The sequence below is a fragment of the Macaca thibetana genome, chromosome 18 (genome assembly GCF_024542745.1).
Source record: "Macaca thibetana thibetana isolate TM-01 chromosome 18, ASM2454274v1, whole genome shotgun sequence".
In the NCBI taxonomy this organism is placed as follows: Eukaryota; Metazoa; Chordata; class Mammalia; order Primates; family Cercopithecidae; genus Macaca; species Macaca thibetana.
Genome location: NC_065595.1, coordinates 4,339,731 through 4,453,788, shown reverse-complemented (window position 1 = coordinate 4,453,788; position 114,058 = coordinate 4,339,731). Strand labels below are relative to the sequence as shown.

At 41.6% G+C, this 114,058-nt stretch overlaps 1 long non-coding RNA gene across 1 annotated transcript; it reads left to right on the top strand.

Annotated features, from left to right (window-relative positions):
- The first annotated feature begins 55,541 nt into the window (after positions 1–55,541).
- On the top strand, positions 55,542–93,075 carry LOC126941275 (uncharacterized). Its single transcript, XR_007721224.1, has 3 exons — positions 55,542–56,155; positions 85,664–85,796; positions 92,942–93,075. It is a non-coding gene; the product is annotated as an uncharacterized LOC126941275 (long non-coding RNA).
- Positions 93,076–114,058: the final 20,983 nt, after the last annotated feature.

Genomic DNA, 114,058 nt, shown 5'->3' with positions numbered 1-114,058 from the left:
TGGTGTTGAAGTCAGTGAAAATGATAGATGAACTGTGGGAAGGAGAGCCTGCCGAAGAATGGTATTGAGGGGAAGGCCAAGGGGCCTTGAAATCGAATGCCCAGGGAGGGGTGAGGGCAACAAAACACAACAAAAGCAATAGACCTAGTAAATACGGGCACGAGAAGCACGCACACAAGCAGGGAGAAACCTTCACCAAACCCGGTCACCCAGAGCTGGCACAGAGGCGGGTGCGGAGCAGACGCCGTGTGCCAGATGCAACCTCACTGCCGGAATGGGATTCCCACCCAGGGACCCAGCGAACTGTGTGGCCGCCTGAGTTTACTAATTACGCAGCCCTTAAGAGCACCTACATTTAATAGTGAATTTCCATATGGAGCTCCGGAGCTGCCTGCCACAGGCCAGCTTCTCATCTCCCGGGGACCCATCCATTAGCTTTCTTATAGCAAACGGAGGCATCCATGGGGCAGGATGTTTGCATTAACACAGTTTTCCAACCTGCATCCCCTGCCACATCTGTGCTGGCTTAAGTATGCATGTTTTAGGGACAAAGAGGGCCATTTGAATGATGAGCTTAAGGAATTCAGGAAAGAGCTGTAAACAGAATTCTAGTTTATTTTTCCTACATAGACATATATTCAGATCAGACATAATGACAATTTCATGCCCATCAAAGGGACAGAATGGTGCTGACTTGATGGCATCCTTCATTTGATGGGAATACCCACTGCTATTTTAATAAGGAGCGATTAAAATGATCTCCACATAGCTCACAGACCACCAGTTCTCACAGTTTTATGACAATCTCTGATAGTCTACACTCTTGTAGATACATTGCATTCCATAATTTGAATATTGGTGAAAGACAGAAAAAATTGAGTCAAAAAAGTTTAAAAATAATTTTTTTGTCTAGTCAGTGGGTCAGTGCTATTTACAATAGAAAATGGAGCAAACTATTTCCTTTCCTTTCCTTTCCTTTCCTTTCCTTTCCTTTCCTTTCCTTTCCTTTCCTTTCCTTTCCTTTCCTTTCCTTTCCCTTCCCTTCCTTTCCTTTCCTTTGTTTGTTTTCAATTCTAAAACATAAGAGGAAGGTGAAAGAATTTTCAAAGGCTTTGGAAGAGCCAAATCCTAGAAACCCTTACCCACTTCACCAACACTCGCCATGAAAACACACAGGATTCATGGCTGGCTTGAGGCCATGAGGCCTTGCCTTGCCTTGCCTTGCTTTGCCTTTTTTTCCTTTCCTTTCCTTTTTTGAGACAGGGTCTCTCTGTGTCTCCCAGGCTGGATTGCAGTGGCACCATCCTGACTCACTGCAGCTTCCACCTCCCAGGCTCAAGTAGTCCTCCCACTACAGCCTCCTAAGTAGCTGAGACTACAGGCATGCACCACCATGCTTGGATAATTTTAAAATTTTTTGTAGAGATGGGGTTTCTCCATGTTGCCCAAGCTGGTTTCAAACTCCTGAGCTCAAGTGATCTACCTGCCTTGGTCTCCCAAAATGCTGGGATTACAGGCGTGAGCCCACAGAGTAAACTATTTCAAATGTTCATGTTTTAGTGCATGGTATGGAGACACTTGCAGATAATTTTCCCTTTACTTTAGGCTTTGGCCAATAAATAGGTTTATATAATGTATTCATCATTTGAAAGTGCAGGTACTGAGCATTGCCACATGCAAAAGAATCTGGTCCCTGCCCTCAAGAAATTAATGATGAAATTGATGTGAATGAGTGTGTGTGTGAGTGCACAGAACTTGCTTGGAGATTTGAATATCCCTAGTTAGTACTGAGAGATACAAAACACAGGAATCTTACTGCTGAACCCAAATATGACAAAATGACACTAGCAGGAAATAGAAAAGAAACAGATTGTTCCTGCCACACTGAGAAAAGCAAATGACACAATTATGGGTAAGGAGGAAAAGGATTCCAGATAATTCACATTCTTAGCGATAGAGAGACAGATGACATATTTTCCCAAGCCCAGCCCTTGCAGTGAGCTCCAGCCTTGCTCTTGGAGAAGAGCTTTGAGGAAAGGTCCTTTGATTTTGTCCGTTGGGAGTCCTTAGGGTGAGGAACACTCTCGGTTGTGGGGGTGAAAGCAGTCCCTGTGTTTGGTTGTTCTCTGATTAGCAGCTAGATATCAGAAGATTGTGATCAGGTTGTGAATATTGTATTTATATTTTTAAAAATTCCCTACCTTCAGCCTAGCCTCAAAATTAAAACACCACCAAAACCCCACATCCTCAAGAAAAAGCATCAAGCATGCATGTCCTTTATAACTTTATATTACATATATATTCCTTTATATTTGTACACACATATATACAAATAAACACCTGTATATACATTATATTTATGTATGCATATATATTATACACATATATACATATATACCATTATATTTGTCATATGTATGTGTATATATCCCATTATATTACCATTTTAAAAACACACACTTGCCCTATGATTTTTCGCTGCAATCATATCTTTGTATGGTTTTGGGAACGTGTGTTCTGGGGGAGTTCTCTGTTCTGTGAGTTGGCAACAAGCTTGCACACAAAGGACCTGCCCAGCAGCTGGCCTGGTCAGCCACGCACATTTCATTTGCTTGCCCCTCCCACCAAGCCAGGAAGGCAGGCAGCATTTGTACAGTCATGTTTATGGCTAAGGAAACCAAGGCCCAGAAATCTTAAGCAACGCCTCCCGGTTGAGAGTAGAATCCAGGTTTTCTGGCCCCAAAGCCTGTGCTTGTCATCTGAGATGGCTCTTGATGGGGTCCCTGCCTGCCATTGTGAACTTTGGAGATACTTTTCCCTTGGTAGGTCTGAGGACTATTGTATTTCGGTGATGTGGCCAAACAAAGCAAACATCAAAGATATTTTATTGTTATAATTTGGGCTTTTTAAAGATGCATTTAAGGATTTTGTTTATTGCCTTTTCTATTGTCTCTATTCTGTGTTTATATTGGCTCAAAACATTTTCAAAGCAATTAGCAAAAAAAAAAAAAAAAAAGATTCAAACACTAAATAAGGTACATTTCTCATATTCTGGTTGCAATAGTCATTTAAAGAACATAAGCTCTGCCCAGGCAGGGTTTGCTTGCTTTGCTCACAGGTACATCTCATTTGCCAGGACATCTGGCTCGCGGCCGGACCGCAGCAAGCACTTGGGGAAGGGATGTGGGCTATGAGCTCACTATGCTCACCACACCACACCAGGAGATGCTTAGGGGACATTTCTTATTGTAGTAAGTGTCGCCTTGTAAGAAGCAGGGTGTCCAGATAGGATAGCTCAGCCTTCCTCCAATTTTCAAACCTCTGAAAACCCTTATGGACCAGATGCCCCCCCTCCACCCAATACAAGCTCTTAAAATACTTAATTTTAGCATGCTGCCATTATTTCCCAGTGCCCCCTTCCACTCCCTTCTGAGAGGGTCTCAATCAGGCCGGAAGGACCCCAGAACAGAAGGGGGGCCCGTGCTCAGCAGACTTTGGGTGGCACCTCCCCTTCTTCCAGGCTCTGGAATCCTAGGTAGGATGTGGGGTTGGGGTGGCCGTGCACACTTTCAGCGGGATGAATGAAAGGTCTTGCTAGAATAGATTCTGGACACATATCAGGGGCTTCTGTCTGGGGAAACCGTGGCTCGGGCAAACTGAGAGGCAACAGAGTGAGGCCCAGGAGAAGGAAATGGCCTGGGGCTTAGCATTTTTTCCGGCCACCAGGCCCAAATGAAGGCAGAGAAAGGCCAAGGTTCCATTCCATATGGGTTGTCCCAGTTCTGCTGGGGAAGCAAAGGATGGTCAGGGAATAGAGTTTGCTACATGGACATTTGGCAAAAGATGTCACATGATCACATTTCCCAAAACGAATCTTAGGGGTAGGAGCCTGGAAAAAGCATGGAATTCCCAGAAACAAATGGCACTAGAGTTACCGACAAGGACCCAAGTGTTGTCAGCACTACAGCCTGCTGTGCCCAATTCACAGCGATGTGAGGCTCGCATGGGGTCTGTCCACTGCCACGGAATCACGGAACAGGGCCTGCGAAGAGGGGCTGATTCATGGCATGGGCTTTTAGTGGAGAAACAATGTTTTCACTCACTTTGCAGTTTATGAGCTAGAAACAAAACTACCAATAAGACACACGCTAAAAGAAACACTTTTAGTTATTTACTGCGGAAGTCATGAGAAAAAAAAAACGTAGGACTAAAGGCAGAAAGGTAAGCAAAGGATGTAGGGGGGAAAAAGTCAGTTTTATTAAGATATAATACAATATGATGATCACTTTTTTGGGTGTAGAATTTCATGGCTTTGGATGAGTGTATAAAATTTCCCAATCTTTTTCCCCTACCCCAAGACCCTGGCATCTGCTGGTCTGATTTCTGTCCCTATGTCTCTGAGTATGTTTTATAAATCAAATAAAATCACACAACCTACAGCTGTTTGTGTCTGGCTGCTTTCACGTAGCATAATGCTTTGAGGTTCATCCCCAGTATTGTGTTGATTGGATTTGTTATTTTTCATTACTGAGTAGTATTCTTTGTTCCAAAAATTCTTAACCATTTACCTGTTCATGGGCATTTTGGATTATGTTCAGTTTTTGGTAACTATAAATGAAGTGGCTATAAACATTCACCTATAGGATATAGGTTTTTATTTTTCTTGGGCAAATACCCAAGAATAGGATTGTTAAGTCATAGGGGAAGTGTATGTTTAACTTTTAAAAATGTGCCAACTGATGTCTACAGATATTGTACCATTTTGGATTCCCCCAAGGTGTGTGTTAGACTTTGGGTTGCTCCACACCCTCAACAACACTTGGTATGGTCAGTTTTAGGTGGTCTAATAAGGATGCATAGCAGCATCTTGTGAAGATGTTAAATTGCATTTTGCTAATGACCAGCAATGTTAAATGTCTTTTCGTGCACATATTTGCCATCTCTTTTGGGCAAAGTGTTCAAATCTTTTGCATTATTTTAAATAGTTGGCTTTCCTATTGAATTTTGAGGTTTTCTTTTTTTTAGTATATTCTAGATATGAAACTCTTATCAGTTATATAATTTTAAATATTTTATCCAAATCTGTGGCTTGTCTTTAAATTGTCTAAACAATGCATTTCAAAGACCAAAAGTTCTTAATTTCAATTAGCTCAATCTACAGTTTTTTTTTCTTTTACGGATCATACTCTTAGCCAAAGGGCTCAAAAAGAGTTTTCCTATGTTTTCTTTTGGAAATTTTATAGTTTTAGGTTTAAATTTAGGTCCTGAACTATTTTGAGTTTAATTTTTGTTTAAGGTATGAAAAAGTACTTTTTCCCCCTGTATGGTTCTTCAGTTTTCTAGCATCATTTGTTAACAAAATCCATCTTTTCTGAATTTCCTTGTTACTTTGGTCAAAAATCAGTTCACTCAAATGTGTCCATCTATTTTTGGCCTCTCTATTCTGTTCCATTGATCTGTTTTTCTCTCTTTATGCCAATATCACACTGTTTAGATCACCGTAGCTTTAGAAAAATCTTGAGATCAGGTAGTTTAAGGTTTCCAATATTGAAATTTAGAAGTCATTTGTCAATTTCTACAAAACACTCCTGGTATTTTGATTGAAAAGGTGTATGTCTTCTTTTGTTGATAACTTCTTTAATTTTTCTCAGCAGCATCATAGATTTCAGTGTACATGTCTTGCACATCTTTGTCAAACTCATTCTTCAGTACAGGATATTTCATATATTGATATTATTCAAAATGGACTTTTAAAAGATTTTAATTCTCTGTACATGTTGCTAGTATACAGAAATGCAGTTAATTTTTGGTGTATTTGTTTTGAATCCTTCAGTCTAGCTAAACTGACTTATTAGTTCTAATAAGTTTTTAATTTTAATTTTTTAGATGCTATGGGATTTTCCATATATATTATCATTTCATCTCCAAATAAAGTCAGTCTTAACTATTCCTTCCAATCTGTATGCCTTCTATTTCTCTTCCTTGCTTTATGACTAGCTTCCAATACAACGTTGAATAGAAGTAGTAAGTATCTTTGCTTTGTTACTGATCTTTTTTTTTAATTTTTTTTATTTTTTATTATTATTATTATTATTATACTTTAAGTTCTAGGGTACATGTGCATAACGTGCAGGTTTGTTACATATGTATACTTGTGCCATGTTGCTGTGCTGCACCCATCAACTCGTCAGCACCCATCAACTCATCATTTACATCAGGTATAACTCCCAATGCAATCCCTCCCCCCTCCCCCCTCCCCCCTCCCCATGATAGGCCCCGGTGTGTGATGTTCTTGTTACTGATCTTAAGGAGAAAACTTTTGATCTTTTACCATTAGGTCCATGGTTAGCTGCACTTTTTAAAATAGACGTGGTTTATCAGTTCAAGGAATTTCTCATCTCTTTATAGTTTTATGTTAATGCACAAGAACTTAGTCTCTCTTAGTAAATGTTTGTGTGCACTAGAAAATAATGTGTATTTTATTCTGATTAATGGTAAGCCAATTTAGTATACAGTGTTGGCCAAGTCTATTATAAACTTACTGATTTTTCCTCCACTTGTTCTATCAATGAATGAGAGAGGGGCATTGAAACCTCCAATTATAATTGTAGACTTATTGATTTCTCCTGGCAGTTCTATCCGTGTTTGCTCCTTGTATTTAAAGCTCTGTTGTTAGATGTGTAAACATTTAGGATTGTTATATACCCTTGATTTTCCTTTAATATTATGAAATAACTATCCGTAAAACATCTTGGCTTTGAAATCGTGTTTGTCTGACATTGATATAGCCACTGAAGCTTTGTAAAAATTAATGTTTTTATGATATATAGTTCTCTATTAATAAAACTTTCATCTAATTTGTGTCTTTATATTTAAATTGAGTTTCTCATTGACAGAGTATATAGCTGGGTATGGCTTTAAAAAATCATTATGACAATCTCTGTCTTTTAGTTGGAGTGTTTATATAATTTATATTTAATACAATTTTAATATGGTTGGGTTTAAATCTACCATTTTGGTATTTATTTTCTATTGTGCCATCCAGTTTTTGTTCTCTTCTTTGTCTTTTTCTGCTTTCTTTTGAATTATTTGAGTATTTTTATCGTTCAATTTTGTCTCTTTTGTTGGCTTATTAGAATACTTCATTATACATAACAAATTATTGCTATATAGTTGCTATAGGTGATATGGTTGCTATAGGATTTATGGTATCCAACTTTAACTTATAAGGGGTAACCTCAAGTAATATTCTATCACTTCTTATACAGAATAAGAAACTTAGGAAGATACAATTTTATTTCTTCCTAGCCTTGTGCTAATGTTGTCATATATTTTATTTCTACATGTTATACAGCCCTAACTACATTATTACTTTTGCTTTTAACAGCCAATTAACTTTTTAATTTTTTTTACCTTTACTCACAAAGTGACCATTTCCAGTGGTCTTCATCTTTTGTGTTGATTAGTGATTCTCAACGAAAGCAATTTTCTCCCTTGCAAGAGGCAATGGGCCATGTGTGGAGATTTGGTCATCACAACTAGGGAGCATGGAGTGTTACTGGAATCAAATTGGTAGGGGCCAGAAATGCTGCAAAATGTCCTCCAGTGCACAGGAATCCTCCCACAACAGAAAATTATCTCCTCAAAGTGTGAGTAGTGCTATAATTGAGCAACCTTAGAATAGGTCCAGAATTACCATCTGGGATCATTTTCCTTCTCCTTGAAGGACCGACTTTAACATTCCTTATGGTGTAGTTGAGCTGGTGATTCTTTCAGCTTAGATATATCTGAAAAAGTGTTTGTTTCACCAATGTTTTTGAAAACTATTTTCATTGGTACAGAATCTAGGTTGGCAGTTTATTTCTCTACTTTTCTTTTTTTTCCTTCCCTTATTTTCCCTTTAACTTCTGTACTTAAAGATGCTTCTCCATTGTCTTCTGACTTGCATTGTTTTGAATAGAAGTTTGCTGTTGCTTCTCCTCATTCCTCTATATGCTAAAGTTGACCACAGCTCCCTGATGCTCTTTTCATTTTTAAAAATTATGTTTTCTCCATGTGTTTATTGCTGTGCCTTCAAGCTTACTCTTCTTTTCTTCTGAAATGTCTAATATTCTGTTAATCCAATTCCATGCATTTTTAATCCCAGACACTGTAGTTCTAATGTCTAGAAGTTTTCTTTGGGATTTTATTATATTCTCAATGTTGCCACTTAATCTGCTCAATCTATTTCCAGCTTCTTAAATATATAGAATATAGTTTTACTAACTGTTTTGATGTTCTTATCAACTAATATTCTATTTGTTTGTATCATTTCTGAGCTAGTTTGATTAAGCAAAATTTCATGTTAATATTGGATATATTATCCTACTATTCCATGGCCAGCCTTTTTGATGGATACAATATATTTGAATTTTACTGTGTTGGGTGCTGGATATTTTTGCAACTCTATAAACATTCTTAAACTTTGTTCTCATGCAGTAAAGTTAATTGGAAACAGTCTGTTCCCTGCCTCTTTTGCTTTTTAGCTTTGGTAGGTAAAGCCTAAAAGAGCATTTGGTCTGTTTTCCCCAATATTAATGAAAACAAATTATCAGACCACTCTGCCAATACTCATCTGAAATCATAGATGCCAGAAGGAAATGGAATAAAAATTTTCAACTGCTTAAAAACTAGAACTGTCAACCTAGAATCCTATATACAGTAAATACAGTAAAATCATCCTTTAGGAATAATGGGGAAATAAGGAAATTCTCAGAGGACAGCAAAACCAAAAGAATTCGTTGCTAGCAGACCTACCCTTAAAGACTCACCAAAGGAAGTTCTTCAAATAGAAAAAGAAACAACCTTGAATCTGCGGAAGGAGGAAGGAGCAACGGAGGAGCAGAAAGATAGATACATATGGTGGACTACTTTGTTCTCAAGGGTTGTATAAATTATATTTCATGATTGAAACAATTATTTTGACAGCATCTGATACTCAGCACAATGATCTTTTAAATGAAAGGCCAAAGAGGCCTAAATGGTGATAAGGGTTTCAGACTTAAAGTGGTAAGATATTGATACCACTAGGTCATGCCAAATGATACATGTGTATTTTAATACCCAGAGCAATCACTATGAAAACTATACAAAAAGATACATGTAAAAAATCTACACATAAACCAAGAAAGATTTGTAAAAATATGTTTAAATAATTCAAAGGAAGTCAAGAACAGAGAAAAAGAGGAGCAAAAACTAGAGAAAACACATATAAAAATGGTAGACTTCAACTCTACCATATAATTACCTTAATATATATGGACTTAATACACTAGTCAAAATACAGAGACTGGCAGAATGGATGCAGAGTGTTATTTAAGGCTGGTCAGCAGTTGAAAATCAATCAAGGTATTCTATCGTATGAACACACTAAAGAAGAAAAACCATATGATCACATTAATTGATATAAAAAAGCATCAAGTTGTCAAAAATCTGACACTGTTAACATTTTAAAATATATCAGCAAGTGAAGAATAGAAGGGGCTTACTTCAACTTGATAAAGATCATTTATTTAATAAAACTATAGCTAACATCATAGTTCATGGTGACTTAAGGCTTTCCTCCTAAGATCAGAAACAAAGCAAGGATGTTAGCTCTCACCAATTGTATTTAGCCTAGTACTTGCAATTCTATCCACTGCAGAAAGATAAGAAAAGGAACAGAAAGCACACAGGTTGATATGGAAGAAATGAAAATTTCTTTGTTTGAAGATGACATGATTATATAGAAAATCTCAAGGAATTTATACATACAAAATACCTTATGTAACTAATGAGCTCAGCAAACTTGCAGGACACAAATTCAAGAAGAATTTCTATATATCAGCAATGAATGTGGAAACCTAATGAATGTGGAAACCTAAATTAAAAACACAATACTATTCATTATTGCCCTTGAACAAAATGAAATATATACTAAAGTATCAGCTTTACCAAATATATCTAGGATCTGTATGCTGCACATGGAAAAATGCTGATTAAAGAAATCAAAGAAGACATAAACAAGTGGAGAACCAAACCGTACTGATAAATTAGAAGAATCGACATAGTAAAGATCTCAATTCTCCCCATATTGATCTATAGGTTTAATGCAGCTCCTTTCAAAATCTCTGCAGGGTTTTTTTTTTTTTTTTTGTAGATATAGATAAAACTTACTTTAAAATTCATGTGAAGAGGCACAGGTCCTAGAATAGAGAAAATAATATTGATGACAGAGAATGAAGTAGGAGGAATAACTCTACCTGATATCAAGACTTACTATATAGCTACATGATCTAGATAGTGTGGACCTGGTGGGAGGATAGATACACAGATACTCAGAACAGAATAGAAAACTCAGAAATAGAACTCCACACATATGCTCAACTTATTTTTGAAAAAGGTGAAAAAAGCAATTTAATGGAGGGAGGATGAACTTCTGAACACATGGTGCTTGAACAATTGGACACAGGGAGGGAGAGGAAGCGAGAACAGACAAAGGACCCGACCTATGTTCCACACTTTACACACACATTAGCTCAGAATGAATGATAGACTGAAACATAATACATAAAATTAAAGACATTTTAGAAAAAAATTGAATAAAATCTTTGGAATGTAGGGATAGGCAGAGTTCTTAAACTCGACACCAAAAGTCTAATTAATAAAATAAAAAAATAGTTAATTGGTCCTCATCAAAATTAAAAACGTTTGCTTTTCAAATCTCCTACAAAGAGAATGAAAAAACCCTGTAAATTGTTAGAAAGCATTTGCAAACCACGTACTCAACAAAGGAAGAGTATTTAGAATACGTAAAGAACTCTCACAACTCAAAATTCAAAACATAAACAATCCAATTAGAAAGTGAACAAAAGATACGAACAGACATTCACTGAAGAGGGCACATAATATATGAACAATAAATGTATAAAAAGATATTCAACATTATTAGCTAATAGATAAATGCAAATCAAAACTGCAATGAGATATTAGTATATGCCTATTAGAAAGGCTAGCATAAAAATAGTGACAATATCAACTGCTGGTGAGGATGGGAGTCAATCATACTTTGATGGTGGGAATTTGAAATGGTGTAGCCCCTCTGGAAAAGAGTTTTGCAGTTTTTAAATAAAGCTAAATGTACAATTACCATACAACTAAGCAATTGTACTCTTCAGCAGTTAACCCAGAGAAATGAAAACAGGTTCACAGAAAAACCTGTACATAAATGCTAATACTCCTTTTTTTTTTTTTTAATAACTGGCCCAAAACTGGAAACAACCTGGCCATCTTTCAACGTATATATGGTTACATAAACCATGGAATACCACTCTTTAATAAAATGAATGAAGTATTGATATACACAAGGACTTGGATAAATTTCTAGTTATACATTTCTAATCGTGAATTTGCAATTATGCTTAGTAAAAAAAAAAAAAAAAAAAACCCACTTCATCCATAAAGGATTTTTAAATGACAAAATTTCAGAGATGGATAACTGATTAGTGGTTTTCTGGGGTTAGATATGGCAGGGGAGAAGCTGGAGGGAGGGGCCTGTAGTTATCAAATGGTAACACACGAAATCCTTGTGATGATAGAATGTTCAGGATCTTAACTGCAGTGGTAGAAACCTATGCATAGAATAAAATTTTAGAGAGCTAAATTCACACCTATGCATGAGTACAAGTAACATTGGCCCAGTTTGTAGTAATTTGTTTTATGGCAGCAACAGAAACAAAACACAATGCTGTTTGAGCCAACATGAAGCAAGAGACAGGCAGGATGATCTGATGGAAATCAGAACAGTGATGCGTATGTGGTAGGCAGGGAGAGACTGGAGATCAGGCAAGAAGCATGTTCTGGTGTGACAGAAATGTTTGGTATCCTGACCAAGCCTTGGGTTACTTAGACATATGCATTTGTCAAAACTTACCAAACCATACACTTAAGTAAGATCTGTGCATATCAGAAAATGTAAATTACACCTCAGTTAAAAAAAAGTATCTGATTATAATCTGAAAATTGAATTAAATGTTCTGAATATTTTGTAGCTAAATGAGGTCTGGTAGAATAATTTCTCCAACTCTTAATGGATATTGAAATCAAATTTAAATGCATTTACTCAATTGTTAATATTTGTGTAATATTTTCATAGCACCAAACTATTAAAATATAAATGAGAAATAGATGGTGGTAAGGACCAAACACTGCTTGCATTTGAATTACGGTTCTTTGGCTTATTGGTTCTTGGTTTTCAACAAGTTACTTACCTCAGTTTATGCCTTGACCAAAGGGGATACTAGTGTTAACTTTGCAAACTTACTTCGTGAGGATAAATGAGAATGTGTATCAGGCACTTAGTATCTAGTAAGTGTTCAATAAGATTGATCTCTCTTGTTATTTCAAATCACAAATATATGTGGTATTATTTATGTTACGACATACAAAATTAATCTTCATCTAATAGAAATCTAATGGAAAACAATAGGTGAATAAAAATTCTGATTGTTAGGCCTGTATTCGCTCTTCATCTCAAGATGCCATCGAAGGGTGGGGATGTCTTACGGTCAATGACCGTTATTTCCATAGTCAATGAGATTCCTACTCAATCCATTTTGGGGCTGCAAGTGGTAATCAAACCAAAGTGTCAGAGGAGATGCTTACATGACTCACAGAGTCCAAAATGGGAAAGTTCAAAGAAACCACGAAACCACTGTTGGGAACAACACACGTGCACCGGGACCCCAACAGAAGCCGGGCAAATGTCCGCCGTGGCTAGGAAGCCACTTGGAAGGAACAGGTGTGATGATTTCAACCAAAGCCTCTTATGTATGAAAGAAGGAGCTGGCTTTTGGTAGTTGAAACTCTGCCCAGAGGCAGCATGGCCCAGTGGGTCATGGGCCTTCGTACCCTCCACCGTCAAGAGTGACCCGCAGCAAGTTCACCCTGGAGGTGGGCTCCGTGTGATGGGAACACCAGCCATCCAGGAGTCACATTGTCTGTTTCTGTGCCTGCCACAGCCTGGTTGGGTCACCATCATCAAACAGGAATATGGCTTGCTAACTTTTACCAACATTTTATCTTTTATTCTAATAGTGCAGAAGTACATATTCATGTCAAAACAATGACTTAGATGGGTTTAGTCACTTCCCTCAAAGAGGGCGCCTGCTTTCATGAAGGTCTTGGAGTTTGCAAAAAGTCCACGGCCCCAGTGAAGACACAGCTGTCCTATGTAGAAATTTGTTTGCAAGCTTGCTGTTTTGCCCTGCTGGTGTGGACATTTAATAAATGTGCTGAAATGGAGAATTAAAGTAAAAGGGTGGGGGAAGAGAATTTTTTGCTCTATGTGAAATTGGGACTTTGAAAGACGAAACAATGGCTACTCCTTGTAACATTAATTATCTATAGAATGAGGCATCGACGGCAGATGTGCCTGTGGTTCTGTCTCAGCATCAGCTTCCAGACTTCAATCAGTGTGTGACTCACAGTTAGTGAAAGAAAAATTGTTCAGGCTATACAAGAAGAGCATAAATATTATGTGTCACTTGGTATCATAATTAACTGCATGCTTCAAATATTTCTTTCATGTCTGCTTTCACAATAGGTAATATAATTTACCGTTAATAGGATTAAAATGTCTTTTTTAAATAAATAAAGGTAAATACTTCAGTGGTTTAAACTGTTTTCTATTTGTTTGTACTGATACATATTTTGCCACAGGCAATCTCTTTATACCCTGCAGAAGAAAATAATGAGGAAAATTGGAGATAATTTATGCGGTCCAGAAGGAAAAGCTTTGCACGATTATTATTTTTGCTTTTGCTCAATAATAAAGCAGCCTCTTTTCATGAAGCATTGGGGGAAAACCATCCTGACTTCCAAGCTGTTGTACAATTTTAAAGATCTGAGGTAAAGTAGGAAAAAAAACCATCATTGCAAGAAGACAGGAAGTTTACCCTGGAGAATTAATGCAAGCAGTTCAGGAACCTCCAAACAGAAGAGTGCCCATGTTCAGGCTCCTTTTCAAAACTGATAATTGAGAGAAAGGAGGCTTGCTTAGATGATTTTTTAACGTTCCATTTTATATCTCCCATAGCATGCTCAGCACACTGTCATGCAGGCTGACACAAACCAACGCAGGTTGGGAAACTCATTACAACTCTGAACTTGTGCAATGTTCAAACAGGTCAGAAATTAAAACCTATAACCTGTGGCATGGTGTCTCCTAAGGAGCCAAGTTTTAATTTGATCCAGAAAGAAGGAACCATTGTTTAACTAGGCATATGTCTAAATGCAGGATACTATGCATCATAATGTGTACACACTCCTGATAACGTCCTTAAAGGTCAGGGGATGGTGTGCTTGGCAGGGTGTAGGGAGAAAAGACATGAAATTGCAAATCTAGAAAGAACACTGGGGATGAGCTAGATGAGTTTCCTCTTCTTGCAGAAAAGGCACTGAGTCCTACAAATTTTAGGTGACTTTCTCAAGGTCACTCAGCTGCCAAGTGGCACAGCCAGACACAGAATCCTGGTCTGTAGACATCTACTCTAGTGCTTTTCCCATTATGCGAAGCTGCCTCCAATGTCTCTTTGGAAGTGATCTTCTCTTTCCAGCCATTACAGCCAAGTGGAATTTGGCATCAACTATTGGACGTGCTCACTTCACTGCCGATCTATCTATTGACGTTTCATTAGGGAGCCATGTGCATTTGCCAAGGATGAATGAGTTCATTAGCACTGAGACTAATAAACTTTAAAAAGTTAATAATGTGAATATGTTTGATTTGGAATTGTGCACACAGGCATTAGGAGTCACACAAAAAAATGGCTTTCTTCATATGCTCAGCTTTTTCTATAATTTTACTGGTGCAATAGACTTAGATTTTCTGAAAACTCAGAACAGCACTCGCTCTCGAGCTATACCTATCATCCCTGTCCTCCATTTTTGTGGCAGTTTCTCCAATTCATGCACTTCAGAAACAACTAAAACTAACAGCAAAAATAAATAGCAACAACAAAACAATGAGTTTTATCTCCACTGTGAATTTCTCTCCCCGTTGTTTTGGTTTATATTCTTACTGGTTTCTACCCCTTATTTACTCTGTTTCTTCCTTTCTTTAGTGAGGGAATGGGAGTGATGATGGTTGAGTTTTCATCCACAGGGCTCAGGAGGGATTTCCAGAGTTCAGTACTTTACAATATTGACTTGGATTCACTAGGGAAGGTTCTTGGGGGTGCATTTCACCCCACTCCACTCTGGTAAGCTCTCTGAATATGTTTCCATGTGGCTATGGCATTAGGTTAATGACGCTTGCTAAATATTCTGGTTTTCTGTTTCTTGCTGTCCATACGTGGGTGTAGGGAGCAGCTCAGTGAGAAATCTGGGTCAACCCCATGACATTTGGTGGAGGGCGATGAGCGGAGGTTTGGGTCATGGAACTAGCCTCTCACTGATCCCCCAAAAAACAATAACGTTTTGTTCCTGTAAATATAAATATTTTCTTCAACTAGTAATCCAATACAAAAAGGATTTTTTCCTCTGAGACTGACCTACTCATGATTAGCCTCTTTGAATAAAGGACCTGTTTACAGTTTCCTTCTAAAACGGTTCTCAGATATTAGGAAAACTCAAGCTTTTATTTGGAGGTTATTTAATAGAATCCCTGAATTTTTTTTTTCTTTTTTTGATAGTCATTTTTCTTAACTGACTTTTATTTTCAACAAAATGTGGTCTTGACTACTTAACAGTTTTCCAACATCAGGGAACTTATGGAGAAATAGGTGACACCCAACAGAGAAACCCAGATGATGATACTCCCAGTGAAGATGACGGGGAGGCCCAACTGCCTGAAAAACTGCAGGATAAGCAGAGGGAGGAACTCCCCCAGACCAGCAGAGGTCGTGCTTGCAGGGCCCCTGACACCTTTCCCCATGGCTCTTACCCTGAGAGGTGGTTCTGCCTGGGGGTTAAGAGTGTGCGCTCTGATGTCGAGTTGAACTCAAGTTCTAGCAGTTACTGACTGTAGAATAGGAGTTCAGCTTCTTTCCTTCTCTGGGCCTTGGTTTGCTCATCTGTAAAATGAGACTATTAGTGCCTGTCTCATAGAATGGAATTGTTCAGACTAAAAAAGGTAATTTATCGGAAGTAGCTGCTGCTGGTGGGTGCACCATGGAAAGTACTCACTAAATTCTCCTAACCGTTATGATCACACCTCTCATGAGCCTCTTGACTCTTCTGCGTCTGGACCCTTGCCCCTCAGTTCTCCCAATATGCCATGGTTGCGCTTCATTTTGTCATTCTCCTACTAAAAATATCTGTCCATTGCTGTAGGATAAAGTGTAGACTCATAGTGTGGACTGACATTTGTGTGTGAAATATGCCACAAGTGCACAGTAAGTGCTCCATAAGCGTATCTCCCGCACGTTCCTTCATTTGTTCCTTCAGCGATCCTGCAATGGAGACTGAAAGCCAGCTGTACCTCCTCTCTGTGCCCTCACCCTCAGATCAATGAACACCTCTCTGGGTGTCCTTTCCCCAACTCTGGAAAGACAGTCTGCTGCACTATTCACAATAGCAAAGACTTGGAACCAACCCAAATGCCCATCAATAATAGACTGGATAAAGAAAATGTGGCACATATACACCCATGGAATACAATGCAGCCATAAAAAAGAATGAGTTCATGTCCTTTGCAGGGATATGGATGAAGCTGGAAGCCATCATTCTCAGCAAACTAACACAGGAACAGAAAACCAAACACCGCATGTTCTCACTTATAAATGGGAGTTGAACCATGAGAACACGTGGACACAGTGAGGGGAACATCACACACTGGGGCCTTTCAGGGATTGGGGGGAGGGAGAGCATTAAGACAAATGCCTAATGCGTGTGGGGCTTAAAACCTAGATGATGGGTTGATAGGTGCAGCAAACCACCATGGCAAAGGTACACCTATGTAACAGACCTGCACGTTCTTCACATGCATCTGAGAACTTAAAGTAAAATTAAACAAACAAACAAACAAGCTCTGCTGCCACATTACATTGATTTCATTAGGCCGCTGATGGTTTCCCAGGTACACCTTCCCCCCAACACAGCCCTGCCCTTCTCCCCTCGGCTCTTGCTCTCCCTCTGAGGGGAGGTGGGGCTCAGACACCAGACCAAACTGAGGACTAGCTAAAACAGAGCAGAAGCTGTTTCCCATAAGACACGCCCACCAGTGTGCCAGGTCAGTTACCACTGCCATGGCAACACAAGGGAGTTACCACCCCTTTCCATGGTAACAACCCAATCACCAGGAAGTTACTACCTCTTTCCTAGAAATTTCTGCATAATCTGCCCCTTAATTTGCATGTAGTTGAAAGTGGGTATAAATATGACTGCAGGCCTGCCCCTGAGCTGCCACTCTGGGCACACTCCCTGTGGGGTCGCCCTGCTCTGCAAGGAGTAGGACCTCTGCCGCTGCTTTGCATGGCCACTTCAGTAAAAGTTGCTAACACCACCAGCTTGCCCTTGAATTCTTTCCTGGGTGAAGCCAAGGATCCTCTGGGCAAATCCCCAGTTTGAGGGCTTGCTGGCTCCTCATCACCTCCGTGGTCAGCATCACTTAGGCTTTGTTGTCCTTGCTTCCTAAGGTGTGGGGGAGAGGAGAGGGGAGGGCAGAGGTGGGAGTTTGTTGATTCGCCTTCCTCCTTCCTGGGATGCTGACAGATGCTGCCCCTCTTGGGGCCTCTTTGGGCAGCCCTTCCTCCACAGCCAGCAGCAGGCTTTCGGGAGCAGCTTCCCGCCGTTACCCCTCCAAGCTGTGTGCCAGCCACGGCTCCCACCAGCTCCCTGTCCTCTGCAGCCCCACCACCCCTGTTGGTTTCTGCTGCTTCCCACACCTGTGTGACTCTATTTTCGGCCAGCCCCGAATGCGTCCTCCCCACCCTAAAGCCCTGCCCGTATTTCCCTCTTCTGGAGAACCATTCACTGTTCTTTCTTTGGCACAATTCTCTCCATTGACCAAGGCTCAGCTCCAGTCAAGCCTTCTCCATGAAACGGTCCCTGCCCACAGACATCTCATGCTTCTCTGAACTCATGGCAGTCACTTTTGTAACTCAACCAAGAACAGCCAGGTAGCACCTGCTCCAGCTTTGCTAGTGACTTTGCAGTTGTGTTGTTAACTCTCACGTGGTCAACTTTGTGGCAAGATGGTGAACTTAGGAGGCTAGAGTCTGCCTTCTCCTCACTCATCTGTTCACGGAGGTGTAATTACTGAGTGCAGCTAGTGGCCCGTGCTCCACAGGTCCCTGGGACACAACCCCAAAAATGACCCTGTGGCTCATGCCCTGTGAGCCCTATATGCCAGTAGAGGAGACGGGCACTGGACAGTCAGTCATAACGCACTGAGATGAACATTCTGATAGGATATGAAAGCACTGAAGAGGAGACCCTAAATTAGTCTAAGGAAAAAATACAGACGAGACCGAAGGGATGAGGAGAAATCAGCCAGGAATAAAAGTGGGAGATGAAATTTTCCCACAGAGGTATCAACACATGTGAAGGCCACCCGGGGGCATGAGAAGATTTGGGGGTTTCTGAGGAGCTGAGAACAGGAGAGAGGGCTGTGGCCAAGTCAAAGAGGAAGCCCGGTGAAGACAGGGGTGGAAGGAGACCAGAGGTGGTCAGGGCAGCCTTGCAATCCCGGCGCTGGGAGAGTGTTGGGAGCCCCCAGACAGGTGTGCAAGGGAGGGAACAGGCGGTGGTTGCACTAGAAGGGCAGGTTGGGCTGCATGGTGGAAAATAAAATTTGGGTGGCTGGGAGGATGGGGAAGTCCGTGTGATGTCTTCCGAAGCATAACTGAGATGGTGACGATGACGGGTCTCGGCTGACGATGGGAAGGTTGAAGCGACAGGGATAGGTGAGAGATATGTATAAGGGAGAAGAAACAGGACTGCCTCTGAAAGCAGCTGACTTCTCAGACCTGGAGGGCAGGGGAGAGGGAATTTCAGAACGGATTCCAAGCAACTGGGTGGGAGTACTGTACAGTGAGCGATGGAACCCTGGAGAAGAACACTGCAGAAAGAAGTGGTTAGTTCAGTTTTTGGACATGTTGAGTTTGTGGCGCCTGTGAGACTTCCAGGTGCAGGTAACCAGCAGGCAGATGGATAAGTGCACCTGAAGCTTGGTAGAGACGTCAGAACTCGAATTTATCAGCATAGATTAAATGATGTGGGAAATGTCACTGTATTAACAGCTGTCCCCAAAAGCCTCCTAAGAAGGGCACTGGTTTATTTAGAAAGAATTCCTTGACAGGCCCCGTGGGTTACAGGCTTGAACTGGAGGGCTCTGGCTGGGACAACCCTACTCTGTGTACAGCGGAGGAGGGGGCAGCACTTCTCAGGTCCTGGCCCAGAAGATGACCCCTCCCAAGTTACCCAATGTTGAATGCTCAGTTCCACCAGAATTTTGAGAAGATTCTCACCAAGAGCAGTGCCTCTTACCAGATTGTATTTGGCTGGACTGAGGCATCAGAGGAGGATGGCCGGAGGGAAGCCTGAAGGAGGGCAGGGAGATTTGCAGAAATCTTGGGGTAGGCTCTGGACTCACAGGCCCTTTGAACCTGAGTCACAATTTGCAAGTCTCTGAGGGACCAGAGAGTCTCAGCTTCTCTTTGAGCCCCACCCTATGCCAGGCCTTTCTGTTGGTGCTGAGGACAAAGAAATGAACATAACGGACAGATTCCCTGCCCTCGAGGCACAGGCACTCAACAATGCTGTGTTTATTGCTGCATAACAAGCTACCAAAATCTTCACAGCTTCAAACAGAACCCATGTATTCTGTACAGTCTTCGTGGTCAGGAGCCCAGGCACTGGTTAACTGTGTTCTCTGCACAGCATCTCACAAGGGTGGAGTCAAAGTGTTAGCTGGGCTGTATTCTCCTCTGGAGCTCTGGGTCCTCTGCAGAGCTCACTCAGGTTGTCAGAAGAATTCAGTTCCTTGAAGTTGCTGGTCCCCTGAGGTTCCCATTTATTTGCTGGCTGTCAGCCAAAGGTCGCTCTCGGCTCTTAAGTCTGAGCCATGTGGCCCTCACATAATGTGGCATTGCACTTCTTCAAACTTTGCAGGAGAATCTCTTTCCCGTCTGCTACGCCAGGACCTCATATAATATAACGTAATCATGGGAGTCCCTACCCATAGCCTCAGTCAGATAACATAACCCACATGAAGGAGCCACCATTCCACTGTATTCACCCAACCTGTTCATGCTCCAGGGTGTGCAGCAGGAGACAGTGATGGGGGGGGGCAGTTTAGAATTCTGCCTCCCACAGAAGGCTAAAGACAGCAAATGAATGATCCACAAATAAATAGGATTTCAAGTGGTGTAAAGGACTGTGGAGCAAAGAAAGGAAGGAGAGGGGAAAGAGTCGTGGAAAGGGCAGCTTGGAGAAGGCGACATCTGGGCAGATGCCTGATCACGCTGAGACAGTGTGTGTATGTGGAGAGCAGAGGAGAGTCTTTCAGGAAGGATAAAAAATGCAAAATCTTCGAAGAGGAGCGAGCTTGGCCTTCCTTATGAATAGTACCTGGGGCTGAGGGTATCACCACTGGGAGCACACACGGAAGCTCAGAAAGTCTCCATGGCCAGAGAAGCTCCAGAATCTGAGGGATGGGGAGAGGAGTCGGAGGGATGAAAACCCCGAGCCTCAGTCCAAAGGATCAGGGATGTGCGCTGTGGGGTCTGGAGGCAAAGTGAGGGGGTGGTGGAAGAGGAGGGGGTGGGAGGAGGTGCCAGCTGCGTCACTGAAGAGCAGAAGTCTACTAAGACTGGGGAGGCATCGATCAGACTCAGCGACATTCAAGGCTTCAGGGCTCTTCCCGGTAGCATCAGTGGGGTGGCAGAGTAAGCTGAAGAATTGGTCTAATATGGTCAATTCTTACTACTTGTGAATTCATACTTGCAAATTCACTTACTTGATAAAATTTATTTTTGATCTTGAAATAAATACAGCACTTTTACAGTCATTCACATACAGGTGCAGAGAGGTGGGAAATGTGAGTCACCCAACATGCATGTCCCAACCTGAGGTCAGACAGGACAAAGCTCTGCCTTCTTAGTTTCAGCTCAGATTGCACAAAATGTCATCGTTGAGGTCTATGTAGTATCATGTTTTTCAGATTTTGTGCCTTTTCTTGGTGATTTCCCTGTTTGAAATGGCCCCCAGGTGTAGGGCTGCAGTGCTGTCTAAAGTCCACAGGTGCAAGGAGGCAGCGGCACACCTTACCGAAAAAATCTGAGTCAGATTAGCTTTGTAGGCATGAGGTATAATGGTGCTGGCTGTGAGTTCGATGTTCCTGAATCAACAATAGATATTAAATAAGGTAACTTTGAACAGAAGCACACCTAAAACAAGGCTATATGTTGATTGGTTGAAGACATGCGTGACCAGAGGCTCCCAGGAACCTGGCTCTGTGTTTCCTCTAGGAGCCAAGGTTCCATATTCTCTAGCTCAGTGTCAGAGGTGACTTTGCAGAACGCTGTATAGACTTTACAGAACTACCAGGAATAATGAGTATCAAGTCTGTTTCATGTGTCCCCTTATATTGTCTAATAAGTTTCACACTCACTAACTAGTTTTCTAATATGTGTCTAATAAGTTTCACACTCACTAACTAGTTTTCTAATATGTTTCTAATAAGTTTCACATTCACTAACTAGTTTTCACCAAGTCGTGGAAGTATGAAACAACGTTGGCTTCCGTGTGTTCTCTCTGGGCTCTCACAGTCTTGGGTGATGTTGAATGGGAACTGAAAAGGGAAGAGAAGGGAGGACAGTGTATTGTAGCGGAGTGCTGGGCCTGACAACCGTGTTTCAAATCCCCACTGTCCCTCGCTCTGTTTGGTCTCTGGCAGGTTGGCTAACCCCTCTGTGACTCAGTTCCCTTGTCTGTAACACAGGGAGGTGGCAGCACCTACGTCTCAGCCTGGGTGAGGCTCAGGAGATGACAGGCACGTGTGCACTCTGTACCTGGAATGTAGTGAGCATTAATAAAAGCAAGTGCAGTGCAGAGCAGGTCTTCAGAAGGAGAAAGGGATGGGGTCAGTGGATAAGGGAAAGGCAGTCTCTGGGTTTGTTTAGAGGAACAATTCAGTTTAATGGCGGAGGAAGGAGATGGATCCTCAGAGCAGATGCTCAGTGCAGGATGAGGAACACATAATTAGCTTGTGCTTTGCCTTTCCTGTATCTCCTAGGAATCAGGCAACCGCCAGGCAGATGGGGATGAAGGAACTCTTAAACTTACTTTCAAAATAGTTGTTAAAAAAAAATCACCCCCCCGCCGGCCTCACTTTCAATAAAGGATCTTGGGCTTCTCGCTTTCTAAGACTTGAATACTGTTTCTTACCTGGAAACATTATCTTACCTGGGAACTAGGAACCATCAACTTTATATTAATCTATTGCCAGTAAAGGGAATGAAGGGCATCATTTCTTTCCATATTGACCACCAGCTCTCCTTAAATAAAATAATTCTGTTCTGCAGTTGACTATGTGCTCAGCATATAATCAGGTTTTTTCCTTTTAAAGAATAACTATAACGTGATCAAAGATTGACAAAAAAACTTTTGTTTTACTGGCTCCTTCCTTGTGGAAATGTAATTTAATGGGAGCAACACAAATCTTTAGTAGAGATGTTTAGCCAATACTACTACAGTATTAAAAAAAGCATTTTCTTTTTATGCTGTCTGGGGTCCTTTGTTGATCTAATTTCAGAAAACCCCTGAACCATAGCTTACCTCTCCTACTGAAATGGCTAAGCTTTCAGAATCTACAGAGGCTAAAACCAGTTGTTATAAATGACTGAATTTCTATCACATTCACTCCATTTACCAAAATGATTCCAGCAATGTTATTAAAACATTAGCAGTATAGTCCCAGTACTTATCAAGCTTAGCTTGCTTAAGAATCACCTGGAGAGTTTGTTAAAACAAAGCTTCCTGAGCTCCACAGGCAGAAATTCTAATCCAGGAGGCCTAAGAGGGCCCGAGAACACGCATTTCCAACAAACTGGTGGGTGTTGCGGATGCTGCTGCTGGTCGGGCATTTAAAGTAGCGGTGCCCCAGGGCCTGTGCTCACAGCAGGGAGCAGCCACATCTGCCTCTTTCACTGTCACATCCCCTAGTGCCTACTGCTGCCTGGCAAGAGCCCCACGGATTCCTGTGCAAAGGCTGAAAAAGAAATAATTTGAACAGCAAGCTTGTGATGAAATCAGTTAAGAAGCCTAGACCAGAGGAAGAGCCGACTACCACTTATTGTAGCTTTATTTCGTGAGTCTATTCTCTGCTTTCTTGTGTGTGTGAGTGTGTATGCACGTGTGTACGCATGTGTGAGCGTGCCAGTGTGTGCACAGGTGTAGGTACACAAAGACTAGCAGAGTTGGCAGAGTTAGTGAGGCAGAAATTGGATGTTGGCAACCTTAGCAATCACTAAATCACTGATTTTGCCGTTTTTTTCTCTTTTATTTTTCAAGTCATTTGGGGGCTCTTCTACAGTAAACACAGTTATAAGGTTTCAAACCTCAGTGCCTGACATGTTAATTCATAATTTTCCATAATCAGCACTTTCCTAAGAATAATGTTTGCAGGCTTCATGCATGTAGTTGGGAGATAATTTGCATATTGAGTTTTTGCTGTTTAATAGATTCGGGCCCTGAAGGAATACTATAGGGCCTATCTCAAGGCAGGAAGTGGGGAACTGAGATGTGATGCGTACAAAACAGCATGGTAAATTGGCTTAAAGCCAGAAAATTTACTTGCCAGTGGGAAGAAGCTGGTTTCCTTTCAAGACAGCTTTGGATAAAATGTCTTTTCTAAATGTCTCATCTGGTTATAAAGTGAGACCACAGAGAAATCCATTTCCCCTAAGCACCGTGTATATTGTAAACGTAGCATTGCAAAGAATCTTGCAAATGAATTGGGAAGGAAATTTTGGGGGAAGATAAGGTCATTGGGTGGAGACAACCTAATGCATGTTCCTATCCTCCGTCTGATGCTCCAACATCAGACCTGGGTCAATCATGGCTGTGCATTTCCACTTTTATCAGCGTAACTGTGGGATTCCTAGTTTGGCATTTCTTGTATGGGATGGATATCTTGGCTGCTTAAGGGATGTGTTTTGTATTATAAAATACAAATCCTGTCAAAGCACAGCCAAGAACAAAAGTAGTTTTCATGTAACCGGTTCAAGAGCCTCCTGGGGAGCACTGACACTAATCCCACCATTGAAGACGCACAGACCCCACCCACTGGGAAGCAGTTGGTCCAGCGTGGCCATCACTGCTCATTTTACAGATGAGCTGCCCCAGGTCACTTAGGTCATGTCTACACTAAAGGCAGGTTTTCAACCTTGCTCAAAGAATTTGGTGAAGATGGCCTCTCCCTCTCCCAACTCCTTTATGGCCTTTTGGAATGTGTACTGGAAAGTCATGAAGGTGATAATACTTCCATGACTGAAAGTTAGCTTTGAACTAAAAAGACTTGCATTTGAGTCCTTGCTCCTCTGCTTACTAGCTGAGCAGTTTTCTCATTATAAACTGAATCAGTGCTCTGTGTTGCAAAGAGTACTCATGCAGTTGAAATTTATTTAAATTTATTATTTATTGTAAGGATTCTGATATTCCTCATGAAACCAAAATATAGGATGCTATCAAGTCTCAGAGATGAATGGAAGCAGGGACATAGCTACTTGAAGCTGTAGCTACGCCTTTCATCCGTGTCTCATTCTGCCTATCTCCTCTCCTTGATCTTAACAGACGGTCTTTTTTACTCCTTTGGTTCACCTAACAGATGACACAATAGCTAACTGCTCCCAAGCTTCATGTATTTCAGTCCAGACACCCAAAGGGAGACTGACTTGGCTATCTTGGGACAAGCCCAACACGTTTCTGGGAAGGACCCACTGGCCCAGGTTTGGTCAGGTTCCCACTTGCTCTGATCAGCTGTAGCTGGTGTCTGGCCACATTGCAATGTGGCTACTTCTATTGTAAATGTGTATGTTTGAGGTGTGGGGAAGGGGTTGCCAAGAGGCAAATCCTGATCATGAGGTCCTGGGTAAACTGTGTCATAGGCACCATGTTGTGAGTATTTGACGAGATTACACAGTGTCAGATGTTTGAAAAAAGGCCTCAATGAGTCGTGTCCGTTGTTAATAAGACCAGAATAGAGGGAAGCAGAAGAGATCAATAACCACAAATAATACAGCCAAACTTCCATTTTTAAAACTTACAGATATGTATCTTTAAGCTTTAACTTTATCTTTATCTTCGCTGTGTCTTTAGTCTTTACCTTTACGATTTTGACCTATCTCACTTACAGAAAAGTTACGGAGGTAGATGCTGAGGTTAGCTGAAAATTAAATATTTTTCAGAGATTATCCAATCAGGTTGTTAATAAATTTGCTGTCTGTGTCCATATGTAGCAGTTTGTGGCTGAAATGTTCATTGATTAGACACAAGCCAGGGCCGAATTGGTGGCTTGGACTCCATTCTTCCTAATCATCTTTCCTATTTTCTCTTCTCCTCTTCATCTACCTCTCCTGCCCGGCAATGGACAGGCCTACGAGAATGGGCTTCATTGTTTAAGGTAGTCCAAGGACATCTAACTAGGAATAATGGGATGGAATTCAGCAAGGGACAATTTATGCTGAATTATAAGAGAAATTTCCTAACAGCGAGATCTATTAGACTAGAGAATAGGCTCCCGAGGGAAGTAAGCACCATTGCCAGAGTCATTTAGACTCTGGCTCAAGTCCATAAGTAAAAATAAATTTGGTTGTCTCATTTTATTCTCCATTTGTGTGGACTCTGCAGCACCACTGAAAAGTTAGACAGAAACGACGTCAAGTAATTGACTTAAGGGAGGTCTGGCAAACTTGGGAAATATTTTGCCCTCGTTTTCTGAAGCACTGTTTTTGTTGCTGTATCTTTCATGAAATCCCACCACCTAAATTTAGGTAATTTCAGCAGGAGTTTCAGAGTGCCTCAACCATGTGGGCTGCATGACTCCATTTTCCCAGACTGCACCACTTCAAATGGCATCCGAAGGTCAATGCACAAGTTAACCAACCTGGGGTGCATGGGTCTCGGACACAGAGATCGGACCCGGGGTTGTGACAGGCCACCAGAAGCCGTGCCCCTCTAAAGGCGTGGTGTGAGCCTTCAGCTGATGTCTGCAAGCATCATGAAGACTTCTGAGTTCATCTCTTTAAAATTGATACAGACCGCGCACCCACATTTGTGGTTCAGAAAATATTGTCATAAATTATCATCCAGATGATCATTTCTGATGAAGTGATACATACTCTTTCCTCAGCATTTGAACGTGGTGGAAAATATTTTCAGAGTCTTTGTATTAGAAAAGCTCCTAGATAATTTGAGGTAGTCTAGTCTACCAGGTAACCAATGAAATTTACTGGGTTCCCAAAACGCAAAAGAATTTTTCAGCACAAATAAATGAAAATGAATGTGCGTTATTCAGGAGTTGGGGACCATGGAAAAATATTTGAAGCCTTCCAAACTTTTAACAAATGTTTACCTAGCAAGGTAAAATATGCCCATATCAACATATTCTTAAGTACTGGAAAACTGCTTCTGTAAAGTGTTCACTTTTTTGTTTCTTAGGATTCGTCGAAGTGTTAGACACACAGAAAGAGGGAGAAAATCATACAACTATCTCTTTCACTCCACAACAGTTCTTAATCCAGCAGAAAGCCATCAGAATTCTGCTCCTGATCTGTGTTTTCATTGGCTAGCATGTGAGTTTGCATACATGGGGCAGGAGGCAAGGTAATACCTCTCTCTTAATCAAGACAAGTGTATGTCTCTCAAGTAAACTTCCTTATTCATGTCACCGCTTTGTCAAATTATCAGGAGCGGCTCTGTCTTGTCTTGTTGCTCCCCTGGTCCAGAGAGGCCCTGGTAACATGATCCCCCATTTCCAACCAGCACATCTGCATTCTGGCAGCTGGAAGCAGGAACAACTAGAAGGTTAGATGTGTGGCTTCTGTTCATTTCCATTGCTCAGAAGTTTTGCGTATGGCCGCACCTGGTCAAAGGCAGGCTGGTAGGATAATTTTTATTCTGGATAACCATGTGCCCAGCTACATATTTAATTACTATAAACTAAAGGGACACTTACAAGGTAGAAAATGTTTTCCACCATCTTTAAATGCTGGAGGTAAGTATGTGTCTTATAAAAACCAGGTGAAAACGACACCTTCCACAGGGCTCTGGAGACAACGTTCTGTTGTTTGTGTTCTCCGGAGCCTCAGTGGTAGGGAGGCTGGAGCTACATGTATTGTATTTTTAATACAACTTGGTGGATCGTGGAGCTTTTTCTTGGTGAGGGCACAAGGTTATTAATTCATTAATTGCCACTATTTCTAAGATGGCATAAAAGGGTTCGACACCAGAAAACTGGAGTCCTTCCTGTTCATGAATTGCCAGACCCATCATTTTCAGTGTTTTATAATTTTATTCCCAGATAAAAATGTGTTATCCAGTTTCACAGTCATTTGGTTCCAGCTTTCCTTCCTTTATTTTATCACTTCTGTTTCAGGAGAGAGAGCTGAGATTTAACCAAGGAAGTACAAATATAATAGGAAGTACAAATCTGGCTTTCTAATAGTGGGTCTGCAGCTGCCGGAACTGTAAATACATCTGTTTTTGTGCTGGTTGGAACAACAAAGTATCCATTATGATGATTTGACATAAATTCTAGCATCTCCTTCTGGGGATGGCAGATCATTTACAAATACTCAGGTATCTGATGTTACAAATTTGCTAGGCTCCAGTTAAATGAAACACCACTTAAAATATAGTTTTAAACATATTTTTTGTTTAAACAAGCATAATAAAGTCAACAACATCTTAACTACAGGGGCACACAGTAGGTGTGCTGGTGACATGGGTTATGATGGACTCACTGCAAAACACCCAGCATTATTTGCTAATAATCACATAGTGACTGCCTGGCAATTCCGCTAAGCACAGTGGTAACTGTGAAGTCAGTTGCACATTGGACAACATGGTAAGTCGCTTGAGTCTCTGCTGCAAAGTCTCCCCACAAAAGGGATGCCCCCCAAAATATGTTAGTGACAGAAGAACAAGCAAGAGGAAATGAAGGGCTACACCCAAACCCAAAGCAACCTCATACATGTGCTTGGTGGTGCTCATGAACAAATATTGGTTTTCTTTTTCATTTTGGAGAAATACAGATGAATAATGTTTCATGGGAAAAATAGGTTCCCAGCAGACTGTATTTAAGAGACCCTTATTCAACATGTCAGAGTGGAGAGCTCATGAGTGTGGAATCATATAAAACCAGACTCAGATCCCACTCCACTCACCAGCTCTGCGAGTGCCAGTGCCCCGTAGAGCACTGGCAAATGGGGTTAATAACACCTAGGGCTGCTATTAAGATCAACAGGGTAACAAATGTAAGTACCTGCCACAAGACGATTATTTCATAATAATTAATAATAATTAATTTTACTTCCTAGTTTTGCCTGACTTGAAGGGTGAATCCCACAACTAACATCAAGGTTTCTGCAATTTCCTAGTCAAATTCTGGACGAATGTAGAAGCAGTTTTACTTCGTTTTGAGCCACACGGAATCACTTAGATTTATTGATTCATTTGCTCATTCATTCATTCAACAAATAGTCACTGTATTCTAGTACCTGCGAATGTATCCTATATTTTACAGGCAACTAGTTAATATTAAACAGTAGTATCTTTAATTCTTACTGTCAGGGAATTGTCCAAGGGCGTCCCATAAGAATCGTTACGGTTTTTCCCAATCAGACATTAAGCAGGAATTAATTCTTACCACAAAAAGGAGTTTAAAATGTGACTCCTATTACCACAATACACCAATTCTGGGAGAACAAAAGTCAGGAAACAGAAGGCAGAATCAAACACGGAGAGGGAAAGATGCTGGGCCAAGCGAATAGAGGCTCGGAAGGAGGGTCTGCTGAGACGTGCTTACAGGGAGTGCAACAAAGTCTACACACGCAAAGGCTCCGTGGTCTCCAGGTGGCCGGATGAATCAGTGACCCAAGGCTGGAACTGGGACTGGCGGGGCACTAAAGGCGCAGGCTAAAGTGGGAGAACTGCAGGGTTCTGTCTGGGATGAGAAAAGATGTCATGGTCTTAGCTGCCCTGGTTTAGGATTCTCATGGTTATTTCAGCGGGAGCGTCATACTGGAATTCCACTGGATGGTTTCATGGCTTGTGAACTATGATTACAGTGAAATCTGATGTGTGAAGAATACGTACGATTCTAATTCCACAAAGGGGGTTCAGTTATTCTTAATAAATCCTTTTGCTATTTTTAGAAGGAAAAAGTTAAGAAAGCCCTCCCAGGTAGGAGAACTAAGACAGCAGCTCCTGGGCAACCTCTGCCTTCACTGGGACTGTGGCCGTCAGAGTGTGCTCTGTGTGGTGGAGACTGTGTCTTAGCCACTGTGGGCTCCACACGGTAGAAAACAGGAGCTCTGCCCTCATGCACATGCATCAGTCTCTAAGATACCGACAAGGATTTGTCATCTTCTCCTCCCACAACTCTCCTCTCAGTATGGAACCCTGCTCAGTGCCACCATCAGCCTTGTAATTGTTCCAGGCTGGACTGTGGGTGTCCCCATCGGACTGGACTTGACGCATCTTCCCTCATAATTAAGTAAACACCGAGTCTGGATGTTTTGACCTTGCTAATCTCTTGCATATCTCTCTGTATTTTCATTGTTATGTTCTCAGTTCAGGAAGAAATACAATCACACATCTGGGTGACTCTCACGGTCTTCCTGCCTTCTGTCTCAACCAATTCCAACTACTGATCCAGGCCCACCTTAGCTTGGGTATCTGACCTCTGAGCTTGCCACTGAAGCCTTTGCTGTCCAGGCTCCTGACAAGTGAACCTGCCATTCCATACCAGTCTCTTCCTCTCTCTCTTTCTCTCTGTCTCTGTCTCTGTCTCTCTCTCCTCCCCTGGCCCTCTTCCTCTAGGCCTTGATACAAGCAGTTACCTCGCAGATAATTCCAATCAATTGTTTAGTTCTCCTCTTACAAGTTGCCTTTTCTGGGATGCTCCTGGACCCCTCCATTTGGTCAGGCCACTCCCACGAGTAGCTCCGTGGTATTTACTGTTCAGCCTATCTCTGCCCCAGCAGTGTCTGGTGCCCTCATTTGTTTACACAGATGCTCTCTTCAGCTAGATTGGATGCTCCTGGAGTCCAGCGCTGTGGTCTTGAGTCTGTGTTTCCTACCATGTGGCACAGGCCTTGCCAAGAGTCAAAGGTAGTTGAATGAATTAATGAACAGTGAAGAACTGTCCATGCCCTGGGAGCAATTTGGATGAAGTGGGGTGAAAATTCAGCCAAAGAAAGACTATGTTCTGTTGGGGTTTCAGGGAAGGTTCTGGGGGGAGTGGACAAGCTGTGCATTAGTGGCTAGCAGGATGTGCAGATTCAGAGGTCTGGGTAGAAGGAGGGCTAGATTAGGAAGGATAAGTTCAGTATCATCAGGAAAGTGGGGGCAGGTGTTGGCAAGAGCTCTAGACTTGTGATATTGTCATTCACTCCAGGTGAAGGGGATGCCTGATGCCACAGAGGTAAACGGAGGCCATTAGGAGAGAGGAGGTGGCTCAAGGGCTGTAGAGAATACCCAAATTCATCAGGCAGGAGGGGAGAGGGTGCACAAAAGAAGATAAGAAATGATCAGTTAGGGGCAAGGGGAGATGAGTGTGTGCCACTGAAGCCCAGGGAAGAAGAATGTTCATGGGGCAGGGAGTGCCAAACTACGTAGAGTGAGTGGCGCAGGCTGGGACATCAGATCGGAGCACTGGGAGCTCAGGAATCACTTGGAAACAGCTGCATTGGTGGAGTAGTGTCAACACAGGGGAAGAAGGACAGGAAGGCGAGAAAGGGTACACTTTGACTCTTGGTCCTGCGAGACGCAAAGGCTGCAGCGATGAGGGAGGCCCTGGACGAAGCAAGAGCAGGCAAAATGAAACAAGTGCAGGCCCAGGAGAAGGCCAGCCTGGAAGCGTGGGAGGCAGAAAGGTGGAAACATTGCGAGGTGGAGAAAAGAAGGCAAGTCAATAGCAGCACAGCTTTTCTGCTCTGGGGAGCAGGCGGCAGAACTATTTGAAAAAGTGCAGGGCTGGGATTCCAGGCTGAAGAAACTGTCCAAGATGCTGAGAAGTGACTAGAAGGGCTGGCCAACTGCTTGGTTCTCTTCAGCAGGTCGCAGGCCCCGGGCGGAGCGAAGGCAGCCCATGCTGTGGCTAACTGGGCTAGGGTCAGGTCTGTGAGACCAGGCCTGGGGCCAAATGGGCTTAGCGGGATGAGGATAAGAGTATTTGAAAACAATATAACAATGTTTCAGCCAAAATAACCCGGCGGGGGGTGGGGGGTGCGCTTCTATTTGTATTCCTGTGGCTTGGCTCATTTCTACAGTTGTTTGCCTTTTCAGAGGAAGCATGATTTCCCTTTGCAATTCTTCTTTGTGCTGGTTTGTATTCATCCGACTGTCTCTGCTATCAATATGTGTTGATAATGTGCATTTTATAGGTCATTCAACAATGTATTTTGGTTCTTTTGGTCTCTAAGGTAGAATACCTAAATGTAATACGTTAACTATGCAACTCAATTTTATTCCTATGGAAAACACGTTCAATATACATTTCCTTGCAATTTAATGTTCTCGGAGCATATTTGTGACCCAGCGTGCTTCTTTATGTTGACATATTGTGCATCGGGTTTCATTAGTCAGATGCTATGTCACATCACATATGGAACATGAGGAAAAGTGACATTAATGACAATCTGGTGACATTCAGTACTATGCGACACATCAGGTTAAAAATAAAACAGGCAAACAAAAAAGATCTTTCTTATTTCCAGTAAGGCCTTTTCTTTTTTTTTCTTTCCTTTCCTTTTCCTTTTTTTTTTTTTTTTTTTTTTTTTTTTTTCTTACTCATGACTGCACTCTGTCTGGATCAGGCATGAATTTTTACTGGCAAGGTTCTGTGGGTAACTAGTGATGCAGATATCAGCCCGCCCACTGCATTTATAGGTGAAAGGAAAGGAAGGGGAAGATTTCTGCTGAAGTGTTCATTGCCTCTTAAGTCTCCATTTTATTTATTTGTTTATTTTTTAAAAGGAGCCTCACTCTTGTTGCCCAGGCTGGAGTGCAGTGGCATGATCTGGGCTCACTGCAACGTCTGCCTCCTAGTTCAAACCATCCTCCCACCTCAGCTTCCCGAGTAACTGGGATTACAGGTGCCCGCTACTACGCCCAGCTAATTTTTGTATTTTTAATAGAGATAGGGTTTCACCATGTTGGCCAGGCTGGTGTTGAATTCCTGACTTCAGGTGATCCACCCACCTCGGCCTCCCAAAGTGCTGGGATTACAGGCCTCTGCACCGAGCCTGAAGTCTTCAATTGTCCAAACTGTTCAATTATAACACTTCATCCTGTGCATGTCTGCTCATGTGCCATTCAGCTTTGGCAGGGTGGGTCTAGAGAGAGGTGGTGGGTGCCTTGGAGCAGAGGCCTGCCAGACTGACCAAGAAATAGTTCAGAGGCAAGTGCGGACTTCAGATGAAATCACTGGCAGACAAAGCACAAAGCTTGCTATAATTTATGGGCTGCAATCTCTGGCATCCAGTGAAGAAAACTCACAAAGCATTGAGACCTCTGATAAGGCCACCCAGTCACAGAGGTTGAAGGGCTAAGACCTAAAGGAAGGAGCCTTCTGGAATCTCCTCTCCATGAAAAAGAGGGCTTCAGCTGAGCCACAGAGGTCTCAAGCTCCTGCCCGTTCTCTCCTGGGGGCTCCACCAGGAAGAATTGCCCCATTGCCCCTGAATTCATCCACTCCTGTCCCTCCTGCCCTAAGATGTTCTGTGTGAACATCCTGCCCTAAGATGTCCTGTGTGAACAGGATGACATGTGGCTAACTGGAGATGGGGAAGTGAGTGAAAAGAATAGAGCATTCCTTTCTGAATGGAAGTCTTAATTTTCAGATTCTGTTTTTAAAAAGTGCAGAAATACATGGAGCTCTTCCTTTAAAATGTAGGTATACTGTAATTTTCTACTTTTTAAATCCATGTGCCTTATTCTGGTGCTGTCTTTATATTCATCACAATATGTTTTGGTCAGCATTTAAACAACTGGCTGCCTGGATTTCTGGATGCCAGATTTAGAGAACTGGGTTGTTCACGCTGTCTTACTGCTCCCGCTAACCCCTGGATGCCACCGGGCAACACCTCACAACAAGACCCACATCTCCTGCTCCTGGTTCAGGGACGCATCACTCTACTTCGTTTCTTCCGTGTTCTCTTCGGAGAACACGATGTCCAAATACCTTGGATTTTTCTTAATTGACTGTGTGTGCCAGGGGAGAATTTATCGTGCAAGTTTTGTTGTAAGCAACAATCTCTACTTTCCTCTTTTCTTGGAGATTTTTTTGGAATGAAGAGGGGCAGAAACCAAGTGGTCACTGGTCTCCAGAACTTCATGGACCTGGTGCCCGTGCCAGAGGCTCTGTGGTTCCCTACTAACTTTTGGGTCCCTTTAAAATTTCTGCAATGATTGGTGGCAGTAATTTGGGTGGAGTTACCTCAAAATCATGTTGTCTCCTTACATTTTGTTTGTTCATTTACCGTCTACTTCCTATTCACAGCCCCTTTTATCTCTACCCCACGTGACAAGACCAATACTATTGCCTTTCAGTGGGGACAGGGGTGGATTCAGGCAGAGGCAATATATCATTCAATTGATTATAAGCAGAGGAACTGCATACTCAACACAAAAATTATGCTTGGAGGAATCATCTTGTCTAATTCTGTGTTTTCACTGTCATGTATCTGAATTCATGGACTGCATTATCAGACATTCTTAAATGTCTTATCGTGTGTGTTAGTGTCTTTGGGTGCTGTACCACATTACCACAAACTGGGGGGCTTCAAATGTCAGAGAGGTGTTCCCTCACAGACCTGGGGGCCAGAGGTCTGAAATCGCGGTGTTACGGAGCCAGGCTTCCTCTGAAGCTGTAGCAGAGGGGGTGCCTTTGCCTCTTCCAGCTCCTGGTGTTTGCCGTCAATCCCTGGCGTTTCGGGGGCTTAGTGGCTGGGTCATTCCTGTCTCTGCCTTCGTTGTCACTTGACATCCTCTCCATGTGTCTCTGTCTTCAAAAGTGGCCTTCTGATGAGGGCACTAGTTATGTTGGAGTGGGGGCCGTTCTCCTCCAGTGAGACCTCCTCTTACCCAATTCCCTCTGCAGAGGTGCTGCTTCCAAGTAAGGCGCTGTTCCGAGGCGCTGGGGGTGGGACTTTAACATAGTCTTTTTGGGGAACACAGTTCAGCCCTCGGCACTGGGAGCTTAGCATATCAATCCCAGCAATGACGACCATCAACAGTGAACCCACAGGGGCCTGGTGCCACCTGCTTTGGTAGAGCTGGCTCTGCAATTGCCCCTGGCAGGGTCCTCTTCTACAGTTCTCGATGGATTCTGTGGCCCACCAGAGCCAAGATCCTCTATTCCCCAAACAACTACAATCATTGAGTTCAGAAGCATTTATTGAAAACCAAAAGCCTACACTAGATAATTTTACAGGACAGTTAGAGTAGATGTATGGACAATGAATTGCTCATTCCCCTTCATGGAGGAGTCCTGTTTGGTTCAGTGTTTCTTTGCTTTCCTTCTATTTACACAAGTGTTGTGTTTCCCCAGTGGGAGCCTGCCCAGGTCCCCTGCCCCTGTTCTCTCCACCTGGTTCTCTGCTGCACTGACTACCAGCCTCACGTTCTCTCCTGCCTCCACATGGTGCTGGCTGGAACAGGCCCCAGAGGACTTCTCCCCCTTGGGTGAAGAGCAGCCTTCCCATCCCAACTGCTTCTTTCTCTCCCTTGTGATGCTCTCTCCCTCTCGCAGATCTGTGCTTTTGTACTTCAAGCAATGTCAAAACCATCCATCTGCTGAACAGGGCCGTGTTCTCAGCTCCTCTCTTCCTCTGAGGTTATCCATCTCTCCATACTGGGACCTCAGCATTCTGTTCACTTAGGCTAGTTTTCCGCAGTGCTCACCACTAAAACTGGTCAAAACACAAAACAAAACAACTTTCAGAGAAATATAAACATGATTGTTTCTCTTGTTTATTCACCTTCAAGTGGCCCCATTGCACCTGCCTTGTAAGGTCAATAGGATGCCTGGAGTGGGGCTTGTAGCTCTCCGTGACAGGGGCTAGGTCCTTACAGGACTTCTTGTCCTTGGGGAGTGAGCTCCACCTGCTACATTGAGGACCCCAATCCCGGCATGCTGAGACACAGAGATGAGCTGCTGCAGTTGCAGGAATGATGGTTCTGGAGTTTGGTTGCTGTAAAAGAGGGCAGGAGGGACAGTGCTGGCCACTGTCACACTCTGCAGAGGTGAGATAGGCTGACCAAGGCATCAATGACCTCATCAGAATGCAGCCAAAGTGGCCAGCACAGACCAGAATGAGGTCATGAGGGCCAATAAGTGAGAAGACCCAGTAAGGAGGTGTGCAGGGCCGGCAGCCCTCAGATGATCAGAAAGGCCAACGTCATTGATCAGTAGCTCTGCACTGGGTTGGGATTAAAGAGCAGAGTTTTACTTATGGAGCTGCCATGGGCTCAGTGGAGGTGCGCGAGTGGCAGGAAAGCATGGTGCTGGCTCTGTGATCGGACCCGTCGGCCTTGTTTATTGCTTTTCAGCCCTGGCAGAGGGCCTAGAATCTAGTAAGTTTCAGTAACTATTTTTTGAATGAACAAATGGTGAGTAAAATCAGGTATTTTTTTTTCTTTTGGAATATTCTCATTTTGAAGACTTGGGGATCATTTTATATGCATTCATGAAGTCAGTTGTAGGCATAGTATCCACTAGCTTTCTTCCCGATTGTGCCATGTTAGCTATTTTGGCACCAATGGAGTCTTTCTTAGGAGGCAAAGATTAGAGGACAACGGAAAGTGTAAACTGAGAGTTCGAATCTACTTGGTGTTATTCAAACTTGAAATGTATAACTAATGAAAGGAAATAGACTCTAAGTATCAACCAATATATATAACTTAAAATTTATAAACAATACATGTATATCATCTATCTATCTATTTCTATCTATCTATCTGTCTGTCCATCCATGTATCTATCTATCTACCTATCTATCTACATCATCATCACCACCACCACGATCACCATCACCATCTCTCAGTCTGGTTTGTACATGTGTCCTGAGAGCTGTCTGAAATGGTTTTTGCCTAATGTTAGCAATGGTGACTTGTGGTTTTATAAGAGACATCCTTTAGATAGATGGATGGATGTGGATGGTGGTAAGGAATTAGGCATTTATTTGTTTGTTTTCTTTATGCTGACATGGATTATCTGAGTACAGTTACATGGCCAAGTTTTATTTTCCACTTTGTACAGTTTTGAATTTAAATATCAAATACTCAAAAGATATATTGGTATCTGCTCAGTGCCAGGCACTGTTGGTGCACTGTGGACACAGTGGTGAGTAGTGAAGATGGACATCCTGTCCTCAAGCTTGCATTTTATATAACAAGTTGCAGAAAAAGTTTAAATTAGACCAAGTATAGAAGATTACTGGGCCAGTGTTCATTTAAGCAAAATATTGTAAGTGTGAATTCACAGAGCACTTCCTAGTTTAGCTCCCCTCTAAGGATAAATTCAGATTCCATTTATTTTTAACTTAAGCCGATTAGATCAAAACAAAAGCATAATATTGGTGAAATGTAGCCCTGTATGCAAATGACATTTTGGAATGTATTCATGTGTCCAATTCGATCTGAGGTTCCACCATGTACAATCTGCAAGAGCTGCTTCAGCAGCCCAGGTCCATCCTGTTCTGAGTTCATCCCAGTGGTGTGCTGTTAAATGTTTAACAGCCACCTCTCAAAAATAAAATGAAGCTCTCTCGTTTATGTTGTTTGTCAATTATACCATAGCTCACGTCCAGCTACCAAAGTGATGTCACTGAACATGGAATAGGGAGGGATGAACATAACTGCCCTGGCCTCATAGCAGCTTACACTGAATGGAAGCAGCTATTTCATAACTATTCCATCATCCAGAAATTGTTTCTACACATAGAAATTACTTCAGCAGTTGTCCCCAAATCTCGTGGCTTACAAAGGAACAAACAGAAGAACAATCGATTAAACCACTGAGGCTGTGGGGATGAGTTTGTAGCTTCAGTCACATGGTTAATATAATGAAGGGATTCTTCTCATCTAGACCAGACCGGAATGTGACACAAGTGTTTGTCTTTACACAGTATTCAGTTAGTCAATGCTCACATCTTATCCCTTCTTCCTTGAAGTATTTCTCCAGTGTGTGACTTCCTTTCCATTGCCCTGGTGTTAGCTTCCTCCAGATCTTCTCCTTTAGAGGCCTGTATCTCTTAACTAGATTCCTTGGTTTCGCCTTTGCCCACCTCCTCTTTCATGCCATTTCCCATTTAACATTCCTAAGATTCTGGGCCGGGGGTGGTGGCTCACGCTTGTAATCCTAGCCCTTTGGGAGGCTGAGGCAGGCAGATTGCCTGAGCTCAGGAGTTCGAGACCAGCCTAGGCAACACGGTGAAACCCCATTTCTACTAAAAATACAAACATTAACTGGGCATGGTGGTGCACACCTGTAATCCCAGCAACTTGGGAGGCTGAGGCAGGAGAATTGCTTGAACCTGGGAGGCGGAGGTTACAGTGGACCGAGATCTTACCACTGCACTCCAGCCCGGGTGGCAGAGCTAGACTCCGTATAAAAAAAAAAAAAAAAAAAAAAAAATTCTAGGATTTTGATATAATCTCATTAACTTCCTGCTCTTTATACAAATCATCAGCAGCCGCTTGCTCCCTTCAAGATAAAAGTCACCTCCTTAATCCGACATTTAATGCTTTCTGTTATCTGATCCCATCTTACCCGTAAAAATGAATAAGTCATTATTTCTTCTCAAGACCCTTTTAGTTCAGTCAGAGTGATGACCTGTGTTCTTCAAGGACATCCTATTTTTTAATTAGTAAAAATCTAAAACAATTTTAGATTCACAGGAAGTTGCAAACATAATACAGGGAGGGTCTATGTATTTTTCACTCATTTTTCTCCAATGGTTACACTTAAATAACTATGGCACATTATCAAAACCAGGAAATCGACATTGGTACAATGTTTATGCATAGTTTTATGCCATTTTGTCACATGTACAAATTCATGTAACCATCACAAAGATAAAGATACAGAACTTTACCATCATCACGAGTATGATGTGCAACCCTTGTATAATATAATAATATATTTGATTATAATAATGAAATCAAACAATCAAATCTACCACCATCCCCAACCATCACTGGCCTCTGTTAAATCAAGTTCAGCCTAAAGCTGCCTCCTTACATATTTTAAGTTCAGTCTAAAGGTTTCTCTGTACAATGCGAACTATAACCTAAAAGGAGTTGTAAACAGACTCTTGCACAAATCACTGGGTTTTAGCCAACCAAAAGTGGCCAAGTATTCAAACTGTGTTCAAATAAGGTGAACGCTGAGTTGTAACCAATTTGGCTGTTTCTGTACCCCACTTGCATTTTCTGTACATCACTTTACTTTCTCTGTCCATAAATCTTCTTCCACTACATGGCTGTGTTGGAGTCTCAGAGCCTAATCTCACACAGAGGCTGTCCGATTTGCGAATCGTTCATTGCTCAAACTCTTTTACATTTAATTCAGCTAAAGTTTTTCTTTTAACATCTCTGACAACTGTGAATTGAGCCCCCATCCCAACATTGGTCATTTTGAGAATGTGAAGTAAGTGGGGTTATCATATGTGACTTTGGGATTGGCATTGTTTACTCAGCATAATGGCCTTGAGATCCACCTAAACCATTGCCTGTGTCATGAGCCCCCTCTTTTTTACTGGTGAGTAGTATTCCGTGGCATGGATATACCACAGTGTGCTCAATCATTCACTGGTTGAAGGACATCTGCTCTGTTTCCTGCTTGGAACTCTTATGACTGATGCTTCTATGTACAAGTTTTGTGGGAACATAAACTGGAAAAATGCCCAGAAATTCAACTGTAGGATAGTAGGAAAAGCCACGTGTATAATAAACCACCCAACTATTTTCCACAGTGGTTCTACCATTTTGTGTTCCCACTAGCAATGTCTGAGGGACATTTCTCTTCCTCCTCACCAGCCTTTTGTGCTGTTACTATTTGTTATTTTAGTTGTTCTAATAGGTGTGTAGTATTACCTTACTGTGGTTTCAGTGTGCATTCCCTAATGACTAGTGATGTTGAACATCTTTTCACATGTTTACCTGCCATCCAAAAAAAATCTTATTTTTGTCTCCAAGAGTTTATTTGTGGTGTACTTTCTGCAAACAATAGTGTTTCTCTTCTTCATCCATCCGAGTTGTATTCATTTTCTCTGACCCAACTCAAATCCCATCTCTTCCTCAAATTTCAGTTCTATTGTGTTTGATCTACTCTGAACCCCCATAGTAACAATTGTCATGAAGTGGCTTGTATTTTTACTGAACCATCTCCTATTCATAGAGGACACTGTTAATGGTCCTCCTGGATCCCCTGGATCCCTCTACTGGGCTCCCATTCCCTGGCTTCCCTGTGAATAGAAGAACTTTCACTCTGCTTTGAAAGGGCCCAATGACTGATACTGAACTCCTATTTGAAAGATCGTCCTCGGGCTTCTGGAGCTTTCTCCACACATGCAGAAACCTGAGACCCCAGGATTTTATATTCACCTGGGGGAGCTTGCAGCCAATGGCTGAGGCCTGTGGGAGTTTGAACACTCAGCTTCCTCGTCTCAGGTTGAACGATTCTAAGACATAATTTGCACTCCAGAATTCCCCTGCAAGGTTGGACTTGGGCTGCCCTCCTGTCTTGGTCTAAACTTATATCCTTTCCTGGCTCCTTCTCTTTCTTATTCTGCCCACTCTCATTTCCTTGCCACTTTCTCCTGGGAGGACTTTCTTAATAAATGTCTTACATGCAAATTTTCATCTCAGGTTCAGTTTAGGGAGAACTCAAACAAAGATAGTTGGTACTGGGGCTAGTGCTTGGAAACTGACTTTGAGGATGGGATTCTAGAGTTACATAACTTACAAGCCAGATGGTAGCAGGTCCTTTCCACTGGTGGTAAGTGGAGTATTGATCATCTCTGGCATGTGGTAGTATACCGTTGCAATTCTTAGGAGTTTCATGAGTGATGAATTTAGATGAGATATAGATTACAAGGCTGCATTTACTTTTGTGATATCTCTGTTATTTGACAGAGATGAGGGAAATGGTCACTTTAAGGATGGGGAATTATTTACAGCTGAGTAACACTAATGGATTGCAGAGAGGTCAGCCAAATACAAAGTTAAGGCAGTGAGAGAGAGCTGGAAGGTCTCCCCACAGAGCATATAAAAGACCCTCATCTTTGGCTGCCAAGGAGAAGACTGTGCGAATCTCTAAGACCAGGACCCTAAAGAGAACCAGAACCTCAAAGTTGTCTGAATTTTCAGCCTTGCCTTCGGTCTACACCAATGTTAGAGAAGAAAGGGAACTCTAAAACTTGGGGTGAAGACACAGGAGCTCTCGAACACCGGGCCCCTGCATTCCCTGAGCTTTCTGTGCCTGCAGAACACTCATTTCTTCTTTTCTTGTAACCCTCTTTGTCTGAAGACTATCGAGGTCTCAGTTGAGGGATATGGCTTGCAGAAATATGCTTGCCCAACCCAAGATCTGCCTTAACCTTCCCTCATGACCATTAGAGTCATATCTAGTGTCAAATTGTTTAATGACATGACTGGGGAAGTAGCATCCGGCTAAAGGGAAGAAGAGATTATTCACATGACGACTTGCAGGACTGGCTAAAATATACTGCGAGAAAGTGGTAGCATACGACTGACATAGACCTCGAGGGATCTGCGTGCATGAGTGGGTGTGTGCGTGGAGGGGACGGATATCAAACTGTATACTGTATAAGGCAGCCTTCGTTGATAGGAATCCTTAACTCAAGCAACACCCTGGAAAGGGCTCCTAGGCCAGTCCTATTGTGCTTCGGGGTTGACTCTAGAAAGTTTAGGAAAAAATGACAGCCTATAATAAGTGGTCTGCCAGAACTACCGTGGCAAGATCTTGAGGAAGGAATCAAAAGAGTCTTAGAAAGGAGCATGCTGCAATGAATCACTGTAAGACCTGAGAACCGTCCAGCCATTGCTGCTTCTTGAGAAGGCACAGAGGACTTTCCTTCCACTGAGGAGGTAAGAAATGCACCAGTAGGGAGTTTTGGAACCACTGAGAAGCTCTAGCAGGGCTGATAAGAGGGGTTGCTATAAAATAATCAGGTCTCCTGGTATTATGGAGTTCACAGGATTGCAGAATAGCAGTGGCCAGGAGGCAGCACGTGCCCATCAGAGTCAAGGTGGCCATGATTACCATAACAGACAGCAGGAACAGAAGTCACCATAGAACCTACCTTCAGTTATCTATGAAAACGGATAATAGACCACCCTCAATTATCTACGAGAATGAATAATAGATCACCCTCAGTTATCTATAAGGATGGATAACAGACCACCCTCAGTTATCTATGAGGATAGATAATAGACCGTAGGCTTTCTACAGACAAGACGTGTGTGCAGCTAACAAGAGTATCACTTTACATACTAAAAAAATCAAGAGTGGATGAGCAGTAAGCTAATGCTAGTGACCCCACTGTAAGACAGGATCCCTCATCCAGTTTCCAAGTCTGAGCCAGTTCTCATTCCCAGAGCTTTGGATGGAAGGAAAAGTGGGGTAACCTTGAAAATGAACCCTGATCTCTGCTAGATATGCAGTAGCAGTTTCTGAGGTTCTTCTCCAATGGGACTTTCAGACACTGACCTGAGTAACACACCACTTAGAAAAAAGACAATGCCACGTCTTTGAAGGCCTGGTGAACATGAGGTCTTTTGGGATGCCGGCTCCAGGTAACCCAAAGTACCATCACAGTCACCTGTTGGAGGGGGTCAGGTGACATATGAAGTCCTGACTCAGGACTGTCATATGAATGGATCCACGAATGGTCATTTTTCTCGTTCCCAAATGCATAAGTAAGATGGACATTGTTAGCAGGCTGCAGTACCCTCACTAGTTTCTTGATCTGAAGAGTAAAGAGTACCATGATTGGAAAGGCTAAGAAGAAACCCCTTTAGTCCCCAGGCCCCAGTCAAGATAGTATGGGAGAAAACTGACCTCAGCCTGGGTGGAATGGCAGAGTATTGTCCCTCTCAAAGACTTAACTGATGCAATGCGGTGTTTTCTGTTATATCTACAATACTGAGTTCATCAATCTGGCCAGTAAAAACACCTGATGGATCCTATAGGATCAACGTGGACCACCACAAACTTAACCAAATGGCCACTCCAGTCTCAGACTGGAGTGGTAGATGTGGTATCCTTGCTGGACTCTGGTTTGTGGTATGACTATGGAGTTAGTGAATGCATTCTTTCCTATACCCATCATAAAGGAGGGCCGGAATCTGCTTGTATTCACCAGGAAGGTCGGGTGGTTTACCCCCACAGTCCTGCTCCATGGTTGTGTTATCTCCATCACAACACAGCCTGAAGGGGCTGGACCCTCTGGGCATTCCAAAGTATCCTGTTGGTCCATTATATTGATGACATGTTTATTGGACATGATTAGCAGAAAGTCGTGACCCCACTCGTTGTGCTTCATAGGGTAGGAGATAAACTCTACAAAATTTGGGGGGCCTGCTATACTGGTGATTTTTCAGGGATCTAGAGATCTGGGGTGCACCAGGCTCTTCACTCTTAGGTAAAAGACATGTTATGACATCTTGGACCTTCTTCCATTAAGAAAGAAGAGGGACTTGAAGGCATATTGAGGTTTTGAAGACAGCACTTGTCATATTTGGAAATACTTTACTGGCTCATTTATCAAACAACTTGCAAAATGACAGTTTCGAGTGGGCCTAGAGCATGAGAGGCTCTGTAGCAGGTCTGAACTGCAGTGCACACAACACTGCCTCTTGGGCCCTATAAGTCACCCTATTCCATGCTGCTGGATGTACCTGCCATACATGTAAATATCATGTGGAGTCGCTGGCTGGGCCTAATATGAGGGTTGCATTGCACATCCCTGGAGTTCTGGATCAAAGCCAGGCCCCCTGCAGCAGAGGGACATGAGGAAAGAATCTCTTGGCTTGGTCCTGGGCCTCGGTGGAGACTGAGTGTCTGGCCATAGGCATCACATGACCACGCAAGCAGAGTTGTTCATCAAGAGCTGGCTGTTTTTAGACTCACCAAATCATAAGATTGGACAGGCATGGCAGCAATTTCCACGGGAGCAAAAAGATATGCCCCAATGCATGGAGATGATGAATGTAAGTTATAGTCTTAGACCAATGGCTGCAATGGGAGCTATAGGTCATCCTACTAACTTTCTCCTTGTCAATTTCCCCCAGACATTGTGACTAACCACCACCTTGAAGATGTCATGACAGTATAAAGCAAACGTAATGTGAGTGGATTTGAGCAAAGCAAGGGGTGAAGTGTAATGAATATTGTCAGTACTTCTCCCATATTCCCTAGAATCCCCTCTCGGTGTCTTTCCCTTCGCCCCCACTCCAGCATCTGGATGTTTTTGCCTTTGATGACTGCTACCTGCAATGCTTCTTTGAAAGATGGCCCTTGGGCTACTGGAGTCACTTTTATTACATGTGCAGAGAGCTGGAAGTACCTAGGAGTTTCTGTTCCCTTGATGCAGACCTTAGCCAATGACTGAGAAGTTCAAGAGTACAGAAACTCAGCTCCATTGTTTCAGATCAAGACAACTCCTAGGTATACTTTACACTTCTGAATTATCCTGAAGGACCAGACTGGAACACTTGCTGTAGGATTTTGCCTGAAATCACATCCCTGTTTGGTCTTCCCCCTTCCCAACCCTGCTTTCTTCTTTTTTTTCATTAGTTTCGCCAGGGAACACTTTCTTAATAAATAAGTCGTTGCACATGAAGTCTTATCTCAAGTTCTGCTTCTGGTAAAACTGAGCTATGACACTGTTTGTCTCTTCTTCTTCACCGGGATTTAAGATCCTGGAGAGCTGAGATGGTTTCTTATAAGTTCTTGAGTTTTCAATCATTATGCGCAGTACAAGGCATGGACGTCATAGACAACCATTTGAGTCTCAACAAAATCCTTGAATCACTGTAACAAACTTCAAACGATTATATATTTGTATATAATTTACAGGAAATGAAATATTTGCTTACTAAATTGAGATGTGATTTGTCTTTTTTTTTTTTTTTTTTTTTTTTTTTTTTGCAAAATGATGGGAAGCTATTCATTTTTGAAATCTTCATTTTATTTTGACATCTTCCAGCATGATTCAGATACTACTCATTATAAAGGGTCCATCACTTTCTCATCAAGGTGAGGAATGACACAAAAGAAATGCCTCATGGCAATAAAAATTTATTTTTAAAGTAAAGTTTGATTTTCTAAGATCTCACAGCATACAAATGAATTTCCCTTTCCACTTGGCTATCATAATATTCACAGAAAATTACAATAAGATGAATCATTCACATCAGTCAGAAATTCATGATTTTAAGATCTCATACAATGCCTCTGATAAGATAATGTGTAAGGAAAGAACATAATTGAAGTAGCAGACAAGGCTCTCCCTTTGATAAAGATGACAAAACCCTCCCGTCAAAAACATGGGACCCCTCATTACCCATTCTCATTCCAAACGTTTTTAAAAGATATGTTCTTGGCTTACTTTGGTAATATGATATATGTGTGTGATTGAAGAGAAGCTGACCATCTGAAAAATAGCAGTTTCAGAAAGTAATGTGAACAGCAAATGGGGCAATGAACTGAAATGCACTGGAGGGAAAGATGCTCTCCTAAGTGTGAGCAGAGCCAAATCCAGGCCCTGTGGACGATGGGCAAATACTGAGAAATAGGCAGTGGGTGAATCTTCATTGGCATCGCCATGACATTGTTCTTTCTTCTCACTTTGGGTTCACGCCGTAGATTTGCACCTTCTGTCCCTACCTGAGGTTGGTCCTCACCTGTAAGTTATGGTCAGTGAAATGGGAGCAGAATGCTGTGTCACTTTTGGGCTGGAGCATTTGGTGTGGGAGACCCCCTGGAGCTCTCTTTACTTCTGCCATGACAGCTGGAAATGTGCGAGATTGTGGTGACATTGTCAGCCTGGAACCCAAGGCAGGGACCATGCTGAGCACAGCGCCACCTTTAGCTAAAGTGAGGATACAGTGGGAATAAGAAAAAAGAGAGGTGAGATGTGGGTCAAAGGTATCAAGTTTCAATTAGACGGGAGGAATAAGTTTTAGTGGTCTATTGCACAGCATGGTGACCATAGTTTATAGTAATTTATTAACTATTTTAAAATTGCTAAAATAGTAGGTTGAAAATATTCTCATCAGAAAGAAAATTAAAAGTAGGTGAGGTGATAGGTATAATTAGCTTGATTAATCTTTCAACAATGTAGACTTATTTCCAAACATAACAGTGTACTGCATAAATATGTACAATTAATCTTTGTCAATTGAGAACTTACAGTTTTAAAAAAAGAAAAAAATATTTGTAATGTTAAGCTACTGAGATAATAAGATTGCTTTCACAGAATACCAGCCCATCTTGCCGGATCTGGAAGGTAATGTTTACCTTCCCCTTGATTTCCTACCATTCTTCCCTAACTTTCTCCCGTTCTACATTTCTTCCAGTCAGTCCCCCAGGCTCCCATGAGTTCTGTCTCTCATTCCTCCAAACAAAACTTATGGAGAAATTAATTTAGACTAGGGCATAATGAAGCTTAATTTATTGTATCTTTCTGTGGTATTTTTGTAAGTAAGGACAAAATTTAAGGCAAATAAATACATAATGGGTAATTCAGATTCAAGATAGACAAACATATTGTTGGGAAAAGAAGGTCTGGCAAAAGAAATTCCCTGCAAGAGTCTTCCATCACTCATCTGCTGTAAGCCCTAGCGGAGCATTAGGATTCAAACATGGTCTCTGGCACTCGGCAGAACTGGGTAGAAATGCTCTTACTGTCATTAGTTTTGTGACATTAGGAAAGTCATGTTAATATCCAAGCCTTAGTTCTACATCTGTGAAATGGACAAATGCATATGACTTGGGGTTGTTATGAAGATTTAGTGGAAATAATGTATATGTTCTTTATTGAGTGTCTAATAGTTACAAATAAATCTTTTTATTATTACTCTCCCTATTACTTAACAAGCTCTTTCACTCCACTGTATGGTAAACAACTTAAAAGGTATTATCACTGATATTTTAATTTGTGATCACTTCGAAAATTCCCCTTAGTTTTCATGGTTAGTTACCATGTGTACTGAGTGCTCTTAGATCTTTAATTTCTCAGAGCTATTCCTCTCCTGTCTAAATGAGTAAAATCAGTCTCATTTTAAAAAAAATCCATAGCCTATATGTCTTATATATACATTTTTATTATTTTTTTCTCCATAGAAGGCTAAAGGCTTAGCCCATATATTCCTTGGCATTTTCTAACAATCGAGTGGGTCATGCAGTTTCCCTGGGTCACAAGACAGTTCATGACAGCGTTGCTCAGTTTTATACAATCCACTAGCCAGATAATGAATTTACATAAGAATCCAAGATGGAGGGAAGAAGGTTTTAATTTCATTCTAAATATACATATACATACACACACACATATAGACCCATACATACATATATACACACAGATATATATGTATATACACACATACATACATATACATACAAATATTTTGTACTTAATAAGGGGAAGAAAGTTATGGAAGAAAGATATTAAAGAAGGGTAGGAAGGAAAATGAAAGATAAACACTGCCTTCCATATCAGGCAAGATGGGCTGGTATTTTGTAGAAACAATCTCATATATATATATAGTGTGTATATATATACACACTATTCTACTAGGTATTATAGAATATATATTATATATAGTATATATACTAGTATATATAGTGTATATGTATAGCATACATAGCATATATACTAGTATATATGGCCAGAGTGGCCAGCACTGACCAGAATGAAGTCATGGGATCCAGTACGTGAGAAGACCCAACAGGGAGGAGTGCAGGGCTGGCAGCTCTCAGACGATCAGAAAGTATACCTGGTAATCTTTGGTAATGAGGACAATATGATCATTTGTTGCTTTTTAAAATAAATTTCATAGATATTTTAATTTTTAAAAATTCCTCAAAAATGCACAGTAGTTCTACCTCATTTTCTTCGTACATCTTTCCAACATCCCATGGGCCCTCAACTCACTAGGCAAGGGCAGTTCATATATCTAAAAGTCTAAACCCCTGGGAAAATGTTTTCCATGCAAATTGTGAAACTATGACAATAAATTATTCTAAAAGAGAGTGATTAAATTAAATAAACACATTTTAAAGATGTGACTTTTAAATGGCAAAACCACAATTACTTTTGCACCAACCTATACTATATATCTAGAGATGGATACAGTAGAATCAGGTCTGACTTCCAAAGTGAGTCTAACCTATCTTTTGTATTAAGATTTTAACCATGATAGGATATGGTGGAGGTTTTCAAAATTTTGAAAACAGGATTGTGAGTCAGAAACATCTAGGTTTACTCTTCCTTACCGGCCATGTGACCTTGAATAGCTCAGTTTTATGAACGTGAATTTAGTTTCTTTACTTATTAAAAATGGGAGTAAGAGCTGTCTTCTTAATGTTATAGGTTCTTCCCAGGTATCAAATGACATATATATGTGGAATATTATACAAATGAGGCAACTGTTATCATGCTTATTATCTTGAGGGAGGTCCATGTCATGTACGGAGTAAACATGTGGATTGGCTGAGTGGGATTAAGAGCACAAGAATCTTAAGGCTAATAATTCCATTTTGGTTGGTTCAAGTCAGAACTTGAGTCAGTGTCTTTAAAATGTATTAGTTTAATCACCCCCTTTAAAAATAATTCATTGACACAGTTTCACAATTTGCATGGAAAACATTTTCCCAGGGGTTTAGACTTTTAGATGTATGAACTGCCCTTGCCTAGTGAGTTCTCAGGCCCATGGGATGTTGGAAACATATACCAAAAAAAATGCAATGGAGCTACTGTGCATTTCTGAAGGTTTTTTAAAAATTAAAATGTCGATGAAATTTATTTTAAAAAGCAACAAATGAGTGTATTGTCCTCATTACCGAGGATTACCACATTCTAAAACGACTTTCCTTTTAGAAGAAAGGCTTTTCATTTCCCCATCCCCGCTTTCTCTCCCCACACCCACCGTGAGTGTGTTTGTCTAGAATGTTGGCCAAACCACAGTTTAAACCCATAAGAGACTGTTCTTTTATTAAGACTTAATTCAATACAGGCTTAACTAATCTAAAACTGTTTTGTTTTTCAGAGTAATCCTAATACATGTGCACTGCAGCCAAAACTTTCTTCTGTGTTTTCAGCAGAATGCAAAAGAGTGGCACTGATCAAATCTCTTCAAACTGGAAGGGGCCTATGGTGGGAACACAAGCCCCTTAGTTGTAGCGACATTGATGATGGCCGGGGAAAGCTTGTCATTTGGCAACTAATAAGAAAAGCAGAGGGTTTCTCAGTCATGGCTTCTTGCTTAGGACTGGATGAAGACTGAGGAGCATCACTCCAACAATGTATGACTGATGAGGACAAATTGAGAAACCGCAGCTTAGTGCTCATCCTCCTGAGAGAAGGCAAAATATAGGCCACATGTCCCCCAAATTCCCGATGCTTGGAAGACAAAAGCCTATAGAAATGCCAAATGGATTCTTAGCATATTTTACAGCAGCTTTGAATAATGTTTTCCTTTTTCATTCCTAGTCAATCTAAGCTTTCTTTAAATATATATTTTTCCCTTCTGCATAAAATCTTTCTGAAAGGACTGATGGATGAGAATTCACAGGTAAGTTCTTTAAGTTCTTTTTTTTCTGATTTTCCTTTCATTCCCCTGCATTTGGAGAGTCTTTCAAACTCCCAATTTGAATGGAAATAGAGTTTGGCAATTCGGGAATTTTCTATTGCCCACAAGAATCCCCAAATGAGTGTTTGCTCTGTCAGACCCTGTACATCACAGCAACCTCAAACATAAAAATGCAATCTTTCCAAATCTAATGTCCTTCAACGTTCATTATGGTGGGTAAACTTTAGTGGTTCAAATGCTCGTGATACACATTGTAGAAGAGCTGGTACACTTGAAATCCTACTCCACTCGCAAATGCAAACAGAAAATGCCAAAGGAATGTGAGATACAGAATGATCAAAATAATTTTCGGTATTATTCACTCCAGGAAAAATGGCTTCTTTGGTTAAAAAACATAAATTGCCGGTCAGCTTAATCTGTTAAGATTGACGGCAAGTACAGCTGCCACACTGAGTCAGAAAAATACACTTTGACTCAAACACAAATGTGATTTTGCCAGTGCATGTTTAGGGTAAGCCACAACTTTCAGTCTCTCTGGATAGACACAACCACACTCCTTTCCAACTCTCTTACTCCGAATTCCTGATTTTTGCAGTTTATTTTCTCTTCATATGACTCAAGAAACACATTTTAAAAAATAAAATCACAAAAAGGAGGCAGGAATGTTTAATAAGGTTTTTATTTGTGTTTGTTTTCCCCAGTGTTTGTCCTTTTCTGGTTCCTGACAAGCCACTTTTAAATTTCTTAAACCAGGGACCTCTCAAGGGCAAAAGCAGAGAGTTCTGGAAGACATGATGCTTTCTGTCTTTTGTAAAAAGTCTGAACTTGGAACTGAGTACAGAGATCATGAGATGGAAGTGATTGAAAGGAAGCCCCTTCAGATCCAGAGGGAATGAACTTGCATGACAGCCAGGCCCACCAGGGTGGTGCCAGGCACGTGGCAAGAGCTGAAGACACAGAGGCTCCCCTTGCTTAGGGAGGCTGGGTCCAGCCCTGCAGACAGCTCCTGGACCCCAGGTTTGACATGGGGGCCACAGAGAGCCTCTTAGGAGACCACACAAGGAGCACAGATCAAAGACCAGAGCTTCCTGGGTGGCACGCCCTGCCCGGGGCCCCTGCACTGCTCCCATCCTGGGTGGGTGAGGTGGGGACACCCTGGGATGACTGAGGCTGGATAAATGCACTGCGGCTCCCCTCAGTGTCCTGTGTAATTTGGCATTAGGAGAACAAAGGTTTGGGCATTTCTTAAGCATCCTATTATTTAAGAGAAAAGTATGCATATTATTAAAGAAGTTAAAAAACAGTACAAAGCACTTGAAAAAGTCTTGTCTTGAAAGTTAGTGAATGATTAAAATCACCCCTAACTTCACTGCTTAGAGATAGTGATTGTTAATGTTAGGGTGTATTTCTTCCTAGCTTATTTTTCTATGTATAAATATATGAATATATATATATATATTTCTTAATAAGTGAGATTTTACTTGGCACATAATTCTGAATCCTCTTCTCACATAATATGTAACAGGAACTTTTAAATTCATTATTAAAAAGAGGTACCATTAATTGATAAATGCTATTCCATCACATGGGTTAATCTACTTTCTGTCACTCTTTCTTTGGCTGATATTGTAGCTATGTGGGATGAGCGCCAATGAGCTGTGTCCATCCTGTGGTGCGATGGGCCAGACAGAGTCCAGTTCCACTAGAGACTGAGCACATCACTGGATGTCAAGGCCATCGTTGTTGAAGGGGAGGAAGGAGCTGCCGGAGTTCCCTCTCCTGGCTGTTCCTCTTGGCCTTCCATAGACCAGTATTTGAGCAATAGCAATGAGATAGAGCCCAGGTAGCGGTGCTTCCTCCTATAGCTCTGTGAGACTCAAACAGTAGAGTAGAATACAAGTCAGACTGGATTATTATTCTCCCTACCTCTCTCTGGCTCCCTTCCATCAGCCTTGAGGGTTTTTGCACAAAAGTGGCTAGGCACAGTGGAAATGGCAGCAGTGCGCTCAGCACTGCACTGTGGATGAGGCCCCCCATCTAGCAGCTGCTCCCCGCTGGGCCATAGCCCCTGGTCAAAGTGATGATGATGCCTGGAGGAACTTCAGTGTTCAAGGGAGTCGTGCTGGGACAACACTCATTGCTGGAAATATGTTGAGGAAGGACCAAGAGAAGAGGAATAAATGAGGATATGCACCAATAATTGATTGGTGTGTTCACAAGCTAATGGCTGATGCTCCTCATGGATGCCCCTAGTAACAGGCCCTCTCTGGCACTGGATTCTGCACTAGTGAAGGAGGACACTGGAGAGATAGAACTCTGAAATGAACAGCTTTGCATGACATTTGATTCTTGCATGAAGGTTCTTACGAGGAAGATTATTAGGTCCTAAGATCATGAACACATTTAAAGCTCTTGCATCATCTTACTGATTTGCAGAAAGAAACCAACTCACATCTTTTCAGAATTTTGAGAGATTTAAATTTCACTACATCCTTGCTAGCATTGGCAGCTAGACAGGAGGGACAAAAATGAAAAGGAGCTTCTAAGGATGAAGCTATCAGATAGGAGAATGAGAAGAATGAACTTGAGCTGAAGTTCTGTGGGGAGGATCATGGCAAAGCTAGGGCAAACCTCATGCAGGAGATGGGCATGGCGATGGCTCATTGGGTGGCACTGGCCTATTTTGGGATGGATATCTTGGTGGCACAGGGTACTTGAGAGAGGAGGAAGTAAAAAGCGAACCTGTCATGGAAAACCTGCACTCAGGCCATCACTTGCACTGGAATGCAATTTTTAAATTATAAGGTCAGACACTTACTGCAGTTGAAATACTTTGTATACACAGAGTAAAATTTGCAAAGCTGGACATCAAATTAGGGCAGATCTGACTTTATTAAACACATTTGCTTCCCAGGGCTGCCATAACAATGTATCACAACCTGGGTGGCTTAAAACTAAAGAAATATATCCTTACAGTTTTGGAGGCTGAGAGTCTGAAACCAAAGTAGCATCAGGGGTGTCTTCCTCCTATGGCTCTGGGGAACACTTCTTGCCTCTCACTCAGCTCCTGGTGGCTCCCAGCAATGCTCCGCACTCCATGGCCTGTGGCTGCATCCTCCCAACCTCTGTCTCTGCCATCACATGGCTGTCTTCTCTCTGTGTCTGTGTGTCTTTCTCTTTCAATCTTTCAATAAGGCCCACCCTACTCCAGCACGACTTCCTCTTACCTTGACTTCACTGCAGTGACCCTATTTCCAAATAAGATCACATTCACAGGTACCCCAGGTTAGCATTTCCGCATATTTTGTGGGAAGGGGTACACATTTCTATCCACTAAGGCTAATAGGTATTCATTTTTTTCATTTATAGAATACTTTCACATTTGTTTTTTTTAGTGTGCAGTCTTTGTAGGCAGGATCTCCTTTTAAAATGTTATGCTCACATTTTGTTTAGGAGGGCATATTGCCTGTGCACGAGAAATCTCATCGTGGGAAGCCCCACAATCAATGATTTGGTGAGCCTTTTTTGTCACGAATAGCATTTGTGTGCATTCTATTCCCAGCTCTCTCTGTAGAGAGTCTTGCAAGGGATAAAGAGTATCTGTGTGTCTTGCTCTGTACCACACTCAGCAGAATGCTTCATGCACCTGGGCTTTTATTATAAATGTTTAACACAATGATGATAAAAACTAGTTCTAACAAGGCATGTAATTATCTCTCCCTCATCTTCACCCCATTTATTCAGCACTTTGAGCTGCAGGCATGTTTCTTATGTTTCTGTTGATTTAAACTTTCTTTGCCTTTCTGCATTTTACCATGTTGGTTCTTACTTTTTTCTCCAAATCTGGCAATGTGTCACATCCAAATTCATACTGTGCAATGGACACTTTATCTCATTTACATAACTGACTGCTATCTTTACCGGCAATTCCATCATGAGCTTTATTTGAGTAAGGGGTTGGGAGATAAATTCAAATTGGACTCCCAGCCCCAAATCCCAGGTGGGCATCTGTAGTGACCTGCGACTGGCTCACAGAGCATAGGCCTTAGTTGCTTTCAGCCTGTAATGACCGAGCTGCCTTACAATTCTGTTTTCCCCTTTGTCTGTTTGGACAGAGAGTCTTATGCGGAACAGAGCATGACAAATTGTTTTTTTACTATAAATGCAAGGAGATGATCCTCCATGCTTCTCTCTTCCTTTTTCTCAATAAGCGGTATTTTTCAGTGTTTACTGCATGTGTTTTTCACTAAATTCTGGTAGAGTGCCTTTTGACTTTTCACTGCCACTTCAGCAGGGATCTGCATTTGGCTTTGGGAGTGGTGTTCTCCTACCTCTGTCTTCCACTTCCTCCCTCCTCTCTCCTCCCCGTATGATTTCACTTGCAAATGTTCACCGATATGCTAACTGCAGTGGAGCTCTGAAAAAGCACGGGGCTGGTATACTGTGCTGATCCTGAGACAATCTAACAGCTTGCTTATGCATCTATTTGGCTTGGATGGAAAATTAGAACAGCTTTAATCTGCTACCAGCATCAAGCAGGGAAGCACTCCCTGGAGTGAGGAGTTGGGAGCATCACAGCAGGCTCTGATGAAGGCGGCTGCTGCGGTGTCAATCCAGGCAGCAGAGCTCCAGTAGCAAGGAGGGTGCTAGCTTGTTTTAAAGAGAGCGTATTATATTTGAGGGGCGAATACTCATTATACGGAACTGTCCCAGAGCTGAGTAGCTGCATCATGGAAAAATACAAACAGGGATTTTTTTGGGTTTGTTTTCGTTTTTGTTTTTTCCTGGGTGCCCACATCAGTGAGGATAATGGAACTGAGGTCTTTAAAAATGGACACATAGTGCAGTTCGGTCAGATGAGCATTTTAGATGTTAGTAATTAGTAGTTAAGGCTTGATGAAGTGTAGGAGGTAGGAGGGAAGCAAGCCTATTTTAGGAGATTAGAGTGATAAGGCCTTTGCATGTTTTTATCAGTTCATGTAGAATTTGACATATGGTAAACAGGAAAAGATAGTATTTTAAAACCCCATAAATACATAGAGTTGGGAAAAAAAAGAAGAAGAAGAAGAAGAAAAGAAAACAAATTAGAGAAAGGAATACCCGCCAGCAGCACTCCCCCTTGGCTTCAATAGTGGGGTAGCAGGAAAGGGCTACATATCATTGTGTGAACCGGATCCAGCAATACAGAAAGTCAGCAACGTGAGGCTCCTAGATGGCAAGTTAATTAATTCCAACCAGTTGTGCCCAAGTTCGCCAGGCTCCATTTGGCATCGCCCACTGGTCTCTATATTTGGAATTATGAGCTTCAATAATACTCCCCACTCTCAGGGAAGCCAACTTTTAGGTTGACTTGATTTGTCACATTCCTTTGTTTTATAGCTTTCTGTCAAAACTCCCCAAATTAATGCAACGCTATGTTGACTGTTTTGTTTCTTAATGCAATGAAACTGTCTTGAAATTACAGTTGGATAGAGCTTTTTAGAAATTTACATTGACATCATAATCAGATCATAATAAAACTGTAATTGAGTCTCATAGCTTTGCATGGACATATCTATTGTCAAGGTATGGTATTAAAAGTCTTTTATGTGATTTTTAATGTGATTTTTCTACTGAATTATTTTTTAAAGTGTCAAGGCATACACAGGCATCATAAACAAATGACATTCGCTTCTGTTGCTTAAAAAAATCTAGTTAGATATTGGGTGAACCTAACTCAGGCTTATTGTAAGGCCAAAAACGATATTTGATGAGAAAGTGCTTTGGAAAGTTAAAAGTATTAAGAAAATATTAAACCCAGAACAAAGTATTTTTGGTAAATGAGTAATAATGGCAGTGTAAAATAGTTCATTTTGACTGGAGCTAATTCAGTATTACAGGAAATTCTAACTATATATCTTCCAAGTAAAAGTTTCCATATTTCTTTGAGACAGGAAATTGTACCACAATGAAATATGGAAAAGAAAAGATTTTATTTTTAGTATAACCAAATCATGTTAAAGTACTGTACTAAAATTCAACAATGTCTTTATATGTGTGTGTATATGAAAATAGCTCTACTAAACAGCGGGTAAAAACAAACACATACTCACTATTTCTTCACCTAATATAATTGTAGCCAACAGGATCTTTTGTTACTAGTTTCATTTTCCTTTTCCTCCTTTGGAAGGCATTAGTCGCATTTTCTTCGGCGAAAATGGAAAAGAACCGTCCAGTAAATTGTGCCGTGAGTCTAACGCTGTTTCTGGAGCAGAAACTGGCTGGCGACCCTATTTGCTGTCATCCTTGGGCCTGATGGTGGCTGATGAGAGGCTAATGACGCCTGTAGGAGTGTGGAGCTCGGCCTTGGATCACAGGACCAGGTGGGGGTGTTCTAGACAATTCCACAGGGCCTCATCCTCTGTACATGTCTCACGCGTGCTCCAGCTGTGGCCGTTTCCCCAGACAGTCACATCTCAGGTGAAATGGAGGGGGAACACGCGGCTTTCCTCATCTAACGTCCGAATGTTCTATATCATTATAATCATGCAAGTTATCTAGTTCATCTAAGTTGGCCATCACAGTGTGTAAGAATTAGTTTCTATCTTCTTAAGATAAATGATTTGGATCCTGAGTGATAAAAAGAAATCCCTAGTAATTCTGAAGGCCGTGTAAACAGCGAACGAAAGGAGAGAGGGAAAATAATCCCGGCTGCCTGGAAGCGAGAGGCAGCCACAGACACACTGTTCCGGAAACCGCGGGAGGTGACCGGGAAGCCCCAGAGGCGGCCACAGACGCACCGTTCCGGAAACCGCGGGATGTGACCGGGAAGCCCCAGAGGCGGCCACAGACGCACCGTTCCGGAAACCGCGGGATGTGACCGGGAAGCCCCAGAGGCGGCCACAGACGCACCGTTCCGGAAACCGCGGGATGTGACCGGGAAGCCCCAGAGGCGGCCACAGACGCACCGTTCCGGAAACCGCGGGATGTGACCGGGAAGCCCCAGAGGCGGCCACAGACGCACCGTGCCGGAAACCGCGGGATGTGACTGGGAAGCCCGAGAGAGTGACTGGAACCGGAAACCATTACAGTATGTAAGAATTAGTTTCTATTTTCTTAAGATAAACAAATGATTTGGATCCTGAGTGATCAAAAGAAATCCCCGGTAATTCTGAAGGCCGTGTAAACAGCGAACGAAAGGAGAGTGGTAAAATGGTCCCGGCTGCCTGGAAGCGAGAGGCAGCCGTAGACACACCGTTCCGGAAACCGAGGGATGTAAGTGGGAAGCCCTAGAGAGTGACTAGAACCGGAAAGGGGGCGGACGCTTTGAGGGAGGCAAGCGCGGGAACAAAAGGGCTGCAGCCAGCAGGCTGGGCTGAGGTTACCGGGGTGATTTGTCTCCGGTGTTGAAGCAAGCTGGCTCCTGGCTGCTTACCTAGCATCTTGTGAACTCTCACATGGCATCATCAGGAACAAAGCACAGCCATTCAGTCAAAGCGGCCGGCTGGAGAGAGAACAAACAGGTGGAGCTGTAGCCATAATAAGGACCCTCAAGCTCTGAATGATTTGCCGGGGTATAGAAATGTGTATCAAAATAGGCCTGTAATCCCAGCACTTTGGGAGGGTGAGGCAGGTGGATCCCCTGAGGTCAGGAGTTTGAGACCAGCCTGGGCAACATGGAGAAACCTTCTCTCTAGTACAAATATAAAAATTAGCCGGACATGGTGGCTGCTGCCTGCAGTCCCAGCTACTAGGGAGGCTGAGGAAAGGGAATTGCTTGAACTCCGGAGGCGAAGTTTGCAGTGAGCTAAGATGGCCCCACTGCACTCCAGCCTGGGCCACAGAGCAAGACTCTGTGTCAAAAAAAAAAAAAAAAACAAAAAAAAAAAAAAAAAAAAACAACGAAAAGAAGTATATATCAAAATAGGGAAAATAGGGAGATGAGTTGATTTAATTTAGGGTAAGTAGGTAGAAGTATTATTTGACAGTTATTTAACAATAATAATATCATTAGGGTTATTGTCAACCCAATTATTATTGTCAAATAATAGTTTTTATTTGACAATAATTGTCAAATAATACTTAATTTTAAAATACTTTTAATTGTGACATTGTCAAATAATAATTTATAATGGACAACAGTTTTTTTGCCTCCAAATTAGATGAATTGATCAGCATTGATATTTTAAGATATAAATTACAATCTTAGGTCACAGCTACATGACACGCAGCAACTGGTTAGTTCCACACATTCAGATTGATATGATATTACAAACAATAAGTCTAACAATTTATTGTGACCTAACTAGTTTGTCAGCTGTTTTGAAAAGCACCGTTTTTGTTTTGGAAATCAATTAATTGATTCAAAACACTTAAAGCAGTTGTTATCTACCCCCCATAAGGAAATTTGCATTCCCTCAAATTAACAACATTCAATTACTCACAACAGTCCTATGAGGTATATGGCCAAGCGCAGATATTGGAGCATTCATTAATTCAATAAGCAACCTCATATTGAAAGTGCGTCGTATGAGGCACTGAGAAAAGCCCTGGATAATTTTCAGGCATCTATGCTTATACCATCATTTCTAAAACTAATATTCACTTGGCAACTACGCTACTGATTTTGTCCTTCTAAACTTAATTCTGTGGCATTGTCAAATAATACCATATAATTGGAGAAAGCAGCCTATCCAACTACACATAAAATTATGTTGAAGCCACAGCCCGTGCAACTTGTTTCCCAAGGACCTAGTCTTCATTAATTGTTCTGTTAACAAGAATTAACAAAATCTACTGATTCCTTGATACAATCTTTAAAGTGTCTGTATATTTGATTATGTTTCTGATTATTAATATATTTAAACCTAATCAAAATAGAATCGTGTAAAAAACTCCATGTTTATCTATCATTTATCTTCAACAATTATCAAGTTGTGATCCAACTCATTTCATCCATATCTTCTACCTACTTCCCCACTCCAGACTTTTTTAACTTGTAGAGGAATTATAACATTCACTGTTTACTATCGTCTACAACGTTTTTGTGCTAAAATATCTATTAAAAAATTTCTATTGGTGACATACACGATGTTTTGCAACAATCTCAGCTATCTAGTTCCAAAACTTTTCATCTCTCTAAAAAGAAGCTCTGCAAGCATTAAGCAATCGCTTCCCATTCCTGTCCACCTCTGGCCCTCGGAATAACAGATATGCTTTATCTCTATGAATTGGCTGCCTCTGGATATTTCATATGGATGGAATCATACCACATATAGCCTTTTGTGTCTGGCTTCTTTCACTTAGCATAATGTTTTGAAGGTTCATCCATACTGCAGCATGTATCAGAACTTTCATCCTTTTCATAGCTTAAGAAGGGTTCCGTGTACTCTGTTTCATATTTTGTTTATTCATCAACTGATGGACATTTGGGTTGCTTTGAGTTTTTGACTGTTGTGATTAGTGCTGCTGTGACATTTGTGTAGAGACTTTAGTTTGAACACCTGTTTTCAATTATTAGGGTATATATATAAGAGTGAAACTATTGTGTCATATGGTAATTCTATGTTTAACTTACTGAGGAACTGCCACACCTTTTTCAACAGTGGCTGCACCATTTTACATTTCCATCAGCAATGGACAAATGTTCCAGGTTTTCCACGTCCTCACCAACATTTATTTTGCATGATTTTCTGTTATTCTAGCTATCCCAGTGTGTGTAAAGTGGTATCTCATTGTGCTTTCGGTTTACATTTTCTGATGGCTGATGATATTAAATCTCTTATGTCATTATTGATCATTTCTATATTTTCCTTAGGGACTTGTCTTTTTATTATTGAATTATTAGAGCTTTTTTGTATATTCTGGATACCCTTGATCAGCATTGATATTTTAAGTTATAAATTGTTATCAGACACAGGATTTGCAAATATCTTCTCCCATTCTATCAATTGTCCTTTCACTTTCTTGTGTGTCTTTTAAAGCACAGAAGTTTTTAATTTTGATTAAGTCCAATTTATTTACGTTTTCTTAAGATACTGATGTTTTTGGTGCAATATCTAAGAAACCATTACTTAATACAGGGTCATGAAGATTTATGCCTGTTTTTTTCTAAAAGTTCTATACTTTTAGCTCTTACAATAAGGTCTTTGATTCATTTTGTGTCAATTTTTGTTATATGTTATGAAGCAGGGATCCAAACTAATGCTTTTGCATGTGGATATCCAGCTCTTCCAGCACAATGTTTTGAAAAGGCTATCCTTTCCCGTTTGCACAGTCTTGTCATCATTGTTAAAAATAAATTGACTACAGATGTATTGTTGTTTTTTTACTGGATTCTTAATTCTGTTCCATTGATCTAATCCTTTTGGGGTGAACATAGCTATAAACATGTATTTTCTTAATAAAATATATCATGAGCTCTTATTAATAGTTTCAATTTAAGTCAGGACTGCAGTGTTCTCACTCAACCTCATGGGCAGCATCTATACCTCTTTTAGCCTATGCTGACAATTCCAATTCTTAATGACAACAACATAATTACTTACTTGCTTTATCTGAAATACACATACAAAAGCTTCAGAATAACAATGCAAAATCTACCACCAACAATATAATAACTAAAAAAGTTTTTGAAATATATTTTCACTAAGATCCCTAGGTTGACACTTTTAACCTTCAGTATTTTGAAGATGCTATTCTACTGTCTTCCAGCTTGCATTGTTGTCAGTGAGAAATCTGCTGTCATCTTTATTTTTCTTCTTATTTATATAATGTGACATTTTTGTCTGTCTCATTTGAAAACTTTATCTCTGGTTTTAAGTAATTTGATGATGATGTGCCTTGATGTATTTGCTTGGGTTTTCTCAGATTCTTGGGTCTATAGGTTTATAGTGTGTATCAAATTTGGAAAATTTTCATCCATTATTTTTTCAAATATTTTTTCTTCACTCCTCACCATCTCTTTGGGAACTGAAATTCCACAAATCTTAGGTCACTTGAGGTTGTCTCACAACTCACAACTCTTTTCTTGTTTTTAAATTATTTTTTCTCTGTGTTTCATTTTAGATAGTTTCTATTGCTATGTCTTCAAGTTCACTAATCTTTTCTTCTTCATGTGATAGGTTGTTAAACCTATTCAGCATATTTTTAATCTCAGGTAATATGTTTTCATCTCTAGCAGTTTAATTTACATCTTTTTTACATCATTCATGTTTCAACTTCAGATGTTTAATTTTTCCTGTAATATCCTGAGCACATGGGATAAAATTTTAATTATTGTTTTAATGTTCTTATCTACTGACTCTACCATCTGAATAATTTCTGGATTAGTTTTTCTTGATTGGCTTTCTCCTAATTGTGGGCTGTGTATTTCTTATTCTCTGCACACCTGGGAACTTTTTATTGGATGCCTTTCATTCTGATTTTTTTTTTTTTTTTTTTTTTTTTTTTTGTCTTTGGCTACTGGGTATTTCTTTATTCCAAAAAAAATTCAGAACCTTTATTCTGGGAGGTGGGCTACTGGAATTATTTTTATGTTTATGAATCTTGCTTTTAAGCTTTGATTAGGAGGACTAGAGTAGTGAAGTGTTTAATCTAGGGCCAATTTTGCCTTACTACTGAGGCAAACCCTTCTAACTACTCTCCCCAATGTCGTTGAATTAAGATATTTCTTCTTAGGTTGATAGGAGAGCAGGTACTACTCTCAGCTCTGTGTGAGCCCCTAGGCTTATTCACTCTTGTTCTATTGATTTCCCCTTCAGTTTTGGAAAGTTTCCTGACCTGCATGCATTGATCATCACTTAGTTGAATACTCAAGAGGACTTTTCTGCTGCATACTTGCAGGGCTCCCTCAGATCTGTAGTGCTCTCACTCTGCAACCTTCCTTGTTCTGTCTCCTCTGCTCCTGTGCCTGCAAACTGTAGATGCTTTGGCTTCTGTGACAGGCTAAATAATGGCCACACTCTCCTTTACCATGCAAAAATGTCCACATCCTAAAACCGGGAGCCTGTAAATATTCTACCTTAAATAACAAAAAAAGCACTTTGTAAATGTGACTAAATTAAGGATCTTAAGATGAGGAGATTGTCTTGGATTCTCTGGGTGAGCCCAATATAATACTATGGGTCCTTGTAAGAGGGAGAGAGGCTGGACAGTCAGAGACAGAGAAAGGGATTAGAAGGTGCTATGCTGCTGGTTTACAACAGGGAGGAAGAGGCCAAGAGAAAAGGAATGCAGGAACCTGCTAGAAGCTGCAAAGGACAGGAAAACAGGTGCTTCCTGGGAGTCCCTGGGAGGAACACAGGCTTGCTGATACATTTTAGACTTCTTACTTCCAGAACTATAGATTATAAATTTGTGGGTTTTTTAAGGCAGTAAATTTATGGTAATTTGTTACCACAACATTAGGGAACTAATACAGTCTCTTTGATCTCCCTGGCTTATCACCTCAGTACATGAAGACCGTTGGGCTCCCCTTCCCTCCCTTACCTTGAATGACTGCCTGGAGACTCTCTCCAGGCAGTAAACTGGACAACTGTAGGGCCTGTCACTTGGTTTCCCATTTCACAGAGGTCAGTGTCCTTTGCTACCAGATGATGTCCAGTGTTTCCAGAATAGTCAATTTCTAAATTGTGTCCAGTTTTTTTCAGTTGTTTCAGATAGGAGGGAAAATCCAGTCCCTATTACTCCATCATGGCCATAAAAGGGAAGCCACCTGTAATAGCCACACAGAAAAGGTGTGGCTGTATTAGTCCGTTTTCACACTGCTATAAAGAACCGCCAGAGACTGGGTAATTTATAAAGGAAAGAGGTTTAATTGACTCACGGCCGGGGAGGCCTTAGGACACTTACAATTGTGGTGGAAGGGGAAGGAGAAGCCAGTGCCTTCTTCACAAGACAGCAGGAAAGAGAGAAGGGCAGGGGAAATAGCCCCTTATAAAACTGAAAGATCTCGTGAGAACTCACTCACTGCCGTAAGAACAGCATGGGGGAATCCAACCTCATGATCCAATCACCTCCCACCAGTTCCCTCCCTTGACACATGGGGATTACAGTTTGAGATGAGATTTATGTGGGGACACAAAGCCAAACAATATCAGTGCCTGTGCCACAAATTTGATACACAGTGAGATACACATTGAAATGTTACTTTATAATGTTCATTATTTTTAAATTGAGTTTAACTTTCCTATGTTGTTAAATATTTTTAAAGTTATTTGATTTTCTAGCTTAGCTTTCCTTGTACAAGGTTAGGTCTCTGAATGCAAGAAAAATACTTATTCTCTATCAGATGCCTAAATATCTAGATCAAAGAGAGTAATTTTCTATTGCTGGAAAATACTGACAACATAATATTTTGCTAAAATCTGAACTTGGGAACAAAGACCATCCCTTCACAAGAGGTTCATCATTATTATAGCTGTTGAGAAATATACATTTCTGAAAATTTGGGGCGTCTCCTTGACAAAATAGTTCTACATTAATAATAGCAGATTTGACTCTCTTTTTCAAAAATGTCAGTATTGGGAGTCTTTTGTTTTCTGCCCTCTACCACCCCAGCATCAGTTTTGTTAGTCTTCCTTTCCTTAGTCTCCATCTACCTTTAGATGCCTAAGAATACTTCAACCACTTTGGTGGAATTATCCAGCCTCGTCAGTCCCAGGATCACATTCTCGACTCTGTCACTAAATAAAGCAACACCCTTATGCTGAATAAAGCAACTTACCTACTTATGAAGGTGGCCACAGCCCTCTTGGTTTAGGTGTTAAAGACTTGTAAAGGCAACACCAAGACATTTGAACAACTGGTTCATTCTACATCATGGTCCTAGGCTTTAGGAACTAATGGATTTGACAATTATGATGTTAAACTCCATGACTGGGTAAGGAAATAAAGGCTGATTTAGAAGCAAACACAAGCCCTTATCTCCACATGATTTCAAAAGCCAGGTTGTTTCACTCATAAATTTTTATTGGTATTTCTTTTCCCCACACAGATTTTTTCTAAGTTTGGAATATTTTCTGATAAAATACATGCCTGTCTATCTTTTATGCTCCATCTAATTTTGGAGAATAGACAGGACCCTCTTGAAGGTACTCTGTTTAAAATTGTGTGTAATAAGAATAAAGACTTAATGCCATTTTTAGCACACTAAAAAGTTTAAAATGTCCTCAACAAGGCGCAGTGGCACATTCTATAATTAAATGCCAGAAAGCAGTAAAATGCATTAATTACTGCAGTTGATATAACTGAGAATTTGCTTGCCATCCATTTAAAAATATGGACTATTCATTTATGCTTTAGGAAGAATTAAAGGAGAACAGTATCGTTTATGGAAAAGAAGTAACAGGGAACCACAGTCTCTGTGTCACATATGTTTACCTGTATGCCTGCAAACTCCAGTGCAACTGTTTGGGGATCCCTTACACTACAATGAGCTTTATTTATAATCTGATAAAATCCTTAGAAATTAGCCATTCATGCTTTTGTCTTATCATGTGGTTCCCACTCTCATCTTGTTTGAAAGTCAAAGTCAGACCTTCATGGCACGAGAACGAATCTTTGATCTATGCAACTCTTAACTGATGCTGAGATGCATGATATTAATTTCTTTCTTGCATGTGTTTTACTATTCCTGGAAATTTGTTTGACAAATTGTTCTAAGTGTAATTTTCAACCAGAAAGATAGAGTCTTATGTAAGCTATTGGATCAGTCTACATACATTTTTTTGCAAGATCTTAATAAAATATTGTCAAGTGTTATTTTTAAATGCATATTCAAAAATATACACTTAACCTTTTGTACTCTTATTTGGAAAAGAACCAATAAGAGTACTCTCCTTTTTCTTAAATATATATTTTAAATTATTCATTACTCTTTTTATGTTTTTGTCTCCTATGATGCATTGACTATATTGCTTTAAAATGATTTTTATTTTGGTGTATGATAACTTCTTGTGTTTCTCACAAACTTAAAGGCAATTATAACACTTTGGGTTTTTTCCCACCAAGTTTCTGCAAGCTATTTACACAGTATTCAACTCGTATTACTTTGATTATCAAAACAGAACTTGGTCTGTATTGTATTACACATCCTCTTAGCATTAAACAACTCATTTATTACTACTAAAAATTTTTGTCTTTCTGGAATTTCTAGATTTTCACTTTTGTATCATAATACTGAGTTGTGTTCTATGTAAAAATGTGAAATTGAAGAATTTAGAGGAGAACCATAAATATTACTTTTTGATTAGGACTTCTGTTGAAAGCTAAAGAGTAGTGTCATTTTGCATATTAAAGAGGGGAACATTAAGATACCATGACAATTCTGTTAGCACTTTGTTCACAGTCCCACAAATCCACTCCTGTATCATGGCACACACACTCACCAACAGGTTCTCCCTTGTTCCTGTGCGTCAGTGCACACAGCCAGAGCCTGGTATGGGTACAGCCCTGGCATTTTGGACAATCTGCCATAATTTTGAGTTCCTTTCTGCTACCTTTATTTCCCTCCATAATTTCCTCATTATGCCTTTTTTCAGGAATTATTTTAATTACATACTGACTAATTTTACAATGGTTTCATAGGTAAAATAGAGATATCCACTAGCTTCTGTGAAGAAAGCAGAACTGGTTTAAACAACTGAATATAAATTTTAAGTTATTCGCAAATAAATCTTCCACCCCAGAAGTGCTTTTCTTCCATGTCCTTTGGGATTTTGTTGGTATCCACTCTTATGTGATAGCACATAATTGCCAATGGAGGATGAGAATAAGTTTTCCACCTCATCCTCGAAATTTCCTTTCCAGTTCTTAATTGATTAACTTATCGTCTTGTCCTTGCATTATTCTGAAAATAGGAGAATCAGGGCTGCTGAATCATAAAATGTCATTAGAATATGACAGCTGCTCACACTGGTGGAAACTGGACAGGGGCAGTCCTCCCTCTACAATGTGGGTGTTGCCACAATAGCAACAGGGTGCTCCGCTCACTGAGGACAGCAAGAGGCTCTATTTCAGCCCCTGCCTCTCCTCCCCAGGGTACCCGTGTTCAGAGCACAACCTTCACAATATGTGGGAAGTACGGTTTTTTCTTGTTCTTAATGAGTTTCTATTTTTATGGGCCCATTTTGCCTAATTTATTAATTATAAATAGGGCCTAAATCCAGCCATGTCCCAAATTAAGGTAAACTTTGCTAGTATTGTTCTAGCAATTATTTCCCTTTATTCTCTTCTCCTTTCATGCCTCCTCTTCCCTGTGAGTTATTATCAGCAGCTTTAACCTTGGGCCTATGGAGAATTGCATGGAGAAGCTGAGCTGTGATCATCCAGCATACAGTGGTTCTAAAGTGGAAGCCCTCCACCCTGAGCCCCACATCTGGATTTCTATTTTCATTTATTTCAAGGGCGAAGAGGCACTAAATTAATCCTAAATCCCTCATTTAAAACTTATATGAAGGCCACACCATTACATCTATGATCGTTATGTTATTGTTGAAGCCAAAGTTTGAGTTACAAAGAATAGTATCCATGATCCTTCACCCTCCACCTAGGGTTCATGAGGGTTACACCAAGGAAGAGAAGAAGGAATGCACAGAGCAAGGACAACAGCCGTGCTCAAAATCTGAAGCTTGGGAGCTGATGAGAGACATTACGTGAAATATTTTGTTGACCTTTGTTTTTTCTTCCATTGGAAGTAACTTCAGCCTGTTTGCTAAAAATATGTAATGGTTCAAAAATTCAAACAATACAGAGAAGCAAAAAGCAATATGTGAGATTAAAATATATCACATGTGAGACTCTGCTGCCGTGAGATGACCACTGTGGACAGCCAGGTAGACATTCTTCTGGACCTCTCTGTATAATCACACACATACGTGCTCACATGCATGCCTACACCCGCAAACACACGCACACACACTTACTGAAACGGAGTTACACCGTACATGCAGAGTACATGGACACAACTTTAGGTTTTCATGTCAATAAGTACCTAACTCCTTGAGTTGTGTAATTATCATATTTACAAGTTTTTTAAATGAAGAGGATTTATCTGTCTATTCTTATGTCATTATTTTGCTATTTTAATCACTAAAGTTTTACAACCTATTTTAATAACCTCATTTTTTTCGAGGCTCTGGATTTTATTAATTCTAAGAACAGGTATGGCATAATTTTATGTAAAACATCTACTTCATTTGCAATAATCTTAGATCCCTACAAGTTGCACACGGGAACTAAGCATATCTTCAGAAAATGGATCTGTTCCTCTTTTGTCAATATAATATTTCCAATCATTCTTTCTCTATAGACTTCAGAATTGATTATTGCATTTTCTCTCTTTTCTAAGTTTCTGTAAAACCCGTAATAATAGAAGATGAATAAAATGGCAAGCAAACAACCAAAATAATCAAACCAAACTAAAATAATGAAAACAAAATATGACTGTATTGTTACAAGCGATCATTAATCAATAGTTTTCTTTTTCTTAGTTGCAAGAACTATCACCTACTTTGACGATATTTTGTAGTCATTAGTTTAAGAGTGGATTGTATGCCAAAAATAAAAAGCCCAAAGTGATCAATACAGGTGTATAATAAATAACTTACCAAAGCTTACAAAATTACATAAAGTCAGGGACAGAACACTTTTATCAAATGTTTTAAGAATTGAAAGCGAGTCACACCATATACTTTCCTGCCCTTTTAACAGAATGTAACATTCAGACATACCAAGGGGTTCTAATTTAAGCATAGATATATTTTGGTATAAGAGATTTATTTAAAAATAAAGTTGTGTCTGTGGGGCTCAGTGATATCTGCTCTATCACAAAAGGTGAAATACCTCCCAAAGCAAAGAAGAGATATTTCACTCCTTTGTGGAAATCAGACTTGGAAGTTTCCTTTCACTATTGATACTGGAAACTGACTGGGGCCATGCTCATATCTGGGATGTAGTGAGAATGTGAGGGGCTGAGAGCTCACATTCCTCTTCTCCTAATCTCCTTGTTCAGTTCTGACTTTGGTCTTGGGCTGAGCACACACAGGAGACATGATGAAAATTCCCAAGGTGCACTTGAATCCTGTGGATTGGATACGAACGTCAAAGGATTCATATTCTTTTAATATGAATCCTGTGGATGAATGTCTGACCCCTTTAAGATTATCAGACAACCTAGGGTAAGAGAGACTTATGTAAAACTTCATATGGAACCTGAAGGCATTTTTCAGGAGATAAATTAGAATTGAGGAGTCTATTGTCAGTCTGAATTCCCATTCTTACTGGTTGCATTTGTTGCATTCTGTTTTAAAATCACAAAGGGGAGCAAAATTAAAGAAACTATGCAAATATGAAGACAAGTACTCCCATCTTGCTGTCTTCTACATTGCATTCTTCCTGCAAAACTCAACTCATATTCTGATCTGCCTCAAAAACTTCCCTCTAATTTTAAAGTTTCTACCCTAATTACTATCAATATGACAGAGTTTGTCCAAATCTGTTTTCCAACTGTTTTAAGTACATTGATTTTATTGCTCCACCTGGATTATAAACTTTTAAAGACTGCGACTATGAGGTTTTTTTTTAATTGCCCAGAATGCTCAGTGTAGCACTAGGCAAACAGAGCTCCTTAATATATACTCATTAATGGAAAGATGTGTAGAAACTCCAAGTGTTTATACTTAATGGATACTGGAAGTTCCCAATCATCAAGAGAAAAAAATCCCAGAAATAACTAGAATCATTTGAATGTGACCAATCAACTAAAATCTGTGCCCAAGACAAATTAATTGATCAATGATGAATTTCTTGGGAAATGCTGTAGCCAGTGGACTCTGTTAGACCTAATTATAAACTGCACTGGTTACCTCTCCTACAGTACTTCTGTCTTCAGATTGAGAGTTGCTACCATTTTTTCGGACCCCAAATATAACTGTCAGGCCACACTGAGATTGTAGGTGAGACTGGAGAATTTGTGTTTAGAATGACTTCTATTAAAATGTTAGATTTCTTCCAATAGTCAACAGCCCTATTATAAGAACAGATAAAGCAGATTTCTGAATTGATTCAAATTTTTTTATGGGAAAAACTGGCTAGCCATATGTAGAAAGCTGAAACCGGATCCCTTCCTTATACTTTATACAAAAATTAATTCAAGATGGATTAAAGACTTAAATGTTAGACCTAAAACCATAAAAACCCTAGAAGAAAACCTAGGCAATACCACTCAGGACATAGGCATGGGCAAGGACTTCATGACTAAAACACCAAAAGCAATGGCAACAAAAGTCAAAATTGACAAATGGGATCTAACTAAATTAAAGAGCTTCTGCACAGCAAAAGAAAATATCTTCAGAGTGAACAGGCAACCTACAGAATGGGAGAAAATTGTTGCAATCGATCCATCTGACAAAGGGCTAATATCCTGAATCTACAAAGAACTTAAATTTACAAGAAAAAAACCAAACAACCCCATCACAAAGTAGGCAAAGGATATGAACAGACACTTCTCAAAATAAGACATTTATGTAGCCAATGAACATATGAAAAAAAGCTCATCATCACTGGTCATTAGAGAAATGCAAATCAAAACCAGAATGAGATACCACCTCACGCCAGTTAGAATGGTGATCATTAAAAAGTTAGGAAAAACCAGATACTGGAGAGGATGTGGAGAAATAGGAACACTTTTACACTGTTGGTGGGAGTGTATATTAGTTCAACCATTGTGAAGATAGTGTGGTGATTCCTCAAGGATCTAGAACCAGAAATACCATTTGACCCAGCAATCCCTTTACTGGATATATACCCAAAAGACTGTAAATCATTCTACCATAAAGACACATGCACATGTATGTTTATTGCAGCAATATTTACAATAGCAAAAGCTTGGAACCAACCCAAGTGCCCATCAATGATAGACTGGATAAAGAAAATGTGGCACATATATGCCATGGAATACTATGCAGTCATAAAAAATGAGTTCATGTCCTTTGCAGGGACATGGATGAAGCTGGAAACCATCATTCTCAGCAAACTAACACAGGAGCAGAAAACTGAACACTGCATATTCTCACTCGTAAGTGGGAGCTGAACAATGAGAACACATGGACACAGGGAGGGGAACATCACACACCAGGGCCTGTAGGGGGTGGGGGGGCTAGAGAAGGGAATGCATTAGGAGAAATACGTAATGTAGATGACAGGTTGATGGGTGCAGCAAACCATCATGGCACATGTATACCTATGTAACAAACTTGCATGTTCTGCGTGTGTATCCCAGAACTTAAAATGTAAAAAAAAAGAGAAAAGGATATACAATATTCAAAAAAGAATACAATCCCTTAAACTGAATAGCTTTTTCTAAAAAAAAAAAATTTATTGTATGTGTGTATACATATATGTATGTGTGCATACATATTTTGCATATCATATATTTGATATGCAAAAACATATGCAAAAACATGTATATATGATATGCAAAAACATATATATGGTATATATATGAAATATATGTGATATAAAAACATATATATATATGTCTCTGCCTTGTGTAGGCGCCATAGGTGAGAAGATGAGGAAGGAAGGGTAATCAAAGAAGTGGACGTTTTAGAGATGTTAAGAACAGGTAAAGTCAGAGCAAATGATCTAAAAGGAGGAAAGGTTGTGGTCAGTGGGTGGAACATTTGGATTTAGGCTTTCAGGGATGGAGCTGGTCCGGGTGAGGACGTGATCCGAATGCGGCAATAGAACAAGTGAAGGCTGGTGGCTGACACAGTTCTTGGGGTGGAGATCCTGACCTGGAGTGGAAGTGTTCCTGTAGTGGGGACAGAGGATGGTGACAGCAGTGTGTTTCTCTCATGCGAAACATTCTCCCTGCCATCCCCAGGCTCCCGAAATCTGATTCTGTACTGACAACAAGCTGGAGGTCTCCTTGTGGTCCAGATTCAGAACTCTTGATCTGCTGACATGACCCACAAAAACTAGGTCCTTGCTGGCCCCTCCCTTGCCATTCCAATAACAAAAGGCGGCAGAGGGATAAGATATGCATAATAAACACTCCCATACGTAAAGGAGAGGGATGGTCTTTAGTAAGTCAGTAAATCTTAGCCTAGCTCGCTATTTGAGAGAGATTCTTTAACACTCAAAGTTCACTTTCAGACTCCAAATTCTTTCAGATATTTCAAACTAAAATACTGCTGCTGAAAACTTCCTACCCTCTTGTGAAGTCTTGTGCTTTAAGATTTTTTTTTAAACAGTTGTATTTGATGATTACAAAACAAATAATTGGTCCATTTTGACCAGGAGAAGTCAGCTGACAGTGTGACTATCCCCGTGGTCTTTTCCCCCAGGGAAATCTATTTGTTTGTCAGTATCTATTTGTTTTTATAATGCAGGAAACATGCATACACACACTTTTTTTTTTATAATCTTTGATATAAAAGAATTTTGTTTGATACAGAAGTTGCTAATGTAGCTATAAAATATGTTTTAGGAGGAATCTTTAAGATTGAGTTTAAATAGTTCACCTTCAGCTCACTCTTGGGATGGCCCTTGCCTGTCATTTACTTTTGGTTGGAGGAACAGTCATTGCTTGGGAGAAAAAAAGTCCATGGGGTCAGTGGAGAGGCAGAGCCCTGGGTCCTAGGGAGAGGGCACAGTCTCCATCCCGGCCCCCCTGTGTCCTTCTCCCTGTTTTCCTTTGAGTATCTCACTCCCAGCACCTCTGCATGTCTGCATGTAGGGAGGGTTTGCACTGAAGCTCAGAGTAAAAGGTCATTAGAGAGAATGGAAAAAAAATCTGCTAAAGCAGATTTTGTTCTTTTCAGATTTATTTATCTCAAATTTCTGATTTGGTGGTAAGTTGTGGCAAAATTTAGGTCTCCCTTGGTAAATGTGTTTTAGTCTCTCCTGGAAATTGGAAACTCATAAAGAATGTGTTGAAGTTCTGAAGAAGGGAAGATTTCTCCCTGTTTGATCTGGTGGAAGATAGCTATGAAGAGTTGACATAAACAGTCTACGATGACGAGGACTAACAGTAGCTTTGGAGTGAGGATAGGTCATTTGTGGTTCAGTGGAAAACCACGGATTGTTTAGACGCTAGAGAAGTTTAGAGGCTCATGGAGGCGAACTCTGAGTTAGTAGATCTTTATTCTGCACGGATTATTTTATAACCTTGCAAATTGTAGGTAGTTAATAGCAATGTGAAATAATTCTTGTTTACCGACAAGCTTTGGAGTAAGGATAGGTCATTGCTTTTTCTGACTAGAATTTCCCTCTACAATGCATATTTGAGACAGGTCTGGTGAGAGGCGAAGGAGGAACTTTTGGGTCATGAGCCCGAAGGCTGTAAGTTGATAAAAGAACCCCATGTATTGACACAACAAAAGTTGTTCCCTGGAAGCTGCAATGTGCCCTTGGAGATTCACAGCAGAGCTGAGGTTTAAAAACAGGGTAATGAAAGTTGCTAAATGGTACAGCTCCCTTAGCTTCCACCCTAGTGGTGAAATAATTGGGCCCAAAGGTGCTAGGGGAAGGGAATGAGGTTTTGGTGGTTTACAGGGAATGTGGCCTTTCTAGCCATGAAACATAATCCTAATTGGAAGAATTGTGTTGGAAAGTTGGCCATATTGGAAAGAGTAGGATGCTTAAGAAAGTGGGCACTTTTTAACAGCACTGTCTACAAATGGCTTATTTTCAAGGGGAATAGAAATGAGTAATAGACCCCATCTCTCAAAAGCAGCAACATGTCCTTTTCAGACAGGGATCTTGAAAAAGCAACGGTCTGTTTTTCTTTTTCCCTCCAATAAAGACTCTTCTATCTACCCTAAAAAGGTTTTCTCAAAACTTATCTGCTTATGCTGTTTGGGAACTTTCTTCTGCCCAGCTCCTCCTTGGCTCCTGGTTGGTTCATGGTGGGAAGAAAAAACAGTGGATAAGCAGCCATGTCCCAACCTAGGTATAGCAGGTGGAATGAACTTGCTTCCCAACTCAGAGCTAGTGTTCTCGGCTTCTTTCCTCGCTCCGTTCCCTCACTCTTATTCCTGACTCCAGGTTGTTCAGTGTTCTGAGCAACCTTAGTGATACTTACATGGATTACATGTTTATGATATTTCTTATTGCTGTTCAGTCTGCAACCTGCACAACTGTACTATGACAGTCTGGGAGGCAAATTTAGGAATTTCCCAACTCTATCAACTGTCCAGAAATAGAACTTCCCTGAAAAAAAACTTTCATTTGGACAATTTTAATTATAAAATATATACATTTACCCTTTCTTTAAGTAAATATTTATTAAGTGGGCCTACTTTTGACCAAATGAGTTTACAGCTCTGGAAAGAGAGGTGAACTAAATGGTGTAGGGGAAAATTTGTGGTTCAGTGGAAAACCATGGATTGTTTGATGCTAGAGAAGTTTAGAGGCTCATGGAGGGGAACTCTGAGTTAGTAGATCTTTATTCTGCACGGATTATTTTATAACCTTGCAAATTGTAGGTAGTTGATAGCAATGTGAAATAAATTCTTGTTTACCGACACACAATTCTGTCAATAGAGGTTCAATGGAATGATCTTTTCTCCCTGTGGAAAAACCAGTTTTACCTCCATTTGGACATCTCTTCCTACATTTTATTACACTATAAAAATTTGTTCTTTTTTTTTTTAACTTCTCTTTAGAACTACTTATGACATCCTTTTGGTTCTCTCATTGCTTGAATTAAATAAAATACTCAACATGTCTTCATTTTATATCTTTATATTTTACTTTATAATAACAATGTTTTGTTATAATAGTTATAATGGCAATTTTCAAAAAATTGCTTTTTACATAGACGATGTCCTCAAGCTTAGAAACAGAAAACTTATAGAACAAAACAAAGCAAAGCAAAAAGAAAAGTAAAAACAGATATTATTTATAACCCTACCATCCACAGGAAAGCTGATAATAAATCAGGGTTCCATTGTATTTGAATGAGTATAGTTTTTTTTTAATTGAACTCATTCCATATATGTAACATGTTTTATTTTTATTTTGTAATATAATGGATAATAAGCATTTAAAAAATATCCACAAGCAGGTCTAGTTCATCTGAACAGCAGTTTGCTTTAGGAATCAGCTAAAATAATTATGAGCATTCTGACAGGCTAAAAAATTTAACTGTAAACCACAAATGTGGTGTAGGCGTCATAGCAGCAAAGGGGGACCTGGATACAGAATTAAAAGCATCTAACAGGGCACAGTCAAGACAAGAAGTCTGTAGATAAGTGTGGTCTTAGAAAAGATACCAGTAACAAAGCCAGTACTCACCTAGGGGAGCCACGAAGACTGTTTTCTCTTTTGATTTTTATAGAGTTGTCGATTGTGTCCACCTGGAAACTGGGCTTACTTTCTTGTTCTTCTTTTAGGATGAATCTTGACAAATATATACATGTGTGTTATATGTGCAATAGATTCGTGTGCATAGGCAGTTTAGGAGTTTCAGCATGTACCATAGTGATTGTTTTATTGTCATTCAAAATTGGACATCTTGCTTCCAATCTGATACCCACTTGCTATAATGTCTGCTCTGGTAACTACCAATGCAGTAGGGTCCCAGCCGGGACGGTCTAAATCTGCAACCAGGGGTCAGAGCTGTTCTCTGAGTATTCCCAGCTTGCTTTCTAGACACTAACCATAACATATTTGGGCACAGCACCCATGGTTTATTCAACTTGTGGGATAATCCAACAGTGCCTGTTCAATTAAAGGGCATGATTAGGTTCAAATCTTTGACTTTCTTAGAAAACTAATGTGGATATGTTGTTCAAATAGATCTGCTCTGTTGTTGAAGTTGTTTTCAGCTTTTATTACCTCTTGGAGTCATTGGTCTACATAGTTTACTTACTATCCAAAATAATATCACTTTCTATTTTCTCAGCCATTCTTTCAGATTCAACAAATAGTTTGATGCTGCAGTTTTTTGAATTTAGAGAGTAATCTAAGTTTACTTATCCATTTCTTTTATAGCTTCAAAAATTACGTAGTATCCTGTTTTAATCCCTATATTTTATCATCACTCTTTTCTTTGTGTTAGTGAATCGCTAAGATGCAGATATCTTGAGATTCTGTGTTCCTAGAGGGCAGAGGTCACAACAATAATCTGGAATCTTCTGTAAAATTTACACTGACTGCATATAATAGGTGCACAGTAAAGTCTTGTTGATCCATTCAATAACAAATATTGCAAATCTATCTTCCTCTTTCCTCAAATGTTTAACTCATTTTCACAGAGATGTTTCTTTTTTAAAACATACCTGTCTAAATTTTGCCACAGGCCACAGTCTGATGGTCCCTGAGGAGTTCACCTCATCCTCATTCCAGTCATTTTTTTTTTTTTCCAAGAGAGAGTCCCGCTCTGTCACCCAGGCTGGAGTGCAGTGGTGTGACCTTGGCTCACTGTAGCCTCCACCTCCCGGGTTCAAGTGACTCTCCCGCCTCAGCCTCCCCAGCAGCTGGGATCACAGGCATGTGCCACCGTGCCTGGCTAATTTTTGTATTTTGAGTAAAGATGGGGTTTCACCATGTGGTCCAGGCTGATCTCGAACTCCTGACCTCAAGTGATCTGCCCACCTTGGCCTCCCAAAGTGCTTGGATTACAGAAGTGAGCCACTGGGCCCAGCCCCAGTCATTCTTTATACACGCTGCAGTAGGGTAGTGGGCAAGGCCACCAGAACCCACTTCAGGCCTTCCCTGTCTGTGCCCAAGCAGAGAGAACCAGCATGCTTGGTTGTCCTGGGTGCCCCTGACAACTCACTCCGCCTGCAGACTACAAAAGGTAGGGCTTGGCATAGTGCAAAACAAAGCATGCTTAGTTCCTGGTTTCTTTGCCTTTAATCCTGCCTTGCAAAATCCTAAAAAGCCTTAACAAAGAACAAAATTATTGGGAATTATCCTAGTACCTCTACAGAAGATTGTTCAATAGACTATTTTCCAAAACAGGAAGATTTCACTGGTCCTAGTCATGCACTTATTTGAAAAGGATTAGTTTATTTGGAAAGACAGAAGAGAAAACATGAAAAGAATTTAGATTAACTGTTTCTTTTTCTTTTATGTTAGAAAATGATGTGACTACATTTGTTATCTGGACACGAATGAGTGGAGGTCTAAGAATCCCAGGAAGAGACACATCGAGAAAAATTTGTTGTGATCTATTGCTGTTGATAAACACACTTCTAGTTCTCTTAATTGGAATTCACCTTTTTCTGGTGCCTTTGTTGGCTTCTCCACCTGAACACGCGGGTTTGGTACTACTGGGGGCCTCTTGCTTTCACTGGGAATTGGTAAGACGCAGACAGTGGTGGGTTCCAGCCCGGGTTTTGGCACCTTGACAGCCTCTGGGACCATCCCCGTCTCCTCCCAATGTGTGAGCATAGGTAGCCCCAGACAGTGTGCTTCCTAAACCCTTGGAACACGGGGATCTGTGACACTCTGGCAGCTCTTCTCATTAGTGCACTTTGCAGCTGTGGAACAATCATTTGGCCAAGATGATGCAGACGGAATATCAAACTGTGTCTTGGAGGGGCAAGGCCTGACGTGGGGAGTAGCCCTGTCCAGCACAGCATCAACAGGCCAGGCACCAGCATCAGGCACATCAGATGCAGTCACCAAAATCCCCTGAGCTGGGCAAGAGCGCTCATTTCTTTGTACTGATGCCTGGGCTGAGAGGAAATGATTTCCATCCTGACTGGTCAATTTCCCCTTTAAGTATTTATGACCTTAAGACCAAACATTATGCCCCAGGCATAGTATGTATATTTAACAGATATATTTTGAACATGTAATAGCACAATCCTAAATCTTCACGGGCCATCCAAGCTTTAGAACTCTGAAGACGCACTTGGCACATTGCACCCTGGAAAGTTATGGCAGATGCAGGCTCCTTGTGGAACCCATTAACTCTAGTGCCCTGGATTCACTTGCTGTCTCCCAGTTGCCTTTCAAAATTCAGCTGCAAAGACCTTTCTCTTGTCTCTTTTCCTTCCAGTCACATAAGGAGGTCACTGGTCCCCACTCTCTTCTTTCCTTATGGACTTCCAGAAAAAAGAAGGATGGGAGGCAACTGGGTCGTTTGGAAGACACACCCTCTGATCAGCGCCCTGCAGACTGAGTACTGAGCGCAGTCACCACTGAAAGCTGCTCTCCTCCCCTCTTTCTCTCTCTCTCAAGTTTTAAATTTCCCCAGCTAGTGCAAAACTTAATGAAAGCCCTGGAGTATACAATAGCATTTTGAAAACAGGAATTTGTGACTGCTGTGAATCATCCCTCACAGCAGGGACCCAGAAATGTGAATTGTGGGAGGAACACACGAGCCCCTCTTTTTTACGGGGAATTTATTACAGGCGGGTCATTATTTACAATGCGCCATTCACATCCTCTAAAGAGCCAATAAACTGGCTGCTGAATATGCATTTTCCTCTGTGGTGAGCACAGATGTTTCCAGCTCATACCCATTTCATTTAATTTCTTTTCTCCTTTTTTTTTTTTTTTTTTTTTTTTTTTTAAATTCTATCTTGCTATTTCTGTAGCAGCTGGGTAACTATTTGCCCGTCTTCGGTTTGGGAATCACTCCTCATATTTATTATCATTGGTGCCATTCACGTTGCTATACTTAAGAGTCTGTCAGCATTTCCATTAAAAGCTGCCGTTTCTGTGAGTTCAAAACCAGGCTGGGAAAGGTTTCTGAGGGTTAAACGTTGGGCAGATGAGGTCCCAACTTGGGATCACATCACTTTAACAAAGTGTAGAAATAAAATCAGTTAGGGTGTTTTAGTGTTATGGGTTTACAAGCTGAAAAAAAGGAGATGGAAACATTGATTTCAAAAGCTGTTTTGCATTTCTGTAAATGAAATACTGTCTTTTGCAACTTAACTTTTTTTAACCATTAATCTTTGAATTTTTCTAATGTTTGCTGGAGAGAGGAAAATTAGCAGTGATCATTTAGTGATTCACCTTAGAAGCAGATTTTGCATTATTTAAACTTTGGTTGACAATGATCATGCTCAGTGGTCTCCATCACCTTTGCAATAACATGATGTAATAGCATACACATCATATCTCAATATGGTCTTCAATCTTGTGCCTTCAATATAGTAGACAGTCAATGTACAGTGATCCAGTTGAACTCAGTCGTGATTATACTGTCTATAGTATATAGCTTAGCACTTAATTTTATCATTCTATCATGTATATAATTCTATTTTGCATATATATGATATATATGTATGTGTGTATATATACATGTACGTATATTTATATATGTGCATGTGTGTATATATATGTACATGTACATATATGTGTGTGTGTATGTGAGTATATATACATATAAGCACTACTATCCCATACGTGCAGTAGTATTTTTCCAACTGACCTGAAACCTCTTCCTGGTAAGTACTGCAAAACAACAAACAAACTGACAACAAGTTTTTAAGCACTTGTTAGGTGCCAGCTTAGACTGTGTTTTGTGTTTTTATGAGTATTTTCTCATTTAATCCTCACAACAACATGGTATGATAAATAAGATGACAGCACTCTACTACCTGTTATAGAGACTACCTTCCGCCAGGCTGAGCAGAGATGTTTGTCAATATTTTGAATTATTATTTCAAAAGTTATTTGCAGGTTATGTGAAGCTATGTCAGTTACAAAAAGCAAGGACTAGCAACAAAATTAGTGTTATGAAAACTCTTGTTTCTGACTTAAGAAGATATTTCCCTTATTTCTGAAGTTTTCTTTTCTTAGAACATGGCTTGGAGCAAGGAGTGGTGTAGAGAATTCAGCCAAAATGAAATACACATCCAAGGATGAAGCCAAACAGTCTGTCAGAAAAAAATTTAGAAAACCAACTCATCTTGCTGGAGGTGAATTAGTTAAGGAAAATATAGATTTCTGTTTTCATGTAGTTTCCATACTTTATTACCATTTCATTTCCTAACACAAACACCACTTAAGGTTGTCAGTTTTGGCATGAATTCCCTGAGTTCTAAGGTCATCTCTATATGAATTTGGTCATATTGTATGAGTTCTGGGATTATTAATGAAGCATTAACAGAGGATTAATGGAGAATGGTCAGGCTAAATACTTACTGAATAGGAAGAGTATATTGTGCAAATTTAGATGTTCAAATTATTCTGGACTTAAGATCATCTTAACATGCATTTTCATAGAAAATTGAAATAGCTCTTTTAGCTTGATTAAAAATGGTCAAGCTTATATTTTAAAAACATTTAATTTATAACTTTCTCTGATACTCATTAACCTTGAAAAAGACTTTCAGATTGAATTACATTTGTGGAAGGTCCTCAAGTGTATGTTTCTGTGATAATCAGGGCTTTTAAAATCTCTCTTCCATTTGAGCGATGGCCTCTAACTTCTGTCTTTATATCTTGGATGGTCTTTTGAGCAGAAATAGTCTTTTGTCTACACTGCCTCAAATGTCCTCCTCACCTCAGGAAAATTTCTCATACTCTGTCTTTGTTAAGTGAACATCAGAAATAAATGAAAAAAAATTTCACTCTTATGCCAAAAATAAAGTCAACATAACATTAATGAGGTGGCTTAAACCTCTAAGTCCCAGGCCATTCATTGACGCAAAACTGAGACTTCATCCTTCACCACCAGTATGTGCATGGACATTTCCCAGGATGGAGTTCTCTCAGCTGAGGGCAACTTCACTTCTGGAAGGAAACTTGATATTGCAGGGTGAGACCTGGGAGATCCTCTTTCTTTCCCTCCCTTCCATCCTTTCTCCAGTTCTTTGACCTTCCTTCCTTGCCACTCTTCTTCCTCTTTACTGGATCTTTTATTTTCTTTATGTTCAATTTGTCAAAAAGAGAAAATATGTATTCTGTGACTTTATTAAAGTGTAGATGAAGTATTCAATGATAGTTTTCCTTGGATTTTTTTATTCCTTTACACCTTAAACTGATTGGCTTTTAAATTTTTTCACTCTATAAGCCAATAATTAAATCTTAGACTGAATGGCAATAACAACAATGTTTGTTTTAAGAACATTATACTTATGTAAAAACTCAGTAGATGGTAATTGATGGGTCTAGTTTAGTCTACCATGTAAATAATATAGAATTTCAAACTATTTTCTCTAAGTTATCTTCTGGCAAAACAGAATAACTCATCTGATTTGTATAGTGTAAACAATCATTGTAACAAAAACAGAGTTTACTAGCTCCTTTAATTGTTCTATTGTTTGGTGAAATTGATTTCAGTAACAGGACTATTTTTTTAAAACCCTGGGTTCAGCTGGGCTCGGTGGCTCACACCTGTAATCCCAGCATTTTGGGAGGCTGAGGCAGGTGGATCACCTGAGGTCAGGAGTTTGAGACCAGCATGACCAACATGGAGAAACCCCCGTCTCTACTAAAAATACACATACACACACACACACAAAATTAGCTGGGCATGGGCGCACACCTGTAATCCCAGTTACTTGGGAGCCTGAGGCAGGAGAATCACTTGAACCCGGGAGATGGAGGTTGCGGTGAGCCAAGATTGCATCATTGTACTCCAGCCTGGGTTACAAGAGTGAAACTCCATCTCAAAACAAAACAAAAAAACCCCTGGCTTCATAGAAGCATAATGCAGTATCATAGTGGCTGGAGTTGGAATGGGGACCAGGTTGGAATGGGGATCACTGCCAACTCCACGTCTTCCATTATGCTGCTGAAGTTCTACCAAAAAAAAAAAGAAGAAGAAAAAAAAAGAGACAAAACCCTAAAACACCAAAATCTAATCAAGTCAGTGGAATATTATCCAGCCCTAAAAATGAAGAAAATTCTGACACTTGCTTCAATGTGAATGAATCTTGAGGATGTCATGCTATGTGACATCAGCCAGTCACAAAGGGAAACACATTGTCTGATTCCATTTATATGAGGTACCTAGAGTAGTCCAGGTGATAGAGAGAGAAAGTAGAAGAACAGGAAACCAGCAAGCACATAAAAGAACTCAAGAACACCACTAACCAACAAGACCTAATTTATATTTATGAAATAATTCACCCCAAACCAGCAGAGTACACGTTGTTTTTCCAAGGCCCTGAGAACATACAGCAAGATGGGCCATGAAAATCCAAAGCAAATTTAAAATAATTGCAGTCATACGCAATGAGTTCAACAAGGTTTCAGGATACAAGATCAACAGACAAAGATCAACTGTATTTATGTATACTAGCAATACATACTTGAAAGGTAAAATTAAAAATATAATTCCTTTTATAGTTTCTTAATACAAATGAAATACTTAGTAATAAATGTAAAAAAAATTAACACAAGCTTGTATTCTGAAAACTACAAAACATCGATAAAAGAAACCAAAGAAGATCGAAATAGAGATACTGTGTTCATGGATTAGAAGATGATGTAGTAAAGAAGTCAATTGATCCATTGACTAAATTGATGTATAGGCTTCATAAAATTTACATTAAAAACCAAGCAAGATTTTTTTTGTAGAGACAAGATTATTCTGAAATTTGTTTGGAAAGGCAAAGTAACTAGAATAGCAAAAACAATGTTGAATACAAAGAATACATTTCAAAAGGTCACTCTACCTGAATTCAATACTTCTTATATAGTGACAGTAACCTAAACTCTGTAGTGCTGATGGAAAGATGGACACATAGATCAACGGAACAGAACAGAGAAAAAGAAATACCCCTAAACATGCCCAGCTGATTTTTGACTAAGACGTAAAAGCAGTTCAATGGAGGAATCACTTTCAACAAATGTTACTGGAACAACTGAATTTCCGTAGGCAAAAAGTAAACTTCAGCCTGAGCCTCACACCTTATACAAAAATTAACTCAAAATAGAGAAAAGATTTAAATGTAAAAATAAAACTAAAATTTTAGAAAGGCACAATTCAAAATCTTCAAGATTAAGACTTGGTGCAGAATTCTTAAACATGGCACCAAAAGCACAATCCATAAAAGGAAAACATCCATAAATTGGACTTCATCAAGATCAAAAAGGTTTGCTCTGCAAAAGACCCTCTTAGGAGGATCAAAAGACAAGCTACAGACAGGGAGAAAATATTTGCAAATCACATGTCTGAGAAAGGACTCACATCCAGAATACATAAAGGACTCTCAGAATGCAACAGTAAAAATCAAGCAATTCAATTAGAAAATGTGCAAAAGACATGAAGAGACATTTACTATACAGAGTGTACCTGGGTCAAATAAGCACTTGAAAAGATTTCCAACCTCATTAGCTATTAAAGAAATGCAGATTAAGACCACAATAAGAAATCACTACCTACGTATTAGAACAAGTAAAATAAAACAGAACGGCAACACCAAATGCTGGCAAGGATGCAAAGAAACTAGATTTCACACATATTGCTGTGCAACGTCAAGTGGTACAGCCACTCTGGAAAGCAGTTCGACAGTTTCTTAAGAAACGAAACATATATTTATTATATTTCCTAGCAATCATACTCCTGGGCGATTATCTCAGAGAATTGAAATCTTATACCTACACAAAAATCTGCAGTGGTTGTTTATAGCAAGTTTATTTGCAATAGCTAAAAACACTAAAATTACCAACAATAGGTGCATGGTTAAACAAACTATGGTACGTCCATACCAGAGAATAATACCGCAATAAAGGAAAACAAACTGCTGACATGTGCAACAACTTGCATGCATGGCAAATGAATTGGGGCAAGTAAAACAAGCCAGTCTCAAAAGGTCACATACTATATGATTTATAGAACATTCTCGAAACAACCAAATTAAAGAGGTGGAGATCAGATCAGTGATTGCCAGTGTTGAGAGATGGTGGGGCTGGATGGCTTGACTTTAAAGGGAAGCACAAAGGATATCTTTGTGATGATGGAGCAGTTACATATCTTGTCTGCCTGGTGGTTACAGAAATCTACATATACCACCAATGACACAAAACTATTTGCGCACTGAGTCTGTACCAGTTTCCTGGCTTTGATATTGTAGGGTAGCTACATAAGATGTAGCCAACGGGGCAAACTGGGCAGAGGATTCATAGGATCTCTCTGTACTATTTTTGCAACTTCCTGTGAATGTATAGTTATTTCAAAATAAAAAGGTTAAAAAGAAACAAAAGTCGACATTATACTTAGTGGTGACACGCTGGAAAAATTCTCATTAGAATCAGGAATAAGGCAATTTTATTTGTTATCAACATCATCCTCCTAATTAATGCTGGAAGTCTGGCCAGTGTAGGGGAAGGAAGAATTATTATTAGAAAGAGACCTAATAACTCTTTGAAGTTTCTACAATTGTATGCTTCTAATACCAAATGAATCTAAAAGAGTTAAATTAAGCAAAGTGATAGAAGGTTAAATAAATATAAAAATATTTTTCTCTACACTGTAATAATAGGCTGGAAATATTTATGGCAAAAATTACATTAATCAAAAGAAAATGAGTGGTCTCACCTTAAGAAAGGACTTAGCTAATAAAAATGAAGAATGTGACTCTAGTAACATAAAGACAGTTTAAGAAATAAGAATGCACATTATTTTTCTTGATACTAAATTATTAGTGTAAATATAAGTCTTCCTCAAATTTTAGTGGAATAGTGATTTTGGAAAATTCAGTGAATGATCCTAAAATAATCTGAAACAATAAGTAGTGAAAATGACTTTGAAAGTTGTATTGAGGTCTAATTTACATGCCACAAAACTCTCTCCTTTTAAGTGTGCAATACAATGATTTTTAGTAAATTTACAAAATTGTGCAACCATCACCACGATCTAGCTTTAGAATGTCTCCGTTACAGCAAAAAAAAAGTGTCATCCCCATATTCAGTCACTGTGTGATACCACCCCAGCCCTGGTAACTACTCATCTACTTTCTATCTTTATACATGTCCCTATTCAAAACAATTTGCATAAATGGAATCAGGCAACATGTGGCCTTTGTGTTTGGCTTCTTGTTTTTGTTTTTGTTTTTTGAGACGGAGTCGCGCTCTGTCGCCCAGGCTGGAGTGCAGTGGCGCGATCTCGGCTCACTGCAAGCTCCGCCTCCTGGGTTTACGCCATTCTCCTGCCTCAGCCTCCTGAGTAGCTGGGACTACAGGCGCCCGCCACCGCGCCCGGCTAATTTTTTGTATTTTTAGTAGAGACGGGGTTTCACCGTGGTCTCGATCTCCTGACCTTGTGATCCGCCCGCCTCGGCCTCCCAAAGTGCTGGGATTACAGGCGTGAGCCACCGCGCCCGGCCCGTGTTTGGCTTCTTTTACTTAGCATACGATCTTACCCTGTTGTAATAGGTGGGAAAACTTCATTCCTTTAGATAGCTGAATAATGCTCCACTCTGTAGACAGACTGCATCTTGTTTATTTATTCTACTTGAGTGGACAATTGGGTTGTTTCCATTTTTGGCAATTATGTGAAATGGATGTTTTCATACAGGTGGGAGAGAGGAGACAGCGTAGGAAGGTTTACTCTCTTTAGATCAACAATTTCATGCCTAAGAAAATATCCTAAAGAAATGATCAGAAATGTGCTCAAAAATTTATGTACAGAGGGAGTCATTGGAGCATGTTCACGAGAGAAAATTAGGAACCTTCTGAAGATCCAAGAATAGAGAAATGGGAAAAGAAATTGTGATACACTCCTTAAAAATGTTTTGTAGCTATTAAAAATTATGCTTTCAAAGACTACTTAGTACCATATTAAAATTCTCACAACGTTACTTTAAATAAAACAATATGCAGTAGTACATACAGTGTGAAACCACCTTCATACAATAAAATTGTATTCATATTTACCTCGATTGTTCTTTTGGATCAACTATAATAAACATACAAATACATTTTCTAGAATACAACTATGGTTGTTTCTGGGAGGAAGAATTGTGGATGGTTTTTACCTTCTTTATATTTTTCTGTATTTTCCAAATTTTGCACAAAAAAGTGTTGCCTTTATAATAGAAATAAAAGAGGCCGGGCGCAGTGGCTCACGCCTGTAATCCCAGCACTTTGAGAGGCCGAGGCAGGCGGATCATGAGGTCAGGAGATCAAGACCATCCTGGCTAACACGGTGAAACCCCATCTTACTAAAAATACAAAAATTAGCTGGGCGTGGTGGCGGCGCCTGTGGTCCCAGCTACTCGGGAGGCTGAGGCAGGAGAATGGCGTGAACCCGGGAGGTGGAGTTTGCAGTGAGCCGAGATCGCGCCACTGCACTCCAGCCTGGGCGACAGAGTGAGACTCCATCTCAAAAGAAAAAAAAAAAAAGAAATAAATAAAAGATTATTGTGGGTACAAAGAAAAATGTTCACTTTGCAAGTTCTTTTTAAGGTATGTATGCTTTTTTCCCCCTCGCAACTTGTTGGAAAATTACAAAAGAAAACAATATCCCTAAATCCTGACACATAAAGAAAGGTTCAAAGTATGAATATAATGAAAGGGCCAGCTAAGCTAAATGGAAGACTGACCAGAATGGTTCGGAATGAGAAGGCAGGAGGGAGGGACTGATCTCAGTGTGTCTGCAGGTTATACCTTGGGGTATTATGTTATCCCTTGTGGCGTGTGTGTGTGTGTGTGTGTGTGTGTGTGTGTGTGTGTGTGTGTGTGAGAGAGAGAGAGAGAGAGAGAGAGAGAGAGAGAGAGAGAGAGATTTGTGGCTGAGCCTTCCTTCTTTGCTGTTCCTTACACACTTTCCTTCCTTGCATTCCTCCCTGGTTTTATGCGATCCATGTGGTTAGAGATTCTTGCTGCTGGCCACGTTTCTTTGGAGTTTGTTTTCACGGCCATTCCCACGCACGCTCATGCCTCTCCTCTCTATCAGCTGGTGACGTGAGCGTTGGAAACACACTGAGCACTGGTTTCCATGGGGAAGAGATGACTTCCTCTATGGATCTTCCTTAGTTCGCAGGGGCTGGTGTTTTGCGCAGTTTGAGTGCTGACCGTCCCACGCCATCAGAGCACAGGCTTAGTCCTTCCCTAAGCTAGTCGTACTTAACAAGTCCAGAGCACATAACTTAATCAGGTCCCCCAGCTTGCACATCATAGGAACCCCAATAATTTAAGAGGAGGGGTAGGAGAAGCATGCAGAGAGTGGGCTGTGCTTAACACAGGCCCAGGTCGCCCAGCCCAGAAACTAGCCAGTGGACTCTCTACGTTTTTCTACAGAAAACCAGGCTCTGGCCCTGAGAGGACCGGGTGTGACTGCCAGGGCAGGACAGTGTGATGCGGGATGAGCCCTGTACTGTGTCCACTCTCCGAACAGATGCTCCTGGCAACCGAACCCACAGCGTCCTGCCTGTGTGCTGAGACTCTCCAGTGTGTGGCCTGGCCTTCAGCCACAGGTGGGGGGTGCATGACTCCCACCGAGGGCATCTTTGATTATTTTGCGTAGCCAGCAACCATGAGGCCGAGCAGAGTCAGAGCTTGATCTAGGAGCCGTGGAGGTGCGTGTGGGAGATTGGGGGAATCTCCTGGAAAGGAAGTGAGGGAGAATTCTCCTGGGGTTTGCTGCCCCCAAGGAAACCGGCCCTGCAGGGCTCATCCCGGGAAGCCCACAGCATCTCCCCTCCACCTCCCTCACTCCGTTTTCCATCTTTAGGGCTTGTACCACGCAGGCGTTGACGTTAGGATGCAAAGTGTCTGATTGGAGGGTTTCCTTGTAGCTGCAGTAACAATGGAAATACATTTTGAAAAATCAGTTTTAATAAAGCCCAGGCACTGACCCCAGCCACGTAAGTATTTATATTATTGACTTCTGTATGAGGTGATTTGTTAGGAGAGAAAAAAGTCTTTCTGCTCTTGTCTTGAGACCCGAGGAAAAAAATAACAAAAATTAGAGAAACTGGAGATAAAAACGCAGTGAGTGGAATCACGCCAATGCCCCTGGGAGGCTCGCCTGCCGTGCTCATGCTGCTTCTCATCCGTTATACGAGTGTGATAGCTCTTTCCCATTTGATGGTGTCATTACGTAGACTCTACACATTCGATTCCATTTACAAGTCAATGGTGTGAGATTTTATGACAATTCTTTTTTAGTGAGTCAATTCCGTACGATCCTACTCAGTTAAGAAAAAATATATGAAAATAATTCCTAAATAGTTGCCTTTTGGACCTCTCCCCAGAAAGTCTCAACCCACTAGGCATTTTTTACTGCAGGCCTTTGGCCTTCTGTTCATGGGAAATGGGCAGAAACCAGGTCCAGGTAGCCTTGCTTTTGAGGCAACAATATTTCATAAATGTAAAGGCTGGAGCTTGCCAGAACAAACATTCTGGATATCACGTAGGGGAACTTTGGATCCAATTTTGAAACCAAAAGGAGAAGTGAGAAGCCTGGAAGAAAATCTGGGGATGGGATACTCACTAAACCCAGGGTGTGGTTTCCTCTGGGACAGGGACAAAGGGTCTTACCAAGGTGTTTAGATATGTCTAACAGACGGCCCCAGGTATGGGGACTGTAGGTCTCAATGGTGAAAGAGGCATGAGGCGGCTATTAGAAGTTGGATTGTGTCCCTTCCCTAAATCCATAGGCTGAAGTCCTAACTCCCAGGATCTCTGAATGTGACTCTCTTTGGAGACAGGGTCTTTAGAGAAGTCAGTTAAGTTAAAATGAGGTCATTAGGGTGGGTCCTAATCCCATATGACTGGTGTCCTTATAAGAAAAGATTTGAACACAAACATGCACAGAGCAAAGAGGGTTTGAGGAGACACAGGGAGAAGGTGGCCACCCACAAGCTAGAGAGTGAGGCTGGGGACAGACTGCTCCCTCAGAACCTCGAAGGAAGCAGCCCTGCGGGCACCCTGATCTCAGGATTCTGGCGCCAGAGCTGTGAGACATTATACTTCTGTTGTTTAAGGTCCTGGCTTGTGTACAGTGTTATGGCAGCCCTAGCAAAAATCATAGAGTGAGGAGGGAGATGTCTCTTGGGAAGCAGCATGACATCTGAACCCAGCTTTGAAGACAAGGCAGGGCTTTGCTAAGGTGGGGATGTTCACGGGAGAGGCAGAGAGCGTGAAGGCAGCCAGGGGGAAGGCTGTGCGCAATTGGTTTGACTGGAAATGTGCAAGAATGTTTTGGGTGTAGTCTGAGCTGTAGCAGGGCACTCAGTAGCCATCCAGCAAGCCCTGATCGGGCACCTGCCCTGTGCTTTGCAGCAGGGACAGACACATGAGAAACATGAGCTTTGCTAAGTTCACACTCTCAGGAAGGGCAGGCATGGGAGGGGGTGGGAATTCAGAGTGGCAGGAGCAGCGACTGTGAATCTTCAGAGAAGGGCGTGGAAGATTCCACCTCGAAGATGGGACAGGTGACCAGCAAGGGTGGTTGCTGGAGGAATGGACAGGGATAGATGGAAAATGGAGGGGAAATAGGAGTCCCGAGAGAAGGAAGGATGAAAATGAAGGCAGGAGTGCTTGGAAAGAGGAAGTTCCAAGCATGGCCGAGTAGAGGGGCACCCAGGAATGAGGACGGAAAATGAGGGTGAAGATCCCAAAAAGAGGACCCTAGGGTCCAGGCACAAGGACGCAGGATTCACAGAGTTTAAACTTCTAATGATGGACAATTTCCATAGTGTTTTCATTTCTCTTCATTGACAGCATTGGCCCCAACTTTATTTTTGTGACGTTTAGGTACTCTTTTAGAATGGAAAGAAAATTACATCGAATGAATTCACTCATTGTTTTACATTTATAGAAAAATATTAATATTATTTCCACAAAACTGGAATTTAAAACAGATTTTTTTATAGGACTTGGAGTTTTAGTAGAACATTGACATATTTCTCTAATGAAAGATTACAATATTGTTACTTGTGCCAGAAAATATTTATTAAATGAAAGAAGTGAGCACATTATAGAAGTCACATAGTTCTGTGTTTCCATGACTAACAAGTTGTTTTACTGATTTACAATTTGGTGGTTATGGTTTTCCATGCTCTTTCTAGCCATTTAGCTTTTTTCATTTCCTTTCCATGGGTCTTTTATCTTTGGGTAGTGGAAATTAAACTAACACACTGTCAAAATTCCCATCATGGAGGCATTTGGGTGGGAAGGACAAATTGTTGTTAAAATGTTGCATATTTAGGCGTGAAATACAATCCTTAGAAAGTATCATTAATTGCACGTATGTTGCTATGTCCTCGATTCTTGTGGGACATTTTATATTTGGTACGTTTGCCCCTTTAAGCATGTTTCTCACTCAACCGTGCCTCTCCCACCCCCCAGGTGGAGACAGCCTCAGTGCTGGAGGTCAGAGCAGTGGCCCTGGAAATCTGTGCACATCCTTAGCTGAGAGCCTATGAGGCCACAGCTGTGACTGGGGAGTTTGGGAATAAACTTCCTGGGGCTGATAATAAAGGACTCTTGGCAGCCGAGTTCCTCAGTCTCCAAATCCCAGTTCTGTCCCTTCTCGAGTAACTATTCTCCTGGCTCACAGCCTTCCAGGATTACAACTTTGGGACATCCCTTGAAGGGAGGAGTGAAGCCTCCAAGGGACACATTTGCCCTTCAAATCACCACCTGTCTCTCCCAAGTTCTCCGGTGCTGATCTCACAAAGTGCAGAGATTGCCACATGCATGGTCGTCCTAGGTTCAATCATGTCTCCCCTAAATTCCTGTCCACCTAGAACCTCAGAACGCCATCTGATTTGAAAATAGTCTTTACAAAGGTGATAAATTAGGATGGGGACAACCTGGGTTAGGGTGGGTCCTTACTCCAGTGACTCGTGCCCTTTTAAGGAAAACAGACACAAAGACAGAAGATGGCTATGCGAAGACGGAGATAGGGACTGGAGTAATGTGGCCACAAGCCAAGCTCCTGGGGCCACCAGAAGCTGGAAGAGGCAAGGAAGGATTCCCTGCTAGAGTCTTTGTAGGGAGCAAGGCCTTGCTGATGCAATGACTTTGGACTTCTGGCTTCCAGAGCTGTGCAAATGTGGTAATTTGTATGGCAGGCCTAGGAAAGCAATGAATGGGGTTGGTGATTTTCCTTGTTTCCAGTAGCGTTGTCTGCTCTTTGGTGTGGCATCTTGTGCTCAGTGTCAGCCTCAGAGTTTAGTGTGTGCCAAGCCCTTCCCCAGTGCACTAGGGGTGAGTAACAATAGCAACTCCCTGACTCCACCCCAAACCACCCAGTTCTGTGACCCCCTCCCCACAGACTCCGCCACTGGCTAATAAGTGCCTTGATCAGAGAATTGAGCAGTGTCAGACTAGAGAAACACCAATTGCACAAGGATAGAACACACTCTCAATTTCTCACTTATCAATTATCAACACCACATAGCCATCCTTACCCTTCCCCACATAAAAATGCTGTTTATGCAACTTTCTGTTTCTGGTTTTTTCAATAGAGATAGGAAAATGCCTGGGTTCCAATCTGGGCTCTGCTTTTTATAAACATTTTTGTTTGCATGAGTTACCTTATCTTCTGTGCTTCCATACCCACATCTATAAATGGATTAAAAATAACAGGCTGAGTCCACAGTTCTACTAGGACAAAATACATGAATATACATGAAACCCTCAGAAGAATGCTTGGCACATAACAAATGCTCAGTAAACGTTAGATTTCATCCTTGAAAATTCCAAGATTGCCCTTCCGTGGACTCTCTGTGGGCCTCTGGTCGTATCCTGATCACCCTCTGGCAAACCAGGCTGAAAGGTATTTGTCTCTATATTAACAAGGCCACGTCATACTTGCTGGCAGCGTTATGAAAACTTCTTAGTGGAGCTGGACAAGGGTTTGGCAACCCTGAATAATGAGCAACGGTTAGTTGCAGTGCCCACCTGCTGCGTGTTGGGCATGACTCAGTTTCCTGTCCTGTCCCCCACTCCCAGCTTTTCCTCCTGGCTGAACACTTTGGCTAAAATGAACTTGCCTCCTGCAACCAGTTCCAGGAAGGATTAACTGGCTCTGTTTGGAATGAGCTGCCCTGCGTAGCAGTATGGACAAGCTCCCAGATGTAATCATACAACAGTCTGGTTAGAGGGAAAGCTAATCAGAGGCCCATCTCTCACATACCTGAGAGTCCTGACCCCCCATGGCAGTACCTCTGGCACTAGTCTAGGGAACAGTCCCCAGGAGTGTGGCCATGCAGTTAGAAGACAGAGCCGGCTGCCCTCCATGTAGCTAAGGCAGCCCACTAGTGCAAGGTCCAGCCATGCTATTGTTGAAACCTGAGCAGCTGTTTGATGAAATCTCGCCCTGCTGGTTCAGCAAGGCTCACCTCTAGGTGCAAACCTTGTGGTGAAGTTGGCTGCACCTATACTCTTTATGGCCATGGGACAGGAAGCCCTTCCTTGGGCAGGTCTTTTGGGAGTGGCTGACCTAGAAAGGGCTGTCCCTACTGGCCAACCTATTCCTGGAGCTCGGTCTTGCAACATCACTTTGGTGACCGTAGGGAGGTACAGGGAACTCGGTGTCTCGAGAGGAACAGCCCGTCAGTCCAAAGGGTATGGACTGAATATAGCAAAAGGCAAACAAACAAAAACCATGATGGGTTTTAGGAAAGATAGATTGGGTTTGGATCCAAACTCCAGGGCCAGTACTCTGCCTCTTTGAGCCTTGATTTCCTTATCCATTAAGTTGGAGATGATGGTATGGTTCTGCAGTGATGGAGAGGAAAGAGCTCAGTGTAAGACCCAGCACATGGAAAGCAATCTGAGACACTCTGCGTCTCCCCTCCTCTATGTCTTCACAATGTTGATGCCACCACCTCACCCGAGGCCACTTACCACCCATGGGCGCTTGGGGCTGCCTCTTACTTTCTTCCAAATTGAGAGTTTTACCTGATAGTTAGCAAGTGGGAGGTTAAACACCTCCCGGCCTTCTGAGAGGAAACAGAAAAGAAGCAGAGTAGAGCCCAGGAGGCTTTGCCTCTGTCCCCACAGCAATGAGCAGTTACTCTTGTCTCTAAGCCTCAGAGATATTTCATCCGTGAAACAGAGAGAATAATAATATTATGTTCCAGGCAGTTTTCACAATTACTTGTGGTAACAGATACAGGGGACGAGCACAGTATCTGCCACATAGTAACTGGTCACAAAAGTAGGCAAAGATAATGATAAAACGTGGGCCATTACTCTCACCTACCAACTCCCCAAATGTCTACTCCCCATCTGAACCTAAAGTACAGATGGAGAATTCTAGTATAAAAGCTAAAACTCAACTCATGGGCCCTGCTGCTTTGCCTGCTGGGGCCTCTGCCTGTATCTGGAGAAATCTACGGCAGAAGCTGCACCTCTGTAATGATGATAGATATCTCAGTGTGCACGCAGTTATAGGGCGATCCTGCTGTTTCTGACCCTGGGCCTCCGAGTTCTCACACTTGTACATCTGCAGACAGTCTGCAGCTTTCTGAGCAATGCAAGGGTGTTGCAAACTTGTAAAGGGTATGTAGCTCTGTAGGATGCTGTTTCGACCCTAAAATGTCCACAAACTCTTAGATCTTAGTGTCCTATAAACCACTTATTGGTATGTTCTCACATTGCTATAAAGAACTACTTGAGAAGGGTAATTGATAAAGAAAAGAAGTTTAATTGGCTCATAGTTGACACACTGTACAGGAAGCATGGCTGGGGAGGCCTTAGGAAGCTTATAATCATGGCGGAAGGTAAAGAGGAAGCAGGCAGATCCTACATGACTGAAGCAGGAGGAAGAAGGAGAAGAGGGAGGTGCTACAAACTTTTTAACAACCAGATCTCATGAGAAATCACTCACTCACTATCTTGAGAACAGCAAAGGGGAAATCTGCCCTCATGATCCAATCACCTCCCACCTGGCCCCTCCTCCAATATTGGGGATTACAATTCAACATGAGATTTGGACAGGGATACAAACGCAGACCATATTGCCAGGCCTCCCATGAACAGAGACCAGAGCTTGGTGCCTAGCCAGGCAGAATCCCCCTCTATTCACACCACCCAGGCCTTCAGGACCAGTGGGCTTGCTTCTGCATGTTTTTGCTATGTTGGGCTCCCTGGTGTCGGGATGGGCTCTGACATAGAACTTTTCCTTATAGCAAATCCAGGAGCTTTTGTCAAGTCCTTTTGTTGGAGTGTCAGGCATGTTAATAATAAATTCTGCATAGTAATTTCTAATAATATCTGTAATGTGTTAGGCATTTCTATTGCTTTATCTCTCACATCTTGGGGTTAACCACACTCTCTACAGAGCTTCAGAAAGAAAGTCAGTCTTTTCAATGTCATTCCCACAGTCAAGGAAGCCTTTTGCAACCTGAAGTTGATTTCATGTGAAAACCATCTTCGCACGGCCTCTGGCAGAGCCTCTTCAAGGAGGGAAACTGCAGCAAACCTTTGTTACTTTTTACTTCACATCATGGGTTACCCCATAGCACCAGCACCCAAATTTGGAAACCAATACTTATCCTTTTATTTGAAAGAAAGTGTATTATACAGCTGAAACTTGTGTTGGGAGCAGGGGTGTCACCTAGACTGAGGTAATCTGGTATATAGATGGTCCCTGACTTAACAATGGTTTGACTTACAATTTTTCCTCTTTATGATGGCCTGAAAGTGGTTCTCATTCAATAGAAATCATTTGATTACCCATATGGACATTCTGTTTTTCACTTTCAGTACAGTATTCAATAAATTACAGTATTTGATAAATAAATCATTTCAATAAATTAAAGATATTCAACACTTTGTTATAAAATGGGGTTTATGTTAGATAATTTTCTCCATTGTGGGCTAATGTGTTTTGAACATTTTTAAGGTAGGTTAGACTAAGCTATGATGTTTGGTAGTTTAAGTGTATTCAATTCATTTTTGACTTACAATATTTTCAACTTATTATGGGTTTATCAGGACATAACCCCACTGTAAGTCAAGGAGTATTTTTATTCTGTTTCTTTCTCCACAGTAACTGGATTCCAGATGGCTCCATGAACCAAGTTAGATTATGAAAGTCAATGAAAATCATTTCAAGGACTTCAGTTGGAGCTGTGCAGGAAGAAAAAAATCCAAGTTTATCACAGGACTGGGTGCTTAAGTATTGTGGAGAGAGAAAGTAAATGAATTCTTATCCAATTATTGATTAGCTGAGGTTTATTTTAATCATGTAAGGATGACACAAAGACCAGGAAGAATTATTGTTGCCCTCTTACAAGATCAAACCCTTAGATATTTGTATTAGTCTGCTTTCACGCTGCTGAAAAAGACAAACCCGAGACTGGGCAGTTTACAAAGGAAATAAGTTTAATGGAGAACTGACAGCGCCACGTGGCTGGGGAAGCCTCACAATCATGGCAGAAAGCAAGGAGGAGCAAATCACATCTTACATGGATGGCGGCAGGCAAACAGAGAGCTTGTGTAAGGAAACTCCTGTTTTAAAAACCATCAGATCTCATGAGACTTATTCACTATCATGAGAAAAGCATGGGAAAGACTGGCCCTCATGATTTAATTACCTTTCACTAGGTCCCTCTCACAACATGTGGGAATTCAAGATAAGATTTGGGTGGGGACAGAGCCAAACCATATCATTCCACCCTTGGCCCCTCCCAAATCTCATGTCCTCATATTTCAAAACCAATCATGCCTTCCCAACAGTCCCCCAAAATTTTAACTCATTTCAGCATTAACTCAAAAGTCCACAGTCCAAAGTCTCATCTGAGAGAAGGACAAGTCCCTTCCACCTATGAGCCTGTAAAATCAAAAGCAAGTTAGTTGCTTCCTAGATACAATGGGGGTACAAGTATTGGGTAAATACAGCCATTCCAAATGGGAGAAATTGGCCAAAATAAAGGGGCTGCAGGACCCAGGCAAGTCCGAAATCCAATGCAGTCTTACAGCTGCAAAATTATCTCCTTTGCCACAACAGGAGGTGGGTTCCCACAGCCTTGGCCAGCTCTCCCCCTGTGACTTTGCAGGGTATAGACCCTTCCCTGGCTACTTTCACAGGCTGATGTTGAGTGTCTGTGGCTTTTCCAGGTGCATAGTGCAAGCTCTCAGTGGATCTACCATCCTGGTGTCTAGAGGACATTAGCCCTCTTCTCACAACTCCACTAGGCAGTGCCCCAGTAGGGACTTTGTGTGGGGGCTCTGACCCTACATTTTGCTTCTGCACTGCCCTAACAGAAGTTTTCCATGAGGGCTCCACCCCTGCAGTAAACACCTGCCTGAGCATCCAGGCATCCTAGATTACATCCTCTGAAATCTAGGTGGAGGTTCCCAAATCTCAGTTCTTGACTTCTGTGCACCTGTAGGCTCAACACCATGTGGAAGCTGTCAAGGCTTGTGGCTTTCACCCTCTGAAGCAACAGCCCAAGCTGTACCTTGGCCCCTTTTAGTCATGGCTGGAGTAGCTGGAATGCAGGGCACCAGGTCTCTAGACTGCATACAGCAGAGGGACCCCAGGCTCAGCCCACAAAACCATTTTTTCCTCCTAAACATCTAGGCCTGTGATGGGAGGGGCTGCCACAAAGATCTCTGACATGCTCTGGAGACATTTTCCTCATTGTCTTAGTGATTAACATTTGACTCCTTGTTACTTATGGAAATTTCTGCAGCTGGCTTGAATTTCTCCTCAGAAAATGGGATTTTCTTTTCCATTGCATTATCAGGCTGCAAATTTTCTGAACTTTTATGCTCTGTTTCCCTTTTAAAACTGAATGCCTTTAACAGCACCTAAGTCACCTCTTGAATGCTTTGCTGCTTAGAAATTTCTTCTGCCAGATACGCTAAATCTTCTCTCTCAAGTTCAAGGCTCCAGGAATCTGTAGGGTCGGGGCAAAATGCCACTAGTCTCTTTGATAACACATATCGAGAGTCACCTTTGCTCCAGTTTCCAACAAGTTCCTTATTTCCATTTGAGACCACCTCAGCCTGGACTTTATTGTCCATATCGCTATCAGCATTTTGGGCAAAGCCATTCAACAAGTCTCTAGGAAGTTCCAAACTTCCCCACATTTTCCTTTCTTCTTCTGAGCCCTCCAAACTGTTCCAACCCCTGCCTGTTACCCAGTTCCAAAGTCACTTTCACATTTTTGGGTATCTTTTCAGCAGCGCCCCATTCTACTGGTACCAATTTACTGTATTAGTTCATTTTTACAGTGCTAATAAAGACATGCCCGAGACTGGGCAATTTATAAAGGAAAGAGGTTTAACGGAGAACTCACAGTTCTGCATGGCTGGGGAAGCCTCACAATCACGGCGGAAGGGAAGGAGGAGCAAGTCACATCCTACATGGATGGTGGCAGGCAAATAGAAAGCTTGTGTAGGGAAATTCCCATAATAAAGACCATCAGGTCTCATGAGACTTATTCACTAGCATGAGAAAAGCATAGGAAAGGCCTGACCCCATGAATTAATTACTTCCTACCAGGTCCCTCTTAGAACACATAGGAATTCAAGGTGAGATTTGGGTGGGAACCTCGCCAAACTATATCAATACTGCTATGGCTTGAATGCTTGTCACCTCCAAAACTTATGTTGAAATATAATTTCAATGTTATGGTATTAGGAGGTGGGTTCCTTGAGAAGTAATTATGCCATGAGGGTTCCACCCTCATGAATGGATTACTGCTGTTATTACAGGAGTGGGTTTGTTATAAAAGGGCAAATTTGGCCCCCTTTTCTCTTCCTTTCTGGCCCTCTCTCTTCCCTCTTGCTTTTCACTTAGTGAGGACACAGAAAGAAGGCCCTCACCAGATGCCAGTATCTTGATCCTGGACTTCTCAGCCTCCTGAACTGTGAGCCAATAAATTCATATTCGTTATAAATTACCCAGTCTCAGACATTCTGTTACTACAGCACAAAACTGAGTAAGACAGACAGGAGTGACAATCCAGAGTCTCCTTGAATTTGCACAAGCCCTTGGTCATTCAGGCTTAGATTGTGTGCAGTCCTTTTTCCCATTCCCTAGAGTCCAGGTCTGGGGCTAAATGGATTTCCATAGCTTCTGTTCTACTCCTGCCTCTCCTGCTGTCTTCCTTGATCCTCTCCTGTGATTACACAGCGACTCAAGGCAAGAAGTCAAGGTAATGCACAAATAGTATCATCATCCACTTTTTACAGATGAGGAAACTGAAGCTTGAGAGGTAACTTCTTACATTAAGCCAATAGTTTCCAAATGCTGAGCAGTGTTTCCTACACTACAGTTCATGCTATGGTGCACCATGCTAGACGTAGCCTTTGTGGCATTGCTGCCTGATTTGGGAAATATGTTTAAAATGTCAGCAACTGTGCCATACATCTTATATCTAAAGGTAACTGGGTCCCATGCTAAGTTTTGAGATCTTTGTGTTCAATTTACTGTGCTTGGCAACTTCTTGGTTGAGTAAAGCATGACAAATCTTAGCAGAACAAAATGATGTAAGGAAATATATCATTAATAAGTCTACCACAAATAAACCTTTTTATAGATTTGTCTATCTGTAACTGAACTCTAACTTAGTTGATTTGTAATAATGCTTTTTCTCTTTCATAAGACTGAGTGTGACATAAAAACACTGAAGAAGTGAAAAATGCAAAACGTAAATTCTTTTTCTATACTCCTGCCGTATCTGTATGTTCTGGGAATACCCAGATAGACTAAGATTTTCATTGTCCTTTCAGATAATTTTGCAAGTGGTTTGTTTAATCCCGTATTGTACAAAAGTTTACATTTAGTTTGCAGCCTCAAATTAAACATTTTTGACATTTTTTTGCATTTGAAAACACAAATAAGATAACTTAACTATAAATTAGATAACTTAATTACCTTTAATATCTTGTATATTTTTAAAGAGCCATTCTGTTTGGGTATGCAACTTAGCACAGGCCAAGCTGAATTTTTCCTTTTCATTGCCCCAGATGTTGGTATTTTCAGAACGATTAGGTAGCACATACATGAGAAGAAATTTCTTAGGCATGTAAAAGTCAATGTCATGAGAACCAAAATTGTCTACCCCACTTACTGCCTGGACTGCCTGGACACTGAGGACAAAGCCGCCCCTTTCTGTTTACATTACTGTGACTTTGCTGTTTTCACAGCTTCATTGTCCCTTCTTTACCTTTGCAGGACAGTTCTGCCCATACAAATGGTGTGATTACTCATAACAGGAACTTCCTTAAAATCCACCAACTCTTCAGTGTACCGTACCATTTGGAGTCTGAGATGCTTTCAGTCTTTCACCTCAAAATCCTCACCTTGTGATTCCCACAAATCCATGACTATTGTATTGGGATTCTTATTCAATCTTCACCAGTTTCCTGTGGTGAAAGGCCTGCCTTAAGCCAAATTTTCACCTCTCAACAAATTCTGAACTTATTTTCCTATTTCTAAGATCCAAAGCTTTGCAGAGATGGTGCCTTCCTTTACTGCAGTAAATAATGAATTCAGCCTTGTCTTATAAACAGGTCGTGTTGGTCCTTTTTGGGTGTTGGTCCACTTTCAGTATAGAGGTTCACTTTTTCAGATGTCCAGAGAGCCCCTCAGAGCTGACTCCCTGCCTGCCTCCCAGCCTTGTGTGCCTGGCCTGCTGGCCTCCTCGCACTAGCAACGTGAGCCACTCAGCTTCCCTGGGACACCATGCTCTTCAGTATCTCCACACCTATGCCCATGCTGTTTCCTCTGCATACCCAGGAATCTTCATTTATGCTTAAGTTCCAAAAAAAGCATCAATTCCCTTATGAGAACTTCTCTGATTGACTCCACCCTCAGAAAGAGGTAATCATTTCCTTTTCTTTCCCACTGCTATTTTGTGCCCATGTATTTGCTATCAGATGAATGCAAAACTCACTCTCACACTGTATTGTAATTACACATTTTCATGTCCTTGAAGTACTTGAGATCTGAGAGTGTATGTGTGTGTGTTTAATATCTGTGTCCTTAATAGCAGGTACAGGAAGGCCACTTGGATCAGTGATTCAAGAGAAAGCAAAAACAAAAGAAATAAATACGTAAATGGAGAAACCAAGAGAAGTAGAAGCAAACAAAAGGAAAAGAGGGAATATGATTTGCCTAAAATCCAGTTTCTCCAACATTCATTGACTCATTTCATGTATCTACCAACATGGTCAGAACTTTTGCTATTTTTGTTTATTTACTCTTCATAGCAAGCCTGTGTGATATCTACTTTACACTTTTACTTTATTCTGTTTTGCAAATAAAGCAGATGTAAAACCTAGGGACAGTAAAGCAAAATGTTCAAGGTCACAAATCAGTAGGTGGTTTAATAGGATTTCAGTCAAACAGCATTTGCACATAGGTAGCAAATAGTGGGCCTTTGCCCATTAGTATCTTTGTGGAGACTCCACAAAGATCGAAGTAAGTTTTCAAAGATATAAGCTGCACAGCATGCTATGGAGATAAAGGAGGACACACACACATTTATTTCCAAATTGACTATTGGACAATGAAAGAATGAAATTTGAACCACTAAAAAAAAGACAATCTCTAAAAATCAAAGCAACATACATGCTCCAAAGAAGCACTGCATTTCTGACACTAAGAGTAGAAAGAAGGTCCCTGAGTCCCCCAGTCTGTCCAGCATCCTCACAAAGAAACAATGAGTGTCGTACACCCAGCACTTTTCTGAAGTCAGTGCAGCAAGGTGACCCCCGGATTCTAGATTATAAGGGATCTCAATGCTGTTGAAAAGCATCACCCTCAAAATGTAATTTAAACCATAACCAGGGAGTGGGAGAGAAAATGCAGTCCAGGTACAAAGATCTAGAATAGATGTTTTTAATAGAGGTGCTGAATTCAGGTTATCTGGAGAAACGGACACACTGCAATTCCTGCACGTATGAGATTGAGAAATTTAATTCCATAGAGCTCTTCTTGGAGATGGAAAAAGTTTGGCAAGCTGTTTGAGATCAGAGACAGTTCCCCCAGGACATGCTCATTTAATAAAACATGGCCACTAAGCTACTTTTCAAGAACGAGTCTTGCTATTTAAATAGTTCTTGGTTTTGTGAAGCACTGAACACATTTGGTGTCTAGAAGCTATGGCTTCAAGAACTACTCCCTGGTAAGTAATCTATGCCGCCAGTTAAATGAAGACCATATGCGTTTACCATCTGCCAAAGTGGGGTAAAACAACAGTATAAGTGCCATATGCTTAGTGCCAACCGAGTGACAGAGAAGAGGTCAGACAAAAGAATGCAGTAAGGACAGATTGCTCCAAGTGAGTGGTTTAAGTGGGACATGGGTGGACTGGAAATAAAAGTCATCCATAACAAATAGAATACTTTAGGGTGAGGTTTGGATAGTTCACACATGTCCAAGGGCTGTACATTTATTTCATGCAATGTATCTAGTCTGGATAACCAGTGTCTATTCTTTATGTTACATTTAGTTCTGGAACAGTACATTACAATATCCATATATTTATTTTGGAAGCATATAATCAAGAAAAGAGTTTGGAAATGCAATTCAATTGACCCCACATCCCACTGGTGGCTAGAAAACACACAGGACACTGTAATTGTGTTTCCTGGCCCTAGAGGCCCATGGCACGTGTTTTAACTAAACTTCACAGTCCTGCCATGACTCATGTCTGCAAGTTCAATATGCTACACACAAAGGGCATGGCAAATATGGTGTAAGGTTACACATGATCATCTGCAGGTAGGCAGGGGTGCGGGTCTGGCTCTATGATGTGACACTCTTTCGACTTTGTTATTAAAGGATAAAGTTTGGCCCTCCCATTGTATATGTAACAGTCATGACACATAACTTCTTTGTAATGCTTTGGGTCTCCCACACTGTTGTAATCATGAACATGCCCAATGCATTTTCCAGAGAGTCACTCTAGTAGGATTGTTCCCACACTGAGGGAATTTCTACATGGGTAAAAGCCATAGAGTGAAGAATGTCCAAGGAGGATGAATTTGGATGACAGAGGCTCAGGTCTGCTCTGCTAAGTAGTAACTTTAGGAGAGTTACTCAATGGCTTACCCTCATTTCTTAACCTCTAAAAAGAAGTTAACAATATATGCCCTGACCACCTCAGAAGATATTATGAGAATCAAACTAATGTCATGTCAATGAGATTTTTAAAGCTATAAAATACAAGTCCAAAGCAAGATTCTTCAGTGCCATGATTTTTTAAACAAATCTAGTACATTTGGTCAGATAGCTGCTCCATTAAGAACTTCATTTGAAACAATTTTGGGTTTGATTGACTTATTTGATTGAATTGGCAGATTGACTGCATTGCTTCAATGGACGTAGTTCATGTGATCGACCAAGTATCTGGGATAAGCTGAGCAGGCGTGTGATGAAATGCTATCTTGCTTTTGAAGGAGCATGGCCCACCCACACCCCACTGAGCTGCCCATCCAGACATCAGTTATTCTCTTGAGCCTCTTTTGAACTGTATTCCAGGGCTCTATATTCTCTTTCCCTATAGATGTTTCTATGGAGGGAGGAGTTGGAAGAGAGGATACTCCAGCTACAAGATAAAAATGGTGCATCTTCCTGGAGATTTAATTTTACACAAAGGTTTTTGAGGGAAAAACCCTACAAACATTATATTTATTATATACACATATAAGCATACAAAATATATGACTTCATAGAATAAACACTGAAGAAATTTCATATGTAGAGAAATCTGTCCAGACTGTAGAGCCCGCTCCATAGTCCTCTCATAACAGAGTGATGTCAGGGTGTGTAACTATAAGGCTGTCCCATTTGGCCCATCTTTGTTTGGCTGAGGCTTCCCTTCACACAGCTTTGAGATAATAAGATAATTGATATGGTTGGGCTCTGTGTCCCCACTCGAATCTCATGTGGAATTGTAATCCCATTGTTGGCGGAGGGACCTGATGGGAGGTGATTGGTTCATGGGGGCAGATTTCCTCTATGCTGTTCTCATGATAGTGAGTGAGCTCTCATGAGATCTGATGGTTTGAAAGTGTGTGGCACTTCTCCCCTTGCTCTCTCTCTCCTGCCACCATGTGCAGAAGGTGCTTGCTTCCCCTTTGCCCTCTCACCATGATTGTAAGTTTCCTGAGACTTCTCCAGCCATGTTTTCTGTATAGCATGCAGGACTGTGAGTCAATTAAACCTTTTTTCCCCCCAAATTACCCACTCTCAGATGGTTCTTTATAGCAGTGTGAGAACGGACTAATAAAATATCCAAGTCCCTTAACTTCATTTCTGAGACTGAATAATTTCTAGGACCTGGGACAGTATGTTGTTCTCTTGGGAGGGTGCCCTGGGAGTCTGTGCTGAGCAGGGTCCAGATGCTGATGGGCATCTGGATGCACGGTGGGCTCCTTGAGAGGACACTGGAAGGCTGTGCTAGACAGGTCCAGAGCCCTGATGAGTGTCCTCAAACCTGACCCTCTGTGAGCACATGGCTGATGATGCGAGTTTTTGGACAGCAGCATAGCCTTGTCTCTTGGGTAATGACTTGGTTTCTTTGCAGCCCCCAAGTACTCCTGGTGGAAAGTCCTTTCCCCTGGAGCTCCCCCAGGCCTTTATTCTCCCTAGGGGCCACACGGTCTCTCTCACCAGCTGGCGCTGCTCTCCAGCCTCTGGGGGCAGAGGAACCTCTCTTTGTCAGGCTGTATCTGATCCTCTCCGTCATGCGGTGCCGCCAGTCTCTCAGTGTGTCTTAGACCATTTGTGCTGTTATAGCAAAATACCTGAGACTGAATAATTTTTAACAAATAGAAATTTATTTTCTCACAGCCCTGGAGGCTAGGACATCTAAAGATCAAGGAGCCACTAGGTTCACCTGTCTGATGGGGATGATCTGTGCTCCCAAGATGTCGCCTTGTTGCCCTTGTTGCCCTTCCTCTGCAGGCGAGGAATGAAGAAGAGAAAGTGAGCCAAACACTGCCTGCAGCCTCTTTAATAAGGGCCTTAATGTCATTTACGAGGCAAGAAGCTCATGTGGCCTGTTCACGTCTTAAAGACCCCATCTCCTAATACCATCAGAGAGGCCATTAAATTTCAACACCTGAATTTTGGAGGGAACACATTCCAACCATCACATTTTCTTTCTTTTTCTGTTCTGTATTCCTGGAACTGGGGAGGAGGGAAGAGGTCTTTGGAGTACAGGTGCAAGAATTTAGTGAGTGGGCTGGAGGCATATGGTAATACCTAGAAATATGACCCACAATGAGTGATGATATTTCAGAACTCCTTTTTACAATGTTTATTAGTGTCTCTATTTGAAGATTTCTATATTTTAAAATATAAAACTTCTTTACACTATTCTAAATTATTATCCACTTCAGCCAACATTACTGAGGAGCCCCCACAGGGTGAGTGCTGAGTGAGGGTCCCCTGGGATGACAGAGGTGGGAAGGTAGAGTCCCTGCCTAAGGGGCTGCCCCTGTAGAAGGGCATGAAGTACACACATAAGCAGTGTATGAATAAGTGCGGTGGGACCACAAGGACCTCAGAGTCCAGGTCTGGACGGGATGCCCAGGGAATGGTCAATGTTCAGAAGGGCTCCAAGGAAGAAGTGTCTTGAGATGTGGCCCAAAGTTGGAGCAAGATTTCTCCAAAGTCTTTATCCCCTTTCATTTCTTCTTCTCATGCACAGCATGCAGTGTCCCTGTGGACTGGCATCCATTGCCTCACATGCTCCCTTCACTCACTGCCTTCACATGCTCTTGCCACCATCCCACCTGTTCTAGGGTGCATATTTTCCTCTAAAATGAGTCATTTCTACAGGCAGAGCCTGCTCTGTCCACAGCAGAGTTAGACTAATAGGCTTCTCTGGCTTTAGTTTTGACTGGGTGAGAATTCACTGGTTTGGCACATGGTGATCTGATTTGCTGAGGAATTCACCAGAAATGCCCATGGGCATATCACCACTGAGGTGGTAGAGGCATTGCCTCTTTTGGAGAACCACACCAGGAACATGTAGGTTCCCACACAAACTGATTTGTGAAGTTCTTCTCCTTCTCTTTCTTTCTCAATTAAATTCAATGAAACAAGCTTGGGAAAATCTTTCAAGCTAAGTAGCAGTAAGTGTTTTTGAACGATGTCATTGATGATTGGGGTCTCTGAAATCTAGGACACTAGTTCTACTCCTAGTGTCCCACTGACGTCTCCCAGAAGAGGAGTGAGCAGCACACAGTGCACGGTGGCCTCGGCCGACATTTTCCTGACTGCTTGATAACTAACCAAAACAAAACAATCACTTTGGATCATCTCTAATTTCCACCCTTATGAAGTCTAGGCCATAAAAATTCAAGCCTACATTTGCTTGGGATGGCAAAGCTGTAGTAAATTATGTAGATTTAAAAAACAAAAGGAATTTAACAAAACAGCCTGTATTTACTTTCTTGAATTGTGAAGACTGTCATTTACTATTAGTTTGGAAATATACCCTGATTGCTTTAGTCCTAGAACGTTTCAGATCTACGTCAGTTTCAGCCTTTAATGACTACAGAACAGGAGAGCCATTTTGTGCACACATGCTCCATCAATGTGCAGAACTGTCTAATGCACCCAAGGGTTATGGGTGTGTATTTTAAAAATACAACTACAGGCTACTCCACAGAGACAAGTATTTTATATCCTTGGCTTGATATGTGTTAGAAAGATACATATTTTTTAAAAGAGATAAATATAGTTGGGAATTCTATATTTTTATGCTAAGGCTGTCCTGGAACAAGACTCAGGATGGTAATATGGAGGTTATAATAATATAAGCGATAGTGCTAGCCCTGATACTTATTTCCAAAATCAAGATGGCATTAATTTCGATCAGGCCTTTGAAAACTTTAGGATATTTATATTTCACGGCCCAGGAACATCTGCCACTCAGATAGGAAAAAGGTGCAGATTCTTTTGACGTAGAGAAAATAACGGCCTTAAAAAAAAAATCAATGAACAGAGACAGGAGACTGAGAAAGGAAGTTATAATATCCAAGAAAAACGAACACTTTGGATCTGGCTACACAGAAAGATCTGGACAAAATACGAAATCCTCTGGCTGCCGACAGGAGCAGAATTCCTCGAGTTACTCACTTTCCAGGGCTGGTTTCAGTAGTCAGAGGACCAATGAATAAGAATAATTCTCTTTTAAGAAATTCCAAAGCATGCAACTCAGCTGAGGTGACTGCAGCTGTTGAGGAATAAGGCATGGGCTCTTTTTCAGCTGTTGGGGGTGGCAAAAATGCATTTCATACATGTCATCTACAAACCCCATCAACAGCCATGCTGCCGTGCATGGAGCTTTGCGTTTCACCAGGAGCCGCGAAACCCACTGCCCTCCCTGGGCCCCCTTGCTCTGTGTATCCCCAGCATTCCTGGGGTTTCCAGGCTGCACCCCGCTCTGCAACTCATGCCCGTGTGTAGCATGTGGACGGCTCAATAGGGAGAGTGAGAGAAAGAAGAAAAAAAGCATTTGGCTGGCGGTCAGAGCAGCAGGAGCAGTTGCAGATGCTGCTATTTGCACTATTTTCACATTCTGGAGAACAAAGAGCAGGAGGCTGCCAACAAATCTCAGGAACTCAGCGTTGCCCCGCACAGCAGCTCAGCCAGTTCAGGAACGTGGGACAGACAGGCCACGGCGGCACAGACACGGGGCATCTCTATCCTGATGGTGCACTCTGCCAGCCAGCTCTGCGCGAGGCCCAAGGAGGAAGGACGACAGGACTCTCCACTTGTCACTGCTTCAAATCTTCTTTGGGAGACAGTGCTGGAAGCGCCGGCTCTCGCCCAGCCGGGATGAGAGCACTGGGACAGATTGATGGCTTCAGCCCTCATCGCTCCTTTTAATTGTAGATGCACCGAGTGGGCCTCTCCTCCGTCCTGCACTGAGCGCCTGTTGTCGGGGCTGCATCTTGCTCCCTGTGAAACCCAAGGCAACGTAGAGAGACAAAAGTTATTTATTTGGGGACCAGATTAGCACAAATTAATTCCTGGACCCAATCCAAGAGAGCCTGTGCAAGAGACCGGGAGGAGGAACGGGGCTATTACTCACCATCAATGGCACTATTCTGAGGACACGTGCTATATTTAGCCCAACGATAGCACATCCTAGGAGACTGGTATATTATCGCGAAACCTAGAAACTGCCTGGTCTGGTTGCGAAACACTCACCAAAGTGGAACCGTCCCAGCTCGACTGGAGAGATGAATGGGGGCCCAGGGAATTGTGCTGGGTCCTGTTCACCAGTCGTATCACTGGGCAGAGCCCGTTTGCTTTCCGTGTTAGGAGATCTGTTGAAAGCATTACAATAAAAGTTATTTAAGTCACATAGTCTTTAATCTTCCAGCACAATATTGCGCCCATGCCAGCAATGAATCATATTGCATTGTTATGCCTTTTTATAGTCTGATAATCTGTATTGTGTGTTTATAACCCTTGTATGCTGTATTTTACGAGGGGAAACATTTCTACAACTCGCAATCCACAACCCATGAATTTACCACCTTAACTACTTGGGTTGATGGTGAGACGTGGAAGAAAGATTCAAATGCACAGAGTTAAAAGTCGTCTCTACATCTCAGTGACTTAGCTCAGGGCCTTCTCACCTTCTCTTTATTCCCACACAGTGGTTACCTGAAAGGAATGCTTTCCCAACGTCAAGCCCTTGGAAAGGGTGGGATGGGTGAACTAGACAGAAATCAGCCTCTTTTGACAGTAAACCCAAGGCAATTTTGTCTTTGAACTTCCCCTCCAGATACGGGCAATCTTACTGCTCTAGACACCGATACAGAAGCCACTTATGTGACAAGCAGAATGTCCACTTTTCCCAGATCTCAGTGGTCTGCGTCCCAGGCTGGTACCTGGGAGCCTGTGCTGCCCTGGTCCTAGGATGCCATTCAGCCTCCATCTGTGATTGTGTTTCCAGGCGAACATGACTGCACACACACCTGCCTGCCCACTCCTTTCCCTGTAGCCTTGGCAGTGGAAAAATAGGCTGTTCTCACCCAATTCCTGGGGGAGACTCTGGGACCCCACCGATCACAGTGCCCTCCAGGCCCTGGTGCAGAGAGTGGCCGGCAAGAGGTGGTGGAGCGCGGGTCTCCTGTGAGTGCAAGCCCAGGGTATGGATCAGCTGGGGTCCTCCTGCCTGGCAACTTTGGAGTTCTTCCAATGCCCCAGATTGCTGGCCTGTCCCCCTTCTTGTCCCTCCTGCTCTGCTGTAAAATGGTGACTGGGAAGAGCCTGGTGTTCCACGCCCAGCTTTGGGTATATTCTGGTGACGTGACCATCATTCGTCCCTGCTCCATGCCCCTAGGAGCCCTAATGAAGCCGCTCTTAGAAACCTTGGCCTAGTCTGGGCCTCCTTAGCCAGCTCCCCTGAATAAAATAGCTAGCAAGTCAAACACTAACTCATTCGCTTCCTATAAGTCTCTTCTCCTGGGTTTGGAATTTTGCCTGCTGATGCCCTGATGCTGACAAACACTAGTCCCACTCCCCCACCCATCCCAGAAGCCCACGGACGGAAGTTTTGCATTTTTGGTTATGAACCCCAGTTTTGATCAGTCCATTTTCCCTAGACTCAGCCTCACGGTGATCTTGGCTTGGCCTCAGCTCTCCTTTCTGGAGCATTGTCCCACCATAAAGCTTCTAAATCATGGGCCTTACCAAGATCCCCCGCCCAGGACTCCAGACTCTATCCACCTGCTTCTTTATCCACAACTACTGCTGCCTCTGATTGATGTCCTTCTTCTCTTTCCTTCCATTTAAACCTTACAGGGAAATATTCACCACTACAGAACATGGTGGCTGTTTTGTGCACTAAGGACGGTGCTCATATCCATTCACCTAGAGATGTGTTTGTCCAGTTTTATTCATTATCGATGGAGCCGTCACTGTGCTGCGGACACCCTGCTACACATGCAGTAGTTGATGTGAATGGAAAGATGTGGGCCCCATAGTCCTGCAGGGCAAGCACAGTGCATGTGATGGGGTGCATTCGTGGAAGTGGCAGGTGTGGGCAATTCAAGGAAATCTGATGTCTGATGGAGGAGGCTTTAATGACAGGAAACGGTCCTCCAAACTAAAAGGGACTCAAGAAATGGGGGTTATGATCCCACCTGATAAGGAATCGGTAAATAAACAATGTGAGGGTTGGCTCAGGAGCACAACAATGCTGTCAGGGACCCCGCATTTCTCTTTCCTTCCCTGCACTCAGCAATCTCCACCTGGTTAGCTTGGCCCTTAGGCTTGTCAGCTTTGGTCACAAAGTGGTCATCATGGCTTAAGCATCCTATGCTCCTGTAGCCTTGTTGAAAAGGGGAAGGAGGGGCACTTTGCTCAGAGAATGCTTTTTCCTAATTGTGAGACAACAAAAACATCTCCAGGGGCTCCCCACACATGTCAATTCAGGCCTCCATAGCCAGGGTTAGAGCAGATCTCCATGCTTCTAACATGACCACAAAGTAGGCATGTCCCATGGCTCTGACAGCTGAGACTGCTTCACAGGGGACTATCCCAGGCATTTGATGGGCAGAAGGCAGGGAACATTGGTATGTGTATGTATGTATGTGTGTGTGTGTGTGTGTGTGTATGTGTGAGCACGTGTGTGTGTGTGTGTGTGTGTGCTCGAGGAAACAGGATCTGTAGGGGAAACTCAAGAGATGTGGGTATAGCAGCCTCCCAAGTTTGGCAGTCACACCGACAGCTGTGGAAGGAAGAGAGGAGGCATCTGGGGAGTCTCCAGGACTGACAGCGGGGTGTCCAGATGAGGAAGAAGCTCTGAACTGCCTAGTGCTGGGGCACGTAATTTGGTAAGCCCCTTCATGTTGTGTTGTCTTCCTTCCCTTGGTCAGCTCTCAAACAGAGTTAGTGGAGCAGAGATGAACTGAGGGACAGAAGTGAATTTTTGTGCTGCTTTTACTGGTTAGAAGTAATTAAAGTACATATTCTTCTCTCCTCACCCAACTCCCTAACTCCTCCATCGACTACCTGAATACATGCCATTTAATTGATATATTAGTTTTTGAAAATCATCTTATTGTTTTTATAAAAATGATACCCTGCTTACTGTAAAACTTTCAAACAATACAATATAGAACATAAAATAATATTGGAAGCAACTTAAATCTAACCAGTTACTTTCAACATTTTGGTGGATATCATTTAAGAAATCTCCATCTATGTATCTACACATAGAAATTGATTGATTCAATGAACACGTATTTATTGATCACCTATCATGATCAGGCACCATGAAGCTCTGGGGATAATGTTGCAAGAAAACCCACACACAGCATAGGCCCTGCTGTCGTGAAGTAACCCAGTCTTCATAGAAGCCATACATTATTCAGACAATTACTAACATGTGGCTATCATTGAAAAGCAAATTAAGAGCCACGAGAAATGGGGGATGTTCCATGGCAACACAAAACAATATTATCTAAGCTAGGCTTGAGATCAAAAGAGAAGGGAAGCTAGCTGGGTAGATGGGGAGGCACAGCCTCTAAGGGAGGGGAAAATTCGCACTAAGGCACATGGCAGGGAGAAGCTGGCCAAGGCTGGAGCCTGGAGAAAAGGCAGCGAGGCTGGAGTAGACCCAGCAAGGGGGAGAGGAGTGGAAAGTGAGGCTGGAAATTGGACAAGGGCAAGGCCAGTCAGGGTTCTCCAGGATTGTGATGCTTAAGCAGTTGGAAGACATCAAGGTATTCTAAGCATACAGGGAGGGTGGAGGCAGGTGCAATGCAGAAAACGGCAGGTGATGATGACGTTATAGGATTTGGAGGCTGATGGTAGAAATGAGAACCAGTGACAAATGCAAGATACATGGGAAGAAAAATGGGTAGACGTGACAGTGTATTGGAGAAGAGGTGTTAAAAGTCATCCGTGTGCTGACTTGAACAACTCCACGGCTGGTGGGTCATTTGCTAACAGGAAAGGCATGAAAACCGGGTTTGTAGGCAGAAGTTAAGGAGTGTGCTCAGGGCTTGTTCCAGGGGCCCTGTGCTTCCGTGTGGCATGGCCGTGTGACAGCTGGATTGGGGGACTGGAGCTCTGAGGAATAGTTTGTGCTGGAGTTAGATGATATTTAAAAATTATTAGTAGCTATTCAAGCCTCAGGCTAGATGTGATTGCGGAGAAGGAGCAGATATACAAAGACTGTCCTGTGAAGAACTCAAGCGTTTAGCAGCCAACTAGGGAAGCCCAAGCCTGGACAGCAGGCTGTGGAGGGGACGGGAGGAAAAGGAGAGCCCAGGGAGGATGATCCCCAGAAGCCATGTGGGTAGCGGAGAGGCGGCCTCAGAACGGGGGGTGTGGCAACATTGCCAAACATTGCAGGAGGACAGGAAGAAGAGCCCAGTGAATCCTGTCCTTTGTGCTTAGTGACATGGGGGTTATTAGCATAGAAGAGTGTTAGGAAGTGAGCCAGGTGACTGATACTGTTGTGTGAGGCAGTCACTGGCAGGTTGGGAGATGCCATCGTCCCAGCTGTCCTTGCCCTCGCCTTTGCTTCCTTGCACAGTTCTGCAGGTGCACCAGGTCACGTGACTGCGCTCCTCTGCTCCTCGCCCTCCTTTCAGGGGAAAAGCGAAGATCCCTTTGCTGCTCACCATTCCTCCAAGAACTGGCCACGGAGGGCAGTGACTTCCTGGCTTTCACTTTCTTCTGCTCCTCCCCCACCCCTCAACTCCAACCTCGCTAGTCCCCGGCTCTTCCTTGATGGTGCCGGGGATTCTCCTTCCTCGGGGATTGCCCTGGTGTTTCCTCTGCCTGGAATGTCCCCCTCACAGATGGCTGCAAGGCCAAACCCTCCTCCTTCAGTCTCTGCTCCGTCATCAGCTTCCCAGTGAGCCCGCCCTGACCTTCTTATCCAGAAGGGCAACCTGTGCTTCACTGCATGCCTGGCTCCCTCACCTGCTGCTCGTTTCCACGGTGAACATCACCTTCTGACTCATACACTATCTAGGCCTATTGTTTACTGTGGTTATCATTTATAGTTTGTCCTCCCAACTAAACGTTAAGCTCCATGAGAGCAGGATTTATGTCTAAACAGTGTCTGGTGCATGGTGGGCACACAATACACATTAGTTTAATAGTAAATCTGAGAAGCAAATGGCTTACTTTTCATCAAAAGTCAAGACCAAGAAGGTTCATTTTTGCTATGAATTGTGAAGCACTTAAAAGGTGCTCCAGTTCATTCAACTTATCTGAAGGTAATTGAGTGAGATCAAACAAATTGCAAAATGTGCTTTTGCCTTTGACTCTGCACCCAACTTCTAGGATTCAGCTCGGAGGAAATAACTGCTTAGGGCCACACAAATGCTTGCATGAGGATGAGCATTGTGGTGCTGTTTATAATAGTGAAAACGTGGTGGGGAAATCAACCCTTAGGAGACTGGCTATATGCAGTGCAGTATACAGAACAGGGATACAATGAGACATTCGGTAAGAATTAAAATGTGTGGTGCCTTGAATCAGGGTAGTGACAATGGGAGTGGTATGGAGGAGTTAAACACAGGATGCATGTGTGCACATGTATAAATATCTATATAAATGCACTCTCTATATAATATCTATATAAATACAAGTATACATAATATGCAGTAGATGTGCAATCCATATATGTAACATGTAATATATATCCAATCAATAAGTATAATGTCTAATATATAATACTAATATGTAATATATATAAAATTTAATATGCATGTAATACATAAATAATTCATGTACTATTGTAATATAGAAATCCTGGTGAAATAGAGAGAGATTGGGTATGGGCCATGAGGAAAGAGGAGTGGAAGAAGACTCCATGAGTTTTGATCTGGGTGACTCATAAGGCAGCCATGGTATCAAATGGGAAGAGGAATTGCCAAGGGAATGTGCTTTGATTGGGAAGCTCAGAATCTCAGTTTAGACGAGCTACATTTGCAGTGTCTAGTAGAGGTACGTTGCAGGTTGAATAGTGTCCCCAGGAAGACACATTCAGGCCCTTATCGCTGGTGCCTGTGAATTGGCCTTCTTTTGAAGCAGGGCCTTGCGGCTGTCATTAAGTTAAAGGAAGGCATACTTGCTGAGGGTTGGCGGGCCCTCGCCTAATGTTACTGGCGTCCGTATATGAGGCGGGAATGCCTAGGAGGTGAGGAAGAACAGGGAAAGGCTATGTGGCAATTGAGGCAGAGAGTGGAGTGATGTCTACAGGCAGGGCACACCTAGGGTTGCCAGCAACTTCAGAAGTCGGGAGAGACGTATGGGGCAGATCCTTCTTAAGAGCCTTCGGGTGAGGGTGGCCCTGCCAACACCTTGATTTCAGGCTTTTGCTCTCCAGGCGGCGAGAGAAAAAAACCTCTGTTGTTTTAAGCCACTTGGTTGGCAGTAATTTGTCATGGCAGCTTTCAGACACTCAGGCGACACCAAGTGTGGATGGGTAGCAAGGAGGCAGCTGCACGTATAATTCTGGAGCCCACGAGAGTTCTGGACTGGAGCGATCCGTGGATGTATTTAAAGCTGATGTGCAAAGTCGTGAGACTGGGGACCATCCAGGCTGCAAGAGAAGACAGAGAACAGGGCAGAGGGACCGGGCCCTGGCATCCAGGAGGCCGAGGTAGATGAGGACTGGGTTGAGATTTAGACATCACCAGGTGGAGTCATTGTGGCCCTGGGGAGAGCAGGGGCCGTGGAGGGGTGAGGGTGTTGAGCTGACTGCAGTGCATCCAAAAATGAATGTGGGAGGTCTTCTGGGTGGGAAGCACAGACAATTATGTCACAGAGTTTGCTGCAAAAGACAGAAGAGTTAATGGGGCAGAAGCAGGTGGGGAGGTGTGGACAAGAGGAAGTCATTGTTGGTTTTGTTTAGAATGGGAGAAATAATGACATGCTGTCGTGTTTGGGGAAAGGACACAGAAGAATGAGGAGCATTCCAGCACTGGAGTGTTGCCCTGAGTAGGCAAGGGAGCACACATCCAGTTGAGAAGCAGAGGACAGGTTTGAACGGGGGCATGGAGCCGGCACCTCCCAAGCAGCCAGGTGCAGGTGCTGGAGGGCGAGTGGGTGCTGGGGAGAATCTGCGCATGAGCTCCTCCGGCCGCTTGAATTTCTCAGCGGAGCAAGAAACAAGGTCATCTCTGAGAGAATGGAAGAGGAGGTGTTGAAAGTTTGTGGAGGGAGGAAGGTGTGAAATAATTGTCTAGAAGACTTAATTTGCCTTTCAATTAATGTGCAAAGGATTTCTTTTCTAATTATATGAAATTCAAAATAGAAAAAAGTACAGGGAAGATATAATAAACACCCATAATACAATATAATAGGCATTAAGAAAGGCTAAAATTTTGTCATATTTACCCCAGATATATGTCAAGCCATAAAACGGCTGAAATGAAATTGAGTTATCAGAATTTAAAGTTAATTATTTCTTTACTCTTCTTCTGAACAAAACTTAGAAAGCTTTAACTCTTAACTTTCATCTTTCCTCTCTCATATTTTTGCTTTCAGTATTGTAGTTCTATCATATGTTTACTATGTCAGATTAGATAGCATTATTATTTTACTGCCAATATTTATTTAGATTTGCCAAATGTTGACCAGTTTATTTGTGTGCCTCTGCTGTATGCATTTTTCTTCATTATTTGGATTCAATTTCATGCTGTCTGAAGCTCATCCTTTAGTAGTTCTTTCAGTGAGTCTGTGAGTAGTAGAATGTCTTAGTCTTTGCATGTGTGGAGATGTTTTCTCCTTAATTATATATAATATTTTAGGTGGGTACAGAATTTTAAGTTGGCATATTTTTCTAATAGCACCTTAAAAATACTATTCCATTTTCTGGTGTATCTTACACCTTGTAAGTATTTTGTAAATTTGATTTGCTCTTTCATGGTATTCTAATTACCTGAAGTCTTTCTTTTCTTGTTCTCTTCCTCTCTCACGTTTTGTTTTTCCTTCTTTCTTTCCTTTCTTTAGTGTGTAAGTGCCTTCTGAGATGGACATAGGGAGAGAAAGGTAAGTACTCGTCCATTCTCCTTTCCATGAAATATGATGCTGATAAGAACAATGATAATACAAAAAGGGGAAAGGGTTCTTTTAACTTTAGATGTGTCATTTTTGTTGTGTGACCAATATTCTCTGAGAAACCTCATAATATATAAGACAATCTATGAATCGTTTTAGGAATTCATGAGTGGTTAATATATGCCACGCATTTGATTAGGCACTTGGGAGACAACACCTGAAACAAATCTGGTTCTGTTTTCAGAAATCTTTCCGTCTAACAGGAGAAACATACTTTAAAAAAAAAGAGCTCAAAATACTTTGAAATCATGGTCCTTGGGCAGGAGAACTAAAATGATGGAACGGAGACAAAGGAACTAGGGGTGGCTGCCCCTAGAGGAGCATCAACCTGGGTCTGTGGACAAGGTGGTGCAGAAAGACTCTAAGAAACCGGGAAGATGAGGAGAAACCAGCTTTGAGGAGAATAGGGGAAGGTCACTCTAGATGCCTTGGCTCTATGATCTGAGAAATATGGAGGTTTAACCACCCCAATTATTTTTTTTTCCTCATCAAAGCAGTGCATGTATTACTAGAAAGCTTTATACATTTCAGCCCAAGAGCCAATATGTTGGAAGGTGTACACTGGTTTCGTAAAATTCTCACTTGCTTCATGAAAAGTACCTCATCTTTCACAGGGGTAAAAAGCACGTGAAGTTATAGTGAAGTTATACCAGTCTCCAAATCAGCCTTCCTCCCTCCAACCATCTCTCCCTCCATCCTTGATTTCCTTCCCAACCCTCTCTCTAATCTCCTTCCTCCCTCCCTGCCCATGCCCTCTTTCTCCCTCCCTTTCTTCTTTGGCTTGGTTTATTAGAACATGATTCCAGGAATGCAAGGGAACGGATGGCGTTTGCCTTAATCTGCTTTTTTCCTAAGCTGGGCCCTAGGCAAGTGCTGAAGAGAAACTCTTTCCCTGTGCTCTCCTCCGTTTGCCTGTACTCTTCTTCCCTTCCCCTCCTTGTGCTGCTGTACTTTTCTTCCTTCTTTTTCGTTGTGATTCATTCATTTATTATTCATACATAGACTGTTTCAAAAAAGAATTAGAAGCAGTCTCTTTCCTTATTAAATTTTCCTTCCAACCATTTTCCTTCTTTCCTTCTTCCTACT